General features: G+C 48.4%; 1 protein-coding gene across 1 annotated transcript; it reads right to left on the bottom strand.

Moving 5' to 3' along the window:
- Nucleotides 1-52,526: 52,526 nt before the first annotated feature.
- Nucleotides 52,527-121,687, bottom strand: LOC119374207 (putative ferric-chelate reductase 1 homolog). Its single transcript, XM_049410831.1, has 14 exons — nt 121,411-121,687; nt 119,724-119,889; nt 74,391-74,487; nt 70,853-71,071; nt 67,287-67,385; nt 65,027-65,192; nt 64,575-64,682; nt 62,456-62,571; nt 61,164-61,250; nt 60,137-60,193; nt 58,999-59,098; nt 58,087-58,233; nt 54,737-54,837; nt 52,527-53,607 (listed from the first exon to the last, which is right to left on the bottom strand). The coding sequence occupies exons 1-14, from the start codon at nt 121,685-121,687 to the stop codon at nt 53,506-53,508; spliced, it is 1,842 nt and encodes a 613-aa protein (XP_049266788.1). The 3' UTR covers nt 52,527-53,505.
- Between the last annotated feature and the right edge of the window lie 9,962 nt (nt 121,688-131,649).

The following is a 131,649-nucleotide window of genomic DNA, read 5'->3' on the forward strand; positions in this document are numbered from 1 at the left end:
ACCCTCGCGCTACTTCCCCAGCAAACTTGTAACGGAATGTTTCTCCCGTAGTACCTAATATGTAGGACTCCATATAGGAAATAGTTGGAAAACATATAGCGGTATACAGAAACGTAAGCGGTATAGTGGTATACAGTATATCGGTATACAGTATAGCGGTATACAGTATAGGTTAGGCAGAAACTTGTTCCGGGGGGGTGGTCAGTGCACGTTACACGTGCACTGACCCCCCCCCCCCCCCCCCCGAGATGTCAGTGCACGTTACACGTGCACTGACATCTCACAGTAAATGGGCCTCTAGCATTTCACTTTCATCGAAAAGTGACCGCCGCGGCCGGGATCAAACCCGCGGCTTTCGGGTCAACAGCCGAGCATCGTTACCAGTATGCCACCGCTGTGGACGAGCCGAGGCGGTTCAAGTTCCACGTTGGTCGACCCGGAAAAGGTGGCGTCGCCGCGGTACAACATGGTGCAAGGACGCATGGCCGCCTCCCGGTGCGCGTTTTCACAACAATTACGTAACGGCCGCAAGGAGCGCAGTCACTCGACAACACGGCCATGGAGTCCCCCATTGGCTGAAAGTGACGTCACCTTGATTGGGTTTCCGCCGATTCAAGGAACATGATATCATTTGCCCCAGTTCGTGATTAGCTGAAAAATGACGTTGATGCGAAGCGTTATAAGACGGAAGGCGATTATTATTATTATTATTATATTATTATTATTATTATTATTATTATTATTATTATTATTATTATTATTATTATTATTATTATTATTATTATTGTTGTTGTTGTAGTTGTTGTTGTTGTCGTGATAATGGGATGATTGGCACCTACCCACATGGGGGGAACGGCCGAAAGTCGGACGGATCACATGGTCCTTTTTTTTTTCAAACCGTACTGGACCTTACGGCGTCAATTAGAAAGAAGATTTATTTTTAATTAATCCTAATTTTAGACTAAATAAACTATCTTGCGTAACCTCTCAAAGGAACAAAATCATTATGTCAGGAGGGTTCAATCTAAAAATTATTATTGGTTCATGTATCTTTGAAAGGGGCCCTGCAACACTTGTTCAGCGTGGTCAGAAAACGCGCCCGACCTGTGCTCGAGGCCCCCGAGAACACGCAAGCCAAGCATTATAGCGCGGAACGCGCCTGGGATTTACGATAAATTCTGAAAGTCAGCTAAAAATCGCTTCCTCTTCTCTCGACAAGTGATGCTATCTACTCAAAATCTCTGCGTCGCTGACTCAAATTCCATGCCATTGATGATTTGAACATGGCGCGCTCGGTAGTTACTGCGGCCACCGCAAGAGGCCGCCACTTGCCCCTGCGCGTCCGCGCGATCGCACTAAAAGTAAGCCGCGCGTTCAAAGAAAAAAAAGAGGAGAAGTTCTCAAGGTGACGAGGCGCGCGTGACGTACATTTTTCCCCCGTGCCATCCCTCTTTGTTTAGCTTCCAGCGCGTTCGTCGGGACGAGAGAAGAGAGAAAGCAATCACAGCGTGCAACAAATCTCCAACTCCGCTCGCACTTGACGACGTCCAAAACTTTTTGCGGCGGTTGATTCGTGAGAAAAAGTGTTGCAGGACCCCTTTAAATCAATTGGACTCATCATTCGGTCTTAATTTTTTTTCAGATCCTGCTAAAGGTTACGGTGTCAATTAGAAAGGTGACTAATTCTTAATGAATCTCAATTTTATGGCACTAAATAAGCAATGCCGCGTAATCTTTGAAAGAAACGAAGAATAATTGTGACACCAAGACACATGCTAAAGATTCTAAAAATAGATCGGGCTCGCATATGAATTTCTCCTCAGCACTGCATATATATTCCCGTCGGAGCGTCCCAGCACAGAAGTCCCACGTCACAACAGTACAGCCTAAGTAACTGGCAGACCGTATTGACACGTTATAATTTCAATGGTTGTTCATCTGACGGTTGAAAAACATCGGCAGTCCAGCAACGATGACTCTTTGTGTCACTCTGCAAGGTTATATCCGTGCACAAAATGTTAATAAACCCAAGTTTCTCGTACGTCCAAATCATACTCGGTCAGCTCCTGCCCTCAACAGCGAGATCGAATAATACTAATCAAGGCAAACGGGGTTAATGTACCGCATTAGACTAAAATAAATTTGGCGCGTTTTCTGGACGACAGTCTTCTGAAAAGAAAATTCCCTAGAATAGGTCAGTATCTTTTTTTTTTGTTTAGTTTAACGGCCTGCGCAAATCTTGAAGTTACTCATGATCGTCGTATCCGATCACCTGCGTTAGGAATCATGGAATTCCTCCGAGAAAAACAAAAAACTTTCAACAGCGGATCATTTTCAGCTCGGAGAATGTTCGTTAGTCGCAAACAAAAATTATCATCATCATGAACCGGCATGCGTTCTCTTCGTCCTCTTCTTCGTCTTCGTTCTCAGAACCCGTGCGCCTATTTGTCCGGCGTGGGATGCAATAACTCTGATGGGCGAGAGGGCGAGTACAGGGAGAGAGAAAGGAAGAGAGTGAGGAATAAGATAGAAAGGGAAGAAAGACAGGAAAAGATATAAAGAGAAAGAAATATGCAGACAGAAAAAGCGACATAAAAAAGAGAAACACAGAGAGCAAGACAAACAGAAAGAGAGATAGAAAGAAATAGAAAGAGAGATAGAAAGAGCGAGACAGAGAAAGAAAGACAGACAGAAATAAAGAAATAGAAATATAAAGACAAAAAGCGATAGGAAAAAAAAACGGAAAGAAAAAGAAAGAGAGCCGAAATAAGAGATAGAAGAAACAGAGAAAAGGCAAGAAAGGGAGAAAAGAAAAATAAATATAAAGAGAAACAGGGAAGGCCGCCAAGCTCCGCACTTCCTTCAGGCTTGGCACCACTAGTACGAAGCTGCCTTCATTTTTTTTTTTATAATCAAGAAAGTGACTCATTTGGCAACGCTTTCTCTGTCACATAGTTTAGTGCCTTATGACAACGTTTACCTGGTGCTTACGTCGTCAGCCCCTCCACAGCCCCCTCCCCCCCCCCCCAGAAAAAAGGATTGTTAAACGACATTTTTTTCTCATATTGAATGACCTCCAATACTTAAAATACCAGGTGGTCCGGTACCTTATTTGGAACCCTTGGCATGAAACTATTTATAGATTAAAGAACGAATATACCGACACAAATAAGAGATAAGTGGATAAAAAAATGGGCAGTTATGATGACTGTCGACGTTGCGCGTTTCTGTACACTAAAGAGAGCATCAGCGTAACTTCCGGTCGTCGTCATATGCGTGAGAGTCACGTGACATAAAAACGTCACCTGTAACGTTATCTGTAAAGCGGCACGCCGATGCCTGTTCTGCCAGTGGGAATGCTGGCAAAATAGCGAGGAACCGCGAGGCGGCACTGTGTAGGTTACTGACCAATCACACTAGCCAGACAGTGACACTGGCAAAATGGAACGTTTCCTTTTCAATCAAATTTTGGTGGTGGTATGACGACATATGTGACGGTTCTACTCAGGTCACGTGACTGCACCGCATGTGACGGTGATGGATAAGTTCTGCTGCCATGTTCTCTAGGTTATAGAAATACGTGTTGACGTTATTTCGATTAGCATTCACAGAATGTGAGACACAGGACGCCAGAAAGTTGATAGTTTGTACGGGTTCATCATAAAAGAAGATACGCTTTCGTGCCGTCTTGGTCTCTCGAGTCCGTGACTTCACGCCGACCTTGGAATGTGCCATGTTCTCTAGGTTATAGAAATACGTGTTGCTCCCTAGGGTCGGTCGTTATCACAGTTGACGACCTATATGTGATTAGCATAGACCAGAACACAGCGAACTCACAGAATGTAACGCACACGCGAGATGCGCGGGCTGCCACAGGGCTACACGCCAGAAACTCAACCCGTCGGAAGTTGATACGTTTTCGCTGTTTGTACAGATTCATCATAATGGGCTGCGGAAGAAGATAGGTAAAAAAAAAAAACTTTCGTGCCATCTTGGTCTCTCGAGTCCGTGACTTCACGCCGACCTTGGAATGTAAGACACACCGTAGTTCCGGAGACATCTTCATTTACGGCCTCTATTGGTCACTGACATTTCGATTCCTATAGCTACATGCAGACTACGCTTAATACTACGTTGAAAGTACCTCCGAGATGTATTCAAAGGAAACCTCGTTATGCACCCCCACACACTCAACCCAGCTGCTCGGAAATTACTAGGGTTGATCGAGTTCATCACAGAAATACGACCTACATGTGTCATGGTGCCGCAACGACGACGAGGTTATAAAGGCAAAAAAAAACAAGAAAAAAACAATGACGTCAGTGGAAATACGAAAGCGCTGCGACGGCGATGACATGACAACGATGAAACGACGATTCGGAAATGATGCTGATGGTACAATGAAGGCAGCGTCACGACGAAGTCGCCAGACGAATGGGAAAGGGGCTGTTGTGAAACCTCGCCCCTCCCCCCCTAATGGAGAACCCTACGGAAGAAAATTTGCTTACTCGGACTAATACAAGCTTTATCATCATCATCATTATCATGAACTGTTATTGTAATAAAGTTATTGTAAGAAAGAGCGGTAGAAAGAAAGCGCGGAGGAACCGGAAAGTCTTGGAAGTATGTTCGGAGGAGCGGGGAGAGCGTGTTATAATCTGAGCTCAATTACGTGTCCGGATGCCCGTTTATTCAGACGTCCAGGAAGCCTGTCGTCAGAGGGCGGTGGTGCCTTGCGTGAGCCGTTGCTTCACTTCGGCGCCGATGTGCACACGATGCCGCACAGGATGCCGGCCAACACCAGAGACACGACGGCGTACACGGCCAGCAGCACCTTCCGGAAGCCCTCACCTTCCTGGAGACGCGCAAAAATTAATAATTGTTGGTATTACGGCCCAAAACCATGATAAGATTATGAGGGACGCCGTAGCGGAGGGCTACGGAAATTTCGACCACCTGGGGTTCTTTAATGTGCCTAAATCTAAGCACACGTACGGGCCTCTAGCACTGTCGCCTTCATCGAAAATTCGGCCGCCGCGGCCGGGATTCAATCCCGCGACCTTCGGGTCAGCAGTCGAGCACCGTTACCAATAGACTACCACGGCTGGTTGGCACGCACAAAGAGACAAAGTGTGTAGAATCGCATGATCTGTCTAAGTCGTAAGGTCCAGGTCTTGACGGAAATTTGTGCGACGGTCGCTGTTGGTGGCTCATGATCTAAGGTTTCTTTACTTCCCCTGTCGTGATTCGTGGTATGTCCGATTCCTCTGGTCTACTACTACTTCTACACATTATCGTCCTGGTTGTCCCGGCTACTGTACAGGATCGCTGTGAAACTCCTCAGCTACTTTAACTCTCCTATCCATATCTTTAGTGACTCTGCCTTCCTTGTCCCTTAGTGCATAAATCTGGTTTTTGCCTGAGCCCAGTTTTCTCTTTGCCGCTTTGAGGCTTTGTCCGTTTTTTAGAACACAGTTCAATTCCCTCTATATTATACCTTCTTATGTCTTCTGCGGAGAAGCGGGTACCTCGCTTCTCCGCAGAATGATGAATAATTGCACAATGGGTGCTTCCCTACTTCACAAAAATTATGATTTATGGCGCAGTGGGTACCTTGAACGTGTACTTGCAGTAGTTGCCACAACAGAGTTTACAACGGGCTCTACAAATACCGCTCTTCCAGTTTCGCTGTGACAGTGCAGCGTGTTCCGTGCAGAGCCTGGCATATTATTTTTTTTCGTCTGCACTGCAAGCTTAAGGCTGTGCGGTTCCGGAAGGATCGTAACCCCAAGCATTCGGCTATTTGGTACAGTACAAGGAATGCATTCCAGCGTAATAGGTAAGGATTACCAAAAAGAAAGACAGCGCCGCGTTTGTAATGTCTTCTGTCGTCCTTGTGCCACGCGCTGGGACCCACCAAATGGGGTCATCACAACAATAAATGTCGTTAACCACAGAAGGAATAGAAAGGAAGACGTTTTGGCGCCCGAGACGACAGCATGCCTCCAAGCGGTGCCTCACAGTCGTATCGTGATTTTGGCACGTAATATCCCAGAATTTTGTTTTGTCTTTGCGTTGCATAACGAAACGATAAAATTTGCCCTAGGCAAATGGCGACCTCGCCATTTTGCCAGTGTTGCTCCTGCCAGTGCCAAGTTCGTCAACTGAAGACCTTGCCACTGAACCGAGCTTCAATGGATTATCAATGCACACAAATAATTGACACGAGAGCATTCGTAAAGCCCTTACTGGAATGCCAAGGAGCGGAGTCTCACCTTAAAGGGCCCCTGAACAACCTCCGATAATTTTTAACATTTCAAGTAAACTCGCGCATCGAGTTCAGAATGCCGTCATGATCAAAACACGGCAGCGATACGAGCCGCGTCCGCCCCGCAAATTCCAAGAAACAATTCCTTCTCCTCTCCAGGCCTTTCGGTATTCCTTAGTGTTCACCGTGACGTCAACATTGTCGCCTGCTCACGTCACAATCAACAGTAAAAAAAACCTGTCAGTCTGCTCGCAGGTACGCTCGCTCTTCCCAGCGCCCTCTATAGATTATCTTCTATAGTCGGATACAACTTTAGAAGTCCGTGGCATTTCCTCTTCAAAGGCGGATGACATGCTAACCTGCGCCAATGAGCGCGCACTGCTGACTGACGTCATGAGTCGGACAGCCGGTGACCCCGCCTCCGGAGAACATCGCCGAGTGCTTGAGCGGGACTATTTCTTTAGTCGCGGAGGCGATCGGCTGCCGCACTTCGGTCACGTGGGCGGAGCCTCTCGGACTTCTTAAGTTGTATCCGACTACAGGTGGCGCTGGCTCGCCGCTCTTCCTCCTCGCGAGGAGGAGCATTCGGCCAGGAGGAGAAACTAGCCGACGAAAGAAGTTTAGCGAACGAAAGAGCGAAGCGAGTGGGGGCCGCTTTGGATCATCATGCGCGTGTAACTCCGCTTCTATGGCACCGTTTTCGAAAAATAATCGCGGCTACGCGTTCGTTGTAGGATAGATCACAACTGCAACACCGACACTAAATTTCGATATCTAGGTGGTTTAGGGACTCTTTAACTGCGTCTTGCGACATCGGGATTGCGTGACTGCCACGCAAGACACGGAAACCCAGCTTACACCCATCACCATTGCCATTGGCGTCATCGTCCACCGAGCCGAAAACCCTACTGTCCTTTCGGCTAACACAAAGGAGATCACAGGCCTACGCTCTTGCGGAACACTCATCAACGTACTTTGACGTTCTCGGTCGAGTGCATTGTTATTTCCTAATACCAGTTCTCTTTCGGTCGCCTAGACATCACTACGGGTTGTACATGCTGAGACTTGGTCGCCAATTTGTTCATTCAGATTTGGTTCACCTTTAATTCCTTTTGATTCATTTTACGTTTTATTCACTACGCATTCACACGTGATTCACTTGCATATCCTTACTACTTTAATTCCCATGTGATCCACATTAACTAACGTTGGATTAGCATTTTAAAGCATCTTATATCAAATTTAGCTCACCTTAAGCACGAATTATCGCTTCTAATCACTTGCAAAACCTTACAGCATTAAAAGGCCCCTACAGCAGACAGAGGTCGAAATTTAGTTGCGGTGTTGCAGTTGTGCACGAGTCTTCAACAAACACATAGCCACGAGAATTTTTCAAAACGATGCCCTAATAGCGGAGTTAAGCGCGTTTGATGATCCAAAAGAGGCCCTCACTCGTTTCGCTCTTGCCTTCGCTACGCTCCGTGCGTCGGCTCGCCTCTCCTTCAGGCCGAGTACTCCTCCTCGCCGTGCGAGGAGGAAGAGCGGCGAGCGCGCGTACCTGCGAGTAAACAGGTTATTTTTATGGATGACACGACCAGATGCGAATTGTGACGTCACGACCAACGCTGGTGATACCGAAAAGACCGGAGAGGCCAAGCGATTGTTTCTTGGAATTCGTGGCGCGCCCGAGGCTCGTAGCGCTGCCGTGTTTGGAAATGTTAACAGTGACGGCATTCAGAACTCGGACGCGCGTTTACTTGAAATGTTAAAAATTAATCGGAGGTGGCTTATGGGCCTTATAGGTGTCCCCTGCCCCCCCCCCCTCCCATCCCTCTTTAAGCTTAAGACAACTTGTTGCTGGGCTAGTTGGTTCATAATGCCAAACTTCAGAGCGAAAATTTGGTACGGGACATAGAAGGACACATAGAGCTTGCCCTGCGCTGTGTGTGTTGTTGTATGTCCCGTACCGAATTCACGCTCTGAAGTTTAGCCCCTTTAAGCTTTTTGCAGCACATCCGGTGTTGCACCATACGTACGGGATCGGCCCACATGATTTTTGGTGCCGTCGTTTTTCACGCCGCCAGACGCTGCATATTTTACTCATATGAGCCATATAAAGATTTCGCCTTAATGAACAGTACTAAAGGAGTCTTGACACGAATTTTAAATATTCTCGGACTGTTGCTTCAAATAAAAACACTGGTTTCAAGAACCCTAAAAAGTGCACACTGTGGTGCCTGGGAATCTATCGAATATATTTTCAATACCACTATCTTAAAAACAAACTTTTGGTTTCGACATCGAGGGGGCGCCGTCTCAGTGACGTGTCATCGAAGGGTGAGGTCACGGGGAGTCAGCAGCTCGCGACTTACTAGCGGCAGATCTGTCATGTGCTCGTGGTGCACGTAGACAACGATGAGTGAATTATCGCCCAGCGACCCCGACGGTGATTCCTGCGATTTAGGCTGCATGCAGGACGCAGAGTTCTGGAACTGTGTTGACTTGTCGGGATAATGTACATTGCGGTGGGGCTGGCTTGCAGACGCTCAGCGAAGAAAACTTTAAAATCACAGTAAAATATTTTATTGCTGTTGTCTCACTCCACTGTGTGGAGAGCGTTAACACTGCATACCATAGGTCGGCAAAAAAATGTGGAGCTTACTCAGACTCACTCATGAAAATAAATTTTGCTCTTATGGCTCACTCGGACTCAGACTCACCAATATTTTCCTCAAGCGGACTCACTCGGGCTCAGGCTCACTAATATTTTTTTCAACTGGACTCACTCCGACTCAAACTCACCATAACATTACTAACTCGGACTCACTCAGATTCAGACAATCTGAATCTGAGACTCAGACAAACTGAGTCTGAGTGAGTAGACTCATGAGTCCGTTAGCGCGTACTTAGCTTTTTTCACAATGGTGTAATCGGTCTTTAAAAGCAATATCTCGCATAATCGGTGCTGTACACGTCGCCTTTTGATCTCGCACCTTTAGATACGAGTTATCAGTGGTTGCAGTCCAGTAACCACATTTTTATTGAAAGAAATTACTTAGAGATATCTGAAAATTATCAACTTCCCGTGAAATAAATTGCGGGAGGGAGGTCACCGCCTCGCAAAGGTAACTCACGCCTGTGATCAACAAATAATGAGCTAGCGATGAACGCTAGTGCGTTGATGTATGTGTGAGTAGATGTGAGTATGAATGCGAGGCGACATACGACTGATAGTAATGCAGAAGTTGAGTAGTTGTCACCATAGGTCGGCGCAAAAAAGTGGAGCTCACTCAGGCTTACTCAACGAATATATTTTGCGCTTAGGGCTCACTCTGACTCAGACTCGCCAAACTTTTTCTCAACCGGACTCACTGGGACTCATACTCACTAAAATTTATGTCAGCGGGACTCACTCGGACTCAAACTCACCAAAGTATTACTCACCTGGACTCACTGAGATTTAGACTCACAGCTCGATCTGAGTCCGAGTGAGTCGACTCATGAGTGAGTTTGCCGACCTATGCTGCATACGAAGGAAACGAAAAAAACATGGCTGATACCTCCGTCATACGAATCGGCATAACACGAAAGTTAAACGTGTCTTCACAGAAGTAGTGCTTATTGTGTAGTGATATATGAGAGCTTGTACAATGTCTATTCGTGTTTGGCAGCTATAGCACCGTTTGACGTGGATGCACCCATGTTGACAGCATGTCTCTATCGCGACGACTAACGCCCATGATCATTATTAAACCGTTGTGGTAGCCGACGGTGTGAACATATATTTGGACACAGCGAATCGTGAGTCCCGCGTAAGGATGATATCAACAAGCTGATAACCAACACTGGTACCCGGTATGCGCTTCTTCAAAGCGTCGTCAATTAAGGAGAGAAACGGCACGGTGTGCGCTTTCTAGTAATGGGTAGCCGACGCCTGTGCTCATGCATACATAACACACACTGCGCTTCAGCAACACGGGAGGTAGAGGTTCGTAGCCTGAGCCGCAAACGCGTGCGTCCCGCTGGCCTCTGTCTCACAGGCGCGGCTCTCGCTCCACCAAGGCACGACATTCGCCCGTCGAAATCGCGTCCTTTCTGCAACGCGTATTGCAGCAGTTTTGTTAGTCGGTGCTCTCGCAATTGAAGCAGTCGGCCGCGGAGAAATCCCGTTGGTGCAGGTGGAAGCTGCACTACTCCGATGAGCCAACGCACGCTAACACGAAGCCAAAGGCAAAGAACGTAACTGCGTCAAGCGTGCCTCGGCGACGCCAGCGCGGCCAGTCTACCTCTCTGGTATCGAGACGCTTTAACCATTACCTCCGATATCGCGTGCAATCTCGGAGGAAGCGCTAGTAAGTGTCGATCGTGAAGCATTACTTCTTTTCATATCTCACAGACGGCGGCACCGCCCCGCTCCGTCTGCCGCGAAAGAGAATGTGTGAAAGATATAAGGCGCGTTCGCGCCGTGTCTAGCATCTCCCGAGTTAGCTTACTCGGTAGCGCGTCGGGCGCTTGCCGTCGCGGCCGCAACGTCGTGGGTTCGATTCCCAGCGGGGTATATTTTTCTTGGTTTTTTTCTTTCTCACCCGTTGGCGTCCATTTTATCAACGTCATATCCGTGACGGATGTACTTGGTGGACCCCGGCATAAAACACTTTCGTGTTAAAATCTTTCTTTTTACGATGCCTCAAAATCGTGTCAGTACTCATTTAAGGTTAACAGCCACCCGTCTGGGAATATATACCTGTCCCTGGCCTGCCACCGCCGGCGGTGCTCCGAGAGTTGCCGGAGGGATCGCCTGGGGGCCAGGTGGTGACGGAGGGCCTCCGCCAGGCGCCGGAGGTTCAGCAGCCGCTTCCTTCTTAGGCTCCGCCTCTGCAGCCGCAGGGGCCGGAGAAGCAGCAGGATGGGGCGCAGCAGCCGCGTCAGCCGCAGCCGCCGGATTGGGCGCCCCAGCCGGCGACGACGGGCCGCCAGCAGGCGCCGGATTGTCAGGCTTCAGCAGCGCGTCGACCCCGACACCCAGTGGAGCTAGATCAGAAGAGAGAAGTCGTAAATTGGAAGCTAAATTAAACTAGAGGGTCTCCTATGCCAAAACCACGATATATTAGTAAGATAGTTAGTTCGGGTTTTATGGCGCAAAAGCAGATAAAGCTGCTCCAGTCACAAATTCTTAAGTAATGAATAGTTAAGGTTACACAATTTTAGAATTTACTTAAATAGCCAGTTTCCTTGAAAACCGTGAAAACACCACACAATGGGCCATCTTCTAGGATTAAACTAGGGTGCAAGGATATGTGATGTTTGTACAATTCACCAAAATTGTTCCGTCTTTGTGTTTCTACAAGGAGGCACGTGATTAGGATATGTATGACCGTTAACGGCTCCCGGCATTTTTCGCATGTTGGTTGTTGTTCCCTTCTAAGCAGGCAGATGTGTGTGAAGTGCGTGTGCCCTATTATATGATTGCGACGTACGCTTAGTAAAGAAGCGGACGCACGGAGGCCCTTCATATATGCAAAATATAGGGGCGCCCTATCAAGGGAAAAGTTTAGGAGATAACGGCTCGAAGAGATGAACAAGTTGGCGTCTATGTCATGAGGTGGGGCGTTTCGCGTGCAGTTGCGCGTCATGCACTTTAAAAATGATTCTAAATACGTTCCAGGCTCTATGAGCCGCTGATATTCTGTCAAGGATGCGTGTGTGTCCAAATAATCAATCCCACAAGTTATCTCGCCTTCAAAATTTTGTGTGCGCACTCCTTTAAGACAGGGAGAGAGCACAGGTGTGCGCGTGGCTCTACTTAGGGGGCAAGGTTCTACCGGAACCCCCTCCCCGCCCTTCTCCTCGTTTGTAGACTCAATGGGTGAGAAAGTGGAAATCAAGCATTGACATATTTCTCGCAACGGCGTACATTAGGTCCCCGGCTATCCGGGGGTAAATGGGGGACCTAAATCGTCCTCCAGGGGTCTTCCATTGTCAGAAACTTGCATTACCATAACTCTGCGCATTAGAGAAACAGTGGAAAGAACCGAAAGCGTAAAGATACGGGTTGACTTGGTGCCCCCCCCCCCCTTTTGATGAACGGGGATAGGGGAGGGGGAGGCTCCCCCCTGCCACCCTGTGCGCAAGCCTATGGGAGGGAGAATGCAAGTGTAGTGCTTGCGTTGTCCTCACAGCCTCTGCGACTGACCTAAGTATGAGCTCTCGCTCTGGAGTTCCATTCACTTACTTCCTGACGCGGTCGTCGATTGCGTCATCGACCTCTGTATTTGCAACGCCAGTTGTACCACGACGTAGAAGGTGACGAAGATTGCCAGAATGGGGAGGAACCATTTGGTGCCACCGAGGTTCGCCTTCTTCAGGCCGGTGGCGAAGACGATGGTCGTCACTGGAACCGGTGTGAAAACAATCAAGTATCTGATCGTCTTCTGTACACAAACCAGCTTACCGACGTACAGTCGTGAGCAATATGAAAGGGAACACAGAGTCAAATGTTGGATACGAATGCGGCATATTGGTTTGCAAGAAATGCCATTCCTTTCGAAGATTTGATGTTATGAACCCTTTTGTGCTTGGCAGCTGCGTTTGGCCACTATGAATAAGTAATTTTAGTGTTTGCATTTCATATTTATCACCACTGTACTTAATTCTTTTGGCCGCTCGTCTAGATAGCTCCACATTAGTTTAAAGATATGGTGAAAACTAAGAAAACACTACCGAACAAAAGCATTATAAAATTCAATAAAATGACATAGATGTGAATTAGTAATTTACTGGAATTCACAGCGGAGAAGTTGCAATTGTAACGTCGCTTAATCGAGAATTCTAGAGAATTGTTGTTAAATGGTTTAGCGAATATGTGTTGCTAGTTAGCTGATCTAGTTTGTTCTGTGATCACTGACGGAGAGTGCGAATAAAGGCAGTTAGAATGATGCATGCATTTAATGAGGGTCAGAGTGTGGTCGCTGGAGATAGACGTATATTTAATATGGCACTGCGCAACAATACACCACGAGCGCGGGCACTTGCCTTAGCATTTTTTTTTGAAGATTTATTAACGCCTGATTTTCTTGTATACGTAACACAGCTCATCTTCACGTCATCCTTGCGCCACGTCGTCTCTTTCTTGTGCTAACACTTTCAACAACTCACTTTCAATTGTGGCTATAGGCCAGAATGAAGGCCAGAGTGAAGTGCCTCAGTTTGCCGTGAGTGAGCAGAACCCGTCAGTGCTGAAGGAGTACATTACCACACAAAGCATATGTCACTGCTGTTCCCTTATAGAACGTTGGTATATGCCGCTTTCATAAACTTTACGTTCATATATACATATCAAAGGCTTTTTCCGTTACTTTCCCGTGGCTTTCAACGAAATAGTGCGGCAGTGACATTCGTTTTCTGTGCATGCTAGCCCTTACGAAGTGGTCAGATAGGCTTGCTTAGTAATCACAATGATAACAATAATATCTGGTACTTTACATGCATAAACCACGATACGATTATGACATCTTCCGGTAAACGGGCAGCGCGGCACAGACAAAGCACGAGAAACGGACGACACGAGCGCTGACTCTCAAATGAAGAAATTTATTTCGTGCACAAACAAAAATGCGCAAACGAAATAAATATCTTCAGTTGAGAGTCAGCGCTCGTGTCGTCCATTTCTCGTGCTTTCTTTGCGCCGCACTGCCCGTTTACCGGAAGATGTTAATATACCAACTCGCTCAGATCGCCGTATTAGTTCAGTACGATTATGACGGCACGCCGTAGTGGAGGGCTCCGGAAATTTCGATCATCTGGTGTTCTTAAACGCGCACTGACATCGCTCAGTACGTGAGCCTCCAACGTTTCCCCTCCACTGAAATGCGACCACTGCGATCGGGATCGAACCCGCGACCTCCATGTCAGCAGCCGAACACCGTAACCGCTGTACCGCCGCTGCCGGCGCCACAGCGATTACGACAATATTGATGATGAAATACCAAACACCACAAAAGAACGAAAGAAGTAGAATGGATCAAGGTACCGGTTTCTTTGTTAGACACAATTATAATGACACCAACGGACAGTGAAGCCGAGGAAGTCACAGAGGACATTGTAGTTTTTTATCTTTAGCATAGTAATTATGACATAAATGTAAACGAATAAAAGCGGACGCAAAAACAGACTTGCTGCCGGTCGGCACCGAACCGTCCACCTTCGGGTTACACCCCCGATGCCCTGCCAATGGGTCTACGACAGTGGTCGTTCCCCCATCCACTTTACTGTGTGCTACTGTGCGTATTATACTGGGAGTTTTAGCCAGCGCGATTCATGAGAACCAACGTGACGATGCTGTAAACAAAGCGTCGTTGATCGTGGAAAAATAAATGCGGCGCGCTCTACTGTCTATAAGCGAGCGGTATAATAAAAATCCGATGCAACGTTCCGCGCACGAAATGTTAGATAAGCCCTGCTGCTGTCATTCCTTTTGCTGCGCATAATTTAAAGCGCAGCTCATGGGGACGCGAATAAGCGACAGAAAACGTGCGCAAATCGAACAGTAATGCGTACCAGCGAACAGCTGCGCCGTGTTGCCATTTCCCCAGTGCATCCAGTTGAAGATGTACCGGTTCGGTTCTTCCGGGTGGCAACGGAACAGCGCCATGATTGGCTGAAAAGAAATAATTATGACGTCGTTAGCATTCACACATTTAGGGAATTTCCCGCCCCTTTCTGAACGAATGAGACCTACAGTCACTGCAAAAAGAAAGATTGCCACGTCCTGGACGGCGGGACAGCCTCATGCGGCGCGTCTGTTACCGAGCGCGCCGTCATTTAGAGGCTGGTTTCTAGCCTCTGTACCGACAGCGAGAGTGCCAAGCACAGTCCATTTTCCTAAGAAGGGGTGGCCGGCAGGAAGCGCCTCATTCGAAAGAACGCATTTCGAAAGCGCAGTCAACAAAGTGTTGGTCGAAACGAGGACGTAAAAGACAGCTGCTGGCAACGCCAGCTCGACTAAATGTATAAAAACATGTTCACGCGCGCAGTCACGGTAGCGTATGATTGTTCGGCAAAGCAAGGCATATCAAATAACAGGCAAGCGCTAAGATGGGTCGCTTTGTGCCGGCCACCCCCATCTGGGAAAGTGGACAGCGCTTGGCACTCTCACTATCGGCGCGCTCAGGAACAAGCTGTCCATCTATAGTCGGCATGTCCATTCCGGCGTAGTGCATTGAGTTACTCGCGAAAGCGGCTAGCCATGACGTAATCGTGCTCTTCACCACGTCGACGCACCGAACTAGCACAGCACGCTCCCACAGCGTTATAAGCGACACAGTGGTCGAAATGTACAATCACGAAACACTTGAACAAGCTTGAAAAGTCAGCGCTTGCATATGAGCATTCACAGGCGCTTTAAACGGGAGGCCACATTAAACATAATTCGACGGCTAACGCGATCACAGAATAAGAGTTAGTGCACGGCCTCCTGGACTCGCGTGGCCAAATGCGGATCTCGGAGGCTGCGATCGCCGCGTTGAAATGCGTTCGTTTTTCTCATTTGTATCGTAAGTTTTTGAAAGCTTGAGGTCGAAATGACGTCGCGGGAGAAGAACCGGAAACCGTCAAGCTCCGGCCAATCAGCGGCGGTCGAAATGGACAGTCATTGGAAAGTTCGAGGATAGTTCCTCAGGTCACTTGTGGTAGGTAATCCGTTTTTTCTGCGGCGACTGCACATAATATCTGGGGTTTTACGTCCCAAAACCACGATATGATTATGAGAGACGCCGTAGTGGAGGGCTCCGGAAATTTCGACCATCTGGTGTTCTTTAACGTGCACCTAAATCGAAGTACATGGGCCTCTACCATTTCGCCTCCATCGAAATGCGACCGCCGCGGCCGGGATCGAACCCGCGACCTTCGGGTTAGCAACCGAGCCCCGTAACCGCTACACCACCGCGGCGGACTGCGGCGACCGCACAACTGAATGGGTAAATTACAACAACACAGACACAACAACGGCAGACAGTTAGTTGTGTCAGTTGTCTCTTGTTGCGCGGATTTACCTTCCCGGTAATTTAAAACCGACCAACTCAGCAATTAGTTATTCTTTAAGTGTATAAATTATCCGACGAGGTTAGAACTAGAATGATTTCAATGAGAGTGCGCACAGCCCACAAAAAAATGCGAGTTTTCAATATTCGGCTAGAAGTCGCCTTGGTAGAATGTTTTCGATTTATATCCTGCTACACGTTTTATTTAAACAGTGAAGTGTCGACTAACTGGTCAATTTTCTCCTACATCTTATTGTGGATTAGGTGCATGTTTTTTTTTCTGCTTCAGGAACGAATCTAGGGCTAATCAAACACAAACAAACTTGCGTTTAATCCGCATCAAGAGGTAGAATACACTTTCGGTTGGTCGGCGCTTCCTCCTGCCTTCAAATTATGGAACGATCCTTCAGATAAGGTTGTTGCGAATATAATGGCCGAATAGTCATCAACTAATGCGCTTTTATTACAAAAATCAATGCGGAAGAACAAAAGAACTCTCGGTATGTTTGACTACATACCGCTTCAAACAAAGATACAAAGGTATGAACTAATTTTCTTTTTTTTTTGCGTACCTGGCAGACTCCCAGTACCAACGCAGTTATTCCCAGAATCGGATGCAGGTTTCCACTCTGCATTACACACAGTACGAGAAGAAATTAAAGATGTGTTCAGTGGCTTCCGTACTCAATTCGCACTGCGCATACCTGTAAACACTGGACGTCACGTTGGTAACTAAAGCGCGTGACGTCACTAAGAGAGAGATTTGCACATTTGAACATTTTAAATTTTGCATTTCGGACATTTTATGTTTCTCTGAATGTAATTCAAGGCAACTGCGGCTCAGGCAACGACATGATACACGTGTGTGTACACTCCAACAGTAGCCGTCCAACAGCGTGAGGACCAAACATTTATTCATGAATTTATTACTTGAAACGTTGCGCCTTATACAGCAGCTGCCATCGACGGGGTTATAAGGAGCCCCACATTTAAAAAAAATAAGGAAGATACGTTGTCTGCAGCTGTAACCCTAGACCGATCTGTACATCACTCGCATATGTCGTAGCAAAGCTTTTCTTAAAGCTGTGTAGTTGGTCAGAGATATTGGTCGAAGTCCTACAGTTCGAGAAACACGAGGACGAAAGAACATGCAACGGAACCTGCGCCGAAGACGGAACGGCACGTCGCACACAGACTTTTCGAGTGACGATGTCTTAAAAGAGCCATTAACACAGTTTAACAGACAGAGTTTCATGGGGGCCTACAAGGAATATAACTGCTCACTCGCCCTCACCATACAATTTGTTTAAACGAGTGCCCAGTGAAAGATTAAAAAAATGCCCCCACCTCCCCGAAGAGAATCGTGAGGAAACGCGAATGCATTTCTTGCGCCGAGAGAGGGTACCGTTGCCGTCAGACATTCGCCTTCAACGACTTCTGCCATCGCCTTGAGAGGCGCCCAGCCAGCGAACGGTCGAGAGCGAGGCGCGAGCGAATGGGAGAGTGGGGCGCCAGCGTTCTCGGCTCGGCGTTGGCGTTTCACAGCGGCGTCTCGAGCACACATTTCCGGATGTTCTTGAGAGGCGCCCAGCCAGCGAATGGTCGAGAGTGAGGCCAACACCCTCTAGTCTAGAGGGTGTTGGTGAGGCTCGAGCGCACGGGAGAGTGGGGCGCAGGGAGGAGTGAGAGCGAACAGCGAGAGAAGGAGCTGCGAAGCACTGCACCTACCCTCTCCTACACTCTCTCGCACCACACGCTCCGGTTGCTAGGGGCGAGGATAATCGCGCGCGCTCGCAGCTGTTGCTGTGGGAGAGGGCGCCGCGGACAACGCCGGATGCCTCACATAGCCCGACTAAGAAATGCATTCGCATTTAAAATGTTTTCAGTAAAAGAGCTGGTACCAAATGCGCGAAACTTCTCTTTCGTAAGTACGTTTTCCCATCGCTCAGCCGAAGCTAATGAAGTGACCCGCATCGTCATTGGCTGAAATATTCTCTTACGAAAAATTCTAGCGTAAGACATTTCTTTTTTTGGGGGGAATGTAAGCCCCGATCAGCAAGCGAATGTTACAAACCCCGTTTCCTATCCCGAGATTGTCAAAACGTCATAAGAAGCGGTAATTATTAGCAAGATTAAGTATTCACTCACTTTATTCTCGCTCTCCCAGTCCACCTGAACCTCACATATAAAACTTCTGAGTGAAAAATATTATGTGAACACATGGACAGCCTGTTACATGCATGTTTTATTTTTTTTTAAATCGGTATTTAAGGCTACCAAAAGTCTCGGTGGCGTTTTGTAAACGAAAAGCTCAGCATTAAAGACGTGTGTCGCAAGAATTTGAGCGGGAAAAGAAGGCGTAAGGTGTCACTTACATAGCTCCATCCTCCTGTTGTATAAATATAACCGACACGCTTGTCAGCATAGTTACAACAGCGGTCCCCATCAAGCCTCGGTGGAACTGCACAAAAAAAAAAATAGAAACATAGTTGAATAAAGCAACCATACGAAACACTGAAAACAGCGTCATATTGCCACGCCAACTTCTTGTATTCGGGTTTGACCAGCAAGGACGGTTATCAACGCTCGACGCTGGCCGCGATGAAGTGTTCGAGAAGCTTCGCGATTTTAGTAGATCGTTTTGTTAAGATTGCGCGCCGCACGCGAATGTTCCAGCTTTGTCGAGAGATAAACGCCGCCACCAGCGATATTGCTGGAAAGTTCGATAGCGCCTGTATAAAAGCCGACGCGCTTGACCGCTCGTCAGTTGATCGACGGTCGACGCTCTGTTCGCCGCTATCAGTGTATTGCTGTAGTTTGACTTTCAGTTTCCCGGCCACAAGTTCGGCCAAATAAAGAGTTTCATCTCCGACGTGCTGACTGCTGTCTTCGTCGACGTCACGACCACGTGACAATATACGCACTGCATGCCCCTGCGGTCGTAGTTTAGCGGTTAAAGGGACACTGAAGATAAAAACGAATTTTCTCGTATTAGTAAATTACTCTTTCACAATTCCAAAATCGCCACGCTTGCAGCGTGAAGACGCGTGGTAAGCAAAAAAAAGCGCAGGAAGAAATGCGGTTGACGACGTCACCTTGAGGTTCCCGCGCCAAACACCGTGACCTCATAAACTTTGGCGGCTTCTACTAGGTGCAATGTCGTTCCTTATGAGTAAAAATGAAGTACATTGTCCTCCGAGGGCAGCACAGAAATAACATAACAAGTTTCACGAAGTTTCGTTCAGCTAATGCCGCAAAAATACGATAAATACACTTTGAAATCCATGACGTCACGCGCGGAGATTTCGGCGCTAAATTTAGGAATGACACTTTGACCTTGATTTGACCTCTTTTAAAAGACCTGTGATGGCGGAATTAACGACGCCAGAGTTCTCAGAGTACAATTTATCAATCTAACCCGATTCATTGTTTCGCTTTAGCGTTCCTTTAAGTTGCGGCACTGCTAAGCTCGTGTAAGCCACTTCGGAACCTGGGGCCGTGGACCACTTTTAGATAAGAGTAAAATGCAAAAACAGCCGTGTACCTGCCTTTAGGCGCATGTTAAAGAACTCCAGAGAGTCAAATTTAATCTACAATCACCCCTAACGGAGTGTCTCATACTCATACCATCGTTGTGACACGCAAAACCCTAGAATTCTTTAAAGGGGCCCTGCTACACTTTTTTAGCATGGTCAGAAAACGCTGCAGATCGGTAGTCGAGGCCCCTGAGTACACGCGAGCCAAACATTATAGCGCAGCACGCGGCCTGTTTTTTACAAATAATTATTAGTCAGCTAGAAATCGTTCCCTCTCCTCTCGACAAAAGAGGCCATAAACCCAAATGACCGCGACATAAACTCAAAGTCCACGGCCACGGGCTGATTTGAGCATCGTGCGCTGCATAGTTACTGTGGCGGCCGCGGGATGCGAATGCCGCCACGTGCCCGCGCGCGCGATCACACTGAAAGTATTTCCAAAACTTAATTAGAGCGCAACCACACGACACATTCACACACCCACACACCCACACACCCAGGCATCAACCACACGTGGTTGATGCCTGGGTGTGTGGGTGTGTGGGTGTGTGAATGTGTCGTGTGGTTGCGCTCTAATTAAGTTTTGGAAATGATCTACCAACTAGCCCAACAACAAGTTCTTTTAGAGTACACTGAAAGTAAGCCGCGCGATCGAAGAAAAAAAAACAAAGAAAATAAAGTGCGCAAGGTCATGACACGCGCTGGCGGAAGGGCTTCCCCCTTTTTCATCGACCCGGCCCCCTCCCCCCGCGTAGCTTTCAGCGCGCTCGCTGGTACGAAAGGAGAGAGAAAGCGTTTGAAGCGTGAAGCAAATACCTGTAACTCCGCTCGTACTCGAAGGATTCTCGAAATTTTTGCAGCAGTCGATTCGCAAAGCAATAAGCTATATTAATGAAGTCATTTGATGTTCACATGAACAAGTGTTGCAGAGCCCCTTTAAGGATACAAATATTTATCCTGGCAAACTATATGCGTAGGGGGCGCTAGTCTTGTAAAAGTGAGAGTTATGTACATTAGATGTGAATTCAATTTTGACCTCCAAAGTTATTACGCTTATTGTAATACAAAAAGTTAGCTTTTTTACGATCTTGACATATGTAGCACTTGTGTTTGCAACTTTTTTTTATTCGAGTCCTTGATTATTTCCGTTTTCTTTTTTTTTTAATTTTGTTGCTACATTCCTGCACCACTGTTCCTTCGGTTTTAATGTCTTGTTTTCTTTTTTCTCTCATTCTTAGTGTAGGAATAGGGAACTATAAGTATGGCTTTGAGCTGTTCATGGACACTTTGCATGAATGAAGGAAGAGTGCACCGTACTACCATTTTGTGCATAAGATAAAAATGCAGTACTTACGAAGAACCAGACTTTGTCTCCCAAGATCAGCGAACCTTCCCAGGATGGCTTGAAGTTGCGCGCGATCATTATGGCGAGGCTCACGAGGTAGAGCCAGGCCAGGATCATCAGGTTACCTGTACAACAGAACATAGTACTCTGTGAAGACATGCATGGGCGCTTCATGTAAAAAGTTGTTTCTATGCGTGGACTCGCATATTTCGCGATTACTTTTTGTGCCGCGTGATTCGGCAGTGTTACATTTCTGAAGGTGCTTATATCACAGTGCAGGAGCTAGTGTAGGATGCTGGGTCCTTCTTGTGAGAAATACGCCAGAGAGCTGTACCCTTCAATGAAATAAAGGTTTCATTCATTCATTCATTCATTCATTCATTCATTCATTCATTCATTCATTCATTCATTCATTCATTCATTCATTCATTCATTCATTCATTCTAAGCATGGAAATCACTTGAAGCACCACCCGCCGTGGTAGCTTATATAGCACGTAGGGTGCCACGCTACTAAGCTCGAGGGCGTGGGTTCGACTCCAGGCCACGGCGGCCGCATTTCGATTAAGGTGAAATGCGAAGAACACCCGTGTGCTTATGTTTAGGTGCACGTTACAGAACCCCAGGTGGTCGAAATTTCCGGAACCCCTCCCACTACGGCGAATCTCATTATCATATCGTGGTTTGGACACGTAAAACCCGAAGTATTATTATTATTATTATTATTATTATTATTATTATTATTATTATTATTATTATTATTAGTAGTAGTAGTAGTAGTAGTAGTAGTAGTAGTAGTAGTAGTAGTAGTAGTAGTAGTAGTAGTAGTAGTAGTAGTAGTAGTAGTAGTAGTAGTAGTAGTAGTAGTAGTAGTAGTAGTAGTAGTAGTAGTAGTAGTAGTAGTAGTAGTAGTAGTAGTAGTAGTAGTAGTAGTAGTAGTAGTAGTAGTAGTAGTAGTAGTAGTAGTAGTAGTAGTAGTAGTAGTAGTAGTAGTAGTAGTAGTAGTAGTAGTAGTAGTAGTAGTAGTAGTAGTAGTAGTAGTAGTAGTAGTAGTAGTAGTAGTAGTAGTAGTAGTAGTAGTAGTAGTAGTAGTAGTAGTAGTAGTAGTAGTAGTAGTAGTAGTAGTAGTAGTACGACGCATTGACCACGTAAAACAACATACATTTCGCGAATCATGTTGACATTTACAGATACCTGAACAAAACAAAAAAAAGCATTCGCTAGTACGGTACACTCGCTCTAACACTTAAACGTGAAAGCCCGCTGAACATTTGGCAATGCATTAAGCTATACAATCAGGGACCAGACCTCTTGCAAGAGATAATGAGATGCGGTGGGAGAGACACACATCAAATTACGTTGACGTCATAAGTCGATTGCATTGTTCCTCGCCCCTCCTCCCACGCCACCGTCTCCTGAAGCTTTCTGAACCTCACGTGGTGCTGCACTACCTCCGAGATCGGCGCCGCCTTTCACCAAGCAACAATGTCCAGTGATGCGGTCAACATGTGACGCCGCGAATGTGAGTGATCTGTGACGACATTGCGACGTGATATGATGACGACATCACTTGACATTTTCGCTTGGTGAAAGGTGGTGCCGATCTCGGAGGTAGTGCATCACCACGAGAGGACATTGTGACGTCTCGCGATGACGTCACAAGCCATCCCACCCAAACGCAAGCACTTCTCGCTCGGAGAAGGTCATGCGGTGTTTTTTTCTTTTGTACCATTTCATCCACCTGCGATGTTTCGCTCAAGGTGCACCGCGAAACGGGACACTAAAAGGGCACTAAAGAGAAAAACGAATTCCCTAATATGAGTAAATTGCTGTACTACGATATTAAAGAACACCACGCTTGCGGCGAGAAGACGCCTAGCAAGCGAGAAAAGGGGGAAAAAGAAAATGCGGGTGGCGACGCCACCTTGAAGTTCCCGCACCAGTCACCGCGACGTCATAAAATTTGACGGCGTCTACTAGGCTTTACTTTGTTTCTAATCGGTAGAAACGAAGTAGATTTATCTTCTGAAAGAACCACAGACCTAACATACCAAGTTTCTGGAAATTCAGTTGAGCCAATATGGCCAAAATACGAACAAAAAAACACTTCTAAATCCGTGTCGTCACCACCGGAGATGTCGGCGGCAAATTTACATGGAAAATATTGATATATTTATTTCGCATCTATTAATAAACCCATGGCAGTAAAATTAACGGAACTAGAGTTTTCAGGGCATTATGTGTCAGTATAAGCCAGGCCTGTAGCCAGGAAGTTCTTTCGGGGGCGGGGGGCACTTGCTGAGGGTCTTGACTTGTTAAGAAAAACACCTATTATCATTATTTGTTTTTGGTAAAACAGCCGCCTTAATCAAGATTTCCTGGCGGGGGGGGGAGGGCTTTGTCTAAGCTAATTCATTGTTTTACTTTGTCTTAACATATGAATTAAAACGTACTGCTTTAGGGACAGACGTAATAAATAATCGAGAAAGATTTTAATGAACCGTCGGGATTCACCCAGTGATAAACACCGGGCAGCATGCTTCAGCCTCGCTGGTTAAACCTTTCTACGAAGTGCTTGGCCGGTGCTTTTGTTTTTCATCCACCGAACTAAGCTTTCTACCAGCGAAATGAAGTAACACTATACAAAACATTGGAATGCAAAGGGTACAAAGTAAGAATAAAGAAACATGCCCTACTTATAGGCGCCAGAATATCAGCGCTCACCGTGCACCAAGATAAGCGGATCCCTGTCGGAGCCACCCTTGGCGAGACGTTTTTCGCCGAAAGACAGCTTGTCTTTCGATGCCATGCGAGCGCTGTGGTAAGCTTTTCCTGCGTAACGCACAGAAACCAAAACAAGTGTAAGGCGTGCTCCCGCTTAGATGACTTTCACGTCTTTCTTTCCTTTTATTGCGATAGAAATTATATGGACGCAAGTGGCGCATTTCTGCTGTCGCCGTCATGTTCCGCATAAAGTCCAAATAGATTGCATCGCCCCGCGCTTCGTATGTTCTATGTGCGAGCGAAAGTTTGCGAAGACTCAGACGGGCGCGGCTCTAGCAGAGATGAAACACACCGGCCCCCTAAGTCGGGCGAAGGAGCATGAAGGGGTGCCAGTGGGGAGGAAGGGGGATGCGTCGCTCGGGCAGCAACTGCGAACTTTGATCAGAAAGGTGCGGTCGCACGCGCTATCTCGACTGAGACTACTCGACGGATCACACCTTTACACGTGCTGAGCTCTCACCGCTTCGCGTTGAATCGACAACGGCACGAAAACCACTTCGCTTCTTGGAACGTCCGCATTCCCATATGCCAGCGTTTCGTAGAGTTTCCCGAGATCAGATCCTAATATGTGCTCTCGCTTTACTTGGTATAACCATCCAGTTTGTTGCTATCGCAATCATTGCTTCGCCCTTGCCTCGAAACTGCCACTTTTTTTCCGACAGGTAATCTCAGTTGTCGGCAGCGTTACGTAAAACGCGCATGATACTTTGACCGGCCGCCGCCCCCTTCCCTTGCCCCCTAAGTCTAAATTGATTTAGTGTTTCACTTTAATGTCCCTTCAAAGTGAACGATCGAAAGGGAATGTAAAGCACTCCTTTGGGCTAGTTGTTACATGTTCAACAAAGGTAGGGGAACTTCGCGCTGCGTAGACGGTACAGAAAAACTCTCACGGAAGGCACAGAAAACAAAAAAAAATACGGCAGTTCCCACGCATAGATAATAATAATAATACATGTGGTTTTACGTCCCAAAACCACGAAATGATTATGAGGGACGCCGTAGTGGAGGGCTCCGGAAATTTCGACCATCTGCTGCTCCTTTGCGTGCACTGACATCGCACGGTACACGGGCACCTACTATTTCACCTTTACCCCACGCATTGTTAGGATCGATTTCATGCGAAGCAATCAGCGAGTAGCTGCATTGAGTTCACTGACGCCTAAAGGATAGCTCATGATCCTATGTAAGATCGCCACACACGTTAAAACACATACTTTAGTTTCATCGAAACAAAATGCACGCTACGGTGCGATGAAGTGCATATCATGAGTAGCAGTCGTGAGCGTATTCCTCCAGGGTCGACCAACGCTTGACTATAAATTGCTGCCTCATAGGTGTAGATATGTAATGTTTGTTACATTGTTATCAAAGTTGTTAGCCAGCACTGTAACCACACTTTAATTTGCCCCGAGATGACTAATATATGGGATCTTTCTCCGCGGCAGCTTCAAGTACTGATGCGTCTGTGTGGTAAGATACTTGACTGCTATGCTGGATGCCTGTGTTCGATTCCAGCTAAAACCGTGATTTCTATTCTTTACGTCTATCGATGTTTTTTGCGACACGGGCTCTTCCACGCTATAGTGTGAACATTTCCTAAGTGTATTCTTGCAGGTGCTGGGTTCATATAGACTGAAAATTATGTGTGGTGCATACCCGGATTCCATGGGCCGTTGTAGGTTGGTATGTGCCACACATGACTGAGAGAAATGGCTTTGATGACGTATGCGACAAGCGTGTCATGATGTTCGTTTTGTGGTCTGTTTATCGTGTTTGTCATACACGAACTTCCTCCTGTGCTAATTTTGTTTTACACGAAGGTAAGGAGACGGTCACGAGAGCGCCCGGAGTTCGGCGGCAAGCTAGATAGATAGAAAATGTCAAAGTGCCTTTGGTTGGCAAAGAAATGCTTTGCGTTTAAACAAATCACAGTTTCACCGCAAGGACGAAGCAATGAATGCGACAGCAACAAATTATAATGCTATACGAAGTAGGGCTGGCAGCTAACTCTTTTAGATGCAGACTCTCGTAAATGCTGGTGTAAGAGAATACGGCCGCCCAAGGAACAGAAGCGGATTTCCCACAGTTTCTTCGCGCTGGGAGCGCAGCACATAGAACGGTAATCGAACCGTCCGCTGATGCCCGCCGAGATCGCGCGCGCCAGCGAACGCGACTGCAATCAAAGTTTTACAGTTGCTGCTTGAACGACACCTCCCCACCCTCCTCGCGACCTTTCATGCTCCTTCAACACGGTCGGGGCATTTCCTCTCTGCCTGAACAGCATTCGACGGCAGGTTTTGAACGCTGGGTGATGTTATCGCATGCGCCCTCCGAGCGACGGAGATGGGACGGCCCGTTTGATCTCTGCGTCAGCCGCGTTCGTCGCCCCCGCTCGCGCGCTTTCACCCGCGGGTAAAACATACGATGCGCGGGGAGATGCTATCGATGTGGACTTTATATGGAACGCGAGGCGTCGTTAAACACCCGTCGAGAGTGTCCATTTAGTTGCTATCGCAAACAAGAACGGCGGGCGGAATGAAGGTTTCGAGCGACGGAGACGGGACGGCCCGTTTGGTCTCTGCCTCAGCCGCGTTCGTCGCCCCCGCTCGCGCGCTTTCACCCGCGGGAAAAACATACGATGCGCGGGGAGATGCTATCGATGTGAACTTTATATGGAACGCGACGGCGACGGTAAACACCCGTCGAGAGTGTCCATGTAGTTGCTATCGCAAACAAGAACGGGCGAGCGGAATGAAGGTTTCGAGCGACGGAGGTGGGACGGCCCGTTTTATCTCTGCGTCAGCCGCGTTCGTCGCCCCTGCTCGCGCGCTTTCACCCGCGGGTAAAACATACGATGCGCGGGGAGGTGCTATCGATGTGGACTTTATATGGAACGTGACGGCGACGGTAAACACCCGTCGAGAGTGTCCATGTAGTTGCTATCGCAAACAAGAACGGGCGGGCGGAATGAATGAAGGTTTCTTCATACCATCCGGTGGAGTGACCTTTCCGGTTGCGAGGAGAACGAAGTACTTCATCTTGGCCAGGTCGAAGGTCACCCCGTTGACGGTGGTCACAGCCTTCCTGACCCAAGTGCACTTGAGCTCGCCGTCGACCACCCCGTGGCTGCCTAGAGTTATGCCTTCAGTTGTCTGCAGCAGAAAGAACAAAAAATAGTTACGGCATAAAGTGACTGGAGTAAATTGTCACTGTGAATACTGATATCGTAACGACAACCGATTCGACGACGCTCCTTGACGCTGTAAAAAACGCCCCAGGCGTCTCGACGCGCTCGCTTGCACAAAGGAGACTCTTGTATGTATGTATGTATGTATGTATGTATGTATGTATGTATGTATGTATGTATGTATGTATGTATGTATGTATGTATGTATGTATGTATGTATGTATGTATGTATGTATGTATGTATGTATGTATGTATGTATGTATGTATGTATGTATGTATGTATGTATGTATGTATGTATGTATGTATGTATGTCGTCACACCAGACGACCGATTTTCCAGCCTTCAAAACCTGCCATGCCAGCAAAAGAAAAGATATCCGCGTTTAAAATACACCTATTCGGGCAGATACGCTAGTGGCACTTCAAAAGCTAGTGGCATTTTAAAACAATTTCGCGCTAGAGTTGTGGATAGGGGTGCGCGAAAAGTTATCTTTGAAACCGAATCAAATACTAATCAAATAGAACGTCTCAAAGAATGCGAGCGATTATTACACGGATGGCAAAGCGTGGCAACACGGGAGACGTGGCCTTCTGCATTATCTAAGCATTGATAACTTACGCCTGTACTACTACTAATAATAATAATATTTGTTCGGGTTTAACGTCCCAAAACGACGATATGATTATGAGGGACGCTTTAGTGGAGGGCTCCGGAAATTTTGACCGTCTGCTGTTTTTTAACGTGCACTTATATCGCACAGTACACGTGCTTCTAGCATTTCACCTCCATCGAAATGCGACAGCCGCAGCCGGGATCGAACCTGCGACCTTCGGGTCAGCAAGCTTATGCCTGCGCTATGTTTTTGGCGATGAAGTTTTCAGTACTACGGCACCAAATTTTCACTCGCTTGGTTGCCGCTGACATCTTGAAAATATTCGTCAAATAATCGTATTGATAAGAATAGTGGCTAACCGATTCGAAAACCGAATCTACACGACAATAGTAGATTCGGTAGTCGAAATGTTCGACGTTCGCACATTTCCCAGAAGCATTGTAATTGTAGTTATGACGATGCTTCCCAGCATCGGCGTTATTTTAGGCTATATGCATTAAACTGTATTAGAGTGCACCACTTCAAGATTACAGCAAGTTTTCGCGTAGAAAGAGTGGTTATATGGCAATATGGGGCTTACTTTCGCCATGACATTGTTTGTCGTTCCTGCGGCGTTCCAAGACTCGCGAATCAAAGTCTTGTCGCCGCCAATGCGGAGGCACTCAACCACGCTTGTGAATTCCTGGAACAAGAAGAAAACAGGAGAAAAAAATTTGGGGAGGCGCGAATCATGTAGGGAAGGATGTTTCAGCTCCACTAACGTGTAACCTCTGGAGGGGCGAAGCACGCAGTGCGCGCCGATGTTTCCCACAGCAAAATCACTGCTATTGGGCAATGAGAGAGAATAAAGATTAGACACAGTGACCCGCAGTCCGCTTTTAGTTAACGTGCACGCTGCGAATCTTTATTGTTCAACTACGCACAAGAGAAATCTCCCAGCGGCACGACATTGCAGGTCAAGATCCAGTGCCTATATATACGGGGTGGCCGGTGAATGGTTGTGCAGCGCGAGCAGTCGATTTTTTTAATCAAGAAACTCTCTAGCAGACGATACCTGCGTCGGCGTTGTCTATCGCGGGCCAAGGGGAGGGCGAAGGCGCGTTCTCATTCCTCGCGAGCTGGTAGTTCAGCGTTCATCGCAGAAAGAGCGTTTCCATAGTCTTTGTTAAAGACGATTAAAGAGAGGATACTTAAACGGAGAAATTTCGGTTTGTCTTTCTGTTTGTCGGCACGTCACTCGATTCAGCCACTCGGCCAAAGTTGAACCACTTGCCCAAGGGCCAGCCATCTTGAACGGCTGACAAGGTTCATACTTGTGTAGATTGTCGATCAAAAATCAAACAATACGCATATCTGAGGCGAAACATCACTAGGTAAGTATTAGGTGGTGTGTTCCTTTAATAGAAAATGCATACATACGTAACTCTAAAGACCCTAGTTTCTTAAGCTGCGCTGAAAATGCGACTGTGCGTTAAACTTGACTTCCTCCGTGCCCTCTGCACGAGCTCATTGTTGTGTTTCGGTTTCGGTTCTGTATTGCACTGTACGAATGCCATGGGGCGCCGCTCTGGCATTCCTACTTTACTCAGGCGACGTGTAAATAAAAGAGTGTATGGAGAGTACTCGTTGAGTGCGGACGTTTCTTCTGCTTCAGCGCTTCGCGCCAAACCGCGTGTTCGGGCTGGCTGGCGTCCCTGCCGGTCGTGTTGGTCACCGCCGGTCTTCGCCTGCTGCTGCGCCAGGACTACCAGCCCGCAACACAGCACTCATGTTTCCCGACGTATTGCCAGATGGCGTCCATATCTCACGCAGCGCCTCTTGTATTGTCTTTGACGACATTTGCAGCGAAGCAAGCAGATACGCGGCCAATTTTTTTTTTTATTGGCGCCAGTATGTCCTACGGCATAAGTTAAATAAAAAGAAAAGTTCAGTTTCGCGGATAAAAGCCAGGAGCGGTCGATGCAAGGGCCCGTGCGTCCAGCGCCTTAAGTACGGTGGTTGACCGGGGTGGTAGTCAAGGCCTCGTATGTGGCGGGTGCGATAGTCAACGCGCGCCGTTCGCTCTCTCTCTCGACACACGGCGAGCGCTGAGGCTGTGGCGCCCTCTCTTGCGCCTAAGTAAATGGACAGGACACGAAGATGCAATCAAGCAAATGGGTCACGACGATGCACGCGGCGACAGCAGACGACGATGCACCGCCAACAAGCCGAGACCCTAAGGTGTTTCGCCCCTAAAGGTTAGTTGAACGTCAGCGGCAGTCCTCGTTGGTCCCTTGTTTTTTTTGACCGATCCGCAGTGTTAACTGAAATATGGGAGGCTGTTTCCAATTTGAACATCGCGAGACTCTCCAGTGTGCCTTGAGCAGGCTTGATGGTTCGGCTTTTAACTGGGGAAAAAAATTGGGGCCGCTACGCGCTAGTAGTGCGAAGACTAAGGAAGCGGCGCAGCTGGTGCCGTTGCCTTCCTCCTTTCCCTCCTCCTCCTCACACACACACTTCCCTTTCCCACCCCTTGCTATACTGTACTATACAAGACAATTCCACTAACGTGAAATCTGGAGAGGTGCAAAACACCGCTGTTTTCCACAGGGACACTGTCAATAGCAGTGAGAGGACAACGTCCTTTCATTTGGAATAACAGAGAGCTGAGCTAGTTGGTAAGTATTCATTCTAAAAAGACAGGGCGTGCAAACACGGGCACAGGAAAGAAGTCAGGACACCACAAACGCCGTTTGTGGTGTCCTGACGTTTTTCTTGTGTCCGTGTTTGCGCGCCCTGTCCTTTCAATACTACAGACAGCGTCCAGCGCCCGTCGCAGACAGCGTAAATCGCAGAAGCAGAGGTCTCTTGAGCCTCCGTCTTATTTGCCACTCGGAGAAGCGCACGCGGCGTTGCCTCTTGCGGGCGAGTCCGTGTTCTCGCGAGCTTTTCCTGAGCGAACACGCCGTCTTATTTGCCACTTGCTTTACCGTGACGGGCAACACCGTGACGGGATACGACGACAGGAGATGCTGACAGCTCGAGCGCATAAGGGGTCTGGCATAGAGTTTCCTAAAATTAACTAGAGGGGAATCTGGCGCTGCGACCGTTCAGCTACCGTGGGAATGATGGGTAGTACACAAATTGGCCTAGTCTTCGTGCTTTCGGCTTCAAACGTACTTGTGGCTTTGTTTATTGCTGTGTTTTGGCGTTCGTTTCGGATAAAAGAATAGACCGTTGTGAACTTCGTAACCAGGTTTGATTTGGTGAGCCTAAAAAAGTTAAAGTGGTGAAGTGGAACTGCAGACTATTGCTGAACTTTGTTTTGCGACAAGGCGGATGCAGGCGACGCGCAGCCAAACGAAGCCGAAAGAACGAAGTTTAGACAAATTTGTGTACTACCCATCATTCCCATGCTGGCTGAAGCGTCATGCCTTGCAGCTCCCATAGACACTAGCGCCAGAGTTCCCTCTAGTAAGTATTGTAGGAAACTATATGGGGCTTGGCACCTAAAATAATATCACCGAGGAAGAAATCTTGCCAAGTATCGCTTCCATGCCGTCTCCCATCGAACTCTCGTGCTTTACTGTGAACGACACGCGTGCACTCATATATCTGGTTACAGTGTAAGAAAGATGGTGGCACTCTCCACTAACCACTGTGAGCCTGCCCTTCACTTAAAGGGAGCCTGCAACCCTTTTGGAGCATGGTCCTAAAACGCCGCCGATCGGTAGTAGAGGCTCCTGAGAACACGCGAGCCAAACATTATATATATATATATATATATATATATATATATAGCGCAGCACGCAGCCTGGAGTCTACAATTAATCAGCTATAAATCACTCCATCTTCACTCGACAAATGATGCCATAAACCCAAATAACGGCGCCATAAACCCAAAGTTCTCGCCCACTGGCTGATTTGAGCATCGGGAGCTGCACAGTTACCGCTGCCGCCGCGGGATGCAGCCACATGCCCACGCGCGTGCTCTCGATCGCACTGAAAGTAAGACGCGCGTTCCAAAAAGAAAAAAAACTTACAGCATATCCACGGGTGAATGATGAAGAGCTTGGGCGAAGCTCCTGAAGCAATCATGTGTACACCATGAAATGTTCAGTGGTTTCGCCCAGCAGTAATCAAAGCGATACGTCACTTCGATTATTTTTCCTTTCTCCGTTTTTCCTTTTTTTATTTTTCTATTTTCTTTAATTTTTTATATTTTTATTTATTTTATTTTATATATTTTTTATTTTTATTGTTTCCTTTACTATTTTTTTATTTTCATTATTATTTTTATTTAATTATTTAATTAATTATTTATTTTTCTATCGCTATGGGACAGCGCCATCTAGTATATCGTCACCCAACTGCAGTTTGCATGCATCTCTATGGGACAGCGCCATCTATTATACTGTTTGGGGGATACTGCCGCGGTTACGCCTGACATGGGACAAGGTTAGACTAAGAGAAGCTATGACCCTAAAAACGCTCAAGGTCACGACGCGTGCTGAGCGCTGGTTGTAGCTTCTTGTTCCCTTTCACCTCCCTCAATGTACCTTTCATCGCGCTCGCTGGTACGAAAGGAGGGAGAAAGCGCCTAAAGCGCGCGGCAGGTCCCTGTAACCCCGCTCGCACTTGAGGTATTCTAAAAACTTTTGCAGCAGTCAATTCGTGAGGCAATTAAGTCCTTTAATTAATGAAGCAATTTAATGCTAGGAAAAGTGCTGCAAGGCCCCTTCCTGCAACCTTTTTCTTTTTTTTTGTTTGTCTTTTGCAGTACTGGAGCGTGTGTAGTGTTGAATACTGAAATGAACGCAAAAAGAATTATCAAAGCTGGCGCACGGCAACGGAAGTTATTAGTCTTCAAATACCGATACCCCAGCAGAGGACGAGAAACAAACATTCCCTTTAGCATTTCACTGTGTCAGTGACGTCGATGGCAGGCTCCAATCACCACGCCCCTCTTATACACTCTTAATCAGGTCCCGCTTACAGCGTTAAATATAGCCAGGAAACCGGGCATTTTTCGTCTGGTTTCCTGGATATAGCCAGCATTTAAAGGGACACTAAAGGCAAATATTAAGTCGGCGTTGATTGTTGAAATAGCGGTACAGAAACCTCGCAGTGCTACTTTTATGCCAAGGAAGTGCTTATTTTGAAATGAAATCACGTTTTAGGGGTCCGCATCGCGTTAGCGCACTTCAAATCACCCGCCTGAAATCATACTTTCATACGTCACTACTGCCGTGCCCAACGTTGCCCGCATTTACTGTGCGGCCGCCGACACTAGTAGCAGCAGAGCGAAAGTAGCGGGACCCACAGCAGCAACACCGGCCATCGAAGCTTGCCGAAATCGCCGCAATGGATGTGGACGGAGAACTTGACAACGAGACATTGGCTCGCGACGCTGGGCTCCCATTCAGCGACTAAGCCACTTCGAGCGTAAGGGTTCATTCCGCGGCACCAAGTGAAAAGACACATCGGTTTCCTTGCTGCAGCATTGGCGTTGTGCACCATTCGGGCTTCGGGCAACATCACATGCATGCGGCATTTTGTCGAACTTTCTGTCAGAGTGACTTTCACGAGCACGCAAAACACACGCGACAGTACGCGATACTGAAACTACCACTGCGACACGACCACGTGAGCAGAGCAGGGCGTCGGGCGAAGCGTAGTTCGGCGAAAACGGAACCTTTCAACCACGCGCGCCGTTCCCCATGGCAACGCCACAGAGGTTCTTTTTTCCATGAATCAAACGGAAACGAACAAATAGCATTTTATTACGCCTTTTGATGCACGTAAGGTTCTTTTTTTATTGCTGCTAGTTTGATTACTAGTGATTTATTGCAGGCAGACTCTCATACGTCATCGGGATCACTTCGAAAATGTCCCACTCGTGGCGCTCATCATGTGATACATTTAGCTTAATTTCTCGGTAAGTAGGGCACTGCTGTTGATAATATTGCCGTTTTAGACGCTGTCATACATTGAGCTTTCACTCTGACATAAATTGTTACTTTCCTTTAGTGTCCCTTTAACTAGGTCCTGATTAAGATGTAAAAACATGCCGGAAGTTTCGCCTCATAGTGGCCGTTGCACAGCGCACCTAGAGTCTTTTTATGGTTGTTTTCAAAACTTGATATTTAAAAACAGAAATCCATTTCTATCTGAGGAAGTATGAAAAGTGTTGTTTTTTTCTAATTTTTAGCGCACAGTAGTGCGGCCTAGCTGCGACCATATGAATATTACATGCAACTTATCGTATTAAGCTCATCAAAACGCCCGGCTGTTGTCGTCACTGCCACGTGATGAAGCGTCATTTACGACGCTTCATTCGTTATGCGTCGCAGTCACCCGAAATGGGAGTGAATTCGCCTTTGAAATAAAATTTAACAACAAAGTTCTAGGCTTTGCCACTTGCGCAACGGTGTCGGTGCATTCCACAATTCCAAAAGAAGCGATGAAAACGACGCGCTTAATTTGTGTCGCAGGGCTCCTTGAAACAGGCGCAACTATTTTTCCTCTGAGCGTGCAAATGCTAGGCATACTGAGAAAAACGTCGCACGGGCCCTTATCCTCTGTCATGCTAAATCCTGCGCTAATTTCGTTCTCGTGTTCGTTCTTGGTGTAATTCTTGCATTTATAATAATTATCTCAAATTTTATTTCTGAGAGTGTGGCTTGTTTCTTGAGTAACGAGAAAGTGCAGGATAGACTGACCATTTTGCTGGTCTCGGAGATACCCGCGGCTATCCAAAACTGGTCCTCCTCGGCAGGGCCGCTGAGCTCGAAGTGGTAGCCGTCCTCTTCGGCCACATAGGAGACCAACATCTTGCAATCTCCGTCCTCGATGCAGCCGTCGGGATAGCCGAAGCACCCTTTGGTCTCACCGCATCCGTGATCCGCTCCCTCGTCTTCGCCCTAAAGGGAGCAACGTGGCAAGACCGTTAATAATAGTAATCAATCAATCAATCATCAATCAATCGATCACTTATTTAACGCGCCCAGGAAGAACCGTAAAGTCTTTGTTCAGGCGCACGCAAAAATAAAACACAACAACAACAACAACAACAACAACAACAACAACAACAACAACAACAACAACAACAACAACAACAACAACAACAATAATAATAATAATAATAATAATAATAATAATAATAATAATAATAATAATAATAATAATAATAATAATAATAATAATAATAATAATAATAATAATAATAATAATATCTGGCGTTTTACGTGCCAGAACCACGATATGATTATGAGACACGCCGTAGTGGAGGGCTCCGGAAATTTCGACCATCTGGTGTTCTTTAACGCGCACTGACGCCGCACAGCACACGGGCCTCTAGCACTTCGCCGCCATCGAAATGCGATCGCCGCGGCCGGGATCGAACCCGCGACCGTCAGGACCGTTAGTATGCACACACTTATGGTGCGGAACACATATCACGAAAATCGTATGGAGAAGAGAGAGATACGGTGAAGCGCCAACGTATTTCGTGCCAGAAGCAAGTATGCATAGCAAACCAAATCCCCAATTTGCACCAACTTCTGTAGCGACCGCATCTGCCGAGATGCCAGGGGGCGCGCACAGCAAGAACGAAGAAAAAGTCTCGCAGTTCCTTATGCATTGGCCTAAGACAACTCGAAGGCGAAAGCCATCTTCTTCTTTTGCGTCGTCTTTTTCTTCTCCTTCTTCTTCCTCCAAGTCGATTATATTTGTTCATTTCCCTATCACGAAAAGTTTCTGCACTCCACGTGATTTTGCACTGCCTCCGTGATCCGAGGCATCGCAGCGTTCTGCACATCACGTGCTCTTGCAGCACTATCTCCGAGATCGGCCGACGTTCGACCAAGCGACTGTGTCGTGCGATGACGCCATCACGCGACGTCAGGATAGGTGACGTCACTATGACGTCACAACGACGTCATACATTCTGGCGAGATGTCACGTCATGAAGATGTCATCCCACGATGATGATTTTTTTGCATCGCTTCGTGCTGACGCCGATGCCGCCGACGGTCAGTTTTCGTGTTTGACAAGGCATCTTGCGGGAATTGAGAGCGCCTACCCTTTTGCGCGCTTGCTGGGCAAGCCCCCTGCAGACCTATCTCCACAATCTAAGGGTTTCGCCTTAATAACTATGCGTAGCAGTATCCCCGAAAGGGCTTACCTCATCATCATCCTCACCCCCGTCCCCTTCCTCATCCTTGTGCCCTTCGTCTTTCTGCAACGAGTTGTGCTTGGCCACATCATCGACGCTCTTCCCGGGTGATACCATAGGGGAGTCCGCCGCCGTTCTCGGCGTTTGGTCAGCTTGCGAGGCCCCCGCGTTGCGAATACTCGCAGCCGACTGCAACGTACTCGGCGCTGCTCCCAGAACGACGCGATCGGAGACGACGTAGCGAGGCGTGCCCTCGTGCTCTACTAGAACCAGCGCCCTGGATAGAAGTTGCGCGAGTGGATAGGGCGTGCTTTAGCGAAATGCGAAAGTCAATAAAAATACTTCGTTACATAGCTCACGTCACTGTGAAGGCTGCCTACAATAAAGTTGCCAATAAAGCCGTGACGTTAAGGATCCTTCGTTGTACATCTGGTTTCGCTGTAGAGCGTTCCACCACAGTGGGGATGTGTACGTTTCCGCTAGTAAATAACCTTTTGTTTCGCCCTAAAGGCTCGTTCACACCTGCGACTAGCGCTAGTCGCGCGACCTAGTCTCAACGCGACTGGTCGAAAACGGTCGCAAATGGCCGCTTTGGTCGCAAAGCGACTACTTTAGCTCAGTCGCCCGCTTTTCATCTTTTCAGTCGCGCGACTCCAGTCGCCAACCTCTGAATCAGTGATATGCGCATGAGCTGGCCGTCACCTTATTTAACGGGGCATTAGCAATGCCAGCAGGCGTGCATTTTGTGCGTCGACGGGTCACTTTTTGATTGCTGGTCGCAAAATAGTCGCGCGACCGGTGCTAGTCGCAGGTGTGAATGATACCCGCCGCCACACAGAATTCACGTCTGCTCGCACTGCCACAGCCCCGTAACATAAGCTGATCGACCTACTGCCCCTGCGCATCTGATTGGTTCAGAGGTTTGCGACTGCAGTCGCGCGACTGGAAAATCGAGCAGTGGGCGACTAAGCCTAATCAGTCGCTTTGCGACCAAAGCAGCCATTTGCGACTAACTTGCTCGCGCGACCGGTGTTAGTCGCAAGTGGGAACGAGCCTTTAAGGCTCCCGCTGCCGGTGCCCGTTCTGCTGAGCAGAACCTAGCCAAGAAGCCCACTCGCCTCAGACAGCATCACAAAAGCTTTGGCAGTATAACTCGTGAAATTTGTCACGCATGTGTTCGCTATCACTGTAGGCCTGCACAGGAAAGAGCAAGGAACTCGAGCTACGTACCGGAAGACAACGGCACCCGTCCAGTTGAATGGCGCCTGCCAAGTCGCTGTCGCCTTCGTGGAATCGGCTCTTCCGGAAATCACAACCTGGAATTACAGTCGCAAGACTATAGGTACGCGACTGCGACTGAATCGGAAATTTAGGGATGTTTTTACGACGTCAGGACGGGAGCAAACTGCCGTAGACACGACACGGTGAAGCAACAACAGAGAGGGCGCTGACTAACAACCACTGGTTTATAGCTAGGAAATGCAATATAGCTTCGCACGGACGATCGACAAAAACACAGTGTCAGCGTAGAGATACCAGTTACGTTCACTACTGCGGTTCATTATACAGCGTATGCAAAAAAAGAAAAAAACACACGCGACATTCCAACAATCCTGCCGTTCCTCGTTATTTTTTTAGCTACATTGGTAACGTGCTGGCATTGTCGTTGCATTAGTTGCCCATAATTATTTAGTTATTAACGACGTTCTCTCGCAAAGACTGCAGATATGTAATGACGTTTGAAATGTGGTAGACGACGAGGGAGGTTTTAATTCCTGTTCCTCATAAGCGGCACACTGTTCACCGCAAGTGCGACGACGCGTGATGACGTGCATACCATGTGCCTTAACGAGAATAAGGAAAGTCAATGCAAACAGTATTACTTGATAGAAGTCCTCTCAGTGGCAGCCTTGTTCAAATAGCCTCTAATTTTTGTTCCACTGTGTAAGTGTAGTTATTAGGCACGTGCGAATAGTGAACCTTAGAACCGAATGGAATATGAATCGAAGAGCGATGGCACCGGATACTATTCGAATAGCAATTCAACCATCTTCAAAGTAGCTTTAGAATGGCAATCTAACCATTCTCGAAACAGCCCAAGAACTCCTCAACATTTCATTTGAAACAAATATTCACAAGCTTTAAGAAAGGCGAATTACGATTACTTTTAACCTACAAAAAATAATACCACAATCACGTAAACTCAAGTAAGCTCGTACGCAGCAGCAACCAGAGTCATAGCAATATCTTTCTTTTTTTTTAACTGCAGGTAGAAATACAGCAGTGAACACAGCACTTAATGTGGCACTTTGTCAACAGCCTTTAAATAAAACTGATGTGCAAATATTAAACAATATACATTAGTCAACATCATCACGAATGTCATGATGACACGATGAAAGTGGACTGATGCAGTCTTTTTTCGACCAAAGCGGCCATATGCGACCAGTCTCTTTGCGACTAACTTGGTTGCGCGACCAGTGTTAGTCGCAGGTGTGGACGAGCTTTTGCTGGCGACAGCGTTCGAGGAATTGAAGACACAGTTGGCGCATGCTGGACGAACAACTATAACCATAAAGAAGTAATAATACGGAGAAAAACGACAACTTCCGCAACTATTAGAATACTCTGCGCGTGAAAATATGGTCGATAACATATCCTGCCGACTCACGTTCTTATGGTCACCGCAGGGGTGGGTCCGGGCGCTATCGTCGGATCCGGCCGTGAACTCTCCGAGCACCAGAGAACCATGTTCATTACTTCGCCTCGCCTGAATTACATAGGCTCGGAACGAACCTTCCAGGGCCACTGTTGCGAACGCAAACACGAATACGCACAGAGTCACCGCCGATGCTAATTCAAAGCTCACATGTTACCTGTGAGCGAAATAACCGGAAAAATTCGAATGCATTAATCAAATACTTGGCGGAAGTTGTAGCTATGAGGGACACGGAAGAAGAAAGTAAAGACATTGTGATCTACAAGTTCCGCTAAGTATTACCACCAACAAGCCCATTCCTGCGTCCTATCCAATACTTCGTTCTTGAAGACCATATAAATTTATGTTAGGGATTGGTGTTCAGTTTTTGGAGTCTTATCACATCTTTTTTCTGTTTTTCGCAGTGGAGTATGGATTATCTTGCAACGAAAGACGAGTTAATTTTCTTTTTCAAATTTTAGACCGTCTTGTCTAACTTGCGCCAGGAATTGATATATGGACTACCAGGAGCAACAAGCTCCCACTTAAAGTTAACAGATAACGCGCTGTGAAAATTTCAACACAATGTTTCCCTTAGCGTCTCCCGCCCATATTCTGCGACGCAGTATGGCGATGTCCGATTTCTGACTGAAAACGTGTGCCGACCTCGGAAGCGGTGCGCGTGACCTAAATTACCGTGTATACTCAGATACTACCAGCGCTTGTTAGCGCTAAATAATTCCGGCTAGCGTTGGCTGAATAAGGGCCAATATTGGCCAGTGTTGGCTTATGTTGGCTCTATGCCGTCACCAATATCGTCTTCACTCAATCTCATAACCAGAACTCACACGAACCCTTATGCCGGCCTAAAACGACTCGAAGGCAAAAGGCAATTTCTTTTCCTTAGACGATGTGTTGAATCTCCCCCGTCCTCATACGAAAGCTTTCTGCATCTAACGTGGTTTTGCACTGCTACTGCGATCGACCCATTTTCGACCAAGCGACAATGTGATGTGATGACGTCATCGTTGGATGACGTCACGATGAAGTCACAAATTATGGCGACCTGCGACTTTATGTGGTTACGTCACCACGTTGTGATTTTTTGCATCCCTCGTGTTGACGCCGACGCCGCGAGACGCTGACGCCGCAGACGCCGACGGCCACTTTTCTTGTTTGGTCAGGCATCTCAGGCTTTCGCCTGAATAAGTGATTTATGTACGGAATGTTTCAAATTTCTTGTTCCTTACCTTCGGCACTGCGGTTGTCCGGCAGCAGCGTCACCGTGAGCTTCGTTTGGTCACCGTCGCCCTTCCTTGCGGCGCTGTCGTCGCTCCCAGACAACTTCGGTGACGCGGTCAACTTCTCGAACGACTCGCAAGGGTCGCCGGGAGTCCATTCACTACTGCTGCCCGCACGGGCGTAGTGAGTCAGCAGAAAAAGGAAAACCAGGCTGGCGACAGTCTTCATTCTGCGCTGCTTCCAGATGCTTGTTGCATACAGGAAAGGAGAAGACGACCACAAGTCTGATGAGCAACGATTCTCAATTGGACAATATACTACGTTGTTCTAGTTGCTCCATCACGAATCGTCAATGAACATGCTGCCCTGCAGAATAGACTATCGGGATTCTTTCTTTTTTCATCTCTGTTTATGAAAAGTGTTTCGACAGCTCTATTGTTTCTGCTCTTTCGTAGACGAAAATACATTTTTCGCAGCCGCATCTCCCTAGCACAAGGTGTGAAATTATAGATACCACCTCATAGTTTACCCCACATCTAAGTCTTTGGTGAAAACCTCGCGTCAATCTTATACGCCATCGTATAAAAAGCCACCGCCACGTACGAGACCCTCATGATCTTTCTAGCCTGGAGTTCCTGCCTTCGGACGTCGACGATCAAGCACAACGGGTAGTGAAACACTGATTGTGCAAAAAATTGCAGTAAAGCAAAATTAAGTACGTAGTTTATCGGTTACTAATCATTGGCCGCCGCTTACCTGAATGCGAACGGGGCGGGTCGTCAGCGACTTCAACTACCTCTTCCTTCGATCGCCTCAGCAATGGTTTTAAATGGGAGAGGTAATGATGATGATGGCTCATTGGTTGATTGGCACCTACCCATACAACGGAGATCGGCCGAGAGTGGGGCGGATCATACAGTCATGAATTTTCCGAATCTTACTAGAGGTTATGGCGTCAATCACAGCAGTTCTCCGGCACGCCTTTCCAAGCAAGTATTTGAACAGCCTCGCGTGTTATACACAACAGTGAAGTCTATTTACTGCAACGTTAATTTAGCCACAAGCCTCGTTTCTATCTTTCAATATGCACTTCTCATGGATCCATCCGAAATTCGATTTATTTACTAAGGCGAAAAGCCTGAAATGCCTCATCAAACGCGAAAATTGACCGGCGTCCCGCGTCGGCGGCGCCAACCCGAGTGATGCAAAAAATCGTCTTCACTTGATGACGTCATCATGACGTCACCGATCGACAACGTTTTTGACGTCACATGGTGACGTCACCACATGAAATTGTTGCTTGGTCAAAGGTGGGCCGATCCCGCTGAAGTGCAAAGCAAGGTGAGATGCAGGAAGCTTACCATGCCTCTGATCCTGGAGACGTTGCAAAACCAACGACGTTAGCTGCCGACGTTAGCTGCAGAAAGCTTTCGGAGGCCGTCGCGGGAGGCTAAATTCGTCGACTTAAAATAAAAAGAAGATGGCTTTCGCCTTCGAGTCGACTAAGGCGGATGCGTAAGGGACCCTGTGAGTTGTTTATTTTTATTTATTTTATTTATTTATTTCCAGCGTACGTTGAATAAAGGGTAAATATGCGCTCGAAAACTAGCAGTGCGTGAAATACCACCTTAACCATTATCATCATCAGCCTGTTTTATGTACACTGCAGGACGACGGCAATGATTTCCAATCCACGATGTCTTGTGCGAGCCGATTTCATTTTATGCCTCCAAATTTCTTATTTTCGTCGCTCCACCTAACCCTTTGCAGTCTTCGGCCGCGCTTCCCATATCTTTTCGTTTCCATGGTATGCCCTATCAACGCTCTCCACACACCGGAACCAGACAACGCGTATAAAATATTTTACTTTGATTTTAAAGTTTTCGTCGCCCACATCTACAAGCCAGCCCCACCACAATGGACATTATCACGTTAGTTCATTGGGTTTGCGAAATTTGTGTCCTGCATGCATCTTAAATCGCAACAATCGCTGTCAGAGTCTCTGGACGACAATTCACTCATCGGGGTTGGCTGCTTGGGCCTGTCGGAAATTCATGACAGTATACTACTAGCACGAAGACACCAGGACAAGGAAGATCGTGACATCTGATCGCGACAAGATTTTTGCGAATCTATGCAATTTTTGTGGTGATAGCACTTACCTTTGAGATGTGTGCTGTATCAATGCCGCCCTTTTTCCCCTTCTTCAACGTATGCACCCTCATGTATATAGATGCGTGAAACGGCTGCAGCAATAAAACAACGTTGTAAGAAAGCGCGGTGTGTCGTCCTCTTTCTTGTCCTGGTGTCTTCGCGCTGGTGGCATACTGTTAATTCACTCACCGTTGTTTACGTGAACCACGTGCGACTGAGAGCAAACTGACAGCTGCTGCTAGTATGTCGCGAGTTGTAGTCTTCCGGTGACGTCATGCTTGTGTTGACACGTCACTGCGAAGCCGCGCTCTCGGTACCGAAACGAAATTGCTGTTTTAAGGTAGCGGTATTTCAATTATATTCCATGCATTCCCAAGCACTACGACACTCTTTTTAGGGTTCTCGACACCCGTGTTTGTATTCAGAGTGCAAAGCCACGTGAAGAGCAGAAAGCTTTCTGAGGGGGCGGGCAGGGTCAACACATCGACTGAGAAGAAAAGAAGATGGCTTTCGCCTCCGAGTCGCCGTAGGCGATTGCATAAGGGACCCTGTCAGTTTTGTTTTTATTCGGCAATAAAGATTACACTCTTCTTCCGCGCGCAGAACACTCCAGGATACGATCACCGTTGCTCTGTACATCAAGACGATGCACGTTTATAGGGCAGGGAGGTTTGGTCTAGCGATTCGGTGGTGCTTGAAAAAATAAATAACAGGAAAAGGAATTATAGATAACTCAAGTCCCGCTACAAACAATGAGAATTTATGCTCTTGTCTTTCTTGTCGTCTGACAAGTCCGCAACTACTTCCATGAACACGCACTTCACTGTCGTGCGAAGCCAAAACACACACACACACACGCACACACACACACACACACACACACACACACGCACACACACACACCACGCGCACACACACACACACACACACACACACACACACACACACACACACACACACACACACACACACACACACACACACACACACACACACACACACACACACACACACACACACACACACACACACACACACTGAACTGTTGTACTGTGAGCGAGAAATTAACTTTATGGGAATAACAATCGCAGTTTTTGTGGGTTTCCTCCGTTGCGGGCATCGCTAATGGTCGGGGCTCTATAGTACAGGCCTCCGCTGGCGCATGCCATCCTCTCGTCTCTCTGAATCAGCTGGTTAACACCCGCCAAAGTACGACATGCACGAAAGAACGAACAACGCGTATTGAGTGGTTTTTACGAAAATCGTGAACCATGTGCCCCAGGCTTAGATTCTTCTGCGACAAAACTACGAGCGATCCCCACAATGTGTAAATGCGACAGCATCATTTGTCGCCGAGCGTATAGTGTAGCGCCGAAATGTGGCAGAGTTTAGCGCTACTGCATCACGTTTCCGTCCGCCACGGTGGATCGGTTGTTATGGTGCTCGGCTGCTGACCCGAACGTCGCGGGTTCAATCCCTGCCGTGGCACTCGCATTTGGGTGGAGGCGAAATGGTAGAGGCCTGTGCACTGTTCGATGTCAGTGCACGTTATGAAGAACGCCAGATGGTCGAAATTTCCGGAGCCCTCGACATACGCTGCCCCTCATAAGCACGAAGTCAAGGCAAATGCGTGTACTACCCATCATTCCCACGGTTACGACGGTGGCTGATCAACCGCAGCGTCACAGGTCCCTCTTGTAAATATTGCAGAGAGAGAAGCAACCTTATTGACGGCACAGCGAGGTCGTTGACTTTAGATTGCCGGTGGTTCGAATGGTGGTGGCAAGTAGCTCGCCACGACCTTTTCAGCCCAGTTAGTAACTTCTGTCTGAATACGTTGGTTATTTGACGACAGGAGTGACTCCCACGCCTCGAGGGAGGAAGCTGCTTTTGGAGGCGGGTTTCCCTCGCATTCCCGAAGAATGTGATTTTGGGTAGCCGTCAGGCAGCCGCAATGTCGGCAGTGTGGTTGAATTGCTTCCGGGTAAATTTTAGACAGCCGATGGGGGCTGGGAAACGAATCTGTTTGAACTTGCCTCCAGATTTGAGCATCGTGAACTCATAGTTACCGAGGCCGCCGTGGGATTTCCAAAGGATGTGATTTTGGGTAGCCTTCATGGAGCTGTAATGTGGACAGTTTGGTTGAATTTCTTCTGGGTGAACATTGGGCAGCCGATGAGGGCTGCGCAAAGAATCTGCATTTGCCTCCAGATCGTAGCCTGTTCCCTTGTGAGGGCTGTATGCGGGGCCGCGTATGTTTTTGCGGTTCTCTCTATAATATTGTTACGGGTACGGTTGAATTATGTTTATTTACAGGGCGAGGTTTATGGTCAGGTAATGATGGCGCCGGTAGGCTCAACCAGTTCACGTCCTCTTCTTCTTCTTCTCGCTCGGCTCATACCCGTTGCATTCCCCGGTTCCCAGACGAAGCCCGCTGGGCGAGTCCGAGTCACTTAGAATGTGTAGAGTGAAACCGTTTAAGACGGGCAACATGTACCAGCTGTGTCCGGCTTGACCGACGGCCAGCTGACGTCAAGCGTGCCACCACGTACGTCAAATCGCTCAAACGATCAACGATGACGAATGGGCCCGTGTACTGGGGTAAAACATTTTCGCATAAGCCACGTTTACGTTGCGGGGTCCACAACCACACGAAGTCTCCTTTGCAGTACGAGACAGTCTGATGGTGGCTGTCATAGCGTTCTTTCGATCGCTGCTGCGATGCCACAGTACGAAGGCGAGCAATCCGCCGGGCTTCTTCGGCAAGACACAGCGTTCTGGCGACAGAGTAGTCGCTATGAAATTCAAACGGTAGTATCGTGTCGATGCAGCTTAGCGGTGGACGTGCGTAAAGGAGGTAAAAAGGACTGTAATCGGTCGTCTCATGCTTTGCAGTATTGTACGCATATGTGATGAAGGGGAGGACATCGTCTCAGTCTTTGTGGTCGGAAGATACATACATGGCCAACATGTTAGAGTTCTGTTCGTGCGCTCTACAAGCCCATTTGTCTGAGGGTGATAAGGCGATGAATGACGGAACTGCGAATTGCACAGACGAACCAGTTCTTCTACGGCGTCCGCAACGAATTGACGACCACGATCACTAATGATCACACGGGGAGGACCATGCCGAAGAATGATAAATCGAAGCAAAAACATTGCAACGCACGCAGCTGTAGAAGATGGTATGGCCGCCGTTTCCGCGTAACGGGTCAGATGGTCGACACATACTATCACCCACCGATTGTCGTTAGATGATCGTGGAAATGGACCGTATCTTGTCTGGCGTCGCCGGCGACAAAAACGAGAGATGTGACCTACGGCACCACAGCTGTAGCAGACAGGCGAAGGGCGACCGACGTTGTAGGCTTCGGGATAAGCTCTGGGACGCTGCGTGTAGAAAACACGGTCTTCTGAGTGCCGATTCGTGGTAGTATCCCCACGAGTGCGTTGGTCGTGCGTCATGTCATTGGGCAAGGAACTTCGGTGCTGTCGCAGCTGGTCGACTCGAAAGTCTGCGCCGCCCGACATGGCCGACAATGTGGATACAGCCGATGCAGGTTCGTTGTGTTGGTTAAAAGCACAACCAGGCTGTTGGACATCCGCCGATTTGACGTGTCGTTCCAGTTCTTCGCGGACAATTTGCCTTACAATTGCTGCAAAGTCAAATTGAAGATTGTAACTGCCCTCAACGCTTGCTACAGTCGCAACATTTGCTAACCTGCCGAACTTGGGCGTGATGCGGCGCAGCTTCAAGGTCTCAAATGTGCAGCAATGCTTCATGACATCAGCGACCGAGGCGAGACTTTCCTAGGCAATCAAGTAGCTGTATACATCCTCGGCAATACCTTTGAGAAGGTGCCCAACTTTGTCCTCTTCGGACATTCGAGGATTAACCGTCTTACACAACTTCAGGATCGCCTCTATGTACGTGGTACAGGTCTCATCTGGCACTTGAGCACGCTGAAGCAATGTCCGCTCCGCCCGCTTCCTCTTCGTGGTAGAATCTCCGAAGCACTCTGTGATCTCAGTAGCGAAGCTGTCCCAGGTTGTTAATGATTCTTCGTGGTTCTCAAACCACACCAGCGCAGTGTCTGTGAGGAAGAGAACGACATGCTCCAGCTGAGCCGCGGGGTTCCAGCCGTTGCACTTGCTTACGCGCTTATAGTGGGTAAGCCATTCCTCCACGTCCTCGCCAGGTTTTCCAGAGAAAGGGCGTGGGTCCATCTGACGCATCCAGGCGCCGGTTGTCCGTGCCGGAGGAGTCGGAGACGACTGTTGGTCACCGTTGTTCGACATCGGGATCCCCGGTAGTGTCGGAGGTAGTCGAGCGAGGCGTCGGCTTCGGCGTAGACCTAACGGCAGCGGCTCCGTCGTCTTAATCGAAGTACCCAGCACCTCCACCACAAAACTGTTACGGGTACGGTTGAATTATGTTTATTTACAGGGCGAGGTTTATGGTCAGGTAATGATGGCGCCGGTAGGCTCAACCAGTTCACGTCCTCTTCTTCTTCTTCTCGCTCGGCTCATACCCGTTGCAATATGCTGTAATTTCATTATATATGTGGTGATGCCCTCCTGCGGGAAGTCCAGGGTTGAGGGGTCCACCTCCCAGTTGATCAAACCTCGGGCTACACGGTGGACCGCCTCATTCTTCGTGTTCCCCGCGTGTGCGGGCACCCATACCAGTACAATATTTACAAGCAGCAATAAGATGCAACAAGTAAATATTGTAAGAAAGTCTGGGGCGACATGCACTTGCTTGACTGAACTCGCTAAATGCTCGAGAAGTGCGACGTGTCCCCAGCTGGAGGCGCTGGTCGATGTTGGTGGGCTAGTCGATAATTGCCATCATTTACATTGCCTTCGAAACCCAAAATGTGCATACACGAGGCGGGTACACTATACCAGCGCTGAACATAGTACAAGTACTAAGCGGACCCATAACAGCAACAATGCTACGCCCTATCCCTTCCGTGTGCTGTACGCATTTTATAGCGCTAGTGCCTGCTCATCTTTCAAATATCACCCAGATCTTCACCCGCTGCGATAGCTTAGCAGCTAAGGCGTCACGCACAAGGAAGCCGGTTCGCTTCACGGCCGCAGTGGCCATCACTTGATAACGATAAAAATGAAAAAAAAAAAGAGTACTTATGTACTCAGGTTAGGTGCGCCACAGATGGTCAATACTAACCCGGATTTCCGAGCTGCGGCGACCCTCATTATCATATCGCGGTTGTGGCCCGTAATACACGAGGCTTGTTTAACCCAGGTTTAACACAAGTGGCGATCATGAGATATTCACTCGATCCACGAAAAATGTTTCGAGTTTTCGAGCGACCACACACACAAGCACTGTTGAAACAATTTCTACGCACAAGCAGGCTGACAGCGGCGCGGCAATGGCAGTAGAACTTACCGGGTCGAAGATGTTGCTGTAACTCCCACCTTTCCAAGTTCATTTTGCACACCATCGTGGTAAAGTGGTTACGGTGCTCGGCTGCTGACCCGAATGTGGCGGGTTAGATCCCGGACGCGGCGGTGGCATTTCTATGGAGGCGAATCGCTAGAGCCCCGCGTATACTGTGCGATGTCAGTGCTCGTTAAAGAACACCAGATGGTCGTAATTTCCGGAGCCCTCCACTACGGCGTGCCTCATTATCATATCGTGTCATGGTTTTGGCACTTAAAACCCCAGCTACTATTATAAATGTTCAAGGCCCTTCCGATGGCGCGACACGATCCAAAGACACTGGACGCACAGAAACTGCGTCCCGGCTGCATACTGCAGTCCTTCAGGTTTTGTAAACCGACATCACGTAAAAGAACTTGCACGCAAGGCGTCGTTGTACGCTGGATCCACGACGGCTGTAAGGCGACTGTCGCGGCACCGCCACTGCCAAATAAAGATAGACGCCAAGAAATCCGGCCTACATCACCCACCGTGACGATGCATGTCTGTGCCTCCGAGCCGCTCAGCGAAAGAGGCTACCGTATACACGTAAGGCGGCCACCCCTTCGGACACGAAATGGACGCGCTTAGCGCGTTATCTGAACCAGACTATAATCGCGGGTACGCGAAATGACGAGGCTGCATCGCTCGGATCACGCATCGCTCGCAAACTTCGGATCTCGGCTGTGCGAGCTGAGCGATCGTTATCTAGATCGCTACGTCCGACGGAACCAGGGCAGAGAAAACGCACGTCTGCGTGCTCGTTTTGCCCCGTTTTAATAAATAATTTGCGCGCTTTCACGCACACACAGCTGGCACTGCTGGCGCAAGGCTGGAACCAACAGCGTAACTAGTGTACGACCTAGCTTTTTGCCACATTTTGCTAGTGGTGCCAAGCTTTCACTGGAGACGTTAAGTTTTCGCTAGTAGTATTAAGTATGGTCAGGCTTGACTATCCTTCGCCGGTTTCGGTCGGTTCCCCATGCACACTGCGCACGTGGTTCTTGGCGAGAACATGTCACGTGACTTGCTTTTACGCGATGTTACGTGATTTTTAATCCCGTGACTAGATGTCACGTGACGTTACGTGGTTTCACGTGGCTAGCTCTTACGCGGTTACATGATATTTAGTCACGAGACTAGATGCTACGTGATATTTAGTCACGTGAGTAGTCGTTACGTGATTTTAGTCACGTCACTAGTTATACCGTAATGATACGCGATTTAGTCACGTGACTAAATCTTAGGTGATATTGTCACGCGATGTTACGTAATTTAGTCACGTGACTAGTCCCGTGATTTTAGGTGATTTGTTACCTGACATTACGTGATCTGTCCCGTGACTAGTTCTTACGCGATGTTACGTGACTAAAAGTCACGTAACATACTCGCCCATCAAACGGTACCCTCCATTTGGCAGCACTTTCTGCACTTGTTCAAGAGTGCTGCACTCCGGCGCGCTACTTGGCGAGTGCAGCACGAACCACCTGCACGTCGGCACTCGATTTGACGTCGTGCTTCACGAGTTCACCTGCCGGTCAGCACTAGCATCCCCGCGAGTTCTCGTGCAAGTGGCGGCCTAGAATCTTGCTATGGCTGGCGCTATCGCACCGCGTGCGCGTTCCAAGTGCCAGGCATGACTGGCAGATAAGCACATGCGGTGCGATAGCGCCAGCCGGAGCAAGATTCTGGCCTACGGTGACGCCGGCTGAAAGCAGAGATTCGCCGAGCGACAGCCAAGGCATGTCGGGGCCAGACTGTGCCGAAAGCCACGCGTTCCGCTGTTCGCGTTCTTTTACATCGCGATATTATCCCGCTCCTCCCTCCCCACCTCCACTGTAGCTTTCTGCACGTCACGTGATTGACACTGCCACCGGGATCGGCTCCCCTTTGACCAATCGACGATGACAGTTGATGGCGTCATCATGTAACGTCACATAGTGACGTCATGATCACGTCACAGATTTCGGCGTTGTGTGACGTCATGATCATGCACTTATGTGGCGTCACCGTTGGCTCGAAGAAATCTGATGGGTTTTCGTTCGACGACGAACGCGGACGCACGCCACAAAATGAAACAGGTGAGCGTTTACAGCGTCACTGTAAAAGGGCGGTAGTTTCTGCAATCCATAAGGGAGCACAGCGCGGCTGCACGTTTACGTCGCGGACAATTTTCCCGAGCTGTGGGCCGTCTCGCTAATGCAATGCAAATAAGCGGCAAGGGAGTAGCGTATGAGTAGCGCGTGAATTAAAAAAATGATGCGAGCGATTTAAAAGGAAAATTGGAAGCGCTTGTCTAGACTGCAATACATGTGACACATGTGATAAAAAAAAGGTTTCTGGCACGACGATGCTTGCCTGCAATAAAAATTTGGGAATAAGGTTCGGTGCTTCTTGCGAAAGGAATTGTTCTCGGCGCCTTGTCGTAAAAAGTATTCGGTATTTACTCGAGCGGTTGCAGTGGCGCCGCAGAAGAAAGCTGTGTCGCCGTTGTTGCTACGAAAGTAGTCTTCATTGGCGAACATATTTTGAGTGTTTTATGACAGCGCTTTCGGGGTCGATCTTCAAAGAAAAAATCACACCATCTCCCGCTAAAGGGGACCATGAGGCGATGCGAAACATCGTTTCGGCATGTAGAGCCCGCGTTTCAGAGGGGGAGTGGAGAGAGGCAAAGGGGAGAAGGGGAGGGGAGAGAGCGAAAGGGGAGAGGGGGAGGAGGTGCGTGTGGAGAGGGCTTGCGCATGCGCAGTAAGGGTGGTCACGCCGCACACCACCACCACCACCACCGGATTGAACTCCGCTATAAGATGCTTCACATCTAATAATGTGGGGACAGCGTATGCTCTGCCATACCTGCACATATACGTCGACGAAGCCACTCTTGGGTCGACTCACTCAGACTCGAATCCATCCGTGTGTTTGAGAATGAGCGTGTCCGATGCTCGGTTAAGCGTAATTCTAGTGAATCTGGGCTCAAGTGGGTCCGCGAGTGTAACGTCCAAATGAAACCAAATGAGTGGCATTCTGTTGAGCATGAATCCCAGTTAGCCCTCGGCAGAAACATTTTTTGTGAGTGTGAGTCGGTTCCGCTCGTTTTACTCACCGTCAGCGAAAGTGATGTTCAAAAATTATCAGTCGTAAGCCGTTTATGGGCTTTTTTTTTAGCACAGAGGCGTCAGTTACTGTAGAACAAACCCGCGAATCCGGCCAGCACGCAATAGCTGTTGCGCCGCCATGTTGAACGTGTGAGGAGTTGACGATTTGACATTTAAGATTGTCCAACTTTGATGCTTTTAATGACTTCTATGGGGACGCTTAGTACATGCGAATACAACGTTTAAAGTAGAATAGAACCATTTAACGTTTTGTCGCAGGTATGACTATCATACCTGCGACAAAACTTGTCACGCCACTTACTCATGACTGCACCGACTCGCATCTACTTAAAAGGTGCGAGTATGAGGCCGAGTCGGCGATGAGAGAAGTGAGGTGACGTGAGTATGGACGCGCGTAAAGTGATGAAATTTTTGTCTCTATTCGCGCCCACTCAGCAAATGTCACAAGCTTTCATTCAGTCAGCCAGAAACGCTTCCGTTTTGATTCAAGTTCACCTACTCACTGGCTCGTCTTTCAACTCCCTTTCACCTGCTCATTTTTTTTAGATGCGAAGTATCTTATGGCGGAGTTCAATCCGGTGGTGGTGGTGGTGTGCGGCGTGACCGCCCTTACTGCGCATGCGCATACCCTCTCCCCTCCCCCTCTCCACCTTCCCTCCCCCCTCCCCCTTTCCACTCTTCCTCTGAAACGCGGGCTAGACATGCCGAAATTCTCTCCTGCGCAACGCCGCGATGAGCACCAGCGCATGCGCGTCCCCTCCCCCTCACTTTCCTCTCCTACGTTGCCCCCCCTCTCGCACGCCTGCCGACTGCGTTCCCCGCTCGCCCTGTGAGAATTAACGGCCAGGCTAAGGGAAGACAAGACGCGCGTAGCGTTCCTCTTCGCGTTCCAGGACGCGAGGTCGGTAGCATGCCCAAAGAACGCCAACGGAACGCGATCGTGCATGTGCTCCGGCTTCGCATCGCCTCATGGTCCCCTTTAGCGGGAAATTGTGTAATTTTTTTCCGAGCACCGATTAGCAAACTCTCTTGGATCGATTCACTCGGACACGGAACGACACATGAGTCCGACTGAGGCTGAAATTCAGGGGAAGATGGAAGCATGAAGATTTTGAGGGAGAGGGTACGAAGCATATACATACCGTGTTTATTCGAACGTAACGCGAGTTTTTTGTTCCCGATTTTTGCTACCTAAAGTCTACCCTCGCGTTACAATCGAATACCGTAATTCTATTTTCTCTTCCTGGATGCGATGAAAAGTGACCCCTAGTGTTACAGTCATGGTCGCGTTACAATCGGGTAAATACGGTATGCGTTTCGGGGAGGTTACGAAGCATACACACATAAAAAGTTGGGGGAGAGGATACAAAGCATACACATACACGGTTGGGAAAGAGGGCATGAATCATACACGCATACGCGCTAAGGTAAGCAGTTGCAGCCCTGAAGACAGGAATGCTTGTGAAAGCGTTGGCTTCATTGACACCCCGTGTTCAAAAATGTTTCAGGATTCCGACCGAGTAAGATTCTAGTGAGTATGAATGAGACCTGCCGGTCAGAATATTCGCAATATTGGGTTCGTGTGGGCCCTACAAAGCAAACTTTAAGTTATATTGAGCCCAGGTGAGGAGAACTTTGGCAGTATGAGTAAACCCGACAGAGCAAAAGTTAAGTAAGGTTCAGTCCGGTTGAATATAACATTGGTGAGTCTGGGTATGAGCGAGCCGAAAGCGAAAAAACCCTTTTTGAAACCACAGACTGTTATGAACACTGCAGTTTTACATATCTACTGCTATAACTCTGTCACTTCATCAAGTCCAAACTATGAAAACAAAACAAGATTTGCCACACAAACATCTCAACTCGCGTAATGTAGAAACTTCCATGAAAAGATGGCACCAGCATCTCCTATCATATCAATAAAAAAGACGGCGTCACTAGAAAAAGAAAACAACTATTTATTAACACAATATATTACTCGCTTATTTACATCAATATCTGCATTCATGTTGGTCTCAGAGAAGTTCACTTCCCTATATACAATACTCTATGCGTGGCGCCCTCTTGTAGCTGCGAAGCAAAGCTCATTAATGTAAAACTACGGCTGATGTTATTGTTAGGCTAGCCAAGTCATATATAAACTTTTTGAGATGAGGTAGAAGCGCTAAAAATATTAGACAAGTAAACGCCACGCACTTACGCTTTCCAAGCAGGGCCTCGAAGACGCCAAGGGTATTGCTATATGCCAACAAAAAAAAAAAATACAATGACGCAGCGAAATCATCGTGTAAGAATTATTCGACGCCACTGAAAAAAGCGCAAAAGCGTCAGCTTCTTTGAAAAGGAGAACGCACGTACGTATGCAGGTTCGTTCACTCAAAAAACGCGTACTTGGTTAACGTCATCAGAAAACTCGATAACACGTACATCGGCACAAAAAAAAAACTATACGAACGGTACACATAAGAAAATTGTTCGCAAAGTCTTGCAAAGAACAAATGCACACACGCACGAGAGAGCTTCCTTTGATACGAAGCATTGGCACTATTCATGTCCAAGGGCAGCAGGGGACGCCGGGGTTTCTTGTGCGTGTTATTTCGACGGGACGTTTTTGTCCAGATGAATGAGGGACGTTTCGGCTTCGCTGTACACCACCTTCGGAGGCACTCGACTGCTGCGAGAGTGGCGGCGTGATAAGGCACAAGTCGTGACAGAGATAACTCGGTGGATAACGACAATCTGCAAGTAAGTTCGCAACCACCGAACAGTCCCGTAAAGTGTAGGTTCCTTCGTGACGCGAGGTCTGCGTCTATAGGGCCAGAAGGGCAGGGGGCACCATCACTGTGGTCCATAGGTGTGAAGTGAAGACGCAGCCTCGTATTTTTGATCTTATCACTCCGTGGCGTCATTGTGGTCCTTATGGAGCCGTAGCGAACCAGATTGTAGAGACCAGCGCCGCTACTACGAGTATGGCAACGACGAGGTAGATTCCGAGCATGAAGCGTCTGAAACCACCTCCCTGGAATGGAAAAGACACATTATAACACCGCATGTTGCTACATGCAATTTGTGTTATAGGCCCCTAAACAACCCAGGGACTGAAATTTAGTCGTGGTGTTGCAGTTGTGCACGAGTCTACAATGAACACGCAGCCGTGAGAACTTTTTCGAAATGGTGCCTCAATAACGGAGTTACATGCGTTTGACGATCGAAATTTAGCTCTCGCTCATTTCGTTCCTTCCGTCACTGCATCTGTTCCTAACCAAGCGTTCCTGCTCGCCGTGCGAGGAGGAAAGAAAAACAGGTTCTCTCTGCTGCTCACATGGCCCGATTCTCCTGGTGACGTCACTGCCAACGCTGGGGATATCGAAAGGCCCGGAGAGCAGCACGGGATCGTTTTTTTTTTTCGTAATTTTGTGGTGCGCCTGCAGTGCGTAGTGTGGCCACGTTTGGCACTGTTGATCGTGACGACATTCTGAACTCGATGCGCCTGTTTACTCGAAATATTAATAAAAAAATATCGGACGTGGTTTAGGGGCCCTTTATTGAATACCGTGCGTTTTTGAGCTGTTGATAATGTCAGAGCCTAAAGACTATCAGCCAAAAGTTCAGGCAATTAACTGGTCTGAAACGCCACAGAAATACAATCAGAGCTGACGTTTATATTATTAGCTGTTTCAAATAACTTCCTAATTAAAAATACTACATCGTAGGTAATTTTTAAGAGGGTTCAGTAAGATTAACCTTTCGGAAAGGACAATTCAGTAGTGATGCTGAGCATTACATCGAACACGGTGTCTCATAGGACGTGATCTTGCTGCGAAACTTGAGCAAAATGGAAGAAGAGGTGAGTGCCCGAAAGTATATTTTATCTTGCAGGTTTTGGAAGCTCAAAATGCAGGTAACGCTCAAGTAACTGCTGATGTGGACTGGCTACTACTAAATTAGTTGAAATTTAAATGTAGAATTGTTTTCGCCCTTAAGTACGTCAGTGCCTAAAAACGAAATGTGATGTTATCACCACTCCTGCCATAGCCCATGATGGGCTGCGGTATATTAAAAAAAATCAATGAACCAAGAAAATATGTTCGTACCTTTCTACGCTATAACAAACCATTGCACAAGAATGTGATGGTGTAATCACATACCGGGGCATCCGTCGCTGGCGGTTCCATATCGAGGCCTGGCTCCACTGCGTGAACGCCATTCGCAGTCGACCTGTCTTGCATCTTTATGTCATTGGAAGCCACTTTGAAGAAATGAAATTAAAAAGAGCGGCAAGATGATTGATCAATATTCGACAGCTGCTAAGCAGCTAAAACACTCATGTTAGAATTAACAAGCAATGATATCAATGCACAAGCAAGCGAACAGGCAACCACTTTAAAAGTGGCAGCGAACTTCGCTTAGATAAGGTATCGTTTCCTACGGCTGAAGCGAAGCACACATTCGTTGCAGAGAACGTTAAGTTATTTTATATTAAGTTCATGTAGCTAAAATGAGTTAAACACGACATTGCGCCTTTTCGACATCGTAAACCTGTGACTTATGTGCCCAAACACCTCTCCCTCTCGCATGCAGGCGCAGAGTTTTATAAAAGTATACAGATTTAATTACCACAATTTGATGTCATTCTTTTATTTCAAATGTCAATTGCTATAAAATAATGGAAATTAATTATGTCAAGAAACCTGGATGGCCTTGCGGCTTGGTAGAGAAGTAAATGTTTTGCACTAAAAGAAACAAAAAAACCATGCAGCTTTCTTGGCGTTTAACATGACAATTAACACGTGGAACCTGTTTTTATATGTCTAGAGTAGGTTAGAATCGGCAATCGTTTTATAAGATATTGTCTATATTTAAGACTGACTGCATCATTTGCGTGGTTGAAAGAATATGTGTTCTTGAAGAACACTGTTCTTATTTACATAAAAGTGTGCAGGGACCTCGTTCCTTAGATCGAAGAGCAGAGCATGATGGATGTATCTGTTGCACCAATGAGAGGTGTGGCGAACAATATGTTCCAAGAAAAATGTCATTACTGCGTTCCAAAAAACAAAGTGGTAGATGGTTGCGTGGGAAATGTTACAAAAACACTATGCAACGAAAATGACAATGATGGCAAAGAGACAGAGGTCTCACAAGGTCGATAACAGTAGCAAGAATAACTACAACGACAAACGCAACGACAGCCATGGACACGACGGCAATGACCATCGCAATTATGGCTGCAAAAATAGCCACAATGAGCGCCATGATTATAGCCGCCATGATGGCCACAACAACAGCTGCAGCAACAACTGCAATGACAGTGATAACAACAGCCGCAACGACGGTTGCAATGACATTCACAACGATAACTCCAACGATAGTTGTAACGACAGCCACGTCCATAGCCGCAAAGTCAAACACAACGATAGCTGCAACAATAGCCTAAATAATAGCTGCAACGATAGCCACAACGACAGCCACGACGATAGCCACATCAACAGCACAACTGCAACAACATGACAGCCATGACATCATCCACAACGACAGCTGCAGCGATAGCCACAGTGGCAGCCATGATCATAGCCGCAGTGACAGACATGACCAGAGCAGCAACAAGGGCCGCAATGATAGCTACGACAACAGCCACGACGACAGCAACAACGACAGGGCAGCGCTGGCAATGATGCACAATGAATTTATGGGAACTACAGCTTCGTAATAAAATGGCTTAAATTTACCACCTAGACACTTCGAACGTCCTCCGGAGTATTTCAATGGCACCACGAAAGCTGTAGCTAGTGGCCATGAAAAGATTGAAAGAACAAAACAAATTACACAGTTGCCAGTGTTCACTGGCGACAATCAAAGAGAGGAACGAATGAATTTGTGGCTCCTACCAAAGTGAAATTCACCCGAGTTTGGCTGGAAAATTAACATCACGGCATTATCAGAATTTGCAACAGAAACCATATTCCAAGAATACCGGTTCAGACGGAGGCGTCCGCCACAGGGTATCTTCAAAACATTTACCATCTGTCAACGGGCTCTTCGGATCCGAGCTTGACTGCAATCGCATCTCACTTGTCCATCCTCATCTTTCTATGCGCACTTCCTGCCTACGAGCTAAGTAGCCTCTGTGTGTGGCTTCTGTTAATCCTCGCATCTCTTGCACTTCGATCTAAAAACACAGGTGTTCCTGCATTCCGCCGCTAACAGAATGCGGCCACCATGGCCTGGAACGCAACACACGCCCTCGTGCTCATAGCAACGCAACGCAAGAGCCGGGGCGGCTGTCTGCCAGGGCGGGTGTCTTCGGCTCTATTTCATCACATACGGCACACCGTTTAAACATCCAGGAAAAGAAATTTTGGTTTAAGCAGCTGCCCTTTTTCCACTATCTCATCAAGTTCACACGATTGGAGCAGTTTTCCTGCAGAGTGGAGTGAGTATCAATGGTGTTCCTGTCAATGACGCTGCCTTGCAGTCTAGCTTTCAAGGCAAAAGGTTTACGCGGCTATATTGGCACGCCGATTCGCGAGACTTACGCTTACTGTCTCGCAGACGTCTCGTAAGATTCTGCAAAAAAAAAAACAAACTACGTGACCTTGTCCATGCGATAACGTACCATGATGTGGCGTCATCATGACATCACACGCGAATGTATGTCACGTGATCATGACGCCATGGTATGACGTCACATGATGACGTCATCGCACGACATCGTCACTTGGTGAAAGGTGGGCAGATAATGGAGGCATTGCAAAAAGCACACTAGATGCAGAAAGCTTTATGAAGCGGGGGGAAGGATCAATACAATCGACTGAGAAAAAAAAAAGATGGCTGCCGCCTTTAAGTCATTTTAGGCGAAGCATAAAGACTGCAACTTTTTTGAATTACTATGGGTAATAGATGGGGTACCTTTGAATGGAATTGTCACTTTGTTAATACAACCACATCTAGATGGGCTTATACGATTTATATTGTCCAAGTATCGGCTCACATCACAGCGACACCGCACCAGAAAATTTTCAGTACATGTAGGTTGCACTGGTACGTCGAGACGATCCTAGAAAGACTTCCAATATCACAGCATTCCTTCGAGCAATAAGTAGTATCAGTTAAGATAAATATAGATGTATTGATGACAAGGTCATGTTTTTCTACCTATTCACCAAAGCTATTATAATTAGACAGTGTCATCATGTTTCCGCAAAACCCATTTTTTCAAGAAAGCTAATTGTATTGCCGTTTTTACTTCACAGGTCTATTCCCAAAGGCAAGAGCTTCCTGAAGCTTAGCTTTTTTTTTAAAAGTCTTTTCAGCTGCAATGCTTATTTTTAAGACTCTGGGACTGCTTTCCTCTGTCAGTAATTGAGTAGCGTATTCAATTATTTGCAGAGGTTTCGTGGTGGTCGTGGTATTCCGTTTTAGATGTGTGGGACGTGCACGTAACATGTTTGTGATATGTGCAGGTAATGTGCATGTGACGTGCGCGAGACGTGTTTACCTTTCTTGGACATGAGTGCAGAGTGTAGCTGCATGATGATGTGCACGAGTACGTGGAATCCAACGAAGGCAGCAAGGATGTAGACGAACCAGTCGGCGCCTTTGAGCTGTGCCTTCTCGAGGCCCGCGGCGAAGAATATGGTGGCCACTGGACAACGTGGAGAGACAACGTTGTGCCTCCTTGTAATAAAAATCAGTTGGTAGTCTGCGCTGGTCCTCGTCTTTTCTATGTGTACTGCGTCTTAAATTTTTGCGCTGAGCAGTTTAATAGTGGAGAGAACAGCTGTCATCATAGTCATCTTCATCCTCAGCCTTGTCTTCACCACAATCACTGTCACTAAATCACAGTGCACTAGAGTGCAACCTTAAATAAGGCTCTATTGCGAAGTCTGAAATTACTTGACTAACGCACTAATGTTGTTAGCTGAAATGCGTGGCCATGAATAATGCTCTAATTATTAAACTTACCTAACTGACTTTGTGAATGTTAGTTTTAGGTGGCTAATGGCAACAGGAAACTTGAATCTAGCTTTGAGTACATTAGGAGGTGGATTGGGAAAGGGATCAGCATTTAGTTCTTGAATGTTGTAATTCCTTAAAATTACAGTGCGATGAGTTGCTGCTATCTGTCTGCAAGACATCCCATATATGTATGAAAATATCTCTACATTGTTACTCTACATTGTTATCGGACCATTCAAGTCTTGTAATTACAGAATCCTTTAGACAAGTAATTAAAAAAACAGTTAGTAAGCACAATCAATATGGCGTATCACACTTCCTCTGAGCTATGCAACCAACCAGGACTGTGAGGAAACCTTAGTTGAAGATTTTAAAAAAATATTATCAATTAATGCTTAAAATTTTCGCTAAAACACACGGTGTACACGATTGCATCGGCAGAAACACTTACCAGCAACAATTTGGCCGGCGTTTCCATTGAACCAGTGAGCCCAGTTGAAGATGTACCTGTTGTCCTCGTGGGGATGACATCGGAAAAGTGCCATGATGGGCTGAAAATATTCAATTAGATTAGAGTGGTAATATTCAGGGCCTGAATTTAAAACACCTGCCCATTTTTTTTTAAAATCACGAAGCACTAAGCCAAGGTATGTGCAGTACGGTCCACTGTTAAAGAGAACACTCCAATGAGCACCTTTCATTTTTCTGGCCCTCTAACAGCAAGTGGACAGGGAATCATTGTTCATGTACTGCACGAGCCTGTCAAAAAGAGGCAGAACTGCCAACCTCCCGTAGTTTTATGCAAATCTAAGCCACTGTGTTCTTGCAAGAGAAGGAAATTCAAACATGCCCTGCATGTAAGTGTTCCCTTTAACAGTGGACCCGTCTGTACATGCATGCCCAACAAGTGCGGACAACTTTTCGAATAACAAAATATCCAAATGTCTCAGCATAGCAGTTATGTCGTTAGTACACTTAATTCCACAAATCATACCAGCAGATATCGGTAATAACACCTACATAAGAATAACACAATGACCGTGTTGATGTGGATTTTAGTATTGTGCTCTGCCTGTACACAAACAAGGAAATGTCGTGCCCTAGGGTTGCCAGCGCCTATAGTTGGATTAATATGATAATAAGAAAATAATAACTGCTGAGGTTTTACGTCCCAAAACCACGATATGATTATGAGGGACGCTGCCTGTGGGGGGGGGAGAGGCTCCGGAAATTTTGACCATCTGATGATAAGAAAAAAAGTTCAGTTTCGAAGAAGGCTTGCATCTCTAAGTTGAGGAGAGAAACAAATTTATCCTTAACGTCGTCAGCGTTGCTTGATGAATCGAGATAATTTAACTGAACAATTTGTATGATACTGAATTACTTAATCACAGCCGGTAATCGTGGAAAAAATCGATATGGCGAGCAAAGTTTACTGGTGTGACATTTAGATGATTAACTTTCCCAGTAAGTACAGTGCACGCTAAAAAGCTAGTTGAAAACAAGACATAAGTCACATTTTTACAGAGTTGTCTGAACCAAGTAGGTCGAGACGGCAAAATAAAGATAGCACATGAAAGTTCACTTACCTGGCAGAATCCTAAAACGGAGCAAACGATGCCCAAGATTGGATGCGGATTTTCAGTCTGCAAGAGAACACAACAACAAATCAAAGCTCTATGCGCCTCGTTCATTTTGAAGATGCGTTTGAAATGGCTTTCTTTTTTCAATTCTGCCAGTCGTACCACCATACATGTTCAACCTGGCTTGTACACAGCTTTGTGTCACAGTACAAGCAATCCTTCGGAGAGACGTAGCTCAAAGAATTGCTAATGCGTGTCGTGATCATACCCTATTCAAGTTTCCTTAATTACGAGTACAGTCATATCGTATTGTATTGATGTGCAATGAACATAATTTAAACCAAACATGCGGTGTTATTAAACATCACAAGTTTGCAACAAAACACATATTTTTCATGCTCAAATCGCGGCAGTTTGAATTCAAAGTAATACAGTTTCATTGAAGCCGAAAACATAGCCATGATGGCAATAAACCAATTTCCAACCACTTTATCCAACCTAAGCTAAGCCTCGTCGAATAAATGCAATATTATTGACAGGCAGACTGGGACTAGAGGTGACAACAATAAATGTGTCAACACATACTTCACACAGCATATATGACAACAGAATGGCGACGCGCTTATAATTAAAAGATTTTTTTATTCAAAATCCACAATATTGTAGTCTCAATGTCGGCAGCAACCTCCGCTCAATCACCCCTTTCAAAGGAACTACATGGAAGCATACGAGTTGTTCCAATGGTTCTTATTTTGTGGTGGAAACCCCGAACGCAACAGCATCAACTTAATCCGGTTGTTGAAAATTGCAAAGAAAAAAAATGTAGCGAAAATTGACAGGAAACTGGAAGTACTTTGGAAGTAATGAAGGGCAAGTTTTTGTTCCAGCAACATTATTTGTTATACGTATGCCAATAATCAAAGATGGGCATGAAATGCCCACTGAAGATTATGCCTTTAGTACTAGTTATAACCCTTAAACATGATTACACCTTAAATGCGAAGAGTTTTCAATTAACGTCGTGTCAACTCACCACACTCCACTGGCCGACCCTATAGAAGATCAATACGAGTGCTGCAATCATCATGGCCACTGCTATCATCATCAACACTCGGTGGAACTAAAAATTGAAAAAAAAAAACAGCAGGCTCATTAACAGCCACACTATAATGTGGCAAATCTTAACAATTTCATGACCAGAACATGACTAATTTCACTGATTGTTCACCGTTACCAGTTGCAAGACAACCAAAATTATTGATAAAAGAAATGTTGTGAAGGCGTCATGAACGCACACAACTATCGAGCATTGACTAGTCAAAGACTTTTAGTAGGATTTTATTAATCATAAGGTGCAAATCACAGCACATTCAGATGAGGAAAATTAGCAAATTAAAAAGTATTAAGGAGAGGCACAATGTGTAGGCTTTACTGTACAAGCTCTAGTTCTATGCAGCAAGCATTGATTGTTATCCTGGGAAAATTTATATACGCTGCACATGTACACCTTACAAATTCTTTATCTATTGTCCACAAATTCATCCCACTGGCATGTTGTATGCTGCACAGAGACATCTACACACCGCCAAAAAATGACGAAGCCGAGCGAAGCATGGCAGGTATTATTTGCAGTTTTTGCACGAAGTGCAGGAGTTGTAAGACGAAGGAAAAAGAGAAAGCTCCAGCAAGTTGCTTATTTTGTCCACTTTTATCCTCATTTACCATGACTTCCTAGCTTCAAACAAATTTAAAAACTACAAATAAAATTTCCTTAACTTTTCCCTGGCCTCGTTAACTGTTGGTTGTGTATGGCTCTGACTGATAATCATCTGTACTTTTGATCAGCTGCCGTGCCTCTTGTATGTTGCCAGAAAGCAATGCTAGCACTAAATATTTTAATTTACCTGCAGTGCTTGAAGGCACTGTTGAGGGGGGAGGGGCACACACGGGGGTTTGAATGTAATCGGACAAACAGACAGCTGAGGAAGCAAAATTAACACAACAGAACCAGAACAAAAAGATCACACCGTTATGCATCAGATAGGAATGCTCTGAAGGCTGCTTCAGTATGACAATCAGTAATTTATTATAGCTGACTCCACTGGGTGATAGTGAGTGGGAAAAATGAGTGGTGAAAGACATTTGTTCTACCATTAATTTCTCTTAATTTTAAAAAGTGATCATGCCAGTGAGATATAAAATGATGGGGTAAAATGTAAGTTACCATGTCTATATCATACATACCGTAAAAAAAATTTAAACGCATTTCTAACCTTATATGTGAGTCACTTGGTTCAAAACCTCGTGAACAGAAAGCAAGCTTACAGCGAACCATGGCTTGACACCGCATACAGTGGTGGCCTCCCAGACATTCTTGTAGTGCCTGGCGAGGAGGATGCCCACACTGACAAGCAGCACCCAGGCAACGATCATCAAAGAGCCTGGAAAATCATTAGAAAATTATTACAAAAGCATAAAAACTGTACACGTAATTAAGTAACAAAGGATTCGCTGATTAAGCTTCTTTCCAATGAAAACCAATATTTCTGGGCGCGCAAGGGCCTGTCAGTCACTGAGGATGGCTTTTCAGAGTGATTTTGCCTAAAATGACAATTTGTGAATGATTTCCAGTCAGCCTACCTAATGGTGCTATTTGAAATAATGAATTATTGATATCAGTTTGGTATTCAGATTCGTGCCTTTAGCGAGCTGGATGTCTAAACAAGCAAAGTGTAATGGAATTGTGTGCATGATTTCATTGAGCTAATCTAATCGACTAAATAATGCCAACAGAAATCGCCCAATGCTGTCAACTCTGCATTATATTCCCTGACTCAGCGCCACCGTGACCTGAACAGCAACCTCCGTGATCAGCCTTCATTTCATAATGGCAAACTTCCCACAGCTCAAGAGCATCTGATTTAAATTGGAACGCAGATGAAGTTGATCAAGAAAATTAACGCGGAATTGGTAGTTTCACTTTTTTTTTTTTAAATATGTCTGCCTTCCATTTGTCTAATGTGCGGTTTGTCTGGCACAATCAAAGCCAGTACAGTCAAACCTCGTTAATACGTACCCGCTTTAAACGTACTAACGGTTAAAACGTAGTTGCGACGAATCACCGACCGAGCCCCATAGAGCCCAATGCATTCGCTGACCGCTTAAGCCGTAGTGGTTCGCCCTATGCCTACCGGTTAGTGCGTACCCTGCGACCGAGATAATTTTTTGTGCCATAAAATTTTACTGCACCGCTGAAATTCTCGACGCCACAATGTGCCGCCAAAGGTTTTCCGTGTTTTCTAGAAGTGCGGAGATCGGTCGATCACCGATTCCGACTTCCGCGTGATTGCGGCGACGCCTTTGCACGTAAGCACCGGGAAAGAACGAAGGCTAGGCGGCGGCCACCGACGAACGCGCCAGCATGACTTATCGCCGACAACCTTATCATAATAAGTATCTTCAGCTATCTGCCCGGGCACGCGTGCAACACAGCGCTACCTTAAGCCTACTGCACGCTTTTACTTGGCGACAACCTCAACGCGCTGGGCCGCCGATCGCTGCCGCCTCGTGCGGGGCTGTGTTCAAGCGCGCACCGCTTTGTAGAAACGAAAGCAGATCGCTGTTGCGGAGTTGAGCATTGCGGGTCGCGGACGCCGCGAAACCTCGCTGCATTGACGCTATCACGCTAAACGCACGCGTACGGTACAGCAAGCGTAGCGCTGTTGTAACCATATTGCACGCTTTTATTAGGCGACCACCGAACGCGCCTCCGTTCGCTGCCAGGACCGCTACAGCGTCGCGGAGGAAGCTCTACATCGCTGCGTTAACCGAACAAGCTACTCGCTTTATTTGTGCACGGTCTGGAACAAAGTGGGCACGAAGAACAATCCCACGACTGATGCGCGCGTGCGGTACAGCAAGCGGCCCGGTAGTGACGGCGTACGTGAGCCGAGCAGGCGACGCGCTGCACGCAACTACCCAGGAGACGATCGGCTCCACGCGGCCGTATCGCGTGTCAGTTTTCGTTTAGTAGCAGATCGCTGTACAGACGCATACACATATATTGCGGAATGCAGACACTGTCCGTTTTGTCGCTACGTCGGTCACTGCGTATCCCGGACCCTTTAATAGTTTCGAAATGCTCTTTGGCGTGGCCGCCGCGCGCTATCGGGCGTTCGTGCGAGAGTGCTAGGATATTTTCTCCACTTTGGCAAAAAGAAAGAAAAGGCTTTGCGATGGGTACTTTAGACAATATTTGCTGTGGCACTCTATTTCTCTGCTGGCGGCGATGGCGTACGCCAGGAGAGGCAAATTTGTACTTGGTGGTTAATGCGTACTACCGTTTAGTGCGTAGTTATGCCGCGTTCCCGGCAGGTACGTATTAACGAGGTTTCACTGTAATTCACCTGGAAACGAATAAGCGAGGCAACGGGTGCAAGCTCACCGTGAAGCTTGATAAAAATGTCGGAGCCAGCACCGCCAAGGGCGACCTGCATGGCTTTCAGGTTCACAGGAGCCTTGGTGTAATCCCGTTCGTAGTGTTCCTTCTTAACTGAAAACGAAGGGAAAAAAGGCAGGCTAAGCAGACGTGTATTCACTAACTCGTTCACTCACACACTCACTCACTCACTCACTCACTCACTCACTCACTCACTCACTCACTCACTCACTCACTCACTCACTCACTCACTCACTCACACACTAAAAATACCTCAAGGGTCCTGTACACAAAGATTTACATTAGGGATGGGTGGAAAAATCTAGTTAGTTACTTTCAATTACGAGGGCTATGTGAGTATGTGCCCGTGACCTCCCTCAGTAACATTCATTCTCACACCATCGAAGCGGGATTTTTGGCTCATGAGCCATATAAGACTTTCGACTTAATACACTCACCATCAGTGTTTCCATCAAACAGTCCAGCTGCCAGGAGCAAGTGGTAGCTGTTGGTCGCAGTGTTGAAGGTGGTCTTCTGTACGCTGGTCACGTGAGCTCGGTGCCAGGAGCAACGAAGCATGCCATCGTAGTAGTCCCGCTTGATGAACGTTAGACCGGGAGTTTGCTGAAACGGCATTTGAATAAATGGAGTTGGGCGTGTTGGTACATACCCAAGGGAAGAAAACTGTACCTAAAAAACACAGACTGAGCAAGACAGGAAGGACACAGCGCTAATCATGAGCTGACATGTGCTTCACAAACTAAATCAGCTGGAAAATCATCCACACAGGCGAATACTTTGAGAACATTCTTATCTGTAAGTGAGGTGTGAATAAAATCATTGAAATGAGTAAGGACTAGGTCATTAATACCTTGACTTGGGGGAGTTGATGCATACTTGGAGAAATGCAGCGAGACTTAGACGAAGACAGGAGACACAAACGAGCATCAACTTACAGCTGAGTTTATTTGCACTTAAGTTGTGCTGCATTTCTTCGACTAGGTCCTTAAGCACTGATCCAATGCAGAACCCAACGCATACACCCTGCTTATTGCAGGTGCAGTGTCCATTAAAGCTGTAGATCTACGTTGACCGAAAATGACGTGGTCACGCTTGCCATGTAGCTCCTTCCGCACGCTTTTTAGCACTGCAATTTTTTTTAATTGCGCAGTGTTGCACACCACACAGTGTAAGTGTTTCAGTAACGCAGCACAGTCACAGTCAACCACCAGTCAGGGCTCCTGTATTGCATCCTTACATTCTTTTCATTTTAGAGTGAAACCTCGTTAATACGTACCTGCCAGGAACGCGGTATAACTACGCACTGAACGGTAGTACGCATTAACCATCAAGTACAAATTTACATTTCCTGACGTGCGCCATCGCCGACAACAAAGGAATAAATACAGTGTCACAGCAAATATTGCCTAAAGTGCACATCACAAAGCCTTTTCTTTCTTTTTGACAAAGCGCAGAAAAAGTACTGGCACTTTCACGCACGACCGTCCGATAGCGCGCGGTGGCGATCGACGCCAAGGAGCATTCCGAAACTATTACAGGGTCCGGGATTCGCATGCAGTGACTGACATAGCGACAGAAGGGACAGTATCGGCTTTCCGTGATAAATGTGTCGGTACCGCGATTGGCTACAAAGCTGACACAGATTCATTAAAACGCGGTGCGTGTAGCTGATCGTCTACGGGCTGGTTGCGTACAGCGCGTCGCCTACTCAGTTCACGCCATCACCCCCGAGCGACTGCGTACCGCACGAGCGCATTTGCCGTGCGAGTGTTCGCACTCACTTCGCTCTAGACCGTGCACAGATGCGTTTGAATGATTTCAAGTCACCGTATATATACCTAATGATGCTTCGTGAGATAAGGAATTATTGATATCTGCCTCATATTTAGATATGTGCCTTTAGCGAGCAGTAAATCTAAACAAGCAAAGTGTAATGGAGTTCTGTCTATGATTCAACTAAGCTAATCTAAAGTAGCTTGTTCGGTTAACGCGGCGATGACGAGCTTCCTGCAAGTGATACCCGCTTGGGTTGTCGCCTCATAAAAGCGTGCAGTGGGCTTAAAGTAGCGCTACGCCACACGCGTGCCCGAGCGGATAACTGAATATGCTTATTGTGATAATGTTGTCAGCGACAAGCCGTACTGGCGCGTTCGTCGGTGGCAGCCACCTCGCCTTCGTTCTTTCCCGATGCTTAACCGCTAAGCCTAAGGCATTGCGGCAGTCGCGCGGAATCATTGATCGACCGATATTCGCAGTCCTCGAAAAGACGGAAAATATTTTGCGGCACATTGTTTGGCGTCGGCAAATTCAGCGGCGCAGTAAACCTTTATGGCCCAAAAAGTTATCGCGGGGTAGGTAATAACCGGTAGGTATAGGACGAACCGCTACGGCTTAAGCGTTCAGCAAATTCGTTAGGCTCTATCAGACTCGGTCGGGGATTCTTCACGATTGAGTGTTAACCGTTAGTACGGCTAAAGCGGGTACGTACTAACGAGGTTTGGTGCATCCATTAAAGGCGAAATTTAGTCCATAGTGAAGACAGCACCTTTGTGACTAGTTGAAGAAATGAATAACGCACGAACTGCATATATTCCATATGCTAGAAACCACAGCCGCGGACAAAAAAAGTGTCATGCATGCAAGAACTACGAAAAGCTGCCAGACTCGCCAGCTCTTGCACGTTAATAGAGCACTTACATTGGCAATGGGGATGTTTTTCTTGCCATCACTGTTCCAAGACTCGCGCATCGACATCACTCCCTTGTTGCGCAGGCACTCCACCACGCTTGCCATATCCTGGATAGGGAGAAGCAAAATATAAGCCACATCGTAAAGCCCGCGCCTAAATAAACCTGCACCGCACTCTTTAAATTTCTAATTCACTGAATTTCAAACAAATTTCTTGAGAAACCACCCCGCAATGGCTGACCTAACGCGATCAGCATTGAAGAAATACAGTGACATTACTACTACTTGCACTTCCGAAAAGCATCATGTATGTATGTATGTATGTATGTATGTATGTATGTATGTATGTATGTATGTATGTATGTATGTATGTATGTATGTATGTATGTATGTATGTATGTATGTATGTATGTATGTATGTATGTATGTATGTATGTATGTGTGGTACGCATGCATGCATGCATGCATGTATGTATGTATGTATGTATGTATGTATGTATGTATGTATGTATGTATGTATGTATGTATGTATGTATGTATGTGTGTGTGTGGTACGCATGCATGCATGCATGCATGTATGTATGTATGTATGTATGTATGTATGTATGTATGTATGCATGTATGTATATGCATGTATGTATGTGTATGTATGTATGTGTTTGTGCATGTGTGTTTGTGCGTGTGTGTGCAGTATGTATGTATGTATGGATGGATGGATGGATGTAGATCAGCATTTTGTATCATGTATGTGCATCATGTATATACATGATACTGGTGTGTGTGATACGTGTACAAACAATTTTTGATTGCACAGTAAACAATTGTTTAACACCCCCCCCCCCCGCTCCCCGCAATTTCACCAAAAATGACATATTCTTAAGTGTTTGTTCTTTAAGTGCTAAATATGTGACACCATGGAGAATTTATTCGTATTTAATTCCACATATCGCAGCTACAGAAGGATAGCTGTAATGAACAAAACGCAAATATTGCACAGAGGCGAAAAAAAAGATGCAATGCTAAATTAATTATTCGCTATACATATGAAACATATATTATAGGTGATAAACATCGCAGAGAATGAGGTAAGACATTCGATTGTTCTCACGAAGTAGACAAAACAAGGCAAAGCTTCAATTTGGGCTAGTTGGTACGGCATAGCAATGTAAATGCGCTGAATGAAGCACAGACGAGAAACGTAACTTGTCCTGTCCCCTGTTACGTTTCTCGTCTGTGCTTCATTCAGCGCATTTACATTGCTAGACAAAACAAATGTCCCAGGCAAGTCAGTCGAAGCCGAGGGGTAATGCAATTATGGGGTTTCCCGTGCCAAAACCACGATATGATTATGAGGCAAGCCGCAGTAGGGACTGAGGATTATAATTTCGACCAGCTGGGGTTTCTTAAAAAATGCATTTAAATGTAAGCACACGGGTGCTCTTTGCACTCGCATCGCAATGCGGCCGCCATGGCCTGAAGCCTTCGAGCTTAGTGCAACACTTGCTAGAACGACGGGTAACGAATACGATGTTGATGTATCATAATTGCGGTCAGAAATCATCATCACCACCATCAGCCTGACTGTGCCCACTGCAGGACAAACATATTCCCATGTTCCGCCAATGAACCCGGCCCTGTGCTTACTGCGAGCACCTTATCCCCGCGAACTTCTCGCCTGCCCATCTAACTTTCTATCTCCCCTTCACGCGTTTGCCTTCTCTCGTAATCCAATCTGTTACTCTGAATGACCAGCGGTTATCTTGCCTACGTGCTGCATGCCGTGCCCATGTCAATTTCTTCTAAATTTCGACTAAAATGTCCTTAACACCCGTATGTTCCCTGACCCATTCTGCTCTCTTCTTGTCCCTTAAGGTTACACCTATCATTTTCCTTTCCATTGCTCGCTGCGTCGTCCTCAGTTTAAGCTGAACCCTCTTCGTAAGCATCCGGGTTTCTGCTCGGAAGGTGACTACCGGAAAGATGCAGCTGTTATATACCTTCCTCTTGAGTGATAGCAGTAAACTACCCTTCATGATTTGATAATGCTTGCCGAATGAGCCCCATCCCATCCTTATTCTTCTAGTTACTTCAGTCTCATGGTTCGGCAGATATCATCGGCCATCGACAAATTACACTGTATCGATCCTGGTGGAAGACCGCCACAAGGACGTCGTCTTCAAAAAAATTTCTGCCAGTTCCACGCCATGAAAACGGTCAGACAGCAAGGCTGTAAGCTCGCGAGTGTATGTGATTGGCTAGCGAGATTGCGTGCATCGTCACCATCATCATCACTTTGGGCATCATGATCGCTTTGTTTTACTTGTTTTTCACTCCCACTGTGGCCACATAACCTGCGTGACAACAACTGTACTACCACGGCCGCTCATCCAGCGGCCGTGGTACTATTTCATAATGGACCCCATTCATTGGGCTGTAGTTGTGTTACAAAGTATCAGATTTTGATGCGGTTTGCGGCAAAACAATCAGGAAGGACAAAAATTTAATGTCGCTCCCGTATTTCGATGTACAACGCCGCGAAAAATTTATATGTAAAGAAAACTGCGAAATGCTACCCAAGGGGGGATGGCTAGACCGGCGCAGCGTTCGCGTCAGCCGGCGTCAGCCAGCGGCGACGCAAGTTGGCGACGCCAGGCTCATCAAGTTACGCTGACGCGAAATCCGAGCACTCTAAGCTCCCGCGCGCGCGCCACGCCGTGCCGCCTTGACGCAAGCGCATTTGCGTACGCGCCCGGCGCCCCTCTTCTATGGAATTTCGCTGAATGTTGCGTTTTTCATTATTCCTTATCTATTCTTTCTTTTTCTGTGCTGCACATCAAAAAATGCGACGAGGTATTGAATTTTCGTCCATCCCGAAAGTTTTGCCGCAAACCGCATTAAACTGTGATAGTTTGTAACGAAGCTACAGCCCAATGAAATTGTTAAGTTCTAAACGAACCACCCTGTACTACTACTACTACTGCTGCTGCTGCTACTACTACTACTACCACTACTGCTACTACTGCTGTTACTACTACTACTACTACTACTGTTACTACTACTACTACTACTACTACTGTTACTACTGCTGCTACTACTACTACTGCTACTAATACTACTACTACTACTACTACTACTACTACTACTGCTGCTACTACTACTACCACCACTGCTACTACTGCTGCTACTGCTACTACCACTGCTACTACTGCTGCTACTACTACTACTACTGTTACTACTGCTGCTACTACTACTACTGCTACTACTACTACTGCTACTACTACTACTGCTACTACTACTACTACTACTACCACCACTGCTACTACTGCTGCTACTACTACTGCTGCTACTGCTACTACTACTACTGCTACTACTACTGCTGCTACTGCTACTACCACTACTGCTACTGCTACTACTACTACTACTACTACTACTACTACTACGACTAGTACTACTACTACTACGACTAGTACTACTACTACTACTACTACTACTACTACTACTAATACTACGATGACGACGACAGAACAGGGTAGAAGACAACTTCGCTGTTAAAAGAAAGAAGAGCGCTAGCGCACCATGCTGGGCGTCTCGGATATGCCGGCGGCGATCCACATGTTCTCGTGACGCGCAGGCGCAATGAGCTCGAAGTCGACGCCGTCGCCGCGGGCGACGTAGGTGAGCAGCAGGGTGCAGGTGCCACGGGACAGGCAGCCCTTGGGCGTCCCGAAGCAGCCCATGGTCTGGCCACAGCCGGAGTACGCCGCGCTGGTCGCCGGTGTGGTCACCGCAGCGTCCTGCGTTACAGCAAACGGAGGAGAGGGGGAATTGATTATAGAATATAGTTTATTTTTTTTTAGGAAGTACACAAAAGTTTCCTGGGAGAGGCAAATACTAAAGGCTTAAAGGTACCCTAAACAACCCAGAGGTCGAAATTTAGTTGTGGTGTTGCAGTTGTGCACGAGTGTACAGCGAACACACAGTCGTCAGAATTCCTCGAAACGGTGCCGTAATAACGGAGTTACACGCGTTCGACGATCCAAAAGAGTCCCTCGCTCGTTTCGCTTTCTCCTTCGCTATGCTCTGTCCATCGAGGTCGTCTCTCCTCCTGGCCGAGTGCTCCTTCTCACCGTGAGAGGAGGAAGAGCGGCGAGCGCGCATACCTGAGAAGACAAACAGGTTCTTTTTATGGATGACATGAGCAGACGCGAATGTTGACGTCACGGCGAACGCTGGGGATGAACGAAAGGCCCGGAGAAGAGAAGGGATTGTTTCTTGGAATTTGTGGGTCGCCCGCGCATCGTAGTTCTGCCGCGTTTGTCATTGTCGATGGTGATGCTTCTCAACTCGATGCGCGCATTTACTTGCAATGTTAAAAAAGTTTTCGGAGGTGGTTTAGGGGTCCTTTAAAAAGCCTGACGAGGTCTTGACCCCACGTTCACTAAAACAGCCGGCATCAGTTGCCATAACACATTGCCCATTTCATCAAGCACAATGCATTTGCTTCGTTATTTATTTATTTATTTATTTATTTATTTATTTATTTATTTACAAATACTGCAGGCCCTGTTCGGGCCCAAGCAGGAGTGGGTAATAAATGTCAGTGACAAAATCAGAATAAAAAACATAAGAAAATACAATACAAGATAGGAAATTTAGAAAATTCTCAACATCAGGGAAAAATATAATTAATACATAGCAATAATGACATTCATACAGAAATACAAAAAAATCTCAGCACTTATGAGGAACATAATATATTGCAATGTTAAAAATCAAGTGCTAGATCATTGACGAGATGGGCGAACGATTGTGTTGTGTCCGCATTAACGACATCCTGAGGTAACTTGTTCCATAATGAAAAAGCATGAGGGAATAATTTACACCAGGGTTTTACACCATATCCCACGCATATTTCTTCATACATATACATTACCAATGATCTACACATTCAAAACACATGCTTATTTCTACATAGAAACATATATATTCAGAAAGTCGAAAATTCTGTTATAGTATACTGGTTCAATCCCAAGAGAAAAAAGAAAGATAAAACGCAACTAATTATACAAGCAGTGTTAAATACAAACGTCTCTACTATGAGGTACTTGGAAAGAAGGAATGATTGATGATCGGATTATTAGGTAATACAAACTGCTCAACCAATTATTGCCCCATTTCGCTAAGGAGTATTTGTTGCAAATTGGTCACGCACACAATATACTAACCTTATCAATTTCAGCATCTAGCGCAGGACACAAGAACGCGTCATGAAATGACAACGATTACAGCGCTTGTCTTCGTTGTATTCGAGCCATTTTTGTGTTCTGTCCTGCGCTAGATGCTGAAATGAAATACCAACATGCCCAGACTTAAATTACTTACCCCTCGTCACCTTTTACTGCGATAGCAATTGTATGGACACTCTCGACGGGTTTTTGCCGTTGCTGTCATGTCCCGTATAAAGTACAAATTGGTAAAATCCCCCCCGGAGCGTCGTATGTTCTGTCATGGGTAAAAGCGCGCGAGCGGGGGCGACGAACGCGGCTGAAGCAAAGATCAAACGTGCCAGCCCATCTCCGTCGTCGGAGGGCGCATGCGATAGATCACACCGCTCGGGAGGCCTGCCGTCGAAGAGGCAGGAAACGCTCCGCCCGTCTTTAACGAACATGAAAAGACGCGAGGGGATGGGGGGGGGAGGTGTCGCGCGAGCAGCAACTTTGAACTTTGAATCTAAGGGCGCGGTCGCGATCGCTGGCACGCGCGCTATCTCGACAGCCATCAAAGCGGGCGGCTCGTATACCGTTCTACGTGCTGCGCTCTCAACGCGAAGTGACTATGCGGAGAGCATCTCTCCCTGGAGCGGCCGTATGCTCTTACACCAGCGTTTTGCAGTTGCGCGAGATCGGATACAAAACAGTTAGCTGCCAGCCTCACTTCGTGTAACACTACAATTTGTTGCTACCGCATTCACTGCTTCCGTTCTTGCGGTGAAACTGACTTTTGTTTACTCTTAATTTAATTTTTACGCCAACAAATCGTGGTTTTCGAAAAACATACCCATGCGAAACTCGGCATGTGCGTGTGCCTGCGTATGTGCACATGTGCTCGACTACGTCAAAATTCAATTGCGATATTTCGCATCCCTAAACTCGATACTGAGACACGCCCTATTAGAAGGACTTGCCGAATGATATTATAATCCCGCTCAGGTTTATCAATGTGCACCTAGAGATACACGGGCGTTGTGTTTTCTGTTTCATTTCTTTTTTATTTCCTCGCATTCGAAATGTGTTCGTGTGTTTGCCTCATATATGTTTCATTTGTATTCTTTAGTACGCCAGAAGACATACAAAAAAATGTTGCAGTGGCTTAGCTCGGCTATGCCAGGATAACATAGCGTTAGCGAAGGTTCAGCCCATTATTCTTAGCTTTCCTGCTTATGTAGGATTAGCTTGATTATCATGCTTACTGTTGCTCCAATGACACACATGGTATACATATTATGTGGCACATGTATATTTATTTTGCGAGGCCACTACTTCGGGATTCGATGAGTTAGGCTTCTCCCCTGAGCAGCATTAGCACTCTCCTTCTCCATGGCTAAACCACACTGGCAAACGCCAGTCAGAGGCGCTATGAAGCGGCTCCAGCGCAGTGTCAGACGGCGACTGCACAGCGAAGGCGAGTAGCTGCGCGCGCGTCGGCGCCAGTGTACGTCTACCTCGGCTACGACGTCACTCCTCTGGAAAGCGCAGACCGGCGGCAGCGAGTCGCGCGCGGCAGCGGCGGAGTGCGCGGGAGGTGCCGGCTCCGATGCGTCGGCTTGTGACATCACTGATCCTCGCGCATGCGAGGCTCTTGAGTAGCACGGCTCTTGAGTAGCCACGCGAAAGTGGCTCGGCTAGGCCAGTGTAGCTAACGCTACAAAATACAAAGCGTTCCTCCTCATCTCACTCGCCCTTTACAAAAATCATACACGACGTGGAACCCTGGACAGAAAGTCTGCTGAGGGTAACACAAACGCGACAAAATTGTCATCACGGTTGTTGCAACGCTTAGGAGGAAATTTCGTCTACTCACAGTTGTCACTGGAGGATGTGAAATTTGACGTACCCCTTTTTTGCCCGTATCGAGGGTCGACCTCTGAATTGAGACGGGTGCCGAGAAGATGCGCTCCACGTAGTTGTCGTAATCTAGCACTGCCGTGGCACTAAGGAGGAAGAGAGAGAGAGAAAATGAAGATCTGTGACAGGCACAAACAAACAAGCCATGAAATAAATGTTACTCCAAGAAACACATCTCAAGTGTGGAACTACAAGTCAGGAGGTTGGCCTGAAGAAACAACACAACTAAAAAAAAACATGGCATTCAAAATAACATAAAGCCACAAGAATATATTGTTCAAGTACACCTAGATTTCTCAGAACTTAGCAAGAAGTGCAGCCGAAATTTGGCCAAATTATTGTGGGGCAAGCTTGAGTCACGTGGTGTGGTGTCTTATATGCAGTTAAACGTCGACACAACACAGTTGGCAAAATGAGCAATTTACTTCGTTATATCGCAATTTCGTTAAATTGAAATTCGACTTTTTATGCAAAGTAGAGTCGCCAATGGCGTCCTTTTTTTTTTCACGGAAGGTGCTGCAAGAATATTTTGTAGAGAAGCCTTGGGACATGGTAATGGGTTACCCTCTCCAGCGCCTTCTAGTGGGTCGTCCTCTTTGGTTGCTTGAAGAAGAACGCCGCTCGCGCAGGGAGTTCGTGCCTTGCCGTGACTGTCGCCATTACTCATTGTCGTTGAGTGCCGTCTATTAAACACCTTAACAATTTGGTGGAGAGTGCTCTGCTCCCATTAAATGCCCCTGGAGCTCCGATCCCGTACCCTGCCATCTACCATGCCTCAAGACGCCGCCCAGCAAACGCCTCCTCTCGCAACGAGCACATGTCCCGGTGTCTCCCGTATACGCGATCCACCTATCTTCACTGGCGCCGATAGCACCGACGTGGAGGACTGGCTCGCAATTTACGAGCGCGTCAGCATCCCCAACAAATGGGACGAGGAAGGCAAGTTAAGCAACTTGGTATTCTACCTCGCGGGCGTAGCAAGCTTGTGGTACAACAACCACGCGTCCGATTTTGCGACTTGGTCCGATTTCAAGACCGCCGTCATCAGCGTTTTTGGCCGCCCAGCAGTTCGTAAGCTGCAAGCCGAACAGCGCTTACGTGAACGATCTCAGCAGGCCGGTGAATCGTTCACAAGTCATATCGAAGACGTCTTAGACTTGTGTAAGAAGGCCAACGGAACCATGTCTGAGTCTGACAAGATCCGGAACGTGATGAAAGGCATTGACGACGATGCCTTCACCATGCTGCTCGCCAAAAACCCTGGCACAGTGGCCGAAGTCATAACGCTATGCCAGAGCTACGAGGAGCTCCGCCGGCAGCGTTCGATGACCCGTCGCTCCCCATCACGCGACGCAGAGCTTGTTGTGTCGTGCATATCAATTAAGGCACATCAAAGGAAACATTCGTTCCTCATTCTTTATTTCCTCTTCGTCGTCTTCGCTGAGGCGGCCGCCGAGCACGTGCCATCTCCTGGCGCCGTAGTCGGCAGTGACGCCTTATACGACATATCCCCTTTTGCGAAAAAAAAAAATAGTTGCTACCTAATATAGTCCTTGAACTTCTGCGGTGTCTTCTTCTTACGAGTGCTCCTTCTAATACACGCTTGAGATCCCAACTTATTGGGTGAAACTTGCGCACTGTCTGCTGCGAGTGGTTCAGGAGAGTCCGCATTTTCATGATTATCCTCTCTTGACGTGCCAGGATGCGATAGATCACCCATAACTGTACCAGACGATTGAGTGGATGCCGGTAACCAGTTCATAACAGCAGATGTGCCTGATCTCATTTTGCTGACAGCTGCAGGGTGAACAGCAGCTAACTTGGACGCGTTCCACACTCGTCCATCTTCCAACAAGTACGAGGCTGGTCCACGCTTTTCAACGATCTTCTTGGGCGCGGAGAACTGTGAAGATAGCTTCCCAGGAATGGCAGATAATTTAACCCGCACGTAATCACCAACGGCGAAGTTTGGTTCCTTGGCTCCGCGTTTTTCATCTGTATAGCTCTTCGACCTGGTTTGCTTGTTTTTCACGCGCTCTCGCAACTGCTCAATCGCCCTTGACGGGTCCGTGCTGAAGCATTTGTCGGGCATGCCCACTATGTCGAGCCTTGTTCGAGGTTGGCGTCCATGAAGAAGTACAGCGGGCGCAACACCAGTTGTCGCGTGAGGCGTACATCGATATATTTGCAGGTAATCAAGCATGGCTATTTTTATATCACGGCGTTCAAACAGAGCCAGTTGTATGTATGACTTCAATACCCTGTTGAATCGTTCCACCAAGCCGTTAGCTTGCGGGTGGTACACAGAAGAGTTGTAATGCTTGATTCCACGTTCTGCGAGAAATTCTTCAAAATTTGCTGATGAAAACTGTGGCCCATGATCGGATACGAGACCACGTGGGTATCCTTCGCGTGCAAAAAGTTCAAGTAAGAATTTCTTCACTGTAGGTGTGGTCGCGTCTCTTACGAAAGCCACTTCAGGCCACTTGCTGTAATAGTCAATGATTGTAATGGCAAAACGGCAGTCGGCTGAAGCTTGCGTGAAAGGTCCTACGATGTCGATTGCAACTTTTTCCCAAGCTTTGTCAGGAAGAGGAACGGGTTGCATTGGCGCTGCAGAGGTATGTGCAGACTTGTCACAGGACTGGCAAATCACACATGTGCGCACAAGCTCTTCAATGTGACTGTCCATGCACGGCCACCAATAGGACTCTCTCAGGCGAGCTTTGGTGCGACTAATGCCTGGATGTGACTCATGGGCCAGATCCATAAAACGGCGTGTCATAGACGCTGGCACGACAATCCTTTCACCCCGGCACAAGATATCATTTACAACTGAGAGTTCAGCTCGCACATGAAAGTAAGCCAGCAGCTCTTTCGACAAGGATTTTTTGTCAGGCCAAGAAGTAATCGTGAAGTGCTTGGCTTGAGAGAGAGCGGGGTCGTTGGCACTGGCTTCTTGAAGCTCTTGCATGGTAACGACTGGAGACAGGAAGCATATGAATTCTTCTTCGGGTGCATCGCGGAGTAAACTCTGTACGGGCAGCCGGGAAAGAGCGTCAGCCACGACGTTTTCGCTACCCTTTCTGTATTCCACGGTGTAGTTGTAGCACAGCAACCGTGAGGACCAGCGCGCAATCCTTAATGGACGGTGACCGGTACCTTTCGTTGAAAGAAGCGTAACCAATGCCGCATGGTCAGTCCGTAAGATGAAAGGTCTCCCCCACAGGTAAACGTGCCAATGTTCGCAAGCCCAGACGCAGGCAAGAGCCTCGCGTTCGCCAACTGAGTACTGCCGTTCATGTGGCTGCAGGGTACGCGAGGCGAACGCGACAGTTTGCAGTGAGGTTCCGTTATCTTGCTGAAGTACCGCACCTAATCCATATCCTGAGGCATCAGTCGTGACGTACACCGGTAAGTGAGGATCGAAAAGATGAAGAACCTCGCAAGATGTTAGAAGAGCTTTCAGTCGCTCCAAACTGCCTTGTGCTGCCGCAGTCCAAACGAAAGGTGCATTTCCTCGAAGCAAGGCACGCATTGGCTCCACAACGTCAGAAAAATGGGGGATGAACTTGGAGTAGAAACCTGCAAGTCCCAGCATCGAACGAAGTTCGTTGATGTTTTTAGGTGAGGGTGCCTTGGTTATCGCCTCAATGGATGACATAAGTGGGAATAACCCTCTAGCGCTGACAACATGACCAAGAAAAGTCAGCTCTGCGACGTCAAAAACACACTTGTGGTTCAACCTGAGGCCCGCATCAGAGAGCCGTTTCAAAACAGCGCGCAAATTGCCCAGATGATCCTCGCGGGAGCGTCCATACACGATGATGTCGTCAATGTAAAATAAGACGCATTTGCACCCTTTTAGGATCAAATGCATCATCTTTTGAAATGCTGAGGGCGCCGATGCTAGTCCGAAGCAAACCCTTTTGAAGCGAAAGAGTCCGTCATGAGTTATGAAGGTAGTAAGGTCACGGCTCTCTGGACTGAGTGGTAACTGGTGGTACGCAGAAGCTAAGTCGAGCTTTGAGAATCGCTGCGCCCCAGCCAAGCTGTTCAGTAGTTCTTCAGTTTGTGGCAAAGGAAAACTGTCCACTACCACAGCTTTGTTTGGCTCCCGTAGGTCAACGCACATGCGAATCGAGCCATCCTTTTTCCTAGCTACCACAATGGGTGACACCCACTCTGACGAGTCGACGCGCTCAATGATGCCCTGGGCTTCTAATTTTTGTATTTCTGCCGAGACTTGCTCGCGAATGACAAGTGGCAGCCGTCTCAGCTTGCTGGCCACTGGTTGAACAGACGCGCGAACTTTGACCTTGTGACAGAAGCCTTTAACAGTTCCGAGCTCTTTTGAAAATAGGTGCTCGAAGTCGAAACGTAACTCTTCAGGCAACACAGGAGTTTCTTGCGTCATCAGAAGACACTTAAGCGGTGACCCCTGAATCTTCATGTCCAGAGCCGCGATGCCATCTAATCCAAGAATGGTTGTTCCTCCAGGCACAACGTACAATAAGATAGAAGTGCATCGACCATGGAATGAGGCCGCAGCAATGAAACATCCTTGAATTGGAATGGCCGACTTGGAATAGTCGAGAAGCTGAACGGACGTAGATGTCAGAGGATACACTTTAGAAAAGTGACGTTTGTAAAGGTCCTCAGCCAGAATGGAAACCGATGATCCAGTGTCTATCAAGAATGACACAGAAATTCCCTCAATTTCTAATACTGCGTAAATTCCTTTCTTTCGGCTCCAGATTTGACACACACTTAAGTGATCGTCTGGGTCAGCTGTATCGCTATCTTCCGCGACATGCTGAACATTTTTCGCGAACTTTCGTAGCGACTTGCACACCTTTTCCAAATGGCCAATTTTCTCACATTTTCGACACTTATGTGTCTTGGCCTTGCACTGAGGGCTATTTGCAAGGTGCTCCGCCGAACCACAACGATAGCATTCCTGCTCTTTGAAGGATCGTTGACTTTGACTTTGCGTCTTATAGCATGTGCACGTGCTACAATGCTTCTCTCTCTCCTTTGAATTATTTTTAACACGATGAACTTGTAATTCCTTTCGGGACAGTTCTCTGGCTTCACTTGTCGCCTGATCATGCTGTTTTGCAATAGTAAGGGCCCTTGAAAGCGTTAGGGACTCTTCCAGCAGAAGGCGTTCACGTAAATACTCGCTGGTCGTTTTCTCTATCAGCTGGTCGCGTATCATGTCGTCCGCCAAGTCACCGAAATCGCACGCTCCTACCAAACTTCTCAGAGCGGTGATGTAATCCGCCGCAGTCTCACCTGGGGCTTGTGTACGTCGACGAAACCGGTGACGCGCAGTAGTGACGTTCACCTTGCTCCTGAAATGACCTTCCAGCGTCGCGATGGCACGGTCGAAGTCATCCGGGCTAGGAGACGCCAACGTCCCTTCCGTGGGGCTCGAAGCCGCAAGGCCCGGGTCGTCCGTTGCCGTCAGAGTCTGGAAGATGCGCTGTCCTTCCAAGCCCAAGCAGTTGAGCAGAATCGCCTTCCGCCGAAGAGCAGGTAGGTCGGAGGCGCCCGAAGCAACCATGTAATTCTTGAAGGCTTGTATCCATTGCTCCCAAGGGATGACCGGGTGTCCAGGTGACGGCAGGAACGGGGGTGGTGGTTGTAGTCCAGAAACACTCATCGTAGAGGACGACAGGCGTACGTACAACACTCACGAAGATGAAGGTCAGACCGGTAGCACATGGGCTCGTAAATCTTCGTCGCCAAAATATGTTGTGTCGTGCATATCAATTAAGGCACATCAAAGGAAACATTCGTTCCTCATTCTTTATTTCCTCTTCGTCGTCTTCGCTGAGGCGGCCGCCGAGCACGTGCCATCTCCTGGCGCCGTAGTCGGCAGTGACGCCTTATACGACACTTATAGCGCTTCTGGATGCCGCGGGCCCTGGGAACGAAGGGCCACCGCAGCCCAAGACGGGGTCGACGCGCATACTTGTAAGGATGCGGGCGTCGTCCACCGAAACGTGCGTCGCCAAATCGAACAGCCATCCGCCTGTTCTCCTGCAATAAGCATGTGCATAGCTGAAACTTCAACACCACCCGAGTGAAACGCAAGCTTACCTGACTGCACCGTCATTCCGCGCCTCGAGCTCGAGCTGCCGCCACTCCGGCGGCGGCCTGCTGCTGGGGCCCAGGCGGTAAAGGCGCTCTGTCATTGTCTGTCACGGCTCCCATCGTACCTCCGGTAGTAGGTTGCAAACGACCCTCCCCATACAGGGACGATCGGTAAAAAAATGCAACATCGCGGCCCACTGTTCGCGATCTGCCGACATAACCACAGAACACCTACACAAAACAACCAGCGAAATAACGATGTAGGCAATGTCGACGCTGGCTTGGCTGGCTCGCTTATTGGCTAAAATGTTACTATGGCTTTGTCGCTCATCTCCAAATATGGCGCTAAATTGCAGACGTTATCGTCTGCTTCACAACTTTAAAACTAAACGCTTCACTTTTCTTTTATTTTTTTGTTGTTACATTAACAATTTCAGATACAAAATACTATTTAATTGCACGTTTCCTTGCATCTTATGTCCCCTTCACGTCACGTTTCGCAAGCATTTCTTGCGTTTGCGTCATCATTGTGTACACGTCACGCCTACGTCAAATTTGACAGAAAATGGCGGAAGTCCAGAATAGCACCCCGGGCGTCACCCAATGCGAATTACACAACTGGTGGGCCGTTTAAAGATTCCAACCCATTACAAAGGGCTGAGCCATAATTCTTCATCGTCATCAGTCGTCGCGTCAACAAAGTGCACATGATGCCTTACTGACGTGTAGCTGGTGCCTCGCTTCTCCGCAGAATGACGAATAATGGCTTAGTAGGTGCTTCCCAACTTCACAAAAATTGTGATTTATGGCGTAGTGGGTACCTTTCTAGTGTACTTGTTTTGTAGCCCCAAGAGAGCTTAACGGGCTCTAGAAACGCTGCTCTTCCAGCTTTCGCTGTGACTGTGCTGCGGTTTCAGCGCAGGCCTGGCGTTTTTTTGACTGGTTTTTGCCTCAGCGTCATGTACCAAGTGACCCAGACTTCGACCTTATTACATCGAACTTGCAGGTAGTCCGGCGATAGCAGCAGCGGTGGGGCCTGTCAGCGATGATCGCAAATAGGCAAATTTGTCTACACCCATCTAAGTCGGGTTCTCGTGGACTACGGTTGAAACTGTTCCCAAAATGGAGGTGAGTTACGAGGCGTTCTGTTAAGCTTCAAAAGTTCCAGGCGAGGAAGTCTTATGCTGTGACTAGAAGTCGGCGTACCCGCCACGGTAAAGTTTAGGTTTGGCGGTGCAGGTTCTGCCTATAGCTGCAACTGTGGACGAGTAAGTAACAGCCTTGTCTATGTACTCGGCAGCACGAAGGAATTCTCGCTCACTGTCGGGGCCCGTTAAATACGGCTCTATCCCCCGATCAATAGATTTCAGCTCACCGTGATACCATCCAACCGGTCTGCGAGTAACTCAAGATCATGCAAGATTGCTCCATCATTCGAAACAGCCGCCTCGATTTTATTTACTAGCTTGTTCAAAGGGTGCGATGAGCTTTGCACTTGCCTTTAAGGGAGTCCACGACGGCGGTCGGTTGAGTCGTGGCAGTCTGGACGATTGGCCGGTCGAGATGGTAATCAGACGCCTGTCTGTCCTCGGTTGCTGTGGATGCCGGCGTTCGATGGCTCCCGGCGGGTTTCGGCGCCACTTTGAAGGGACAAACGCCTTCGGTAAATAACATAAAGGCTTTAATGCTGTAGAAACGTCATGCTTGAACTGGGCAAAGCAGAACATGTCTCGAGGCCTGGAGCCGTGCGTGAATGTGGCAAATTCTTCTTCTCCGGAAGATGCAACAATGTACGCTGATAGCGGCGAACAGAGCGTGGGTCATCGATCAAATGAAATGCTGCAAGGCGCGTCCGCATTTTATAGATGCGGCATCGAACATTCGAGCCTTTTCGCTGGTGGACGCGTTAGTTCGCGAATAACATCAACTGTTCGCGTTTGCGCACTCAAGCCCAGTAGAATATTCGAAGAATATTTGGAAGGTTCCCAGACATTAGGGCGCAGCTTGCGCAAGGCGGCAGCTACGCGTGCAATGGACAAGTTACATAAAAATTACAAGAAGCGCGCGTGGCATTGCCCCCCTCTGAAGAAGCATCGTCCCGGTGCTCGCAACAGAACATGGAACGGTGGGGGGCAAAGTGCATACGCAAATAAAGTGCAACGATAAAGAAAAAAAGCACTCCTAACGTTCGCTAAAATGGCTTAAGGCGCACGACATGGACGACTTCAGGTCGTGCGCGGTGCCGCTGAGACATGATGAGTGGTTTTCAGCGCAAACAACGAATACACAGAGAAGAAGGAACACGAACACCAGCGCTGTCTCACAACTAACTTTCGTTGTTTGCGCTGAAAACCACTCATCATGTTTAACGCAATCCAACTCGCCCAAATGTCGGTTCTTCTGTGCCGCTGAGAGTTGGTGATGCCGTCCGGAATGACCTCGTAGTCTAGAGCACGGAGACGTCGAATTACCTTGTATGGCCCGAAGTATCGCCGAAGAAGTTTTTCGCTTAGCCCACGTCGGAGTATCGGTGTCCAGTCCCAAACACGGTTACCGGGCTGGTATTCGACGAAGCGTCGTCGAGGATTGTAACAGCGGCTGACGGTCGTCTGCTGATTTCTGATGCATAGGCAGGTGAGCTGTCGGGCTTCTTCGGCGCGCCGAAGGTTGACAGTCGCGCAGAAGTTTTCTTCGTCGATGACGTTGAGTAGCATGTCGTCGAGCGTCGTTGCCGGGTACCTTCCGTATACCAACTTGTGTGGCGTCATCTGCGTCGATTCTTGCACGACCGTGTTGTATGCGAAGGTCACGTACGGAAGGATGGCATCCCACGTCTTGTGTTGGACGTCGACGTACCTGGCCAGCATGTCGGCGATGGTCTTATTTAGACGTTTGGTGGGGCCATTGGTCTGTGGGTGGTTAGCTGTGGTCCGGTGGCGGCTTCTTCCGCTGTATTTCAAGATCGCTTGAGTAAGGTCAGCAGTAAAGGCCGTACCTCTGCCAGTAATAAGGACCTCTGGGGCGCGATGACGCAGGACGATGTTCTCAGCGAAGAACTTGCCTACCTCGGCGGCACTGCCTTTGGGCAGGTCGCTTGTCTCGGCGTAGCGGGTGCGGTAGTCGGTAGCTACGACGATTCATTTATTTCCGGAATTCGACGTCGGGAACGGCCCCAGTAAGTTCATCCCGATTTGCTGGAACGGGCAGTGAGGTGGCTCAATCGGCTGAAGTCCAGCTCGCCTTGTCGGCGGTGTCTTCTTTCGCTGACAGTGTCGGCAAGTGTTTACGTATTGGGTGACATCGGCAGTGAGACGAGGCCAGTAGTACCTCTCTTGTATTCTCGCGAGCGTCCCGGAAACACTGAGGTGTCCAGCCGTGGGGTCGTCGTGTAAGCTTCCAGAGCCTGTGGACGTAATTCTGAAGGTACTGAGATGAGGTAGTTGGCCCAGAGTTGTGAGAAGTTTTTCGTTATGAGCACGTCATTCCGCAAGAAAATGACGCGAGCCCTCGAATGAATACCTTTAGAACAATGGTGGCCTTGCCCTCGAGGTATTCGACAAGACCCTTGAGTTCCGGGTCGGCTCGCTGTCGTACGGCGAAGTCATCAGCACTTAAGGTTCCCAAGAAGTAGTCACCATCCTGGTCGTCCTGTGGCGGTGGGTCAACGGGGGCGCGGGACAAGCAGTCGGCGTCGTAGTGCTTTCGTCCGGACTAGTAAACGAAGGTAATGTCGAATTCCTGAAGTCGCAGACTCCACCGTGCGAGGCGACCTGAAGGGTCCTTCAAGTTAGCTAGCCAACACAAGGCGTGGTGGTCACTCACAACTTTGAAAGGCCTGCCGTAAAGATAGGCGCGGAAGTTTGATGTAACCCAGATGATGGCAAGGTACTCCTTTTCTGTTGTGGAATAGTTGGCTTCCGCGTTGGATAGCGACCGACTAGCGTAACTAACAACCCTTTCTGGTCCCTTAGTCCTATGCACTAGGAGGGCTCCGAGCCCTACGCTATTGCGTCGGTGTGGATTTCCGTGTCGGCGCATTCGTCGAAGTGCTCAAGGATCGGCGGCGACTACAGGCGTCGTTTCAGTTCTTGAAAGGCTTCGACTTGTGCCGTTCCCCTCTAGAATTCCACGTCGGTTTTCGTGAGGTGCATTAGCGGCTCGGCGATCCTTGAAAATTCTTAGACGAAACGCCTGTATTAGGCGCACAAGCCCAAAAATTGGCTTATGGCCTTTTTGTCGGTGGGTGGCGGAAAGGCGACGATGGCAGCTGTTTTCCGCGGGTCCGGAGGAACTCCAGACTTGCTAATTACGTGGCCCCAAAAAAGGAGCTCCACGTGCGCGAAGCGGTACTTTTCTGGCTTCTGGGTGAGTCCAGAGGTTTTGATTGCCTGAAGTACAGACTGAAGGCGCCGGATGTGTTCGTCGAAGGTTGAGGCAAACACAACGACGTCGTCCTAGTACACCTGAGGCAAGTTTGCCACTTCAAGCCTGCTAGTACTGTATCTATAACGCGTTGGAAAGACGCAGGCGCCGAGCAAAGACCGAAGAGCATGACCTTAAACTCGAAGAGCCCGTCTGGTGTAATAAAGGCAGTCTTATCTATGTTTCTCTCGTCGACTTCGATTTGCCAGCAGCCGGTCTTGAGGTCCATCGACGAAAACTACTTCGCGCTGTGGAGTTGATCTAGGGCGTCGTCTATACGTGGGAGAGGATACACGTCCTTTGTGAATTTGTTCAGGTGACGATAATTGACGCAGAAGCGTAGTGTTGGCCAGTGTTGGCATTTCCATTTGGCGCACGTGAAAGACAGTGAGCGTCGGTGTGTTTCCGCCCAGGCTTGTGTACGATGGTGACGTCGAATTCTTGTAGCCAAAGGCTCCATCGTGCTAGGCGACCTGAGGGATCCTTGAGATTCGCGAGCCAACAAAGAGAATGGTGGTCGCTAACGACCCTGAATGGGCGGCCGTACAAGTATGGCCGAAACTTTGTTATGGCCCAGAGAACAGCTAGGCATTCTTTTTCTGTTGCAGAATACTTTTTCTCAGCAGGTGATAAGGTTCTGCTCCCATAAGCAATCACGCGCTGTATGCCATTATGCCACTGAACTAATACGGCGCCTTGTCCGACGTTGCTGGCGTCTGTGTGCAACTCCGTGTAAACGTTTTCGTCAAAATGACCCAGTACAGGCGGAGTCTGGAGATGGTTTCGGAGGGTGTCGAAGGCATGGCGCTGATCCTGACCCAAACCAAACGGGACGCCGTCTTTTGTAAGTTCATTGAGGGGTTCAGTGATCTTCGAAAAATTATTGACGAAATGCTTGTAGTACGCAGAAAGCCCCAGAAATCGGCGTAGGTCGCGCTTATTTGTGGGCACGGGAAATGCGGCAACGGCGCTGGTTTTCTCGGGGTCGGGGCGGATGCCGGCATGACTCGCAACGTGGCCAAGGAATTTCAGTTCTTCGTATCCAAAATGGCACTTCTCAGGTTTGAGAGAAAGATCAGCTGTTCTAATTGCCTGAAGGACTGTCTGCAGGCGCTGGACGTGTTGTTCAAACGTGTCTGCGAAGACCACCACGTCGTCAAGGTAAACAAGACACGATTTCCATTTGAGCCAGGGGCGTAGCCAAGGGGGGGGGGTTGGGGGGTTCAACCCCCCCCCCCTAAATTTTTCAGTTTTGCTTGCGCATATATACACGCACACATACAAACGCACGCACGAACATGCATAAAGTATGGTTGAACCCCCCCCCCCCCCCCGAAAAAATTTCTGGCTACGCCCCTGATTTGAGCCCTGTGAGAACCGTATCCATCATCCTTTGAAAAGCAGCTGGCGCTGAGCATGGACCGAAAGGCAGGACCTTAGACTCGTAGAGGCCGTCAGGAGTAATAAAAGCCGTCTTTGCGCGGTCACGCTCGTCAACAGCAATTTGCCAGTAGCCACTACGTAAATCCATGGAGGAAAAATATCTGGTATTGCGTATACGGTCCGAGTCATCTATTCGGGGCAGAGGATAAACGTCTTTTAAGGTGACCTTGTTCAATTTTCGATAATCGAGGCAAAAGCGCAACGTACCATCCTTCTTCTTTACTAACACAACTGGTGAAGCCCAGGGACTGGTCGATGGCTGAATGACGTCGTCTTTAAGCATCTGGTGAACTTAGTCACGTATAGCGTCTTGTTCCTTTTGCGACACCCGATAGGCATGTTGTCGAATGCGTCTTTCGGTGGGTGCGGTGATACGATGCTGAGCAAGCGGTATCTGTTTAACCTTCGACGTTGTAACGAAGCAGTCTTGAAATGAGCTGAGCATACGCAAAATGCTTTCTCGTTGTGCTGAGGGTAGACACTGGTTTACGTCGAGAGTGCTCGTGAAGTACTCTGTATAATGGTCGCCAGACGAAAGTGAAGCCAATGTTGACGAACCCTGGGCTTCGGCAATTTCCTCAAAGTATGCAATGGCGGTGCGTCTGGCAAGATGACGATATTCGTCGCTGAAGTTCGTGACCAGCAGGTGAGCTCGTCTGTTGCTAGGCTGAATGATTCCTCCGGCAATGCAGATTTGTCTTGAAAGAAGGCAAGACAAATTTGTCTCCGCAATTACAGCGTTGGACACGTCCTGTCCCAATTCCACAGTCACAAAGAGACTGCTGCGAGGCGGCAGAGTCACAGAATCATCGGCAACACGTAACGCTGTCTTCGGTAGTTCGGTGCTGTCAGTGGCAGCAGGAGAAGGTTCCTCGAATGGCACAAGTAACTCACGGAGGTCAATGACTGCGCCGTATTCACGAAGTAAGTCCATTCCTATGATGATTGGCCAAAAGCAGACAGGCAACACGAGGAAAGACCCTGTAAATGTCGACGCACTGATTCGATTACGTGACGTGCACATTCCAGTCGGCATCACCAGATGACCACCTGCCGTGCGCAACTGGGGTCCTTGCCACGGTGTAATAACTTTCCTCAGTTCAGATGCCAGTGCGGCGCTCATAACAGAATACTCGGCACCGGTGTCAACGAGGGCGATGACAGCATGGTTGTCCACGAATACGGCGATGTCAGCAGAAACGATCTCTTTCTTGTCGGAAAACAGTGAAAAACCGGAACGGTCGTCGTCGGGTCGTTGCGTCGAGGGAGGTTCTTTCAAAGTTCGTCGGCCAGCGACTTCACCCCCAGAAGTCGCGGCTCCTAGTTTCCCCAGCGAAGACTCGGTGACCGGCTCCTGAAAGGAGCGTAAGACGACGAGGGCAAGCTAGGTGATGTAGACCGGCGAGGCGATGCCGATCTCGATTGGCGGCGCTGAACAGTCGAAGGAATTCGCTGGCCCGTGAGATACGCCTCGATTTCGTGGGGGCGCTCACCGTAGCGTGGGCATCGAGCATCAGGGTGGAAGCCGCGGAGACCTAGTTGACGGTACTGACCGTTGCGATACACGTGACCCGCTTCGCCGCAGTGGTAGCAGAGCGGACGATTATCCGACGTACGCCACAAACTTGCCTTGCTAGCAGTTTGTCTCGAGGCAGACGTCAGATATGTGGGTGCGCTCGGAAACCTTGACCCGGGAGGCGGACTCGAAGCGGTGTCCTGGAATGGGTGCGTAGCCTGGTCCATTTTCCGCATAGTGAGACCTGTTGCTGGTGGCGCAGAAGATCGCAGTGCCACCGCATATGTCAGGATGGGGGCCTCAGGTATTGGTGGTGTGAGCGGCGCAAGAGGTGCGACCGCCTGTCTTATTTCTTGTCTGATTACGTCAGCGAGTGCAGTCACAGGTGGTTGGGCTCCTACAGCATGGAGTTGTCGCCGTTCGTCCCACACGATACTTCGTATGAAGCTTGCGAGGGCCTGCCTCTCGCTGTCAGATCCGATGGAGCATGCAGTGGCTGTGATGTTGCGTTCGTACTGTGACGACCGCTGCTGGAGAGTACGCTCCATCGTGGTTGCCTCACTTATGAACTCGGCCACAGTTGTCGGTGGATTGCGCACGAGTCCAGCGAAAAGCTGTTCTTTCACTCCACGCATCAAGTGGCGCACCTTCCTTCCTCTGACATGGCAGGGTCTGCGCGCCGGAAGAGTCGAAGCATGTCCTCGACAAACATTGAAACTCGCTCGTTCGGCCGATGACTCCTACACGAGATGGCTTGTTCAGCTCTCTCCTTCCTTTCGGCGTTGCGATACGCGTCGCGGAGCTGTCGACTAAGCTCTTGCCATGTCGCAAAGGAGCCCTCGTGGTTCTCGTACCACGTTTTCGCAGAACCTTCCAATGCGAAGTAAGCTCACCGCAGCTTGCGAACATCGTCTCATTCGTTGATGCTGGCAACCCGATCAAAGTGGTCGAGCCAGTCATCAACATCTTCGAAAATGTCTCCATGGAATGGTCTTGGTGTTTGTGGCGCATGAAAAATATGCGCGAGAGGAGAACAATGGGCATCGTTAGTTTGACTCGCCTGGCTTGTCGTCGGAGTCGTCATCTTTTCGAGTCTCGATGACAAGGGACCAAATTCGGGGGGTAATCCTCGCAGGCGGCGGCTGCTTCTTGCTCTGGGAGCTGTAGCTGCCTGCAAGGTGCTAGGAGTGACGGCTGACACTTGGGAGCCAAGGTACATGTACCCCGCACCTCCACCAGTAATGTCGCGGGCGAAACAAGACGGAGAACCAGGACTCGACGTCTGCCCCAGAACCTGAGCAGCAAAAACGTTCTCTTCTTCTTCACTCCCAAACGTGTATGTGCCACAGCGGGATGGTATGTTTAATAGAGACTCTCGATGTGCAGATTCCTGCGGGCGTTACTAGGTGACGTCCATCTGCCCGGATTTCGGGACCTTCCCGGCGGTCTTGAGTTTGTAGAACTTCGTCGCGAGCGGTCCGCTGATGACAGAATAGTCGGGTCCGGTGTCGACGACAGCCGTGACGCTGTGGCCGTCGATAAGAACGTCGAGGTCTCTACTTCGCCGCCTACCGTTGCGGTTAGGTCGCAGCGACTGGTCACGGCTCCGTCGGTTTGTTCCACTGCTTCCCCGTTGCGTCGTCAGGTCTTCTTCTTGCCGCGAAGTTTCGAGGCAAGGGCTTCGTTCGGCTGGCGGCGTGTTATTTAGATTTCGTCACGGCGGAGGATCTCCGGTATTTCGTCGTACAATAACCGCACCTCCACTGGTTGCTTCCGTTAGTGTTCTGGATGCGGGCTGGGTGACCGGCCCCGAGTTGGGCCAGTGTATGGTCGGCGTTGGGGAGAGACTTAGCGAACTGGCGACGGCGAACGGGAAGGTTGTCGGGGTGTCGGATGCGCTCCTGCGAGGTAGTCAGCGATGTCGCGTGGTCGTTCACACCGCTGTGGACGCGCCGCCTCAATGGCGAACCCACGCAGTCCCATGTGTCGGTACTGGCAGCGGCGGTTGGTGTGGCCAGCTGCGCCACAATGCTAGCAGAGTGGGCGGTGATCGGTGGCGCGCCAAACATCGGTCTTCCTCGGCGCGTATTGCTGGTCGGCTGGCGGGCGGTATGACGTCGGTGGTGACGGCAGCGGTGCCTAGTGGCGGAACTGCTAAGGCCGCGCCGCGTCTTGACGTGGATGAGAAGGGGGGGGGGGGCGTTGCGTCGTGCTGCAGCAGCATAGCTCATTGCTTGCAGCTGCGGCTCCGCTGACTCGGGGGTGTCCAGCGACTGCAGGACTTACTCTCGGACGATGTCTCCGATCGAGGCAACTTGAGGCTGGCACGACGGGAACATTCGATGATATTCTTCGTGCACGACGGACCTTATGGTGTCGCGCAGATCGTCGGAGCCGATGGCTTGAACCGCTGCGGTGTCTTGAATCAAGCGGAGGTTGTTCTGGCGAGTTCGCATTTCCAGCGTCTTGTAGTGGTTGCTTCTGACACGAATTCATGAATGCTGCTTGGTGGGTCCCGCATTTGTCCCGCGAAGAGCTTCTCCTTGACTCCTCGCATAAGGAAGGGAACTTTCTTGCCCTGGAGCATGACAGAGTCAGCGTGGCGAAACAGTCGAGTCATTTCCTCTACGAAGATGGGCGCGCTTTCGTTTGGGAGTTCGACCTGTTTCTCCAGCAAGGCTGCGGCCCTTTCCTTTCGGACGACGCTCGCGAACGTCTCCAGGAAAGCACTGCGAAATACGCCCCAGGTTCTAAGAGTGGACTCGCGATTCTCGATCCAGGGCCTTGCTGCGTCTTCCAGGTAAAAGTAGACGTGGCGCATCTTGTCTTCGGAGTCCCAGTTATTGAATGTTGGGACCCTTACGAACGTCTCCAGCCAGGTTTCGGGGTCGTTATTTAGCAGTGCATAGAAGGTCGGCGGCTCTCTGTGTGGCTCCATCACAATCGCTGCAGGGGACACCGTGACCTTCATCGTGCCTGTCGTCCTCGTCGCAGTCTTGGTCTTGTCGGGTAGGGGTCCGTATTCTGCTGGGAGACCTTAATGCCTGCGGCTGGCCCGCTGGTTGGCGTCAATGTCTCTTTGACGGTGTGGGCTTGGCTCACGGCTGGAGGGGGGCGTTCGCTATATGGAGTGGGAAGCACCTATATCATATGTCATGGGGCCGTGACGTCGAAAAAGGCAGCAGGTGGCGTGTCCAAAATGAAACTTTTTAGGAGCTGGCTCGCCAGGTTCTTAAGCTGGGGCAAAGTCCCACACATTACGCGCGACCTTAGTTCCGTAGGTGACCGCTACAGGCGCAGCTCGCGCGAAAGAGAAGTCTTCTTCCTCTTCTTCTTCGAGCGCCTTGATGATGATATTAATGCAGGCAAAACCACATATAGCATAGCCAGCTGTAGCATGCGCACACTCGCGCGAAACGGAAGTCTTCTTCCTCTTGTTCTTCGAGAGCCTTGATGATGACAATAACGCAGGCAAAACCGCATATAGCATAGTCAACTGTAGCATGTAGCGCTCACTCCACTCCGGCCTTGCGCTTCGATACTCATAAAACGAACAAAGAAGACAAGGCGGCGCAGCGGAGGTCTGGCAAGGCAGCAGAGACCCTGCGGTGAGAGCTCGCAAGCCGCAGAGAGACGTCAGCGTCGTGCCGACCCCGAGATACAAGCCTGCGAAGCCGAAAGAGCGCGGAAGTGGTGGCAAGAGAACCTGGAAGAGGTACGGGCACGGGATGCAGCGGCCAAGCGCCGAAAGCGGTCGCTACCTAAAGTTCGTGGCCCCGACGCGCGCTTCAAACGCGATTTCTTCGACCACACGTTCGGCCACAGCTGCAAGGTCTGCGACCGCTTATGGTTAGACAACAACCTGACCACAATCGCTACTATAACAACGTGTGACGTCTTTATATGATAGTTGAGGACTTGTACAGAGAATTCACGGTTCACCCAAATATCTCCGAGCTAGCTACTCAATCATCATTTACTTCGTGCGTACGGCGCGGATTTTTTTTGACGGAACTTGTGGCCGGGAAACAGAAAGTCAAACTACAGCAATACACACTGTACACTGATAGCGGCGAACAGAGCGTCGGCCGTCGATAAAACTGATCATGGCTGGGAGGCGCCATCTTTTATACATCATGCATCGAACTTTCCAGCCTTATCACTGGTGGTTGCGCAAGCTCTGGATTAATATTGCTTATTCGCGTCATGTGCGCAACCTTGACAAAATGACATACTACAATCTGGCGCGGCCCGCGCAGCACAGCGATCACACGCGCAACGGAGCAGTTACAAAAACATAGCAAAAGATGCGCGCGTGGCATTATTGATGGACATTTACCGCCGGGTTAAGGCATGGTTTTTGTTACTGTGTAAGCAATATTACCCATTCAGACAGATGCATTCTAACAAATGCGCAAACTGACGCTGCTTTTAGGGGCGAAGCTCCAAAAGCCGTGGGTTTGTCCCTTCTAGCTCGTACGTGACCGCCTATTCCGCGCGTGTGTGCCAGTGGTGATGGCAACGAAGCAGCGCGAGTGCTCTTGGCCCAGCGCAGGGACGAAGAAGACGTTGCAGTTCTTTCTCTGATCGATAAAGCGTGTTTGTTTGTCCTGCTCCGTGTCCTCGTCGATCCCCCGTCGTTACACTGGTGGAGGCGCGGGGTAAGCTTCATGCTTGGCACTCCATCGCGGAGCCGACTCGCGTCGAAACACCGGTCCACCGAGTCGCCGTCATGACCGTGTACCTCGCACCCAACCTGTCTATCGGGGACGTCAAGGCGTTTATAGACGCTGCGTTACGTGACTACGACAACAAGTACAAGAACCGTCCGTTTGTGCTGGTTGGGGACTTCAACGTGAACCCCATTGCCAATGACTGGATCGTGCAGTACATGCTTTCCAAATACGCACTCAGATGTATCCATATGCAACCTACCACGATCCGAGGGACGTGCATAGACTTAGTGTTTGCAAACTTCCCACTGCAGCCAGTACAAGAACCTCTCTCGCTTCATTTCACGGACCATAAAGCCGTCATAATGAAGGGACCTCGCAATCCAGCCGCCATGACAACGACGAAATGAAAAGAACAAACGAAGAAACGAAACAACAAACAAACGAGAAAAAAATAAAAGTTGATTTTGTATAATATACACACAGTCTTTCGTCTTTCTAATGATATAATGGGCTAGCTTTCACGGGAGAGTTACGGTTTACCGATGATCTCCCCCTCTCGAGCTTCGCCCACTTATCCTCATTCATTCCGTGGATATGGCGTGATATTTTTTTCAGATGAATGAAAGTTTGGCGCGGTAAATGTCTTAATATCGATCATATCTAGCAGTACGCGTGCACAGGAATGCATTCAAGGAGGTACGTAACAGATTATTTATAACTGTTTCGGTGTACCAGATGATTGATCGCTCTAATTTAAGCGCTTTTTAAGTGAGAAATTACATGAAGCAAGTTGCGCTGCTAGTTCAACAAGCTAAACGAGGGAATTATCTTTGCATGCCTAAATATATAGGAAGCTAAAGTGCAGTCACAGCTCTTATGAAGCGCAAAGACTCATCTATGAGCATGTTCAGAGCGAAAGCCGGGGCTTTCAGTGTTTCGTTGTTCGGGGCTTGGTTGAGGGACAGTGAGAAATAGGCATGCTGACAGCTTCAGAGCAGCAAGTAAACTGTCCGTTACTTACAAGAAAAAGTAGCCTTCACCGTGTGCGGCCAGAAAGGTACTTATGTGTTCGGTTCGCTGCCTTTCTACAAAGGATGAGCGACGATAGTTCACGAACAACGGCTCGGAAATCGGGAGAAACAGTAGAATGAACACGCAGAGACTTTTCCTTAACTTTTTTGGAGAAAGCAGGCCCGCGGAGGTGATGGTGATGGGATATAGACTCTTAAAGGAGAAAGAGAAAGCAGAGATGGATGGCTGCTGCGTTTTCAATGAGAGCATGTTCTCTTATCATATGTTTTCGATGTCTCGATCTGTATCTCGCAGTTTCATCCTGTGCTTGTTGTGCTGACCATCGGATGATATCCTGCTGCTTCTGATGTGTTGAAAAGCAGACCAGGAAAAATGATTGACTATACTTTAAAAAATGAAACACTGTTTGCTCTAAAGAACACGCTGATGGGTGCATACGATACATACAAACATGCTGGTCTGTGGCGTTCAGCATCAGCGTAGCCAGACTTTTTTTTTCGGCGGGAATTCAGTCATCCTTTTTGCATGTTCGTGCATGCGTGTGTATGTGTGATTGTATATGTGCACATGCAAAACCGAAAAATTTCGCAAAGGGGAGGGGTTGAAATTCTTAACCACCCCGCTGGCTACGGCCCTGGCGTTTAGTGCCATACGAGCGAAGCATGGCCATGCAGTGGCATTCCACCATTAATGATCCACCTTTAACAATGAGCCATAATAGTTTCGCTAGCCATGGTTAGGCCACCTAAGCAGAATACGTGTAATGCCAATACTAACATTACGTGCACATGTTCTTGGCCCGCTCTAAATACTACGAGAAAAAGAAATTGCAGGGTCTTACTCTTCTTCGGCAGCATATTCGTAAGTAAATCTGTATTGATATTCGCTGTTGAAAGGACGTTCAGCTGGTCCCAGATGGTTTACCTTATAATGATCACACGAAACAGTTTTGCCGTTCAAAGTCATATCGTGACTGGATTTATAGATCCAAATGTATTGATCGGTGTCCAACATCTGAAAAAAAAATGTTTTGCGAATAAAATAATACGGACTTAGCAGTTTTACATGGCATGCATTGGCATACATAATCATACAAGAAAAAGAAATGATCATAAATTCACTGTTCTGCAATTTACCATTATAACAAATATCAGGGTTGCACTTATGAGTCCTGTGATGTTTCCATTTTGAAAGCAGTTGGCAACGTATGACCATGGCATTGCTTTGAGTTTCGATTGTATGTCATGATAAATATGCGCAACACAGGCCCTCGTGTGGCAGCAGGCGCTTGCTACATGAATTCTTTAGAAGAGAACCTTCGCCAGCTTCAACATCGAGGATCAGCGAAGGTTGGTCGTGATGGGCCAGGGCGCTGCCTGATCTCAAGTCTTCCTGTACTAAGGGCGCTTCTCTTAAGCTATAATCCCAACGACAGTTATTCTCTCTCTCTCTACCGTGAATGCGCGGGTAGACATGTGCGCCGGACCCAAAATTACCGGCGGCGGCATGCCGGTGTTTCCACCTCCGGCGGCGGCGCGTGAACAGCGCGGGGTTCATCGGACCGGAGGCGGCGCGGTGCGGGGGGGGGGGGGGGCGGGCAAAGCAGTGTATGCGATTAGTACACGCCGTAATGTTACATGAACGAGGGCTAGCAGCTAACTCTTTTTGCTCCGATTTCACTTAACTCTACAAAATGCTGGTGTATGGCAATGCGGCCGCTTCTGGGAGAGAAACGGTTTTCGGTCAGTTTGTCGTATCAGTGGTCCGAGCGCGAAGCAGTGAGATCACAGCGCTCACAGAGCGTAGAAGGTATACGAGCCATTCGCTGGGGGATGTCTGCCGAAATAGGGCGCGCGCCAGCGCTCTCGACCGCACTCTTATAGTCAAAGTTGCATCTCGAGTTACGCAGTCCCTCTCCCCAGACATCCCTTCCTGCTCCTTCGCCCAGCAAATGACGGGCGGGGCGTTTCCTTCTGCTTGAGGAGCAATCGACGGCAGGCCTCGCTTCGTTTGATGTTATTCCGTGTGACGGAGATGGCCACTTTGTTTCATCTCTGCTTTAGCCATGTTCCTTGCCAACGCTCGCGAGCGTTTACTAGGGGGTAGAACATACAATGCACGGAGCAATGTTATCGATTTACAGTTTATACAGAACATGACGGCGACGGTGAAAGGCTGTCATGAGTGTCCATAAAACTGCTAACGCAATAAAAATATACAAAAAACCGTCGAAGCGGGCTCGCCTTTTTCCTGGAAAGCTGCATCGTCTACGCCGTACATTGCGTCCGTTGGAAGATTCATATAATCCGGCACGTTTTCCATTGGTTTCGCTCTCGCCTTCAATACCCTTCTTGCAGGGGACATCTCCTCGCCACCTATCTTTTCATAAAGCACGCGTACAATGTTAGAGCTAAGCGTTGAACCTATCATGAATTCGCGCTTGTCGGCTACAGTCTGTTATCTCTGGAAGCGCGGTCGCAAACGCACAAAATGGAGCAAAATCAGTTAATCGCGCACGATAGTCATGCGAGATAAGCAAGAGCGGGTGGGCGGCTGCATAGCAAAGCCGTATGGGAGACAACTCACAACTGTTATTTCTCGTATATGGACCAGTCGAGAGTATGTACCCTGATGATGTCACGTGAATGACTGTTCTGGCATCACGAAGTGCACCAAAAGACAAGAAACGCCAAGATATAATAACGCGCTCGTTGTCTTTGTTTTTTGTTGTATTTTCAGAGGCTGTTAGGGGACCTTTATAAAAACAGGGCGTGCAAACACGGACACAGGAGAGTAATGAAGACACCAGAAACGCCGCTAATATATAATAATATCTGGGGTTTTACGTCCCAAAACCACGATATGATTATGAGAGATGCCGTAGTGGAGGGCTCCGGAAATTTCGACTATCTGGTGTTCTTTAACGTGCACCTAAATCTAAGTACACGGGCCTCTACCATTTCGCCTCCATCGAAATGGGACCGCCGCGGCACCAGAAACGCCGCTAACAACTGAAAAATCACACAGCGGCGAAACCGAAGGTAGACACAAATATTTATCTGCGCATTCCCACGTAAGAGGCCATACCTATCAATCAAGTACGAGTAGTGCTCTACGTGAGAGATAGCTGTTCACTCTGTCGACTTTTCTCTTGCGTCCGTGTTTTCATGTCATGTCTTCTTAACATGAATACCTACCAACTAGCTCAGCTATATTGCCACGCCCACTTCTTGTCTTGTTTTGATGTTTTCGGGTTTGACCGGCAGGGACAGTTATCAACGCCCGACGCTGTCCGCGAAGCAGTGTTCGAGAAGCTTCGCGGACAGCGTCGAGCGTTGATAACCGTCCCTAACCGTGATAACCGTATTGATAAGGCAGCAGTCAGCACGTCAGAGATGAAACGCTTTATTTGGCCGAACTTGTAGCCGGGAAACAAAGTCAAACTACAGCTATACACTGATAGCGGCGAACAGAGCGTCGACCGTCGATCAACTGACAAGCGGTCAAGCGCGTCGGCTATTCTAAAGGCACTATCGAACTTTCCAGCAACATCGCTGGTGGCGGCGTTATCTCTCGACAAAGCTGGAACATTCGCGTGCGGGGCGCAATCTTAACAAAATGATCTACTAAATCGCGAAGCTTCTCGAACACTGCTTCGCGGACAGCGTCGAGCGTTGATAACCGTCCCTGCCGGTCAAACCGGAATACATCAAAACAAGATAAGAAGTGGGCGTGGCATTGCCCCCCTCTCAAAAAGCATCGTCCCGATGCTTGTGAAAGAACATAGAAGAGAAAACAGGAAGTGCATACACAAATAAATTACAATAACAAATGAAATATTAGTCCCCAGGTTCGCTAACGCGCAAAAAACGGCTTAAGCCGCACGACATGGACGACTTCAGGCCGTGCGCGGCGTCGCTGGGAGTTGGTAATGCCGTCCGGGATGACCTCGTAGTCAAGAGCGCCGAGGCGTCGAAGAACCTTGTATGGCCCTAAGTATCGCCGAAGGAGTTTTTCGCTAAGCCCACGTCGGCGTATCGGCGTCCAGACCCGAAGACGGTCGCCGGGCTGATATTCCACGAAGCGTCGTCGAAGATTGTAGCGACGGCTGTGGGTGTGCTGCTGGGTCTTGATGCGCAGGCGGGCGAGCTGTCGAGCTTCTTCGGCACGTTGTAAGTAAGCGGCGGCGTCGAGATTTTCTTCGTCGGTGACGTTGGGTAGCATGGCGTCGAGCGTCGTCGCCGGGCTCCTTCCGTAGACCAACTTGTACGGCGTAATCTGCGTCGTTTCTTGGACGGCCGTGTTGTATGCGAAGGTCACATACGGAAGGATGGCATCCCACGTCTTGTGTTCGACGTCGACATACATGGCCAGCATGTCGGCGATGGTCTTGTTTAGCCGCTCGGTGAGGCCATTTGTCTGTGAGTGGTACGCTGTGGTCCGGCGGGGGCTTGTTTGGCTCTATCTCAGTATGAGTTAAGGCAGCAGTAAACGCCGTGCCTCTGTCGGTGATGAGGACCTCTGGGGCACCGTGACGCAAGACGATGTTCTCAAGGAAGAACTTCGCTACCTCGGTGGCACTGCCTCTGGGCAGGGCCCTTGTCTCGGCGTAGCGGGTGAGGTAGTCGGTAGCTACGACGATCCATTTGTTTCCGGTATTGGACGTCGAGAACGGCGTTGAGTTATTACAACCATTCATGGCATGTGGGCATTGTTCCTCAGCAACGGAAGATAAGTTGGCTTGTACCACTACTCAAACCAAGAACCTCACCATTCCATTTGACATCATTTCGCCCTATTGCCCTGGCAAGTTGCGTAGGGAAAGTAATGGAAAGGATGATACTTCTACGCCTAGAATGGTATCTCGAGCGCTGCAATGTGTACCCAAACTGCTTGACGGGCTTTCGTAGAGGCAGGTCATCCGTTTACAACGTAATTGGCCTCACAACCTTTGTCCAGCAACAAAAAATCTCACCATCTCCCACTAAAGGGAACCATGTGGGGATGCGAAGGAGCGCAAGGGTTGACTTAAAGTTCCATTCATCACGGGCACCTTGCCCGATATTAACGCGTCCTTGCATGTGGAGCACACCATTAATTCGCTGTAGATGATGGTACTGTTATTCGTCCCGAACTATTGTTGGAGCATGCCTCGCGGGTTCATCGCGTGTCTGCAGAATCTCGTTCCTCGACGCCAACACGTGATTGCTGAGAGAGTGTAAGCGGGAGAGTCGACAGCGTCTTAACCAGCCCCTTACACAGGCCCGAACGCGCTAGCGTGTGCCACCACACGTGGTTTTGTCTGCGTTACGCTAAGCTAGGACAGCATCCGGCAGCCCGGGCCCCTAAAGTGCTCTGCACGTATCATCATCAAGGTGGTCGAGGAACAAGACGAAGAAGACTTCCCCTTGGCACGAGCGCGCGCTTACCATGTTACAGATGGCTATGGTAGGTTTTAAAAAGCGGACGGTCGCCAATGGAACTACGGACAAAGCCCAGCGCAAAAGCTGCTTCGCATCTAAAATGCCCCAAGGGCATATCACTTGCGCTATTTCTCGATGTGAAAGGGGCGTACGACAACGTAACATAACGCGATCTTCGAGTCGCTGGACGCTGTCAGAATTGGCGGTCGGATTTTTCAGTGGATCCGTGATTATTTGACGAGAAGGACCTTCTTTGTACAGACAGAAGATGGTGCCACTTCCGACCACTATACTTCCCGTGGCGTCCCACAGGGTGGGGTATTGAGCCGCCGTTTGTTTATTCTTTTTAACGTCGCCCTTCATGAGCTTTTGACAAGCACTGCTCACATATCAATATATGCTGACAATATTTGCCTTTGGTCTTCGGCTGTGACCCATCCCAAGTGTCCGCAAGAGCCCAGCAGGCTGCCATGTTAGCCTGCTCATGTCTCCGCAAACAGGGTTTCTGTCTCTACCGAGAAATGCACGTTGGTCGCGTTAACACGCAAGGTCATGACGCCATATCCTGTTGTCAACGGCCAAAATGTCTCATACCAGAAGAACCATCGCTTCCTAGGTGTGAATGTGGACAGGGACCTTTCGTGGAACGCCGACAGCGCTTACCTGAATATAAGACTAATTTCTATCGTTCACATAATCCGGTTCCTCTGCGGGAAAACTTGGGGCACAACGATACGTTCCACGATGCAGCTATACAGAGCACTGTTTTGGGGATATTTACGTCACAGCTTGCCGATGCTGGCAAATACTTGCAAGACGAACATCCGCACCCTCGAAAGGTTGCAAGACAAGGCACTACGCACGTGCTTAGGATCATCACGCTGCACCTCAACTCACGGGACAATTACGATCGCAAGAGAGCATCCGATTCAAGCATACAACACCACTTACGATCTAAGAGCTGAGATTAGACTTCTCTGCCGAGTTGCCGGTCACCATACTGCTGTGTTGCCACTTCAGAGACCGCAAGCCATGTTTTCAATGATTGTTTTGACTCATTGAGAATGCCGTACGTCGGGCTTTGCTGAAGCAGCAAGACCACTCTCGCCTCCTTGGTGGCTACAACAACCACAGGTACGCCTCATAACTTCGGGAATAACGAAGAAGAACGTTCATTCAACAGTGGCCCTATGAAAGGCGAAATTGTCACTACTCAACGAGGAGTATGGCCAAAGGACGCACATTTACACCTGATCGATCGGTCTTAGCCCAAATCTCCACAGGTGTTGTTATTATTCCCGCCTGCAAAATGACTGTGCAGTTCAGGGTGTCCCACATGACGACATCAACAGCAGCTGAGTTTGCCGCCTTACGTGCTGCTATCCTTCACACTAAGGCATCCGTCGAGAGTCTGCAATCAGCATTACGACCAAGGGTGCACGAACGGTTAGTAAACGAAATGAGAGAATGTCTTCAGCAAGCTTTGTCTAAGGGACATGGCGCTGTGTTCCGATGGCTGCCGGGACATTGTGGCATTGTGGGTAACAACCGCGCTGATAATGCTGCCCGGTCCACCCACGAGGATGCCCAGACAGCCCCAATACCCTTCTCGCGGACAGACGCTGCAAGGGGCCTTCGCTCGTTCGCTCACACAATGTCGCAAACTTGGTTGTGTGACCCCAGTGTCTGTAACCGCCGCCTACATAAACTAAACCCATCAATGCAGCTGCTAGTTCCGTCGCACCTATCCCGCCGTGATGCAACTTTTCTGTGCTGCCAGTGGTTAGGAATAGCTTTCACGAAGGCGTACTCTTTTCGCATACGAATGGCAGGCACTTCCAGATGCGACTCATGCAATAGTGACGAAACGATAGAAGATATACTGTGTTTCTGTGAAAGTTTTGCGAACGAAGGAAACGTTCTGCGCAATGCGCTGAACAAGCTTGACGACAGACCATTTTCCGAAGAGATCTTCGGATCGTGGCCCACGCGTCGTTGGCCAGCGAAGCGACGCGAGCATTGCTACTGTTCTTAATCATCGTCATCATCATCATCATCATCATCATCATCATCATCAGCCTGTCTACGCCCACTGCAGGGCAAAGACATCTCCCATGTTCCGCCAATCAACCCGGTCCTGTACTTTCTGCTGCCACGTTATACCTACAAACTTCTTAATCTCATCTACTCACCTAATTTTCTGTCTCCCTCTTACACGTTCGCCATCTCTTGGAATCCAGTCAGTTACCCTTAATTACTACCGGTTGTCCTGCCGACGTGCTACGTGCCCGGCCCATATCCATTTCTTGTTGATTTCAACTATGATACCCTTAACTGTTCTTAATATCGACCGGTTTAAGCGACCGCTTGTAGGCGTGTAATAGACAAGTGCGTATGTACCCTGACTTTGCTTTCTTCCCTATCTTTCATTCTTTTAATCCCTTCATCCATACCCCCAGTGTAGGGTAGCAAACCGGACGCACATCTGGTTGACCTCGCTGCAATTGTTTCCTTTCCTTCCTCCTCCTCATATATACGTAAGGTCACTGACACGTCTGAGAGCCAGTTGACGAGGTTGTTCGGCGTATTGAGTGTATTGCTCGGCATAAGGAGCAAGTTGATCGTTATTATCGCACGGGAGCATAGCATAGAGCAAGGTCCGCACACAATTGCGTCCGTAAACAATGTGGAAAGGCGGAAATTGCGTTGTTGCTGCGTTGCCGCATTGCACGCAAACGTGATATACGGACGAATCTCGTCCCAGGTTTTGTGGTGTGCGTCCACATACATTTACTGGTCTTCTTGAGCCTCTCTCTTCCGTCAGTCCATCCGCTTGTGGATGCTAAGCTGCTGCTTTTCGGTTACTTGTGCAGCTCAGTTTGAAAATGTCTTCCATCAACCAATCAGTCAGTTTTTTTTTATTTTCATGTTTATTGTACACGCCAGGCCGAACAAATGACGTCCCTCTGTCTCTGATTGCCAGAGTTGTATGTAGCGCGTTAGAAGTAATCGATTACTTGTAATTATTTACAATTTCTTGTAATAATGTAATGTGATCGATCACTTTTTTGAAGCTAACATTTTGGGTAATTCAATTCGATTTCCGTGTAATTTATTACCGATAAATATTTCCTTTATTTTTTATATGCGAAGCAGCTTATGGCGCAGTTCAATCCGGTGGTGGTGTGTGGCGCCACCACCCTTACTGCGCATGCGCAAACCCTGTCCACACATCTCCTCTCCACGCGGCCTCCCCCCTCTCGCGCGCCTCTCTACCGCGTTCCCCGCTCGCCCTGTGAGAATTGCGGCCAGACTAGAGGGAAGACACGACGCGCGTAGCGTTCCTCTTCGCGTTCCACGACGATTTGAATGAATGGATGCAGCTTACGGCGCGGGACTTCGCCCCAACTTCAGAACTTGGCTAGCCAGTTCCCAAAAAATTACATCATATCCCGCTCAAGCGAACCATCTAGCCGCTGCTTCGCATCCCCACATGGTTCCCTTTGGAGGTAGATGGTGCAATCTTTCAAGATCAAGTTGTAACTAGTCTTCTACGGCAGTTCTCGTACCGAAAAACCTGCGATCGCAAAGTGGGGCCCCGCCGTCTCACTGGAAGGGGGTACTATTTTTTTAGCTTTTCCTTGTCCTTTGCTGCAACGCCGTAGCCGATCGCCAGCAACAGCAAAACGCTACGCTTCATTGAGGACATGGATACTAGCATCCGACCACCGCACAGCTATGAGCTCGTGAGCAAGTTTTTCCTGCGTTATAATACCACACTTCCTTCCAACGCATGCACTGAGACCGTGTTCAGTGTAGCAGTTGACGTGCCGACGAGGAAACGTGGCAGCAGCAGCGACAACTTTGAAGAACATCTCCTATTGAAAGTTAACAGCTTGTAACACTGTATCACAGAAGCCACAGTAGGCCTCCCCGCCTTAACGCAAGCCTCAAGCCTTCTGTGTTCCATGCAAGCCACAGATGTTCGTTGTAGTTGGAGTATACTTGTGTTGTTGTGTTGTGGCGATAAAATTTTGAAGGAAAGTAACGCAATAGCAATCGACTGCATTTCTGTAATCGCTCAAATATTTTTATGGGGATGTAGTTGACCCCTGTAATCAATTACATTTTAAAGAAATAATTGCAATCGGTTACTCATTTTCTGTAACGTGTACAAGGCTGCTGATCACATATGATGGGGCGCCATACCGTAGGACAGTGTGGGTAACGAAAAACTTCGTCTTCAGAAGCCGTGCCGTGGGGTAACGTTTCTGTCTCGGCATGACGAGTCAAGTAATATGTGGCAGTTGTGATCTATTTGTTTCCACAGGACGACCAAGGGAAGGGCCCAAGAAGGTTCATTCGCACGAGGTCGAACGGCGTCCTCGGTTGTGCAATCGGTTGGAGTTGGCCCGCAGGTTTTACAGGTGGCGTCATGGGACGCTGGTACTCGCTGTAGCCTTTCACATAGCGGTGTTCACTAGTCGATAGTCGTGCCCAGTAATACTGCTGGCACACTCTGGCGACAGACCGCGGGTAGCCCAAGTGTCTTGATATGGGCTGATCGTGGCACGTAAGGCGGATGTCATCACGCATATGAATTCAGTTGGCACAACGAGGAGAAAGGCTTCGTCGCTACCACGAGCGCTTTTCTTGTAACGGATGCGCCTTCTGAGACAAAATGAGGACAGCTCGCGAGGAATGCGCCAAACAGCATGGGAGTTTTGGCTTTATAGGGAATTGATAACAGGGCGCAATTCTAGGTCTGCTCGCTGTCTTGACATGAAGTCAGAATTACTAACTCCTCGAAGAAAGCCATCGTCATCTTCTAAGTACATTACAGGATGCCCCACAGGTGCTTGAGAAAGCGCGTCGGCATCTTCGTGTTTGCACCCGGACCTGGACAGAATCGTGATGTCGAACTCCTGCAAGCGCAAGGTCCATCGAGCAAGACGGCCAGACAGATCTGTGAGATTGGCCAGCCATCCCAGCGGGAGGTGATCAGTCACCACTTTGGATGAACGGCCGTAGAGGTAAGGCGGAAATCTTGTCGTCGTCCAGGCGACTGCGTGAGTCACGTGAGGGGCTCGGGTATTTTCGAGAAGTTGGCATTATAAGCACACAATAAGCACACAAGCGCAGGAAACGTCGCACTGATATTTTGTCTGAGGAAGCAGGGAAGGTAGTGACGGCTGTAGTTTTGTCTGGATCAGGCTGAACTTCATCCGCACTCACGACGTGTTGCAGAACTTTCGGCTATTCATAGCAGAAATGACATTTTTGGGCTTTCATCGTGGGTTCAGCAGAGCGAATGGCATCTAGAACCATTGTTAGGCGCTTCAAATAGTTTGCGAAGCTATCGCAGAAGATGACCACATCATCCAGGTATACAAAGCAGGTTTGCCACTTGTATCAAGCGATAACGGTCCGATCATCCACGGGAAAGTGGCTGGAGCAGAGCAGAGACCGGAAGGAAGAAATCAAAATCCATACAGCCCGCCTGGAGTTGAAATGCTGTCTTTTCTCGACCGCGCTCATCGACCTCCATCTTTCAATAGCCTCTCTTTAAATCGATGGATGAAAGAAAGTGTGCAGCTTGCATTAGTGCACTAGTGGCGCAAGGCTGGAACCATCAGCGAAGCTAGTTTTCGACCTAGCTAAGCTTAACTAGTAATGCCAAGCTTTGCTAAGTAGGCATGTCTAGACACGTCACGTGACTGTCTGTTACGTGTTGGGGTTTTAGTGATGTGAGTAGCTCTTACGTGCATTTTGGCGGGAACATGTCACGTGACTAGCTGTTACGTGGTTTATGGCGCGGATATGTCACGTGGCTAGCTATTACACGATGTTGCATGATTTTAGTCACGTCACTAAATGATACGTGATTTTTAGTCACGTGACTAAACTCACGTACCAAGATACACGAGTATTTACGTGATGGTACATGATTCTAGTCACGCGACTAGTTAAGTGATGTTAGGGGATTTTTAGTCCCGTGAGTGTTGTTACGTGAGTTTTAGTCACGTGACTAATTGTTATGTGATGTTACATTATTTGAGTCCCGTGACAAGCGTTACGTGGTTCTAGTCACGTGTCTAGTTATTTCATGACGTTACGTGATTTTAGTCACTAGACTAGTTATTACGAGATGTTACGGGATTTCAGTCTTGTGACTGCTACGTGACGTTAGGTGATTTTTAGTCACGGGACATACTCGCCCATTATAGGTTTTGCGTTTCGCATTGGACAAATCGTCGCACGTTTTGTGGGAGCGAAGCAGGAGGTGAAGAGGACGAAGCGAGCGCGTACCGGTTCATGACAACGATAATTCATGTTGGCGCTACCCGGCTCAACGGAAAACTTAAAGAGCATCGCTCTAAGAACACTGCGTTTATCAACTTGCCGAGTGAGTCATCGACCTGTGGAAGAGATGAATGAATGACCGATGAAAGACTCCATCGTCGAGCATCTCCTTTACCACTATCTGAATGGTCTCCCGTTCTTTAGCGAAAACACGGCAATGCTGCTGTCAGATAGGGTGAACGTCATCATCTGTAATAATTAGGTGCTTATTGGGGAGTGTTTGACGGTCATTAGAAGAAGAGGCGAACCAAGGCTGAAATTCCTTTAGAAGATCGTGAAGTGCGGCCTTCCTCTCGTTCGAAAGCGTCGAATTAACGTCGATGCGGTCAAGGAAGTCGTCACCTTCATTAATTTCCTCTTATGCGAAGCACTTCGTAACGTCGGCTACAGTGTCTTCATTGCTCTTGGTGGTTCGATGAAAACGATGCCGCTGTTCACAGCTGAAACTCGTGACAAGTATCTGTGACCGTCCGTCGCCAACGCGCGCAAGGATTCGGGCTGCGTGTACACCTTGAAGCCACAAAAGTGATACTCGTATGTTTCTTTCGGTCACTGAGCCACCATCTCAGAGGTCTTTGCACGATGCCTGAATAATGCTCAAGTAAAAATGTTTATTCCCTCTCTATATATAAAAAAAAGAGGGACGCTACGCGCGTCGTATATTCCATCTAGCCTGGCCGTTAATTCTCACAGGGCGAGCGGGGAACGCGGTCGACAGGCGGGCGAGAGGGGGGCAGCGTAGGAGAGGAGAGACAAGGGGAGGGGACGCGCATGCGCTCGAGCTCATCGCGGCAATGCGCAGGAGAGAATTTCGGCATGTCTAGCCCGCGTTTCAGAGGAAGAGTGGAAAGGGGGAGGGGGAGGGAAAGTGGAGAGGAGGTGTGTGGAGAGGGTATGCGCATGCGCAGTAAGGGTGGTCACGCCGCACACCACCACCACCACCACCACCGGATTGAGCTCCGCCTTAAGATACTTCGGATCTAAAACAGTCGCTCGTGGCGGCAGCGTCACGAAGTTGTCAGCAACACGCAGCGCAGGTCTACGACAGCTATCGGCGTCTCAGTCTGTTGCGCGTTCTCCCGAGAAGGTCAGCATACGCTCTTCGAGATTTATAATCACACCGTTTCCTGATTTCCCGAAGAGCGTTCATGCCCAGATTGAGCTGACGAGGACAGTCTTAAAGGACGACGCAGGTGACTACAAACGTTGTCGCTCGAATTTTCGCTATTGCATTACAGTGATCCAGCGCTGTAACAACGTGTTCTCCAGCTATGCGAATATGTGTTTATATGGTGTGATTTTTTGAGATCCGTTGCCAGTTTTCCGCTAATAATTGAACAATCTGCTCCTCTGCCCATGGCAGTAACCTGAAGACCGTCCATCAGCACAGATATGTCGAGCGAGACAAGGTCACCGTGTTTATATGTAGTGGCCGGCGTTTCTCTGGCACTGCACTCAAACGTTGATGCAATGTTTTCGTCGTTTTGTGCAAGCGACGAAAAAAGGTCTTCCGCTCTTTGAGACCCTGCGACCTCCTGCCCTCCTCCCCGAAGGTCGCTGCCTTCAGTTTCCACGACGGGGGCCTGGGGAGCGTCCGCTTGCCGTCGCCCCAAAACGTGGCCCAAATGCTGCGGGTCGCCGCGTAGATTGTGATCGCGATTGACGTCGTGTGAAGGGTACACACTGCTGGGCGAGCTGAGATACACTTCGATTTCTTTTGGCCTCTGACCGACTTGGGGACGAGGCCAACTAACGAAGAATTTCCACGGTAGTCTAGTGGTTATGGTTCTAGAATGCTGACCCGCAGGTCACGGGATCTAATCCCTGCCGCGGTGGCTGCATTTTCAATGGACGCGAAAATGCTCGAGGTCAATGGACATAGATTTAGGCGCAAGCTAAAGAACCCCACGAGTCGAAATTTTCAGTGCTCTTCACTGCTGCCTCTCTCGTAATGATATCGTTGTTTTGGGACGTTAAAGCCGATCAATTAATATTAATTAATGAATAAACTGCGCAGTCCAAGTTCTTGGTACGGACATTGGTAGTAAGTGTGACCGGCCGCCACGCAGTGGTACTGTCCGACGTACGCCAGAGATCAGACTTCCGCGTGGGTGCTCGGCCACCATCGATTTGCAAACCAGCGTGCGCTGCTTGTATTGAGACTGGCGGCATCGTCTGGATAGGAACTGCGGGGCTTGGAAGGGAGATGGAGTTTCGCAAAGCTTCCGCACACGTACGGCGCCGACTACCATCGGATACAGGAGTCGGTTCTGCATTGGCAGGCATCGGTTGAAAACGGTAGGTGTGCAGCAGCTGCTGGACCTCGTCGCGGATGACAATGGTGATGGAGCCGGCATCGGGTTTTCTTGCCCTGTTCAGCTTCTAAAGTTCTTCGCGGACGACAGCGCGAGCAATTTTGGAGATCTATTCGGTGCTATTGCTCCCAAAGGTGGCAAAAAATTGGGGAGTTGATGCGGTATTCACTTGCCGGTCGAATAGGGCAGAACACTGTTGCAGTACTGTATTCATCGTTGTGGCATCAGTGAGGAACTCGGCTGCGCTCTTGGGAGGAGTCCACACCATATTAGCAAACAGCTGTTCCTTTGTACTACGCATAACGTTGCGCAGTTTTTTTTTCTGCCATGGCAGTATCCGCTCGCTTGAAGTACTGTGTCATGACCTCGACGTACAGGGGATATGAAAAGAAACGCGAAGAGCACGGCGCGCTGTTTTAGAAGCGACGCATCTCTTGCTCGGGGGCATGTAAGGCGGCGTGGTAATTCGCACGCGCCGTGGTAGTCCGCACTCACACTACGCATGCGCGCCTCTTCTCCTACCCTCTCTCCGACAGTTGCGCATTACTCTCTCCACTTCTCTACCAGCACCTGCTTGCGCTTCTCCTGCTTTTGCTTTCGCGGCGCGTGCGCTACTCTCTGCGCTACTCTCCTCTTCTAAGCGGTTAGAGCGCAGCGCGCGTTCAGTGCAGCGCTTGTTTTGTTGACCTCGCTTGATTCCATTGGTGCTTCCGATGAAGCGTGATGGAAGCAACAGTCCCGTCAGTGAATGGGCTGACGCAAGCACGCGTCATGATCAACCCAATTGCGTCCACTCAAGACAAAGCTGCGAAGCGAAGGGCAGCGAACTACCATTCACGGCACATGCATTGATCACGTCTTCACCCATTTCAAGATCCACCCACTGCACCAAGATCCCCTCACGGTTCACTTCAGCGACCACAAAGCCATCCTCATCAAAGCAAAGTACACACCTCAAGTACTAGACGCTGCTCAATAAAGACTTTCGTTAACCGTTTCACCTTCGTCTACAACGTTAATAACACCGTTAATAACGATCCGAGGTCGGTAGCATGCCCAACGAACCCCAACGTAACGTGATCGTGCAAGTGCTCCGGCTTCGCATAGCCTCATGGTCCCCTTTAGCGGGAGATGGTGTAATTTTTTTATCACGCCCTGACCTTGGTGGAAATAAAAAATTGGGGGACGCTTAAGCTTCGCCTTTAAGAATTGAACGTGATAGCGATATCCTGCCCGTAGTGCGCACTTCGAACCCTACAAGTGTTTAACAGAATGCGCGCACTAAGATGTGTGCCTTATGTAATGCGTAGCATGCTTTAAACCAGGAGCAATTATGCGCGAGAAAAATTTTCGAAGTTGCGATGCACCCACTACGTGGTTTTAAGGGAATACGCGCAGTAATGTGTGTGCCTTTTCTAATGGGTGGCTGTCTTTAAACCACCAAGTCGGTATGATATTGACATGGTGTGACGCCCAATGGCAATGTACGATGGCAATAATATTAACTGAGGCAAAATGACATATAAGGCTCATGCGACACAAGCTTTATACGAGCTCAAACTTCATATGGAAATCAAAATAAATAAATAAATAAATAAATAAATAAATAAATAAATAAATAAATAAATAAATAAAGCGAGAAAGAAGGAAAAGACGCCAATAGGCATAATCTCCGCCGGTCAATCCTCTTCCCTGGACTGGCGGGGCGGGGTAATGGGCGTTTAAACACCGCCTTCCTCAGGAGAAGCTGCTGTGAAATTTCTTCAGACATTAAATTGTCGTTGTCGGTCGTACCGCTGTTGTCACTGATTTTATCCCCTGTTAACATGCACCACCCAATGTACAAGCGAGATATTGTTTGTTTCCTGCTTGTGCGAGGGGATTCAATCATCTCGACCAGTAAACGTTTTCTCCTTATACGTTACTGTCTGTAGCTTCACATTTCTGCGCAATTTCTGCGTACATTTCTGCGCAACAGCAGGGCAAGGTGTTTCAGCTCAACTAACGTTGCGCATTTCTGCGCAACGTTAGTGGAGCTGAAACGCCATTCCCTACATGTTGCGCCCCTCCCCATTTTTATTACCATCTAGGCTACAACCTCTTAAGAAATACGAAACACAAGATAATGTATATGCCACACTGTTCGCGTTTCTTTTCATCCCCTTGTACATTGTGACGGTATGATTCGGCATCCGGATGTGTGATTGCAGTGCACGTTCAAGACGCCCGCGGTGGTCGGGGCTCCGGTAGGTCCCCACGAGGCGATGTTCGAACTCGCGCCAGGATGTCAAGACATCATCTTTCTTCAGGAACCGCGTTCGGGCACCTTCTTTTAAGCATATGTACCCGTTGCAGAACTTTGCGGCATTCCAGTGATTGATCACTGCGACACGTTCTAACGCACTCAGCCGGTCATCCACATCTTCAAATAGCTCTTTGCGAAAGGGACTAGGCATAACGGGTACTGAACGGTGGAGTAGTCGGGTAGACGGGGTAGGAGCTTCCATGGTAACGTGATACAACGTCATAGCCACTGTCACAGTAGGCTGTTCCGGTATCTCTGGCGAGAAGCTTCGTTTGCGGCTGCTAATTCTGTGACCTGGGGTGTACACGGGGACAGGGCTTCTGTTATGGCTACTGGGTGTGGTCTTCTGCATGGGGTGAGTCGTTAGTTCTTGTACCCAGCTCCTCCACCGATACTGTCTCGCTTATGACGAGAACCTTGCTCTGTTCGGCTCGTTGGGTTTATAAGGCCAAGAAGAGGCTCTGTCCAACCTTCTTTGTCTTCTTCCACATTCGGTTCTCATTCACGAAGAACATTAGGCAATATATTCTTTCTGTTTGTCGCTACTGATATCTTCCTTTCTCTTTCTTCCCTTTTTCAATTTTTGTTTTCTTTCTTTTTATTTCTTTCTTTCACTTTCTATGGTTTGCAATGCTCTCTCCCTTCCTCCACCTCACCCTCGCATCTCTCTTCCTTACCCTCACTTCCCTTTCCCACCTTCCTGCTATACCATACTATACAAGGCTATGTCTTGCACTGGTAGAGTAACTGCAGAGCCGGGTGTACACATACTGACTAAAATACAAGGAAATAACTGTAGAACGTTATCGTGCAATGATGAACCGTTACCTGTAAGCTGATTACATATCAAAACTTTGGCGTGTTCATCAATGACTCCATCCGCACAACGCACTCCGCTATATCCATCTGAACTGAACACTTCGAAAAAAAAAGCATGACACAGATTAGCCAAAATATCTTCGCACAGATCTCAATTCTACACTCGCATTGTGAAATGCCATTCGGGTTTGCCCGATCCTATGCAGGCCCAGGCGCATAGCAAAGTCGTAAAGTACGCCCTCCTCATTTCCAACAGAGAAAAAGCGGATTCCATGTGGATTTAAAGGTAGCATTTTTTTTTAATTCCTCTGTAATGTGCTCCGAAAGGACATCTCGCTCCAGCAGTCTGTCAACGCGTGTTGACTTGTTTGAGGCTTAATGCATAAGAAACACTGTGTGCCCCATGAGACGAATAATTCGCTCTCTTCTAATCATATTTTACTGGTAAAGTACCATTGTGTAATATAACTAAATATTTTAACCCCTAGCGCTACGAGCATCCTTGTACACGTTTCAGAACATCCTGTCCTTGGCCTCCACATTCTAGTTCACCGTACAGTAGTCCGGGCAGTAATATATCAACGATGTCTTTATACAGTTTCTTACGTAACGCTTGAGTCAAATATTCTGACGAAAATTGCGCTAACAGAAAGCAGAATCATGAAACCACTTCCTTTAGATACGCCTAAATTGGTGCTCGCACACTTTAAAACGACAATATAAATCTCGGCAGCACTATACACAAGCTTAGTTGCATCGCACTTCTCAGAAAAGAATCATTTCCATAACGGCGAAAAAAAAAACGATTGACGAGTTATCTTATGTACAAGTGAACTAACTCAAACCCGTAATCTCGTACTTTTCTTACAAGGCTTGAGCGACTTGATTTCCATTACAGTCTTGAACGCAAGGCAAAAAAAAAAAAAAAAAAAGCCTCGATAGCCCAGTGGTTACGATGATCGCCTTTTCTTGACGAAGCGTGTTCGAATCCCGCCTCGTGAGGAAATTTTTTTTGGCCAGAACTTTCTTCTTTCTCTCTATTTTTCCCTCTCTGAACTCGTTCGCTCACTCGTCCGAGCATCAGACGCTGGACAAATCGGCGAAGCGGCAGAGCGAGCGCTGGGCGTACATGTTCCGGAAGCGAAGCAAAGGATGAAGAAAGGACGACGGAAGCGTGCCGGCCGAGGTATTGCGTTTCACGCACCATAAGGTAGAGGTCATTCATGGTGATGATAGTTCGTGCGAAAGTGTAGCGGCATAGCGCAGAGCATAAGAGCTTCTCTGTAAATCAATGTGTTCTGTATTTAGAGTGTCACACTATATTGTCTTCTGATCCAGTAAACAGTGGCCAGCATCAAGATCGAGCAAGACATCGACGACACGTCCGCGTCGCTGCAACTTGTACGGTCACGCGCGCCAACTAGCTGACGTGGGCCAAGAAACCACCGCCAACTTATCGGGCTACCGCTGCAGCAGAGCCGGTGAGTCGCGGCCGCAGCTGATTTCGTTCGCTCAAACCACGGCTGAGAGCAGCACGATCGCGGCGCGTGGACGCGCTAGTCACGTGCTTCTTTTTGTATTTCGCAGGATTTTTTTCCAGCTTGGAAATAATAGAACATGTGAGACTTTCTTTATCGCAAATAATACAATTGGTGTTTTTGAAGACGCCTTCAAGCTTTGCAAATCTCATTCCTATGTCAATATTTGGCAATTTAGTTAAATAAGCCTAAATACCAAAATAATTTTTTACAAAACAAAAATTTTCTGTAGAGCGCAAGGTGGGTGTAAGCAATATGCAAATAATTTCGCTCGCCTACCTCTAATATTGCATTTTTCAACCCTTGGCACAAGTTAGCAGGGAAACCCGGTATATATAGATATTCGTGAGTGTCTGCAAGTATGGAAGCAATGAGCTTTGTAAACCACTTTGTTTACAACATTGCTATTCGTCAGCATGCATCTTTCGGAACATTGCTAATTTACTTTTAGAGCTCGAACATGTGGGTCGTGCATTCATAGAACACAAATAATGGCTGCTGCGTTCATAATTCTCACCAGTAGCTAGAAGGTTTTACGAGTTGGTTTGTATTCGTTATGCGAGAGCGTCATAAACTAGATGCTTCAGATTTCGCTAATAAGACGGTCTTATTCATAAGGAACGAGTGTGGATGCGAGATTGTAACTGAAAATTTGAAGGGCTTGGAAGTAAGGTCAGCGCATAGCATTAGTGGTAACTGGATTTAATGATCGCTTTGTTATAAGCAGATTTTACGCGCCAGAGGAACTACGCGGGATTGCGTAGTTCATTATTACACGATTTTTGTTACAGTTGTGAGTTGCAGCGCGTCAAAACAACATCCAATTTTTAAAGGGTTGACGTTCGCATCTAGTTTTCTTGCTTGGTATTTCCTATAAAGGTGAGACAAGCATTCTACGCCCTCAGTACTTCCGCAACAGTGGTGCAGCACAACCAAATGTGGGAGGTCTATACTGGCTGAGCGCTTTTGCTTGTCTGCAGTATACTTTGCAGTATATTGCTCCACGCAAATCACTCCCGCGGCTTCCACGGCAGCGCTGATCACCGCGTGTTTTCTCGGTGCCGAATGGGCAGAACAGGTGATTCATAGTTAAGAAAGAGCATAATTACCTGAAGGAGTTTTCGTTGTTGTACTGAAAAGAACAGAAAGGAGGCAAAGAATTAGCTTGCGGCAGATTTACATTGTGCATTAAAAAATTTGGCTTACATGGCGACCCCTGTAATGCATATCACACATTTTAATGCCGTGTGACGAGACGCGGCGCTCTAGCATGAAGCGTTGGAAATATAATATGGTAGACAATAAAAGTGAGAAAGATGTGCCAAGTAAAATCACAGAATGAACGCGTTAGTGGATTATCAAGATACGATATGATATATGCTGCTCCAGGACAGCGTACTTTGTAACACTTATTAGTCTTTCACCACAACTCCATTGTAGGACCACTGCGAGCATGCAGTGTCTGCTTCAAAAAACGATGCACATCTGTAAGCGAAGTGGAAGATTGGGCCAGTAGGTGATTCATGATCGAGGTATACTGGGCCGTGGACAACACGGACAACTAGAAGACGGGGACAAGCGCAGAATATCAACTGATAGTTTATTTTAGATGCGAAGTATCTTAAGGCGGAGCTCAATCCGGTGGTGGTGGTGGTGGTGGTGGTGGTGTGCGGCGTGACCACCCTTACTGCGCATGCGCATACCCTCTCCACACACCTCCTCTCCACTCACCATCTCCCCTTCCCCTCTCCCCTCCCCCTCTCCACCTTCCCTCTCCCCTTCCCCTCTCCACTTTCCCTCTCCCCTCCCCCTCTCCCCTCCCCCTTTCCACTCTTCCTCTGAAACGCGGGCTAGACACGCCGAAATTCTCTCCTGCGCAACGCCGCGATGAGCTCGAGCGCATGCGCGTCCCCTCCGCTTCTCTCTCCTCTCCCACGCTGCCCCCTTCTCGCCCGCCTGTCGACCGCGTTCCCCGCTCGCCCTGTGAGAATTAACGGCCAGGCTAGATGGAAGATACGACGCGCGTAGCGTCCCTCTTCGCGTTCCACGACGCGAGGTCGGTAGCATGCCCAACGAACGCCAACGGAACGCGATCGTGCAAGTGCTCCGGCTTCGCATCGCCTCATGGTCCCCTTTAGCGGGAGATGGTGTAATTTTTTTTTCACATGCCACATATATAAGATTGAAACAGAAAAAGAGAAACGTTAGCAGATAACATACAATAGAAAAAGATCATTTGTACACTCGATGCACGAGGCAGACGTAGATTCATTGGCCATGAGCGCCATTTGCCAGGAAATGTAGCTCTTTATCTAGGAGAGCAACCGACGGTTTGCAAACGCAGTTGTCAGGTTGCCGCGCCATTTTCTCAGCATCAGTGATTACACGGGTACGCTCATCTTTGTGATTATACATCACTACTGTGGTTTCGAACTGCGCATGGCAACCGCACCTGTTGACATGCTGAGCCAAGAAGCCCACCTTGTCAATGCGTACATTACGTGCGTGCTCACGCAGGCGGTGCGTGTTACACCATCCTGCCCGGTGTAACACGCACCGCATCATAGCGGAATTATGTATACTGAATTCATGTCACACCTGACAAACTGGGTTTTATGTCTGACAATGCAAGAGCGTTTGGGATTGTTGTTTGCAGATGTCATTTTGGCAAGTTGGGAGAGCTTGTAAGGTGCGGAAAAAACGACCTTCACACCCACGCGTTGACCGACCTTTTTCATCCGGCGTGATAGCTGATGCATGTCAAGGATCACCGCGACTTTGTCCCGTTTGCTTTTGTCCCTGTGATCAGCACTCTCTTCACTTCTGGGCTTTCTTTTCCTTCTTAAGGTTTCTTCCACAGAAACGAGAAGCGAATCCGGGTAGCCAGCTTCTTTTAGTCGATCCACTTGATTTTGGAAGCTGGTGTCCATCATATGGGAACAGGTTCGATCTAGAGCGTTAGTGAAGCAGGAATACACTGTGGATTCGCTTCTAGTTTCCGTGGCAAAAACCTTCAAAAAAAAAAGAAAGCCCAGAAGTGGATAGAGTGCTGATCACATGAAAAAAGCAAACGCGACAAATCGCCGCCCTACATGCATCAGCTATCAAACCGGACGAAAAAGGTAGGTCAACGCGTGGCCGTGAAGGTCGTTTTTTCCGCACTGTACAAGCTCTCCCAACTTTCCTATATGACATGCGCAAACCAAAGTCCAAACGCTCCTGCAATGTCAGACATAAAACCGAGTTTGTCAGATGTGAGATCATGTGACACGAATGCAGTACACATAATTTCGCTATCATGTGGTGCGTGTTACATCGGGCAGACTGGGAGTGCCTCAATGACCGCCTGCGTGAGCACGCACGTAATGTACGCAATGTCAAGGAGGGCTTCTTGGCTCAGCATGTCAGAAGGTGCAGTTGCCATGCGCAGTTCGAAAGCACAGTATTGATGCATAATCACAAAGATGAGCGTACCCGTGTAATGAGTGAGCCGAGAAAATGGCGCGGGAACCTGACAACTGCGTGAGCAAACCGTCGGTTGCTCTCCTAGATACAGAGCTACATTTCCTGGCAAATGGCGCTCATGGCCAATGAGTCTACTTCTGCCTCGTGCATCGAGTATACAAATGATCTTTTAAATGCGAAGCATTTCTTAGCGAACCTCTGGCACTTTGAGCGTTTCTATCTACGTATCTATCTATCTATCTATCTATCTATCTATCTATCTATCTATCTATCTATCTATCTATCTATCTATCTATCTATCTAGCCGCCTTCGTCTGGGTGCTCTCATGATCGCCTCCTTAACTTGGTGTAGACCAAAATTTGCATGGAAGGGTAAGAGGATTTGACAAATATGACTGCCGGCTCATGACATGAATAAAGTTAAAATCCTGTGGCGTACGTCGTCAAACCCTTTCCACTAGACACGTGTGGCACATACCCGTTTACCACGGGCCGCGGTGTACTGGTATGCGCCACAGGTGATTGACAGTTTATATCTACCCAGGAACAGCGAGAACAGACATTGGTAACTTAAATGCTAGAGCGTTAAGGAAACCCAACATCGGCAGCGTTGACTCAACGAATGGGAAGAATGAAAAAAGTCACAGTTTCGCCGCAAGGGCGAAGCAATGAATGGGATAGCAAGGAACTAATGCTATACGAAGTGAGGCTCGCCAATGGATACTCTCAGTTTGAACAGCGCTTCTGTTGCAAAGGCGGCCGAAGCAGCGAAGGAAACTAGCGTGCTTCAAGTGTCGAGCTGTGACACTTGATAGTTCGCGCTCATCTTCTGTTCGTTTAGCGGCGTCCCTGAGCTCGAGTGACATTCGTACGCGCCGTAACATGAGCGCGGACATCACGGTGAAAGCGTGAAACATTCCTCTACCCCTCGCCACGAGAAAACCGCGCGAGCAGACAGCGGAAGGGCAAGCTCCTCCCATGCGCAAATATAAGAAGAAGCGAGCGAGCTCGCCGACGACTTTTAAATGCGGCCGTCAGGCTCCTAGCGCCACCTCGCTGGTAATGAAGAAACGCTTATTATCGCCTGCTGTCTCCGAGTCCGTCCAGCGCTAAATGGTGTGTATATAACGCTCGCCGTTAGCTACGTGGAGGATCTGCGTTTCGTGGCGTAGTGGATAGCGCCGCTCGCTGTGGAGCAAGAGGTCCCTGGTTCGATGCCGCGCTTCGGAAGCATTTTTCTGAGTTATTTTTCTGTGGGGCCTTTATATATATATATACATACTTATACATATACGGTGCATGACGGCGGCGACGGCGACGGCAAAATCCAGCCGAGACTGTCCATATAATTGCTATCGCAATAATTAGGATCCCAGCAGGAATCGAACCCAAGCATTCTGCGTGGCAATCAGGCATTCTACCACTGAGCCATGCCAGGTCTATAAACTGGTTTGGAAAAACAGCCTACGCAGGCGTAATATCGGTGCAACGTCAGTTGTAGTTGTGGTGCTGGCTATCTAATTTTACAAGAAAGCAATAAACACTACATGATGCTCCTGCGATGTGCACTCCTACGATACAGGCGTCATATCAGATTAACGTCTGTAGTTCCAGTGTTGGCTCCGCTTTTAAGCAGTCTAATAAACATTACGTTTGTATTCCTATGATTCAGCAAGCTATATTGAAGCATTGCTCGACCCCGGAGGAATACATTTACGAACGTTACATATGATATCCACATCAGCGCACCGTAAAGTGCACTTCGTCCAACAGAACGACGCAGTGTCCACTTCATTTCTTACGAGGCGGGGCGATGGCCTCATGCTGACCGAGGATGATGCCAGATTGATTGACAGCCGCTTTGTAGACTAGGCTACGTAGGCCACATACGCCCAGGTAGTCTACGAATACGACCAACACCATCCACTGACGTTGGTCTACGTAGCACTATCCAGGCCTACCAGCCTCGACAGCCTGTACCTCACCAACGAGAAGAATGGCTTCAGGTTCCGACAAGTCGCGGGCTTTGTCGACAGACAATTTGTCGACGAAATGACCGAGGCATCCACGAATTCCAAGAGCTCTACTATACTACATACTTCAATACACATGGACCCCCGTCACCACAATCACGAGCGGATCCTATAACAAGTGATGACCAGCTGCTGGTGCTCACTGACCACGGTGATGATGCCCTTGTTCAAGAACTGTCAAGAACGTCTTGCACACATGCACACGGGTTCGTGAAACGTGCGTGCATTCTCGGGACACGTATAAGCACTACATATCAGCTTATTGGCAGCGTTACCTAACCGTAAACAACTGGTTATATAACACATATGCGGCTCTTCAACATATATATGTGTGCGTATAAAATTTATACAAATCCTCAGCGTCATTTTGTAACGTGTCGCTCAGTAAAAAAAAAGTTACGCCACAGTCACCTACCCGCCGCATGCTTCGCATAACATCGACTCCCACGGTGCGTGGGATCTGCCGATTTTTTTTCTAATGTATGTTACCTGCTAACTTATCTATTTTTCTGTTTCATTCTTATATATGTAGTATGTGAAAAAATAGAAATATCACAACATACTTTTTCGAATGCAATCTTTTTTACAGAGAAAATTAGAAAAATAAACGTTGCAATATTTAGAACGTATTCCGAAAGCTATCGTCAGGCTGAATTGGGTGAAACGTATACGTACTCTGCTCTTTTCCCTCTGTCGTGTGCCTCCAGGTAAATCCACTGCATTAGAAATAAAGTTCTATTTGAACAAAGTAATTTGAAATTGCGAGATAGAAAAATAACAGCATATAATCGTTTCATACAAAATCTCGGGATGTAACTTCAAGCGTACGTAGAGCATACGTTGGGGAACAGAAGGGGCTGGGGAAGAATCGGTTATAAAGTGTTGAGCATCTCACACCAAGGTAGCCTGCAATGTTATGATTGTGGGGCTCCCGAAATGAAAGCTGCTTCTGTGTCTGAAATATTTCAGGGAATAAGAAAATCACGACAGCACTAAAGTAGGAGATTATTCATGAAAACTACGCGTGAGATGGGACGGACATGCATGAATAATGGTAGAAATGCAATGTATTCTATGTATTGTCGTTGCGTTGAAGACAACAAGTGTTGAGGGGCGTAAAAAGTTTATAGGGGTCTATTATTCAGTTGCTTAGGGACACGTAAAGGCGGAAGCCAAGGACTGCTTTATACGCCGTTTTTCTAAAGAACTTCATGTACTTCGTAGAAACCCCCCTCCCCTCGTCGCATGCAGCTTGTAACTTAGAATGAGAAAAGAGAATGAGAATGAGAATTCAGAAAAGAAACAGAAATTAAAAGGACGCTATTTTCTGCCTCTCGTCATGCGGGCACGGCTCAGCGCCTTTAGGAATGGGGAAGGGGGAAGTAAAGATGGGAGGAAGAAGAAGTGAAGATAGCGAGGAGGATAGAGTAGATGACAAGAGATTATCTTGCCGGTGCAGGCGGGAGCACCGAGAATTTCGTCTATAGGGCGGTGAGGTGCACAGCAGCCAGACACTCCAGAAAGGCTCGCAGGTCTCGTATCTTGGACCGCGTGGTAAAGAGGAAGTCCTCCACAGTTTTCGCAGGGAGACCGAGCAGGCAATAGCGCCGCACCATTTCGCATTGTTCATCGGCCGGAGCACAGCAGGAGTAACTGAAGTGATCCTGCGTTTCTTCGGCACGCAGGCGATGAGGAGCGACCCGTGGAGTACATGCGTGCCGCAGGCCAGGCGCTGCCGGTCCGCAGGCAAAGCAGCAGCCACCAGTCGTGTCTCTTCAGGGCAGACTTCGGTCGGTATGGGTGGCGGTGGTTTACCGCTTGCCACCTTTTGTCAGGGTGGGTCGTTGGTAGCGAAGGCCGCATTCGTTGCCTGGAGTAGTCGGACAGGGCTACCGCCTTGGTGACTGGCGTTTCGCCGTGGTGCGCAGCCGTGACAGCGGCGTGGAGGGACCGACGCACTCTGATGGAGCTTAGCTTGGCGCGCAGCAGCGTCACGGTGATCCCGGCTTGGTCTGGCTGCAGCAGCGCTTGCAGGGCTGGCCAGGAGTCAAGAATGGCAGGAACGTGAGCTGGTTGGAAAGTATTCATTACGAAAAAGGGTGCGTGTGCGAAGACCGACACAGCGGAAGACAACGACATTGCGCTTGTGTTGGCTCGTTCTCTTGCGCTGTGTCCGTGTTAGCACGTCCAGCTTGTAACGGTGTACTACCTCGCCGGCGCAAAATGAAGGACATTGCGACAGCTTTGCCAAAGAGACGTGAGGTGGTGGCAGGGTACGGTTGGTTACCCGTGCCCCCTGGGTCACTTGATATTTTTGGTAACGTATGCATTGTCGCCGGCTGCGGACACCGCCTTATTTCCGTACGCCGCTTGTCATGAGCCACGTAACGCCTTCGCCTCAATATATTATCCATTTTTAATTGTACTATACAACGACCTATTCAGTTTTGAGCATCTCCCAGCAAGGTATCCTCAAATATTACGATTGCGAGGCTGAAGAAATCAAAGCTGCTTGTATGTCTGAAATATTTTTGCCAACTGGAAAATTCTGAGAGCGATGAAGTAGGAGGTTAGCTCGTGAAAACTACTTGTGAGGGGCGACGAACAAAGAATGGTCGAAATGCAATAATGAAATGCAGCTATGTGTTCTCGAAAATTCCTACGGACACAAATTAAAGACGTAAGTCCTTGTCAGTAGCCTGACCGTGACATCTCTTATTGACACCGGCGCTCACACGTCTCCTAACAGTTCTAGGCTTTCATGCCGCCTGAGAAATGTTCTTGCACTTACTGCGTATTTTAGCTGGCAGAAGCCTAGCACACGTTCTCGGCATGTGCTGTGGCTGGGTAATGTGGCCGGCCACCACACCATTTGTGTTCGAGGTTCTCAGCGCACGCGCACACAGTGTCATTCGTGGCACTGTTTCCTTCATACATTACTGGCTGCGCAGTACAAATACGGACAAGCAGGAGAGAGACAAGAAGACAGCAAACACAACTGGTTTGATAAAAAGATGAAATGCACTCATGTGGATGGATGGATGGATGGATGCTATAAGCGTCCCCTTTTTAACGGGGCGGTGACGTATGTGCCACCAGGCTCGAGGAGGAGGAATAAATTCTTCTTGAAACCAGCAGTTTGGTTTGCTGGGCCTCCCACGTGGGGGCGTCAAGGTCTTGCCTCTCCGCCACGTCCCGGGCCTGCTGGGTCGCCCAAAGCTGGTCGTCGAGGTGGGAGCTGCAGAGGGTGGCGTGCCATCTCGATGAGAGGGTCTCGATGTTAATGGACGGGTTATGGCGTTCACATTCCCACAGCATATGTGGAAGCGAGGGGACCTGGGTCTTACAGATCTTACAAGTGTGGTTGAGATACATGTCTTGGTATATTTTGTGCTATCGATGCAGTGACATGTACGTGTTTGTCTGTAACAGGCGGAGGGTGGTTGCCTGGGCTCTGTTTACCTTGTGATGAGGGCTGGCGAACGTTCTTCTTTCGAGGTAACATGCTTTTGTGATTTCGTTGTAGCTGGTGAGGCGATTGCATTCCGCGGGTAAACCTGCGTTGTCTCCAGCACGGTTGACCAGGCCTCGTGCTAAGGAGTGTGCGACCTCGTTGAGGTTGGTGAGGCGCGGATGAACGTCGCTGGCATGTGCTGGAATCAAGACGAGCGTGATTTGGTTATCTGTTGAATGAAGGGCTAGGTGTAGGATGCGTAATGCTTGCTGTGATATGCGGCCTTTGATATAGTTGTTGATTGCCGTGCGGGAGTCGCTCACGATGGTGTCACAGTCTGGGTCGAGGGTGGCCAGAGCAATGGCCACCTCTTCGGCCATCTGAGCGTTCTGGGTTACGATGCTGGCAGTGTGTCTGAGCAAGCGCTATGAGTGGTAGCCACCACGAAGCGGTCCCCGTCTTGATATTCAGCTGCGCTGACGAAGGTGACGCCTGTGAAGCTCGACAAAAAACTTTCTTCCTTTGCTTTTTATGTTGGCCTAATGCCTTGTCTACCTCGATTAAATCGATCTCACAATAGAAAACAAACAAAAAACAAACAAATTCCCAGCCAAGTTCTCTGCCCATACAACAGAAAGTCCTTCTTTTACCACTATTTATTTTTAATGAGAACTTACAGAATATAATACTGTTACAAGCAAGAAGTACAGCAAACGGCAGAAAAATACGCGAGCCTGGATGGTTCGCGTTTACTTCCTCACGGTGTCTCAAGGCAGCACACCAAACGTTGTTTTCCTTTTCCACCTTTTTTCTGCATGTTCCTTCGCGCTGTATGCGTCGTGCATTGCAACCGCTCGTGACATTTACCCGTTGGCAGACAAAGCCCGCCGGGCGAGTCACTCAGTGGTTCGTGGATTGCAGAGCTTCATGCGAGCGACATGTGCCACTTCTATTTTGGCCAATCGCCGTCCTGTGCTTGTGAGCCGCACTATGCTATAGTAGACCTCACTGAGGCGTTCAAGGATAATGTGGGACCCGACATAGTGAGCATGAAACTTCTGGCACAAGCCACGCTTCCGTAAACGTGTCCAGAGGCACATATGATCTCCAGGATCGAAGTAAACATGTCGGTGACGGTCGTCGCAGCGGATCTTTGACCGGTCCTGCGAGGCGACGGGGCGTAGCTGAGCGAGGCGTCGCACCTCTTTTGCTCTACAGATTATCTCGTTGATCGGCTCGCTGTCATGAGCGGAGTAGGGAAGCATGGTGTTGAGATTGTAGCGCGTTGGACGAGCATAAAGGAGAAAGAAAGGTGAGTAACCAGTGGTCTCGTGTCTGGCGCTGTTAAAAGCATAGGTGCTGAAAGGCAAAATAGTGTCCCAGTTCCCGTGCGCGGAGTCGATGTACGTACATGGACAGCATATTGCCACGTACGTTTCTGATCGCTTTTGCTGCATTCGCCCACAAAGGCTGTCGGCAACGCTCAGCGCAAACCGCGCCTCATTCTTCGAGAAGCTTCACGATTATTGTAGATGATTTTGTTAAGATTGCGCGCAAGACGCGAACGCTCGAGCTCATTCTATAGATTGCGCAACCACCAGCGATATCGCTGGTGGTTGCGCGCTGGTGGTTGGCCGGCTTGAAGTGGCAGACGTGCCTTGTGTACTTGGACGACGTCGTTGTGTTTTCCTCAAATTTCGACGAACACCTTCGACGCCTTGAAGCTGTACTTCAAGCAATCAAGACCTCCGGACTCACCCTGAAGCCTGAAAAGTGCCGCTTCGCGTACGAGGAGCTCTTGTTTTTGGGTCACGTGATCAGCAAGAATGGTGTTCGCCCGGACCCGCGGAAAACAGCTGCCATCGCTGCCTTCTCGCCACCCACCGATAAGAACGCCGTACGCCGTTTTCTCGGCTTGTGCGCCTACTACAGACGCTTCGTCAAGGAATTTTCACGAATAGCCCAGCCACTAACGCACCTGACGAAGACCGGCGTGCCATTCAAGTGGGAAATGGCGCAACTCGAGGCATTTCAAGAACTTAAACGACGCCTTCAGATGCCTCCAATACTAGCGCATTTCGACGAATACGCCGATACGGAAATCCACACCGACGCAAGCAGCCTAGGACTCGGCGCCGTCCTCGTACAGAAGACCGACGGGCTGGAGAGGGTCATCAGTTATGCTAGCCGGTCGCTATCAAAGGCAGAAATCAACTATTCCACAACGGAAAAGGAGTGCCTGGACATCATCTGGGCAACATCGAAGTTTCGCCCCTACCTCTACGGCCGGCCCTTCAAAATTGTGAGCGACCACCACGCCTTGTGTTGGCTAGCTAACTTGAAGGACCCTTCCGGTCGCCTCGCACGGTAGAGCCTACGACTGCAAGAATTCGACATTCACGTCGTTTACAAGTCCGGAAGAAAACACTCTGACGCCGACTGCCTGTCTCGTGCCCCCGTGGACCCGCCGCCGCAAGACGACCAGGATGATGACTGCTTCTTGGGAACCATAAGTGCCGACGACTTCGCTGAACAACAGCGATCCGACCCGGGACTCAGAGGCCTTATGGAATACCTCGAGGGCAAGAACGCCGTCGTTCCGAAAGTGTTCAAGCGAGCACTGGCGTCGTTTTTCTTACGCAACGGCGTTCTCCAAAAGAAAAACTTCTCGCCACATCGAGGCAAGTACCTTCTCGTGGTGCCTCAAGAATTGCGACCAGAAGTCCTCGAGGCCCTGCACGACGACCCGACAGCAGGACACCTCGGTGTTTCCCGAACGCTGGCAAGAGTACAGGAAAAGTACTACTGGCCGCGCCTTGCCGCCGACGTCACTCGCTACGTAAGGACATGCCGAGATTGTCAGCGACGCAAGACACCGCCAACAAGACCAGCGGGCTTTCTTCAGCCGATCGAGCCACCTCGGCGACCGTTCCAGCAGATCGGGATGGACCTCCTGGGGCCGTTCCCAACGTCGACTAGCGGTAATAAGTGGATCGTCGTAGCTACCGACTACCTGACCCGCTACGCCGAAACAAGGGCCCTACCTAGAGGCAGTGCTGCCGAGGTAGCGAAGTACTTTGTTGAAGACATCGTTCTGCGTCATGGCGCCCCAGAGGTCCTCATCACCGACAGAGGTACGGCGTTTACAGCGGAGCTAACTCAGGCGATCTTGAGGCACAGCCAGACAAGCCACCGCCGGACCACTGCCTACCACCCTCAAACCAATGGCCTCACCGAGCGGCTAAATAAGACCATCGCCGACATGCTGGCCATGTACGTTGACGTCGAGCACAAGACGTGGGATGCCATCCTTCCGTACGTGACCTTCGCATACAACACGGCCGTCCAAGAAACGACGCAGATGACGCCGTACAAGTTGGTCTACGGAAGGAGTCCGGCGACGACACTCGACGCCATGCTACCGAACGTCACCGACGAAGAAAACCTCGACGCCGCCGCTTACTTACAACGTGCCGAAGAAGCTCGACAGCTCGCCCGCCTGCGCATCAAGACCCAGCAGCACACCGACAGCCGTCGCTACAATCTTCGACGACGCTTCGTGGAGTACCAGCCCGGCGACCGTGTCTGGGTCTGGACGCCAATACGACGACGTGGGCTGAGCGAGAAGCTTCTTCGACGATACTTCGGACCGTACAAGGTACTTCGACGTCTCGGCGCACTCGACTACGAGGTTGTCCCCGACGGCATCACGAACACTCAGAGGCGCCGAGCTCGACCCGAGATCGTGCATGTGGTGCGCCTTAACAGAAGGGCGTTGTATAGCACCAGCTGGCATCGCATGTATCAGTGTCCCTTCGTTGGCTTCACCAAAACATGAAGTGTCCTTCCTTAATCAAGCGAACCATCTACGAATCTTTGGTCTGTGACGTTGCGATGTGGTTGTCTAATCTTGGTGTTACTAGTGTTACGTTCAGGTGTTTTTTGTATACTTGCGCAAGTCTACATATTCGATGCATTTTGACAATAAAGCTCAGTTGGAAGTTAGCACTCTGTCCTCTTGTGTCGGTCTGCTCGGCCGTTTCTTCCTTCCCCGTAATGCGCTATACCAGTTCAAGTACGACGAACCAACTATGCTCGTTAACGCACCTTAGGACTCTAATGTTTGTCTGCTTAGTTTTCTTTAGTATTGCATGTATTCATGTTCTGTTTTTAAGCATCGGGACGATGCTTTTTCAGAGGGGGGCATTGCCACGTACGTTTCTGATCGCTTTTGCTGCATTCGCCCACAAAGGCTGTCGGCAACGCTCAGCGCAAACCGCGCCTCATTCTTCGAGAAGCTTCACGATTATTGTAGATGATTTTGTTAAGATTTCGCGCAAGACACGAACGCTCGAGCTCATTCTATAGATTGCGCAACCACCAGCGATATCGCTGGAAAGTTCGATAGCGCCTGTATAAAAGCCGACGCGCTTGACCGCTTGTCAGTTGATCGACGGTCGACGATCTGTACGCCGCTATCAGTGCATACCGTGTGTATTGCTGTAAATTAACTTTCCGTTTCCCGGCCACAAGTTCGGCCAAATAAACAGTTTCATCTTGACAACGCCGACTGCTGTCTTCGTCGACGTCACGACCACGTGACAATATTGGCAAGCGTTCGGTTCGTGCGTTCCATAATAATAATAATATCTGGGGTTTAACGTCCCAAAACCACGATTTGATTATGAGAGACGCCGTAGTGGAGGGCTCCGGAAATTTCGACCACCTGGGGTTCTTTAACGTGCACCTAAATCTAAGTACACGGGCCTCAAACATTTTCGCCTCCATCGAAAATGCAGCCGCCGCGGCCGGGATTCGATCCCGTTCGTGCGTTCCACTAGACCATTATTCTGTGGATGGTATGACGTGGAATGGCGGAAGCTAGATGAGCACAGACCGAGGGTCTCTTCGACAACATCCGCGGTAAACTGCCGCCCATGGTCGCTGATTACGATGCGAGGAGGTCCCTGTCTGAGGCTAACGTGAAACAACAAGGAAGATGGAAACGTCTTTTGCTGTGGCCGAAGGCAGTGCTGCCGTCTCGCAATAACCGGTTAGGTTGTCTACGCAAACGATGACCCAACAATTGCCGTCTGTGGATCGCGGAAAAGGGCCCAGAAGATCTATTTCAACTTGTTCAAAGGGGGTGCAGGAGGTGAAAACTGGCTGAAGACGACCAGACGGCACGTCAGCACGTCGCTTGTAACGTTGACATTGGGTGCAGCTGACGACGTACCGTTCGGGATTATTGGGCATCCGGGGCCAATAAAAGCGTTCCTGAGCACGGTAGAGCGTTCTTGTGCACCCCAAGATGTCCGGAAGTTGGTTCGTCGTGCATGGCAGATAATACGTGACTGCGAAGGCTCTTGGGGGCAACCAGAAGGTAGCCCGCACCGGTAGTCGAGTAGTTCGTCTTATATAGGGCGCCATCACGTAAGCGAAAACGACTGTCTGCAGCGGACTCCCGCGCGGCCGCGAAAAAAAGCTGTAAGCTGTCGTCCTTTCGCTGCTCGGATATGAAGTCGTCCATATCCGGAAATTCCGTGGACACAAAAGCGATGTATTCGTCGAAGTTGTCCGCATAACATTCAGTAGTCGGGAGTGGCAGGCGAGAGAGACGATCAGCATCAGCGTGTCGCCGGCCACTCTTGCAGGAAACAACGAAATCATACTCCTGCAGACGGAGTACCCAGCGTGCTAGGCGACCAGATGGATCCTGGAGATTCACAAGGCAGCATACCGAATGATGATCCGTGACCACAGTAAAGGGGCGCCCGTAGAGATACGATCGAAACCGTTGCACAGCGAAGACGACCGCCACACGCTCTAGTTCGGCGACCGTGTAATTGCGCTCCGGGCGACTCAATGAGCGGCTAGCGTACAATATCGCATGCCCGCTGTTGCCGACCCGCTGAACTAGTACAGTGCCGATGCCGACACCACTTGCGTCGGTATGAACCTCTGTCGGTGATGACGGATTGAAGTGGCGAAGAATAGGCTGGGACGTGAACAGTAGCAGCTTTAGTTGCAGAAACGATGAGTCGCATTCTGAGTTCCACTCGAAAGGAACGCCATGTCAGCAAATTTGGGAATTAATCAGCTAAAGAAGGAGCATAAGCCCAGAAAGCTTCGTAGCTGCTTGACAGAGCGAGATGCCTGGAATGCCTCCACGGCTGCCGTCTTTTGTGGATCTGGTCGTATACCTTCTTTATCGAGCAGATGTCCCAGCACTAGTGTCTGTCGTTCACCAAAACAGCCCTTTTTAGAATTAAGCACAAGGCCGGCCTTCCCCAAGCGGTTAAGTAGCAAGTCCACGTGCTCGTTATGCTCACAGAACGTCCTCTCGGTAGCACACAGAAACTTTCCACTTAAAACCGCGAAGTATAGTGTCCATGAGCCTTTCAAACGTTGCGGGCTCGTTACAGAGCCCGAAAGGCATCACGTTGAATTCAAATACTCCGTCAGGTGTTACAAAAGCGGTCTTCTCTCTGTCGACCGTGTGCATAGGGATTTGCCAGTAACCTGATCGTAAATCCACAGACGAGAAGTAAAATGCCGTAACGAGGCAATCGATGGCGTCGTCAATTCGTGGGAGCGGGTAAACGTCTTTCTTAGTAACGACATTTAGGCGACGGTAATCAACACAGAATCGCCACGTGCCGTCTTTCTTATTCACCAGTATCACTGGAGCGGCCCAAGGGCTAGATGATACTCAAATTACTCCTTTGCTCATCATTTCTTCGACTTGATCGCTGTTGATCTTTCGCTCCGCATAGGACACACAATATGGTTTTTGACGAATTGGTCCAGCGGATCCTGTGTTGATGCGATGTCGAGTTCGGGATGCAGGAATCGATGTCGGGCCGTCGTGCTGCGCAAAGTCGAATATTGAGATGTGTCTAAAGAAGGGCCATCAAAACATGACGTTCATGGTCACTGAGTGATTTAGCTACCATTCAGAGCTTGTGTTCGTCTGTGGGGCGAGAGACACTGGTTTGTGCTGTATCCGGTAGTTCTGTAAACACTGCCATATGTATAGACGACTCTCTCTGAAACGTAGCAAGCTTTAGGCCTTGAGACAGCGCTGCTGCTTGAGTGGAGCAATTTAGCGTCCATAGCCCTGTGCATTCATTGGTAACTAAACCATGCAATACGGAACCAACTCGTGTTTCTTAAGGCAATTTCTATGTACCTGTTCCACTGCAGCATCGATCGAAGTACTAAGACGAACAGACAACAGAAACGCGCATCGCGGATAAAGCCGGGACAACTGTGTCTTCGGAAAGACAAAGTACACTCTCTTGCTGGGATGACTCTTCCAAGAGCGCAGACGACATACTGAGTTCTCCTGTTCGGCAGTCAACATTGGCGCCACACAATTGCAAAACGTAAATCCCGAGAATTACGTCGTGTGTGGAACGCAGAAGAATGGTAAACTCATTGTTAACAATTTGACCACCCAAGGAGACATCCATGTTACACACACCAACCGGGTATAATGAGTCCCCATCACTCCACGAAAACTTGTGCTGTGGTCCCAATGAAACATAGCCTTGCGCCCCAGCAGACTTAATTACCACACTCATGACAGAAACAGTTGCTCCCATATCGACTAAAGCCATGGTAGAAACGCCATCAATAAGTACATTGACCTTATTTTTCCGCATGAAGATAGTTGGAGGTATCTGAGTGGGCAGCAAAGATTTTCCAGCGACCTCACCTCCATCGGCCGCGCTGGCCAGTTTCCCGGCGGGGGTGACACGAAGCGGCGTCGAAGAGATGATCACGTCACACGTCGTCTAGGGCATGGAGATCGATACGCTCGGAAAGCTCGTGGTTGCGTCAGAGTACGTTCGGAGGCAGGAGAGCGGTAACGGTGTCAGTACCTTTCTTCTTCTCCAGAAAAGCTGTCCAGAGGGGAGTGGCCGCTTCTCTCTTCTTGGAAGTGGCTTTCAAAAGTGGTGTTTCCTGGCCAATGAGTATCCAGGGTATGATCACTGTGTCGCATAAACGATCCCGACTGTCCATTGCTGAATGCCCGACGTCGGCTGTAATACCTAGCTATGTGTCCAGCCGTGCCACAGTTGTAACACACGGGCAGAGGGCGAACTTCCGGACGCTGATTTAAGTATTCCACAGCGGCCACAGGCTGTGATTAACTCAGCCCCTCCCCTTGGATGTCGTTTTCACAAAAAGAACTTAATAGAATTGCCCAGAAGCAAAAATATCTGCAAGTTTTCATGCCGCACATATCAGCGAAGGCTCATGACCAACGGCGGTGAGCACTTACGCAAGAGAGTTGTACAACTCAGGCGCTCATCATTTCGCTCAACATTGCACTTCGTCATACCATGGTGGTTGTTGCAAATAACGAAACTTTCATTCCTGTTCCTAACTTCCATACTTCGGCCCAGGCTCTTCGAAGTGCTCTCATAGCAGAAAGGTATGAACTCTGCTTTCACCTCTGACAATAATGTCGTGGCTCACCCTTTCCTAACCATTCTAACTGTAGCGTTTCTGGGTAAAAGGGCATCCCAAAACTTCTTACTTTCCCAAGTTCAAGCACTAGGTCCTATAAAAAAAAACAGCGTTTCCAGTGCCTCCCAGTGCCTTTCAGCGCACTGGGTGGCACTGGAAACGCTGTACAGTGTGTCCCAGTGTACTACAGCGCGCTGGGAGGTACTGGGACAGACTGTACAGCGTGGCCAGTGCCGCCCAGTGCGCTGAAAGACGCTGGCAATACTGTACCCAGTGGCCCAGTGTCTTACAGCGCACTGGGAGGCACTGGCCACGCTGTACAGTGTCTGCCCGCGCACTGGGAACACTGGCAGCACATTGGGAAAAACTGGGCGCTCTGAGTGGAATTCGTATAAAATTTGGTATTGGGTCGCGAGAAGTCGAAAGAAAAACTTATCGAATATTTTCAAAATATTATTCTATTCTGTTTCCTCCACATATCTAGCTTTAGCTTTAGTCAAGCGACGAACGTACGTATACGCTAAAGCAATCATCTGCTGAGCGCGCGCGATTTCTCTAAAGTGTGTGATCGAGTGTCGTGAATGTAGTTCATATAATTGCATCGAAAGAACTTATCATTCACAACACAATATGACATTAGTATTAGCCTGATAATAACATCGACCTACTCTACCAGTCAGTCCTCCAATATGGGCTCGTATTACTGAAAGCCGCACCATGGCCGCACGTCACCGGCAACAGTGAGCCAATGTGACGCTCAATCTCAGCGTTTTTAGCTTCTGATTTGTGTAATCGAAGGTGCAAGTATTGCCACACTTCAGTCAGGTATGACCGAAACTACATTTGAACGGTTATTAGACTCTTCGTAATTGTATATCCACGTTCTTAACAGCGATCGTGGCGCACGGAGTACCGCTCTAAGTCCAACAGTTGGTTCGGCTAAGGTGAACTACGGCGGCTGTATATTGCGCGGAACGTAAACAAAGAGGACGGAAAATATATTCAAAACGGGTGACGACAACTAAAGTGTTCAGTTTGCAGTTCAGATAAACATTGCTTTCTACATAGGTGTGACTAACTCCTGAGCGGACTCGACGCAAGCGGTGCGCGCACTCCGTCGCGTAGACCTTTCTGTGGGTGTAGCAGTGCAATTTTATCTTTGTGCTGCAGCTTATCCGTGCTCTGCAGCTTATCCGTGCTCTGAACAAGGGAGCGACTACGCAGTCGCTCCCTTGTTCCGGTGTGCTAGCCTCAGTGATAACACGTTGGCGAGAAAGGAACACTGCGACTTTGCACGTTTCCTGCATCAGTAAACAAACGGGCGCTCCGTGACACGAGAAATCTTATTCGTTCTAGCGAGACGCGAACTTTTCGGGCAAATACGTGGCAACTCGCGCGTTCAATGATAGCCCACAGAGTACACATATCAGCTTCGCGAAGTTTTCTATAGCTACGTAGGAGTTAAATGTTATCGGCTGACATTTTCAGTTGAAACTCACCCTGTTTTACTTCCATATATTATTAGTCAGTGTTTTTGTAGTGCATGAATTCCATAAAATTGTACGCGGGAGGACGCGTGGGCTCGCGATGTGCTCTTCTATAACTGAGCAATATGAAGTTGGCGATACATTAAATAGGGCCTCTATCCTTTGTCAGGAAAGCGCTGTTATGAATCGTGCGAGCGACGCTTCAGTAATTCGAGGACGCGTCCGCTCCACGCCTTTCAGGGAGCGAACGCTCTCAACGTCGTCCTTCACAGCTGTGCTGGTTTCATTGCCAGCGCTCTGCAGGGTGTTTTTGTACGTTTGTTGATAGGTGGCAGCACACTGCAAGCGATTTGCTTGTTGACTGGTCCGAGACACGG

The sequence above is a fragment of the Rhipicephalus sanguineus genome, chromosome 11 (genome assembly GCF_013339695.2).
Source record: "Rhipicephalus sanguineus isolate Rsan-2018 chromosome 11, BIME_Rsan_1.4, whole genome shotgun sequence".
Lineage (NCBI taxonomy): Eukaryota > Metazoa > Arthropoda > Arachnida > Ixodida > Ixodidae > Rhipicephalus > Rhipicephalus sanguineus.

What these genes read in the sequence shown, in the direction of transcription:
- LOC119374207 (XM_049410831.1), bottom strand. Translation starts at nt 121,687, where the DNA reads ATGGCCGAAGAGGTGGCCATTGCTCTGGCCACCCTCGACCCAGACTGT. An exon ending in CCGTGCTGGAGACAACGCAG is followed by an intron (nt 119,890 to 121,410) that starts GTTTACCCGCGG and finishes ACTCCTGGCCAG; the next exon opens with CCCTGCAAGCGCTGCTGCAG. An exon ending in TGCACTCATGTCCAAGAAAG is followed by an intron (nt 54,838 to 58,086) that starts GTAAACACGTCT and finishes ATTTCTTCAAAG; the next exon opens with TGGCTTCCAATGACATAAAG.